The sequence below is a fragment of the Scophthalmus maximus genome, chromosome 12, assembly GCF_022379125.1.
Source record: "Scophthalmus maximus strain ysfricsl-2021 chromosome 12, ASM2237912v1, whole genome shotgun sequence".
In the NCBI taxonomy this organism is placed as follows: domain Eukaryota; kingdom Metazoa; phylum Chordata; class Actinopteri; order Pleuronectiformes; family Scophthalmidae; genus Scophthalmus; species Scophthalmus maximus.
In genome coordinates, this window is record NC_061526.1 from 5250895 (window position 1) to 5372790 (window position 121896).

At 47.3% G+C, this 121896-nt stretch overlaps 1 protein-coding gene across 4 annotated transcripts; it reads right to left on the reverse strand.

The window, feature by feature from the left end:
• Nucleotides 1–18637: 18637 nt before the first annotated feature.
• pcdh7b (protocadherin 7b) lies at nt 18638–120418 on the reverse strand. Of its 4 annotated transcripts, XM_047336480.1 has the most exons (4): nt 116265–120417; nt 72652–72871; nt 23125–23143; nt 21678–21816 (listed from the first exon to the last, which is right to left on the reverse strand). In XM_047336480.1, exons 1-3 carry the CDS (start codon nt 119337–119339, stop codon nt 23127–23129), a joined length of 3312 nt encoding a protein of 1103 aa, XP_047192436.1. In that variant the 5' UTR covers nt 119340–120417; the 3' UTR covers nt 21678–21816; nt 23125–23126. The 4 variants fall into 4 exon arrangements, with proteins under 4 accessions (XP_035474378.2, XP_047192435.1, XP_047192437.1 ...); XM_035618485.2 differs by lacking the exon at nt 23125–23143 and having other exon boundaries at nt 18638–21816; nt 72676–72871; nt 116265–120416; XM_047336479.1 differs by lacking the exon at nt 23125–23143 and having other exon boundaries at nt 18638–21816; nt 116265–120415.
• Between the last annotated feature and the right edge of the window lie 1478 nt (nt 120419–121896).

Consider the following 121896-nt stretch of genomic DNA (forward strand, 5'->3'; position numbering starts at 1 on the left):
TTTCAAAAACCACAAACGGCCAAATAGGAGATTTGCTGAAAAGAGGAGATGAGCTAACAGTCTAGTGTTTTGTTGGTTTTTTACTTAGACGAGGGACCATCTTCAGCATTGGACTGAGCAGACAAACAAAACTAATGGCACCAATATACTCTGATGGAACGGTTCATTGCTCAGTGGAATATCTTTGTAACTGCCGAAAATGACCTAATGTGGTAAACAGAGTGACTGGCGGATTTAACCAGTTTCTATCTAGTGTGTATGACACCGTTTGATGGCGCTTGTTAGAATAATGATCGCCCAGCCGGGCGTCCATTGCAGAACCTAATGTTTGACCGAAACACTATTAAACATGAATCCCGATCTTCCATAAGTATACTCACCCTCATCCTATGTTACTATGTTTTAAAAAGTTACCTGATTTCATACAAAACATTTTTTTTAATGTTTAAAATCTGTTTCGAGGTAAATTACAAATTTGTGATTGCATGTTGGGATCCGGAAAGCCTGAGCAAATCTAGTAAAATTAGCCACTAATTCATTGTTGGCAATTTGATTTCAGGGCTTCGTAATTCTTTTTTCCATTATATTGCAAGTAATCAGATTAAATAATTCATTGGCACATTTTGTAACCATATCACAAACACCAGCCCTTCTTGGTGGCTTTCCGAGTTTAGTGACTGTTCCCAAAGTTTCTTTGCCAGCTCAGCCAATGAAATTTGATGATGTCGGTGGACCGTATTTTCCTTGAACTTGACAACTCATAACTCCGAAACCTTATTAAGGTTGATTAGCAGTTTGTTGAGCTCGTGCTTCTGTGTGCATTTCTGTCACGCATAAATCTTGACAAATGGCCCCTTGGCTCGCCACAATATGCATGATGTTGTACACACACATTTCACAGCTCTGAGGCCACACAGTTTGCTGATTAGTTGGCTGGGTCTTGCTTTGGTAAACTTGAATGTTGGCTGATTAGATCCTAAAACAATACAAAAGTACAAAAGAAAGGCACAACTCAATGAAAAGAAAATATGGCCATGACTGATTAGCAATAAAAGCAAGTGAGATTACATTATTTCTACCAGCTGTTTGACAAAATCCACAGCCATCCATATACGCCATATTGCCGCTCTGTTTGCAGAATCCAATCACAAAAACCAATTGGTTATAAATACATAATTTCCCCCACTCCCACAGCAGTACAGCAGCAAACAGTGCACAAGTCAAGGCATGCGGCTGACATTTTCAGTTTAATACCACCCCGGAACTTAAATTTTCAATGTAAGGAGAATTCTATGCAGACCGGTTTTGAAATTAAAATTAGATTTACTAGAATGAGTGTAACCATCGATGTAGTACTGCTGGAGCAATCCGCCAAAACTGAGGAAATAAAACATTTGCAGTTTGAATAATCCATTTGAAATTCATATACATTTTCTTTAGAAAGAGGTTATAGATCCAATCATCAGTAAAGCATGTCCCATCCAAGATAGAGCCCCCCAAAAAAAGTGGAACGGTCAAAGTTGTCATATTGACATTTACGCTGTATTGACTGATTCATAACATTCACTCATGCAACCGAAAAAAACACAAGACCACACACCGCTGCCTGCTCTGCAACTTCTCCTCGGAACGTACGTTTCAAATACTTAAATTCAGAATGCAGAACATCAGCTCAGCTTGCCCTCTATAAGTCAACATGCCACAGACTTCAGACTGATGTCGGCCTTGCTCACCATATGCTTCTCAAAGGTTTCCAGTCAGTCGTAGCTGACTTCGATAACCCCAATGCCAGCCACAGCTCCATCTTGAAATCTTCTCCTGCTAATTAAGAGGGGACGAAAGAGCTGGTACAGTAAAGCTTTGAGAGACAAGGAGCAAACATGAAGGTGCAGGTTAAGTGACCAGCCAGATGGTCTGAGTTTCCAACCAAAGTCACTTTACCTGGCTGCACTCTTTTCACCTTCCCCTGCCCATACTGTACTGCAGCTGCTGAATAGGCAAATGCACCAGCCGATGCTCAGCAAGTACTGAATTGAATGAGTTTTTTGGTTGAAAGGGTTGAGAAAAGGATGGTGTTGGAACCAAGTGGCAACCCACCGTGACGTCACCCGTTGGTTTGTGAGCGGCCGTTTTGAAGCCTGGAGTTTTGCATTTTGCCCGGCGCCAATTGGGGCTGGGTCTGACTTGAAACTAGCGATCGAGACCATAAACTCCACGGGAAAAGGTTTACTGACTTTAGAAATCAAGTGCGAGGTAGAGTCATTTTCTCAAGGACTTGAATAGAAACATTTTTGTAACCAGGGAGTCGCCCTCTGCTGATGATTCCAGAGAATTCAGGCTTCAGGCACTTCCGCATTGGCTTAATCTTCCGGACCCGATGAATGTGTCCATTTTTAAATACATAATATTCTGTATGTTAAAGCAAGATTAAACATGAGTAACGGAGCATTGCGTCTTTATTAGGGTTAGCGACATGTGCAGAGATGGACGATTTTTCTGCAGATAAAAAATTGGCTTTTGTGATTGATATACTATTGTATGTGACATTTCTAGATATTTCTTTCATAAATGTGTGAGCAGTATTTTACTCCTGTTAAGGTGTAGATCTAACTGCTGGAATATATGGAAGCCACTGGATCTATTTTTAACTAATGCATCTTTTTTTATGTAGTCTTAGAAAACTTGCTGAATTGAAATTACAACATATCTGTCAAACACATGTAGTGGAGCAAAATGTATAACATTGAGTGAAGTCAAAGGAAACTGGCCCTTTGGCCTATTAGAAATCTCTGGCCCTCACAACCTGTCTCATTATGCAGCGCCTCATATGACAGGACTATAAGTGAGTTTCTGCACAAAATGCCCCTTTTTACATGGTCCTAAGCCTTTTTCCAGCATGTCTGTTCAATTTGCTAACATTTATCTGATTCTTTTGCCGAGTTTCACACACAAACATTAAGTTAATGAACGAAGCCGGAACCCCCTGCAGCTTTAGCCGGCAGTGAAGCCACTGATTAAGAATCCTGTCTTCCAGGAATATTGTCTTGCCGATTTATCAGTGTTGTTTCTCTGCACTGGAGTGTTTTGATCGATGGCTGTGAACGCCTTCATGAGACAAAAAAATAATAATCAAATGCACTGTGATGAATTACCAAATCTAAACTCGATTGAGTTTCTGGAGGTTTCCTGGTTTGGGTTTTTTTTTCTTTTTTTTATCTGTTGAAAAATGTAATTGCTCTAAAACAGAGTTGTCTCGCCGCAGGGGAAAATAATACACACACCCTCGAGTTATAACGCAGACAAGGGCGGTCTAGCGGCAGCGTCTTTAAAGCAAATGGCCTCAGTGGAAACTCACTTGAACACGCTCACCCTCTCAAACAAGCGGCGTCCATTTTATTGGCAAATTTGCTTTAAAGATGAAACAATTCCACCGTGTTGTCTGTGCACTGCAAGCAACTTCGCTTTCTCTGCCTGAGTGACGCATTTGACAAATTCACGCGCGCACACAAACACTCGCGTTTGTACAGGCTGCAGCACAGATGGATATTGATGACAGTGCAATACCAATTTGGTGTAATTAATGCTCAGGTTATATTGGAAGGACATGGACAGCGATGTGGGCCATTTATCACCGGTGGGCTTGCTTATTCTCGTCCCATTGAGCCATTGGAGTAGACTGGCTGAGCAGAATCTTAATCAAGGGCTCAACCCCACACCCCACGCATGAAGACAGGGGGACAAGACGGGAAAGCTTAATAGATGGCCCGGCCCTCTCTCCTCCTCCCTCCTTTTAGTCCTCATCACTTCTGCACAGCGTGCAACAAGGGAGAGGCCGAGGAATACATGTTTGGCGGTGAGAAAAGCGCACGTACACACACCAACTGCAGGACGAGTGAGTGAGGCGGGTGGGGGTCTGTCACACACACGGCAGGACTCGGAGTAGATTACAGAACTCCTGAGGAAATATCTCTTGGCCCTCAAACTGACAGGGGAAGAGGATTGACCTCTGCCACGTCCCCGGAAATAAAGATTTACGCTCCCCGTACGACACACGACGTTGTGTGAGGAGACGGAAACGCAGAGCAGATCAAACCTGAACGGGAAAAGAAAAAAAGGATCACATTCTGCCAAATGGAAAACCGTCGGGGGGCTCGCGCTCTGCATTTACCCCAATCGGTGCGAATGTCGGAGTCCTTTTTTGGAAGATGTGCCGTTTAAAATGTGTTTTTCCGCTGGAGAAATCCACCACGCTGCTTCACGGCTTCCGCTGCCAACATCACCTGGCTGCTTCTCACAACATTTTGGAGAAATTCCCAGGGGGTTTTCAAGCTGATGCAGTTCCTTTTATAGAGGTTTAGGTGGAGGAGCACATGGCTTGTCATAGGCGTGCCTCATTCGAACCGAAACGCGTCAGAAAAGGAAAGGAGGGAGAGCGTGGTAGCACGGTGGAGCGAGGAGCAGGCTCACTGGGAATACTGACGAGCACCGGTCATCATCACATCATGTGTGTTCATGTGGCAGAGGTGAGGAGACGAGGGAGCGATAGGACAAAGGAGGCAAGGAATCAGGGAAAGGGGAGAGGGGACATGTGGAGGAGAGACACTGATGGGAATGGAAATGTTCATGAACGCAGAGAGCGAGCGTCTGGGAAACGGCGAGGGGACACGTACTGTGTTTGCACAAATGGCTTGTGGTGTGTTTCCAGAAAGTCCTCGCTCTGTCCATTAATGTGCGCAGGAGGATTTCAGCCCAATGCATTTGAAGCCAGGGAGAAAAATAAAAAAAAAAAAAACACAACATGCCCGCGCACTTCTCCGCAATCCACTTCCCCCCCTCTGCTCATTGCTTTTGTACGTCATCACGTCCCGTTGTGTTGTTTTATCATTAGTCCATACCTCAGGTGACTAACGCTTGGCGCCGAGTGAAAAATGCAAATATTTCAACTGCACTCCATTATGGGATGCATTGCAAACAAGCCGCCCCGCCCCCTCCCCGAACCACTTGTGTCAACACAGGGGAAGGGGGAGAGATATAATGTTATATGATAGACTGCTGACCTTTCTCCGTGATCAGAGGCGTCGGCGGGGTGACAAATAACCCGCTGAGTCCGGCCAGAGTGCTGACGGCGGGGAAAGCAGAAGCTCCACTTTTGCCTCAATCACTCATAAATACCGAGAGAAGTTCGGTGCGAGGGCACAACATGCTCACTGTAATGGGTACGCGTGTAAACAGAGGGCGGCGGAGCAGCAGCCCACTCAGACAGAATCAAGGGCTTCACCTGAGAGGCTCTTTCTGAGCATTTCATGCATTTTTAACAACAACAAAATTTTCAAGTATTGATCTCACCTGACTGTGCGAGAAACAGAATACGGCGGTGAGCTCTTTTTTTTTTTATGTTTTTCTCTCCTTTTTTTCCGAAATGGTCAAACAATTTCGTCAAGCAAAAGAACTTGCAAAAGAAAAACAAATAAATATATATATATATATATATATATATAAATAGCAGAGCAACAGGTTTTCACCTGACAGGAGACGTTTTGACACAAAATACTAAACTAAACCAAACACCGGGACATAATTTCAGTCAAAAGGATGATGGTGGAGGACATGAATATGTTCATGAATTCATTGATTACCCATTTTCCAAGACTTTACTATTGTACATATTATACTGTGCCCTAAACTGACACTTCTTCCATGAACATAAACAAAAATAAAACCGTCTTGTATTTCTCAACTTGCTAGTTGCCACCTCTGTTGAGGAAGTTGATTAAAACGTTTCACATTTCAAATGCTTGGTCACCTCAAATACTTGCCAGTTGGCTTCATGCATGGTGTCACAATGGCCACATTTTAATATGAATGGGATATACGGGAGTCGGCCTATTCCGGATATTTCATTTTCAGTAAACTACATACTGGTGCCCTGGGTTAATCCTCCAAATGCTTCTCCGCACGCATACAAACTGACGGTGTGTTAAAAGACGGCGTAAATCGAATCCGAGCTCAGCTTCTCTCACGCCGCAGCAGATGCAGAGAGGAGACATCTGCAGTGTGCACGATACACATCTAACTTCTCGCCCCCCCCCTCCTTCCCGTCGCGTCCGTCCCCTCAACCCTGCGGCGAAACACACTGTATCCCTCGTGATGTCTCGCAAGAAAAACTGTCACCAGCGCTGCCGTCCTGTGCCGTCATCTGGCTCCTCGGAGGGGAGTGGTGGCTCTGTGTGCCCGCGTGGTGTTTACATGTGTGTTTGTGGGTGGGCTGCCACCCCTGTCTCTGTTTTAACTGATTGGCATGACAGCAGCGGGGGCAGACACTGATCCCATGTGCCAGGTTGACGGCATCGCGCATGCTGCAATCACTTCTACTGCTGCAGTAAGTCAGGTAACCCAATAAATGACACACGTGCTGAGGGGCTGCCAGTTGAGTGCAAGGGCCCTTACAGCAAGGAGGCAGTTGTCTGTCAGGCCCGAGGGTCACAAGTTCAACATCAACTGAAGGTAACATTTTTGTCTGAAGCAAAGTTGGGCTCTTTTTAGCAGGAAAACTACATCCCACGGATGTAATAATTATTATTCTTATCTAAATTAAAAAGATTAAAGACCAACAATTCAATTTGGCTAACCCTGATCTTGACTGAAAGCGGCTATAATCAATATTTTTGTAATTACAATAGATCAAATGACAATGTGAGGGGGGGGGGGGAATGGTGGTGATGAAACCACCGGAGCATTATCACCCAAATATGCAACTCCACTCTGCGTCACAGAGCTTTGCAGCTTCCACATGTCAGCTCGGGCAAGCAGAAAGAAGTTTGCAACTAAAGCCTGTGATCTCAGCGGATCACTTACCTGAAAAAGGGCAAGGAAGTTAGCACTGGAGTTGGTAGAGACCAAAATAAGAGCTAAAAGAGAAGGAACACTGGGGCTTCATTCAGCAGTTGGCCTGACACAACTCAAAATGACTATCAACAAGCGACTGTCGGCTAACAAGTTCACCATTGACGTAAAAGTTAATGATATGACGAAGTTGTGTTGTTTCCACCGCCCCCTACTGGCCAGAGACATCAAAAATTGCAGGTTCAAGTTTCTCAAACAAAACAATACAAGATTAAACTCGTTATAATAATGTGGCCATTGGAGGGAAAACAGATGAAGATGCGTATGGACTCAACATTTTGTGACATTTTCTGCAGATACATGGAAAACGTATCCTCATTATGCAAATCTATAATGCCAACAAGGCAGCATGACATTTCTTTGTATTTGCTGTTGCAGATTAGCAATAAATATAATCTCATGGCAGGCGTTTCTCTTTCTGCCTGAACCACCTTAGTCTCAACACATTTTAATAGCACTATATATATATATATATTTATGCACAAGTTGTTTTTATTGATCCTTATGGAAAAATTATGATTATGTAAAATAGCTTCTACTGTTGCATCCCATCACAATTAATGTGAGGCATTTTATCAACCTAAACCAAAATTGTCCATGAAAGTATCACGGTTGTATCCGGCGATCGGGTTGAGCAACACGCTGCCGCCATCATTTTGTCTCCCTACATTAGGGAAACGGTGTGCACACTAAAATCATTTTTTTTTTCTCAGCTAATTCCCGTGCTGCCGCTGCACTTTTAACAGCCACAGTTTTTTTTGTTTTGTTCTTAAATCAGTGCAGTCTCACTCTCCCCAATCTCGCATACAACCCATCCATCTTCCCAGAACGCCCCGTAAGACAATTGTTATTCATAGAGGAAAGCTTCACTGAGTTATACAGTTTATTCTCTTTTTTCCCCCCAGCACTGTGAAGCCTCTAATTCAGTCAGCACCACGCCGCCGCTCAGACTCCGGCACAGTCGCATACTCTCGGTGCTCGTGCAGCACGGGAGGTTAAAGGTCTCGCTCAAGGGCACACAGCAGTTGTCAGTGGCGTGGCAGATCCCCCTGCTTTATGAACAGGCCTGTGAAATATACGTTTAAACCCGGCGGCATAAATCCTGAACATTCCAGTGGTGACACAGGTGGTTTTATCACACATTTTATCACACGTGTCCCCCCCAACAGCACCGAGATAGAAACATTAAATCAAAACAGAAGCTGAAGAGGAAGCATGTGATTAATAAAAGGGGGCAGGAGCCCGGCTGCTGACATTAGGGTGACATTGTGCACATAAACATCTGTTGTGTTTGGTCAAGACAGCCTGCTCCCTGGGGTTCCCGCTGCTTAGCATCATCAAATCCATGTGGATTTGTTCTGTGTGTGTCCATATGTGAACTGTATGTGTGTTGCGTGGAGGGAATTTGTATGCATGGCGTGGGCACTTTTGCTTCTGTGCAATATGACCTAATTAACTGTTGCTCCTGCACAACAACACACGCGCGCACACACATTTTTTTCCTTGAGGGACGAAAGCGGCCAGCAGAGGTTTTAAGCGAAGGGTCCAGACACACGGACTCTCGTGGGAAACACAATGTGGCTCCCAATCGCCCTCGACTGCCTCCGCTCGGGGTGCAGCAGGAGAGGGAGGGGCGGGGGCAATGTAGGGACCACACGCCTCACACTCGGTCTGTGTGTTTCTGAGAGGATAGAGAAAGGATGCAAACGCTAGATCTGATGTGAAGTTGTTTGTTTTTTTCAGGGCTTTTTTTTTTTTTCAAACAGACCTCCCACACCCTACTTCAAATCTCTCTCTGGCCGTCACAGTGAATTTGAGTTCAAACTAAGACAAATCTGCACATGCAGCGTCATGGAAACGACACGCAGAATAACAACGCATGGAAGTCCCGCAACCCCAATGCATCAATCAAAAGCAAGCAGGCGAGCTGTGATAATGCCGCACTAGCGTCCTTTGATGTAGCACGCCGATATCCTCCTCATGCGTTTCGCACAGAGCTGCTAACCCAAATACTTCAACAAACAAGCCACGCTCCTCATAGCGCAATCATATTTATGCAGATGAGTAAATAAAAAATGCAAATGCGTACATGCTCGACTGATTGCGTTTTGTGTCGGTTTTTTTCCCCCCAACTTCGCGGCGTCTCACCACAATCAGATATGTGGGATAATTATGTCAAAAAACATGCGTGCGAAATGTAAATACAAGGAACCCCATCCACCGTGGAACATCAAAGACAAAGTGCCATCCTTGTCGGAATAGTGCATGCATAAACAGATATTTTATATACATCACAGGAGTGTTTTGTTTGCCGCAGACTGTATGGCGGAGATTCACCAAGCAAAATGAGCAGCAGGCGAGAGACCCGCCCTCCCCGGAGGGTCAGCCTCCACATCTCACTTTGGTCTCCCGACCCTCACTTCGATGAATCGCATTAGCCCGCGCGGAGAGCGAGATCCATTGATCTCGGCAGAGGCCGCGATTAATTAATTAGTGTGGGGGACGAGCGGGAGACGGAGAGCTTGACGCAAAAGTCATCCGCAAAACAAAGGCCCGTCCCGAAGTCGCTCCCGTCCCCGCGGAGCCTTCAGGTTGAGGCTTTGCTCAGTGCCGTATGTAAATACACCTCTGATGAATTATTCATCCGCCGAGTGTCTTGGACAGTGTTACTTTGGTATGCAAATGAGATATGTAAATAGACGGCAGCGCGATGGACCGCTGGTCGTTTTCTTTTGTACGAGATCACTGAGGGATCAATAGCTGAATGGTTCGGAGTGAATGAAATTGTTTCTGTATGTACACATGTCCGTGTCAAATACCATACATGCGAGCATTAGTGAATGGAATTCAGGGACACGATGAGAATGATGTGTTGACCAAAAGACGTTATTAAGAATAATTTGGCTGCCAGCCATTATTGAATACTTTCAATTCAAATCAATGTTTGGTGGGGGGGTTTTATGATTTTTTTTAAAGCTTCCTTTCTTCTAAATAAATTGGGTTTTTTTTTTCTGTTCCATTCCTTTATAAATAAAGAGGACGGACAAAGTTTCAAGTTTGCTTTTAAGCCCCTGACAACCACCCACACATGTTATTTCACTTGTTGCCTTGTTAGACTTCTTCCGAGCACAATGTGGGCGTTTTAAAACTGGATTTGATTGACATCTCCCCGTCTGGATGGTATACATACAGCCTATATATATATGTTTATACACTGACATGGTCACATCACATTTTTTAGTCAATTAAACATGTCGAAAAAGGACGTGAACACGGTAATAGATGAACATTGATCAGAGCGAAAATAGGCTGTGGCAGAAATGCTAAAGTAAGAAAAACGAATCCTCAAGGAAGTAAAAGTTAACTTTTTTTGTTTCCTATTGCTATACACAAGCTTCTTCAGCAGATTGTTGTTTTTTTTCCGTCCACTTGCTACTTGTACTTTCCAAAGCTCCAGAACACTCACTGAATTCTGCTGAGAGAGAGATCTCCTGATGTATTGTTCGACATTTGACACAAAGCTAACCAGTGATTAAAAGAGGCCGCACGCTGTGTTTTACACCAATTTTCACAACTATTCTTCACCCGCTTACTGACATCCTTCGGTCTCACAGAAAACGGGGGGGAGTGCAGCGGCGTGGCAGAGCCGGCCGGACACAGTGGGATGGAAACGACCCGGTGTCTATCGGAGTGTCACGACGGGAACAGCGGCCGGGCCGCACTCCGGGCCCCCAGCCACGGGGTGAGTCAGGCATTTTCGCTGCACACACTTCACACACACACCTACACCGCGCGGCCAATGCGATCAGCGCCGAGTCCAGACCTGCACGCGCGATTCTGCCGTTGAAGTGCGAAGCAGACGGCGAAGCCACCGACTGGCCAAAGCGGTTGTTTCTTGTTCGTTCCTCGCGCTCGAGGGCTCCCGGGGCGCGCGGGGAGAGTGCACTCACGTGTGCGCTCTGCCCTTTGCACACAGCCGCCCCGTATGTTCTGCATTTGTCCACCTGGGGGAATAATGAGATCGCCAAGATCACTCTCTCAGAAGAAGAAATCCGTCGGATTGTGTTACGGCTGGTGCCCTGTGCACATTAACCGCAGCAGGTGAGGAGCAAACTCAACTCTCCAAATCGACGCGCTTCTCTCGTTTTCATTCTCCGTTCCCGCCTCTCTCGCCCTCTCCCATCACCTCTCTGTTCTTTTGCAAAAAATCAAGAGCACGTGTAGAGAATCCGCGAGAACCCCACAGACATTCAGTATGGGAGTGAAAGGGCGAAAAAAGATCAAATGCAGTCGGATTCAGCTGAAGCATCTCCACTGAGCTGCCGTGCTGCACATGCGGTTGTAATGTGTGAACCCGAAACTTGTTGAAGATGAGATCAGACTCCGGCTGCCCAAGTGTAAGCAGCAATTTGCGACAACATCCGCCGGGCTAGTTTTGCATGACAACACCCCGCCATTCATGTGTCGGACATGATCCCCCACTCATTAGTGAGAATCCTCGTGCGGTTGCCATGTAAGGGCCATGAGTGCACGATCAATCTGAATGTATGAGCATTGTTGGTGCTGTCATGTCATGTTGTACCAAAGACGGGAAGATATTCATATGATGCAGATAGATAATAATGACACGCAAAATAACCATGATGTTCAGAGCAATATTTGCAAACCATCTGTTGCTCTTGCAAAACTGATTAGAGTGTCATAATTGAGTCATAATTTCTATGTAAATATAAGGCCTCAATCCAAGCATTTATTAACACATTCACTATTTGTGCTGCATCAAACTTAAGCTCCTCCGCCGCCTCCCAAACAGTTAGTGCACAGTTCTGACAGACCCATTCTGATTCAAAGATGACTCGTCTTGTTGCCATGTAACTACACCAGTTCCTGAGGTACACCTACGCACATGAAACTAATCCGGTCTCATAGAGCCGTTTTGCAGTTCCTCAGTTTCATCAAATTATCGGCGGCTGTGGCTCAGGCGTTTGAGCGGGCCGTCCGCTTTCCGAGAGAGGATGGTTCGATGCCCATGCCCTCCCGTCCGCGTGAACATTCGTGTTGGAAGGGCGCTGGGCGAGAAGTGTGACTACCATGTTGCGTTCACCGGGTGCGAGTGAGTTGTCACTGGACGCGGATATTCGCCCGTTCTCTCTCAGTCGGTGACGTTGAGAGAACTCACAAGTGCATGGCGAATGTAACTTCTTTGCGTCATTGGCGTCTACTCGCGGCTTTGCATGGACTGTGAATGTCATCGCACAGCGAAAATTTGCTTTGTGTTTGGTGTGAATGCACCACGACTGTAAAGCTCTTTGGGTGGTCGATAAGACTAGAAAAGCAGTATATAAATATTGTCCATTTACCAGTAATATTAAATATTTACATTATATCACTAATGGAGGAAGGAGTTACTGCCGAGTTGATCAATCACATGAGTGATCAACACAGAAACAGAGCAAATTAATTAATGATAGTAGGATTCTATATTTGATTTCATTTATTATCATAAATAGATGTTGACAATGGTCGATTAGGTATATTTTTGAACATTGTTCTGTGTGGAAGGAAATGCATTCAGCGTGATCTTTTTGGTCTTGGGGAAAATGCAGGACACGATTTAGTGGGCAACACAAGATGTCTCGAAGGAAACTCCACAGGGTACCTTAAATGTTTGATTCCTGCACAATGGCATTTCATATGCTGAAGGTTAATCAGGGTATAAATCCCTCTGAACGTTTTTATATTGCGTAACACGGCACACATTTGAAAAATAAAAAATAAAAACAGTTTTGCATCTGTGCAACGACCGTCTGTAATTACACACAAGATGGCAATTCAAAGAACCCTCAGCCGGAGCGTTGTATTTCAAAAGCGTAAAAAGGTGAAATCAACAAAATAAGGCTTCCAGGATGCCCTTTACAGAAATGGTCCAGTTAACAAGAGGGTCATTAAATTATATTTTCATTTTTCTGGGGGGGGGGGGGCAATATTTTGTTTTTTTGAAAAAAGCGCTTACTCACATTGGCACCTGCGTAATTGTTCATTTGTTGTTGTTGTTTTTATTTTTTCGCAGTCAATCATTTAATTAAGAAAGTCAGTATTGAAACACTCTGTTCGAGTCTCACCCTTGATATTGAGTGCTCTTCTTGATTAAGTTACCATTAATTTAATTTGAAATACTCCTTTGCAAACATAAAGAGCCGTTCAGAAGTGTGTAGAAGTCTCTATCCAATAGTTTGCTCTTTTTTTTTTTAATTCTCTCTCTCTAGCATACTCGATAGTCTTTTTTGAGCACATCCAAGGTTTTGATTAGGGCCCTTCCACTTATGTTACGCCACAGGTCAAAGGTGAAGGAATAAGGAAGCAAACTTTTTTGACATTAAAGTTTGCTTCCCTGAGACTCGGTTTGCAAGGACGTGCAAATTTCCACAAGTAAGCAAATTTCGAAGTGGGAGTTTGGCGGCCGCAAATAAATGCATTTGTCAAGGCCTATTTTTCCCGAACATGAAGTCTGGATGTGAGGCGTCAGGGAGGCGTCGGGTGTCGGATAGTCAATCAAGTAGTTTTTCTAAATCCCTTTCGCCCACAGTCTACTGCCATCTATTTGTCATTTCTCCGCCTCCTCCAGCTCTGTCTCCCCTTCTTTTCTTCTCGCCCGCTCACTTTCTCTTAAGTAAGTAGTTGTCATTAATCACGGCCGCGGCTCCGACTACTAAGACTTGTATGGATTTTTTTTTCTTTCAAATTGCTTCTGCCACATAAATCTAGCGCATAGAAATTTGTGTGCATTCAACGCACAACTGATGTGTGACGAATGGGCGCGCGGCCGCTTTCGCCTGCTCCACTGCAGTTTCTCGGGAGCCCCCCGCGGCGAGTACAGCGTCCATGCCTCGTCTTACGGCGGCGGTGGTGGTGGTGGTGGTGGTGGGGGGGGGGGGTCACGTGAGCCGCTCTGTAGCTGTGAGGGCGCGTCGCTGTGGGAGATCTATCGTGTGACAGCCGGGGTCACGGTCAGTCGTGTGGGTAATAAGGAGTGACCTGTACACACTGGAGAAGATGTCACTCATGCCTCCTCTCTGTGCCGGTCCACTTCCTGCCAAAAAATCGTATTCCACGGTTTATTTATGTTGCAGACGTAAGAGTCCCGTGGCTCAAAAGTAAAAAAAAAAAAAAGTATTGATTAGGATAACTTGTTAAGGCTAGAAAATATACGTCCACTGTCTTCTACACAACATCAACGCATTGCAAACCTAGAAAAGAAAATCATTAAATGAATGGATTTCCAACAGAAAACACTGGCTTCCGCAGTGCAAGGGAGATCACGAGGGGGAAGCAGCGGCTACATTCCCTACATGTGTCCCCGTCTCTGCTTCCAGAGCAATAGCATTAACCGTAATGACATCACCCCTCGGCGCGTGATCGCCGGCAAAATAAGCGCTGATAGAATTTATGCCATCACAATTAAATCAAAGTTATTGCAGGAGTTTCCTTATGACTTGTTTGTTTGTTTTTTCCTCTTCTTCCATCCACAACACATAAAAAAGTTAGCCCCCCCCCACCAATCCCTCGGCGCGTCCGTAAAATAAATATGAAGTAGAAATCAATTTAACAAAGCCCTAACTGCCGTTCGTCAGTCGCCAATTCCCGCGGTTGCGCTGGAAAAATAAAATTTAAAGACAATGAAAAGGTCATAAATTGTGGATATCCAATGGCGTCCTCGAAGTTTTATGGTCGAATTCCTCCGGCTGATTTGATTTTGAGTCGTTATTTCGCACCGGTGAGCACAAACGGGAATGGAATGTATATTAAAATGGTATATTTTATGGTCGGTGTTGGAGAAGTGATCAATGATTTCATTAATTAGCTTTATATATGGAATGGTACCTTTTTGATTTCTTTTTCTCCACCTCCCTGTCCGTGTACTGAGGCTGTCCCCCTCCTCATCCTGCTACGCCTGCACTTTTATCCGCCCGTCTGTCCCACGCTATCTTCCCTCGTGGGCTGGTGGAGCACGACGCCGCCGCGGAGTGGACCTCTGATTCAGGTGCATGCCGGATTATTATCGCGGCTTCACCCGACGCCTCCGTTTGGCCTCCTGCTCTCGCCGAGGGACCTGTGTGGGAGGTCAGCTGGCGCGGCCAGACCTTTGTTGCGTCGGGGGCCTGCTTGCAACTTTGCATGGAGGCCCGTGACAACGGGCCAATGTCGGATACGACCGCTGCCGATTGTTGCCAACGGGTGTTTGCTGCCGCCAATGGAAAGTATCAAGGTGCCGGTGAACCTGTCGCACGGCACTTTGTTGTTATGCAGTCAGAAAAACGCTCACGCCCACACTGTGAGAAAAAACCTGACCCGATATGACCTCGTTCACAGTTGCTGGGAAGAGATGTGAAAAAAGTGCCAGAATTGTTACAGGTACCGTTTAAAAATTAATCGATTATGCAAAACTGTATTATCGCCGGTTGCTCCTGCCGTCCTGTGACATCAAAGCAGACGGAAATTTTGCACAACTTCCTCTTTTTTTAATTTGATCATAGTCGTCAATCACTCATTAATTCATGAAAGAAATCCTCACAGCAATTCATTGGTATGTATTGCCTGAACATCACGTTAATTACATTCAAATCCATCCTAATTTGACTTAATTTCCCCTCCCCCCCCTCTCTCGACAGAAAAATTAATACAACCCGCCGATTATTCCACGGCAGGCGATTCAAAATGCTTCAGAGAGGACAAGAAAAACGAGCGAGGCCATTTGCATATCAACGTGATTCAAACCTTTTATTTCTTCAAAGTGGCATCTTTTGAAGATAAACATGCGGGGGGGGGGGAATAACACCCATAATTGTCACACTTTTTGAATTTCCAATTGGAACTGTACAAAAACAAAACGTCTCAGCCTTGTGGAAGAACAATGCTTTTCAGGTAATAATTTGCGGGCTGATGTATCAACGCTGTCTTGTGTTCCTGGCAACTTTCTCCAACTTATTGAGCGCCGCAGGTGTCTTTTCTTTTTTGCAGTGGATTGTAGTTACCTAACAGGACGTCATTAGCGGCTTGAGAGTGTAGCAGGGGGACGCGGCTTGCTGGTAGCCGGGGAGTGGAGTAGACTGGATCTCTAATCGCAGAGAGTGTGATCGCCTCTTACATCAGCGCAAACTAACAAGCAAGATGCAAGATGAGCCATGCTCAAATACATGAGAATATATCCGTGCACACATGTCAACAAGTGTGCACGGACACAAACAGTGTACATGCATGTACGGCTGACATTGGAACAGTACACTTTTTTTCAAAGTGCCCTGAGTTTATATCATTCTTTAACTAAAATATTCGCTAATTATTGTAAACATTAATATACAATATAAATAATATTGATTTTTATCATCGGCTGAAAGGACCACGTGTAATGTGCAATACTCATTTTCAATCCGTGCAATGTGCATTCGGGTTCGCACTGTATCTATTCTGTTTATATTGTAAATAGTATTGCTTTTTTTTATTTCCTTGTGTTAGGTTATTGCTATCCCCTTTCCCTGTAACATGACAAATGTACCCATAGGGGGACTAATATAGGGATTATCTTTTCTGCATTTGAAAGTCCTGCTCCCGATGATGAATCCATAAAAGGTTATCACCGAATTCTGCAGGCTACTCCCTCTCTATTAAAAAGCTCTATAGAGCTTTTTAAAGTTTCTTTTAACTTGATTCCTCCGATCGACCGTTTCCAGCCTGAGCGCACAGCTAGAACTCTCCGAACCCTACCTGTAAATTTTGGACTTGCATTCATCAGGTGGACACAATCAGAACTCCAAATCAATGCTGATGCCGCTCTGTGTTTGGTAACTGTTTGCGAAAATGTAAACCAAAACTTCCTCTTTAGGAAATGATTTGCCAGATTATTTTTCGATTTTAGCTTGTTTTCTCTGCCTCAAAAAAGATGATATAGATCTGTGTTCTAGCATATATAGTAGTTGGTAAACTTGATGATGAATGTTTCAGGTTAAACTAAAATTGAAATATGACACTGTTTGGTAAACACATTCAGATAAATGCGGTTTGATTGGAATACCGTGTTTACAGATGCACAACATTGTTATTTGCGTTCTAATTTCCAGAACCATCCAGTAAATAATGGAGTTCAGAGCGATTGCAGAAAATTACTCACAGTGACTTTGAACGAATATAATTATTACATTTCTGCTTTTATACAAGCATTATTTCATTTTGTGTCACTTTTTGAAGGACCTTGAATGAAACTGATAAAAAAAAAAAAAACTACTGTTAGAACAAAGACGACTGGCGGGACATGATTTGTTTTAACATGTTATATTTTAATTTCTGCAGAGACAAAAATGACAAGCAATTTATTTACACAAACCTGTACAAAAGCAAATTAAATTATGTAAAATATCTCATAAATAGAAGTGGACTTGCGTTCAATACACTTTGCCATGTTCAGCTAAGCTGCGTGCATAGTGACTCATATTAAACAATGATAAATTTGTTCCTCAATTTCTATATCAACATCCAAGTCGCAGGACAAATAGTAATGGTTAATATTACAAATCTCATTACACACTGTGAATGCTATATGAATAGAGGTGAGCACAGGCTGAACACACACCCCGGGCAGCAACAGGATACAGACAAATTGAAAGGCAGGTGTTGTTTACTTCATGTATTGTCAAATGTGAGGGGGGGGGGGATCCAACATAATGCCATCTGCTATCATCCAGATTTCTGTGGCATTTACCTCAGTTTGATTCAGAAAAGGGGAAATTTGCTGAGTCTGCCCAGTGCTCAGCAACGAACTGGCGTGCACTGCATTCAGCGTCGGTGCCAAAATGTGTGCGAGTGCATTTCCTCTCACTGCCTCGCTTTTTTTCGGCTGAGGTTCACACTACAGAGTCCTTGTGTTCACCTCATCAGATCTCGAAAAATTCAGGGCGTCACCTTGCAGTATCATAGCAAACATCATACCCCGCTTATTTGTAGGACAGGGTTTCATCATCTACTGATATGCATATACTGTAAATCTCCCTGTGTGTGTGTGTGTGTGTGTGTGTGTTGTTGTGTTGCTTGGCACATCCTGAGGTGTGTGCTCTGTCAGCTACTCTCCCTTGCAGCTTTTTTTTTTTTTTCTACCCCCACTCTTCCACTCTTCCTAGTAAACTGTCACATTAGCATTTTTTATCTCTAGGCCCCCTCAACTCTGAGCAGTCAAATGTCTCCAAGCATTTTTTTTATCCTCCTCCCACCCCCATCTTTCTGTGCTTACTATATTCAGTCCTAGAGCTTGTTTCATGCACAAAGTAGGTTACTTGACCTCTGATGTCATACATGTACATGAGTGGAACACGACAAACAAAAAAAAGAATCCATTATATCATTATTATTACTACCAACAAGCAACTTTTGAATGTACCTGTACTCATTCAGTAATGCACTAAGCAAGGAATGGATATTTCAACAAGATAATTGAACCCAGCGAACATCAGCCACTTGAATAATTGGACCTATAGGCTCACTGACATTTGACTGGTCGTCCTCCGAGGAGCATCTGACATCGCGGGATTATGCAAAAATGTATTTCTGTCCGTTCTTCAATTCCACCCCGTCTGCTTTTGTAAGCATGGCATTGTTTATGCACCATTCCAAACCAACATTTAATCATACCGATTGGTATAAAAAGGCACAATTGCATATTTGCATTCACTCTAGTATTTTTTTTTGTTTTTGTTGTTGTTGTTGTTTTTTTGTCTTTTTTCAGAAGCACTCTAAATATACAAAGTGGCACCAGCTAAAGAAAAGAAAAGTAAAACACGGAGTACATTGTCGTGATCATTTCCATGGTTTCTGACATTGTGCAACAAATCAACGAATGGGATCAAAAAGAATAATACACGGCAAAAATTTGAAAATTCATGGTATTAAGTTGATATAAATGAGACCTATGAAAGATTTGGGTTTGTATGGTGATATGAGAGACAAGTATAAAAAAATTGTATAAAATCAATGGTACTGTATGTGGAGTCTTAACTGTACTAAGTTGGCTAACCGATGGCTAATGTTTCTTTAAGTATAACAAAAGCAAGCAACAAGGTGGATTTCCATGTTCACAGCGATAACATTTTTTTTGTACATTTTGTTTTACAGGTTTTTTTTCCTCCTTCCTTCTCAGTAAGTGAAGTAAGTTCCCATTAAACGTGCAGTAAAAAGTAAATATTCATGTATACAGTTGATAAGTATAGGAGCACTTTCCTTCGAACAACGAGTAGTACTTACAGACTATAGACTGCCGGAGCGCTGAAAAAGCAGCTCCGTTTAAACCAAAGGGGTTTTGCTAACATACAAAAGGTTCCATTGCATCTGATATTCTTTTGCTTTATTACAGTCATGAGAGTTTTGCGCCTCTGCAGCTGCGAGAAAAAAGGAAAAATCACTGTAGACAAGGAGGCACGACATCTCAACACTGTAATGTATGTGTGTAATTGGTCACTTAGCTCTGAGGATGTGGTGGATGATTTGCTGAGACATCACATTCTTATCGCTCGAGCTCTTTCCTCCATGAAATTTAAAAAAAAAAAAATCCCCGGTAAAGTGTACTTAGAGCAAAGTTCTCCCAGAAAGCTATTTTTTAATGTGTACATGGAGGGGGGGGGGAGGGGTGCTTCATCCTGCTCGCGAAGCTTTGGTTTTCACTTTGACACCATTTTTTTTTTCTCAGTCTGTAATCCAAAAGAACGGCATTCGGGCGTTGCTTTTTGATTGTTTGCCATTGAGCTGATTCTTACATTCGTGCTCAAAGATGCCACCACCGTGTAGTATGGAAAGCAACATCTACCAGTGCGAGAAAAAAGAAGGACTCTAGAAGGACGGCCAAGTGTGGGTGGATTTCATTTTCGAAAAGCTTTACGAAAACGTGAAAAAGAAGTTGATGCTGGTTGGTCACATGTACAGTATGATATTTATTGCTCAATCTATCACAAAAAAAAGAAGAGGAATGACAGTACACGGCTGACATTGCAGCTGTTGTCAGACCAGCTTGGCCATGTTTCCGCCCTCCTAGGTTAGTGGCGTACATCTACAGTATACACTAGATATGGCCTATACACACATACTATACAGTAAACTGCATATTTGGCCCATACACACATACATTACCGATTGCACCTCCATCATTTCTATCTGTGCTTACCCAGGATTATCAGTCGACACAGCAGTGCCACTGGCCTCAGTTAAATGAATCCGCTTTTCCGCTGCTGTATATGTGTGTTCGAGGGGGGGGGGGGGGGGGGACAGCAAAACACAGCAGGTATCGATATACAGTAGCATCCCACTGAGGTGATCCGAATATGCACAACCGCATGCTTGTTTTCCCAGCCAGTGCGATGACGCCACACGGCTCTAAGGGCTTGCATCTCTTCAGGAGGGTTTTGGTCTCGATGTCGCCCGATTTCGAAAAGACAAAGAACGAGAGACTGAGGGAAGGTAGCGGGACAAAAGGGGGATGAGAGCAGTTTGCGTCGTCGCTGTGGTCCGATGTTTATGTACAATGAGTGACTTTTTCACCTGTGACGTTTCACGCTGGCACGTTAGGGATCAGCCCTCACGTGTCCATCGTAGTGTACCGGTGGGGTTTGAACCAAGGGGTCGGTGCAGCAAATTTCCCAATGTCCCCCATTTCCGTCCATTTCGAGGACTGAAACCAATGTCATTTTTCTGGACTGAGTATTTAAAGCTGAGTCTTTGCTGTCCTTTTAGGATTTGAATGCGGCCGAGTCTTGTTCTGCTGTTGAGCAACATTTATCACAAACAGTCAAAATGACTGATGACCGAGACCATCGTGTCCAATGTGTTGTTGCAGCCGCAGAATATCGTGGCCGCGGCATTTGCCCCGTTAGGTAATAAAAAAAAAAGAAAAAGGCATAGCCAGACACATTTTTTAAGTCAAAATAGTCCACATGTACAACTTTGTTTCTAGAAAAATCATAAACAATCAAAGAAAAGAAATTGTCTCTATTGGAGTATTGTCATCTTAAGGGAACAGGGCCTTCATGGGGGACGGGGGAGTAATGCATGCATGGACTGAATATGTCAAATGAGTTGGTTATTGTACAGATTGACTGTCAGGCAGCAGATCATGTCCCAAGAGCCCGACTCACCAGTAGAAAACAGCCTCATCCATAGTTCAATCAGTGCCCAAAACAGTTCTTCCTCCTCCTCCTCCTCCTCCTCCCTTCTTCAGAACTGTTTGTCTGTCCACTCTGATTTTCATTAAGAAGCTGTTGTAAAAGTCTTTGGAGAAAGGTTAGTCCTACCTCCTAGCAAGGGAGGCTAAAAGCTTCAAGAGCTGTAATGGTGATGGGTAAGCAGCTACGCTCAGTGTTGTTTTTTAAATGCCATACATGGTGGCACAGCGGGCGCGTCTAACCCTCCCAGCTCACAGGTACACCTCCCGCCGCGTCAGAGTGCCACAGGACGTGGGCTTGTACTCCCCAGTAGGGGCCAGGGGGATCTCCTCAGTGGGGTGGCCCAGCACCTCCTCCCCACCTCCTGGCGAGCCGTAGGAGGGCGAGCCGAAGGCCTCGTAGGAGGAGGAGGAGGAGGCCATCTTCTTGTTGAGCAGGTTGCGATTGCGGTCGCCCATCATGTGAGTGGAGGTGGGGTCTCCGTTGGCCATGGCGGCCATGGCGAGGGTCTCTTGGCTGCCGGGCTGCTCGGAGCTGCTGCTGCTGCTGCTGCCGCTCATAAAAGTGGAAAGCTTTGGTTGTTGGGGGGTGGTGGTGGACTTGGATGGCCGTCGCTCGGGCGACGTGCGCACAGGCATCCAGCAGGAGTCCGAGTGGCCGTACTCGTCGCATTCCCGAGTGCACTTGCCAGTCATGGCTACGTCAGGCAAGGGCCGGGAGTCTGGAAGAAGCAAAGAAGAGAAAAACAAGAGTCAATGATATTGTTTGTCTCATTTAAGTGGGATATTTAATGAAAAATTAACTCATTTGTCTAAGAAAAAAACAATCCTCACACTAAGTGTGTTGTGATATGTGTTATGTTTCCTTCATTAGATGCGTGAATTTGCATTTTCTCCCTAGTGAATTCATCACCGCATCTGAATGTTAATGGGGAAGGTAAAAAAAAAGAAATGATCACAATGGTACCTAGGCACCTATTGTAGGTTGAGAATTTTATCTCCAGTGAACGGAGTTAACCTTCTGCGGATGAAATTTGTTTTCATGCAGGACCCAAACCACATGACAGCAACGTTAACAGAAGAAAAGAAAAAAACAATGAACAGAAGACTCCACTGGCTACGGCGACAGCCTCAAAAACAACAACAACAACAACAGTGGCGTGAATCAAGAGTTGAAATAATGTCATGCTTCAAAACGTGTTTGTGCTGCGTGGGCGGGGAAGGGGAGGGGCGGCGATGGAGCGAGTAGGGAGGAGGTCAGCTTGTGTGTTTTTTTCAGTTTGCCCTCATCTTAAATTTAAGTCGCACAATTAAGGCTGGAATGTGTGTGTGTGTGTGTGTGTGTGTGCGCGTGTGTGTGTGTGTGTGTGCGTGCGCGGGCAAGTATGTTTTTGAGACAGTTGCAGCAAAAACACCCTATTTTCTTATCTTGCTGACTGACAGACGGCAATCATATTCAGATCTAAGTAGCTTAATAGCTTTGTGTGGCTCAAGCATCCTGATATCCTCTTAAATCCACTAATAGGGGTCTTAACCAATTACCTCGCTGGGCGCTGGCCTTAGATTAACTACGTCTCCTGTACTATTGTGGAAAGCAAATTAAAAGCTTACAGTGCTACAGCGGGACAACCGGTTTGACAGATACCCCTCACTGCCAATGACTGCTGTCGTTGACGGTGCAATATGTGAACCATATATTTTGCCAAATCCAGCAAACCGAAGCTGAAGATTTGGCTCAATATGAGACAAAAGGCGGTGAAGCGGGAAGGAGAGGAGGAGTCTACTCCACAGCCTTGACCGAATGCTTAGACGTTACACAGTGCCAGAGTTGAAAAAAAAAAAAATAATAATAAAGTGCCAATGTTATAGAGATGCTATGTTAGATGTAATTTATTCATGACCTGATGCAAAATATGGCAAAACCAAAATGAAGCAGAAGCGAGGGTGAGTGCAAACCAAGCCAAGCATGCCTTTGCCCAGAGTAAAAAAAATAAAAAAACGGAACACCAAGAGTTTGGACCATGGCTTACTTTTAATGCTCTTTTTCTCCTGTAAAAGAAAAAAAAGTAGAACAGGAATCACTCTTTTTTTGTTTTGCACTTATGCAATAGTATATGCATATATTTATACCGTATGAGAGACGTTCAGCAGCAGTAAAACTACAGCTATAAGTTACAAGAGCACCAGAAAGTGTAATGCAGAGCGGACACACGACTGAGGACACAATGCGGCCGAGACGGTGACAGCGAAAGGAAGAGGACATGGGGGGAAAGCAAAAAGCCCGAATGGTTTGTGTTTTTAATCAACGAACGAATCACTCGTTTCACCACGAATGGCTCTCAGCGATACATTCGATCTCTCTTCCAAGAGTGCCATTCCCACGCTGCGAGACGTCCCACTTTCTGCTAAATACCTCGTGGAATCCATTTCCTTTGCGTGTGTCACAAATAACCTTTGTAAAGCATCCACTAATGATTGTCACTCGGTGTAGAGCAAGTGCCTCAGGGGAGTAACTTCCACTCAATGGAAAAATCAAATAACTTTTTGTCATTAGTGAGCCCAAACAGCTGAATGGTTCTGTTTGATGAAATGTAAATAGGCAAATAAATGAGGAAGACAGGCGGGAAAACAAAACAAGAATCGAGAGATGCGGCGGCCATCACGAGCGGCTGACATGCCAGCGGATGTGGTGGAAATGATAGCTGTGGCTGTGGATCACATGGCATGGCCAGAAAAAAGAGTGCATCTTCCCTCCTATTCCCCGCCGTTGCGGCAATCACAAACACAGCCGTCAAAAGAGACGAGCGGATACCAGGTACCGATCGCCTCGGGCTCGTTTACACCCGCGATTGAGCCGTCAGACTGGGCCCCGTCTCGAGGCCGCGGCACCCTGCTCCTGAACGCTCGTCCAATTGCCTCCACGCCGCAGTCGCAGCCAGGCGAAGGGTTTCTCTTCAAAGAAACCCGCAGGGGAGGACCCCTTTGCTTCCTCCGGCTCTCACGGGGGAGCGGCCAAACCTTCAGAATCACATCTCCGCTGTGTTGTGCGCGCCTAAAGGAGGCTGATTATTTCCGAGCCACGGTCCACTGACTCGGCAGGCTCACTCAAAATGAAGACATTTCCCGCTGAGCTAATGAACTGAGTTGCTTTATCAAAGCAGGGGAGAAAAAAAAAAGAAAAGAAAATGCTGTATATTTTTTTTTTCTCCCTCTGAAAGTGTCACCTCCCCCTGAGGTTGGGACATCATTATGAGGACGTAACCACTTAAGACGTGACGTCCTTTAGCTCTGGACGAGGACGGCGGACATTAGGTAATGCTAAATTAATTTGAATCTCCCCTCAAAATCGACAGATCGACTTCTCATCCCATGACCTTAAAAAGCCCCAACTGCCCTTATTTGAGTGTTCTGAGAATTAGAGCGGACACATTGACAATATAGCTGAAAGTAATCAACTGTAATTCTTCCAAAAACATTTTCTATGGCCAAGACACGCACTGTCGCATCCATATGTACCCATAAGCCCCTTTCGCGACTCAAGTCTTCAAAGCGAAGCCCTCGGAGCGCACACAGCACAGTGAGCAGGCTTTTGTTACTTATTCACAAACATCCCGCAAGCCCAAACTATTAACCACATCATAACACAATACAAGTGGGTCACTCTGCTGTGTTCAAAAGCCTCGCTGCGACACTGAGAGTTGAACAAGGAGGCCTCTCCGTCCCCTGGGGGGAGGAGGGGGGGGGGGATGCCGGCTTTGTTATTTGGGGAGCCAGAAAGCAGTGGCACAGTCTGGGTGCCACTCGCAGGTGCCTGCTATCTTAACTCGGTCGCCGGAAGAGAAGCCCTTTCGACAATGCGGGGGTGCAGTCTGCTCACGATGGCGCGCAGCGCGAGCCTACTGGCCCTTTTTACGCCCTGTCCAAATGGCGATGGGATGGCGAGCGATCGGCAGATGAGTTGCCGTGGCAACGCGACGGGGCAGAGCGCGAGAGCGGCAGCTTCTGCCGAGACGTAATTTCCACGTGGACAAAAGTCGGTGCACAGCCGAAGCGGCGATTACGCCACTGTGCGGCAGCGCTCTGGGATATTTGTGCCCCATACTTCCCCCAAGGGAGCCTCCGCAGTGAAGACTCTTCTTCATTTGTGCAAGGAAACAGGCTGAAAGTGGGACAGAAGTTGCACCACTTGAGCTGCGGCTTTTCTTAGCTGGCTTTAGTCCGCCACCCTATCAGCTGACTGGCTTACACTGTGGGATTTTTTTTTTTCAGAGAGCCTCCACTGCCGGGGTACAGTATAGCGATTCGACGCGGCGTCTTTATCCCTCGCTAAGATGTTTGCAGTGGTAGCGGGCGGGGGGGGGGAATGGCGGGTTAGACTGTCAACGCTTCTGGGCATATGCACACTAATGTCTGTTTCGTGGCCGTTTCTGGGCAATTACAGTTTGGTGTGTATGTCTGTGTCGGCGCTTTGCACACTGTCCCGGTGGCATGTCAGCAAGTCCACTTGCCAGGCTGCGTTCATCTACGTGACCGGCTCGTTCGCTTCCGATCCGTGTCGTTCCTCCGCACCATCCCTCTCTTTCTTCTCTCTATATTGCACTACGAACCGGTGGTACACAGACTGAAGCTCCGTGACCTTTTGCCCTCTCTTCGCCGGCCAGCAGATTTACAAACCAAACAGCTGAGGCGTTGGGAGGAAGGGAGGGAGGCGGGAGCGGGGAGAAATAAAGACAAAGAGGGAACTCGAAGGAGAGGATGAAGACAGGGATGATGGAGAGAGGGAGTGATGGATAGAAAATAAAGGAGATAGGGAGAGGAGGGAGAGTGTGTGTGTGTGTGTGTGTGTGTGTGTGTGTGTGTGTGTGTGTGTGTGTGTGTGTGTGTGTGTGTGTGTGTGTGTGTGTGTGTGTGTGTGTGTGTGTGTGTGTGTGTGTGTGTGTGTGTGTGTGTGTGTGTGTGTGTGTGTGTGGAGCAGGGTCAGGGCCTGGGAGAAGGGAAACAGCAGATTGAGTGGAGAAGACAGCATGGCTGCCTCTGGGCCGTCACAGGCCAAACACACTGCCAAAGAGAGCAGTGGAGAGGAGAGTAGGGAAGACAGGAGGAGAGGAGAAAGGATTGAGGACATTCACAAAGACAGGAGAGGGAAGAGTACAGGAGGAGAAAGAGTGATGATACAAGGGACTTTGATGACAAAAGATGCTCTGTGCTGTAAATAACTCCCGGTAACATGCGCTCCCAGGTCAGTCTGGGTCCTCTCCCACATGCATCCCACATTAACCTATCAATCCACAGACCTCGATTTAGCCTGTTTAAGGTTTCAAATTGCTTAATAAAGTCCTGTGTCCTGCAAAAAATGCCAGACGCCACTCAGCTCTCCACTAACTCAATCTAATCAACTTCGATCACATTCCCTGCGTAAAAAAAAACAAAAAACAAAAAAAGAACAGTTCAACCTCCAAATGTCATTTACACCCACCCACATGGTTTCAATCTGAAACCAGGGTGGAACATCCTATTCTTGATCAAGATCGTTTTAAGGCTTGGGGAAGGAGAAAAAGACTGAACTGCACGAGCGGCCGACTCTGTGGCTGTGGGAGAACAGCGAGTCCAGCTTTGAAATGAGCCTGTGATTGCTTCACCCCCCCCCCCCCATCAAAGACATCCCTGTACGGACGGATCTCTTTTGCCTGGAGGAGAAATCCGCGGCATGACGACAAAGTCATATACCAGCTGTTGGAAATACTCTGGCCTTCACGGGACAATAGGAGGTTGAGGGGACGGACATGAGGTGACGCGGAGAGACGGCAACAAGAGGAGAATGAGATGGAGATGAAACTTAAACCAAGAACCGAGGGGAGCGAGTTTTCTCTCCGCAGTCGTGTTTCTTGTTTCTCCCATTTAATTAGGTGAAACTTGCCGACAAATGAAGTTGTGCGAGCGATTCTGCCCGTGTTTGTCTGTCTCGCTTTTTCTCAGGGCGCCCGTGGCATCGCCTCGCAGCCGAGATGTCCTCCGCATCAAACACACAGAGGCAGACAGACACTCTGAATACACACACACACACACACACACACACACACACACGACCAAAGGTGGCTGTGGGGAATGAAAGGAACGAAATGGAGAGAAAGAGGGAGAAGAAGAAAGAGCGAGAAGGGCCTAGGAGAAGAACAAAAGTAGGATTAGGGGGGGTGGTGTTCCTGAGAGAAGGGTGCGGCGAGAGAGAAAAAAGGAATATGTGCTAAATTATTGAGGCTGCGGCGGCGAGTTCCTACGGAACAATGTCCACAGGAAAAAAAGCGATATTTGTCTTTCTCTTGCTGAGAGGTTTGCCAGACAATTAAGGAGGGAGGGAAGTGAGATATGCAGTGGCGCAGGGCAAAGTCAGAACAAAAAAGGGGAAGTCCTGGGGAGCACTGACCTTTCTGAAAACCGAAGTCATGGCGCGCACCGCCAGCACTGGCATTAATTGATGGCGTTAACGTCGGCAGTGGAGATTTTCGCACTAAGTTAAATCCCAAACCTCAAACGTGTGTGACCCCTATTAGTCCACCTGTTAGCAGGGGGGCCAGCTTGATTGAAGGAGAGAAAAATAAATCCGTGCCTCTAAATTACTGTTGTACACACGAGGAATGACTATTCATCCCTAATGCTTTAACAGGAAATCAAACCCTGTTCTATTCCTGAGCCCAATTGACCCGCATTCGCCCCCTTTTAAAGTTCTCCCATAACCGACATCTTTCCACGGCGTCGCAGAAGGGGGGCTGTGGAAAGTGGCGGCAGAGGATCTACCCTCTGCCTCCTGGGCTTCTTCAAGTGTTTACTGCCTGGCAAAGGGGCGAGTAAGAGAATAATCGGGGGCCGCCGCCGCCGCCGCCGCCGGGCCCCCGAGAGGGTGCGGGACGGTCCCAAAGAAAAGAGGAGAGGCGGAGTGAGAGAGAGGGGGAAAAGATACGGGGCCTCTGATCGAGTTCTGTAATGAGCCGCCACCCCCCGTTTTCCCAACCTTTGTGTGGAACAAAAAGACCCGGCATTAAATAAAAAAATACACAAGCGCTCATAGGAGAATTTTTTTTTTAAGGTAGGTGATGACATCACCTCTATCTTTTTTTGGGGGGGGGGCTCGTGCTTCTGCCCAAATGCCAACTGGCTCAAAAATAACACTTGCAAGCAGGCATTGTGGGTATGATACGGCTGCACTTCTCTTTCAGCAGGGTCAATACTCTTCCTGGAATAATGAATGTACTGCGGCCTGCTCCCGAGGTAATTAATTGAAGAGAGATTAACTGGCATAATTTCATTCCGCTGACGATCTCTCAGCCAATTATCAAATGCGGCTTGCCCTCTCCCTCCCCTCTGCACATTGTCCTCTCTCTCTGCGGGTCTCTACCTCCCTCGGCCCATTGGAAAAAGTCAGCACTCGACGCCAAAGACCCCATAAATAAAGTGCCCCCCCGCCTGTCGCGCTCCCTCACATTCGCGGACGCAGCTTGGCGTACAGCAGGTGGCTGTCTGTGGCGTTTACTGGAGGCATATTTTCCCTCCATATCTCAGGTACATAAATGCAGACCGTGTCCTTAGAGCAGCGCTGACCCCCGACCTCATCTATAAGTGGAACAACAGCCGGCTGATGTGAAGGGGAGAGAAGCGGAGTGACTCATCCACTCTGCTAACAAGAATAATGGCACTGACATCCTGCCGCACGCACAAGTCGACTGAAACAAAACTCACATAAAAAATAACTCCGAGCCATGTCCCGAAATCCACAAAATCTTGAAACAAAGGGATTTTCTCATCAGGCTTTTGTATTATCCCTGAAGCACAACACTTTTAATCACCTTTACAAGCAACTCACATCTTTGTATATGTAATACAGTCATGCTTGAAAAACAATAACCAATATGAAATAAAGACACACACACACACACACACACTCATAGACACACTGAGCTTATGGAGAATACTCCGTAAGGATTAGCTTTAGCTGCTCTGCTATGGTGCACACATGCAGCGCTGCTCGCAGCCGATAAAACAGTACGGCAGTTTCCGCTCGTTTTCACACCACACAGACACCGCCACTTTCGCCACGACTTACAATAACCATGCAGCTTGTGTGAAGCATGTGTGTGTGTGGATGCTCGGCATGCCCCGCCACAGACAAGAAGACGAGCACACAAGTATTATTTGATAGGACAAACACAGAATACGGATGAAGGGCTGGTGGGTGTGCAGAAAATGGTAGGGCTTACTGAGCTACTGTGAGTGTGTGAGTGAGGGGTTATAACTGTTATTTATTTTTTTAAAATGCGTTTTATTTATTGTTTTATTATTCCTCTAAATGCCTTCTCTCTCACCGTACATGCACACTGTCCCTCAGCCTCTCTCTCTCTCTCTCTCTCTCTCTCTCTCTCTCTCCAGTCTCTAGAAAAAGAAGTGTCATTGCTTCCCCTCTGTTACTCTTATCGCACACTGCCAGGCACACTGGCACAATAGCCTGTTTTACACCATTAAATGGTTATTTGTCAGAATACAATTTCAATTAAATCCTCCCTAAAATAGAATAAAAAGTGAAAATAAAATTTTTACGAAAAAAACCCTTTGTGATTTCTGCTTTTTTACCAACGGTAGTAATAAGAGAAAACATCGAAATCCTGGGTTTGTTCCGGCGCACTGAGAAAAGAGGTAAATATTATTTGAGGGCTACAGTTTAGATCATAGGGTAATTTAAAGAAATATATGATGGCAGCTTTGGTGGAATTTTGCATCTGATGTGGTTTAAAATGAATGGTGTGTGCACCGCGCATACTTCATGTTCAGCATGTGTTCAGCCCTGAGCAGCACATTAACTACGAAGCTGTACTAAAAAGCATTATTCTACTTAGCAGAGGGACTCGTAGCACCGGAAGCAAATTTGCATCAGAATTTCATTGTGTCCTGCTTTGCCAGTGAGATTTACTGTAGAATGACCTACTTCCTACAAACTGTGCTCATGCATTACACCCAACAAACTCCTTATTTCATAGTTGAGATAAAAGAAAATGCGACAAAGTAAAAACAATCCAACAACCCTCCCAGAATAAAATGTCCCCTCTCAGCACCTAACGTCTAAAGCAAATGTTCCACTTGTGATAAGTAGGTAGCAGGGGCATGCTAGCTAGTTAGCACGTGAGTCATCCAAATAACACCTACCATCTACCATGCTTGTCACCCTGAGTGTAGCAATTAGCTCTCAGCTGCTAGCACATCCTACGCCGGGGTGAGCTGGGCATGGTGAGTCACGACCTTAATGGAAAGCTGGTGGTGGAAATGTGGTGGGGGTAATTATGCTGACCTCGAGGGACAGGCTTTCAGTTTCACAGCGCGCAGGCTCATAAACAGGCACACGGAGCTCCACTGCAGGGCAGACATAGGCAAATTATCTGGGCCTTATGCTTTCCAGAGAGATTGGTTTTCTATTTTTCAGCCGGTTCAGAGAACTTGATGGACATTTGCGTTCTATCGCAAAAACTCTGAGGGGCAACTGAATCGATCACATGCGGTTGACTTTGGTGATAAAGTGCCAAATTCTACCTTTTCATCAAGCTTCATTTTGAGGGAGTTGTCAACATTTTGCACGTGAAATCAATTTTCATTCACGGCATAGGGTTAAAAAAAGAGTCGTTGCACTTTGGGTTCAAGATGGGACACCTGTTGCTGTGGCCTTGCATCCATTATAAAAACCCAACGACATAAAGCTGCCATTTCTATATTACTGATCTATAAAGTGTGGCATATGCCAACACTTGTCAACACAGTTTTACAGTGCACTGGCAAGGGAAACCACACGCGCGAGCAGACGAGCAGGTTTAGAGAATCTTCCCTTCAGGACATAGAGAACTCCTACTGGGAAGGTTAAAAACCAACTGCATCGCATGGCTCTGCACAGTCGAGTCCCTGATCAAAGTGCTAAAAGGATGTGCCAGTCAGCAAATAGGTTATCCAGCACCTCTTTAATGTATCTTTGAGTCTATCCAGGGTGCCTCCGCTATGTAAAGGCTCCCAGGGCGCTTGCGATTTCTAGAATGGAAACAAAGATTTTTGGGACAGCCTGACAGCCCCGTCCTACACAACGAGTCTTGATGAGCTCAATCTGCAAGTGACTTATATGTGCAAAACATGTCCACAGATATCACAAATAATGACAGAATGTCACCATACGTTTGGCTTCTTTCCACAAGGAAGAGGCTCAGGAGCTCGGTAAGAATCGCGATTTCTTTGATTTATCGAGTGCCATAAACTCTGTCCAGCCACTCCGGCTCAGGCAGAAGCTCAGAGTGATACAGCCCAATAACGCCGAGGTGTCCTGGATTACAGACTAACTTGCAGATAGGCCGCAGTTTGTTCCCTCCTGGAGCAGTATATTGGATTGGCTGCTGCAGAGAGGCATTGTGCTGTCACCTTCCTTATTCGCTCTCCAATCTTCGACTTGGTGCTCAACTGGGGGTCACGCAACCTCAAGATTTTTCTCTATTGATTCGTCCATTATGGGATACATCCGTGTGAGTGAGAGGGCTAGGTGTAAAGGAGTCCGGTAGGGACATCTGCTGCATGGTGCAACCGAACATTAGTAAGATAAGTAGGTTTATTAAGAGGATTTCTGAAGAATCAAAGCTAGAGACTCCAGTCGTCCTTGAGTGGCACGTAGTTTTCCTTCATTCACATTTTTGATTTGAATGTGTCATACATAAATAAAGTTATATATTTTTCTGTTACCCGTGTGTGTTTGTAATGCATGCATGTGTCAACACAAGCATGTTCAAGATGAGAGTGCACTACCCACGGCCTCTACTTATTCCTGAGAGGTTTCGTGGAGAGGCAAAAGGTCCTTCTGAAAATTCCCACTATCCTCCCCTCCTCGCCACCAGCAAAGGGGTTGTCAGCAACAGTGGCACGCCACATCTTAAACATTCATCAGTGCATGATTCTGTTTCCAGCAACAAACGCCACGGGGAGACAACAAAGGCTCTTTTCAGTCATCACTCAAGTCGCTTCCTATCATTGAAGCACCGACTCTAGATTGGAATGCAAGTGGACACTTGAAAGCAAGTTCCCCATTAACATGCACATGGATCACACGGGTGAACAAGAAAGGGAGATGATTGGAAGTGAAATCAGCTCTGGATTTGAGTCACTAACCACTAACCTCTTTCAACCCACAAACACACGCCCTTTTAACAGGCCAGTTAAGCAGTATAGAACTACAGCGCTGTGGCTGCAGCCATATATAGTGTATTATTTAAAGCACCGGGGGCCCAATTTGTCACTCTGACGGCCTCATCACAGGCTAACATCCTTTATGAAATGCGCTTTTCACGCTGCCTGTCGGGGGGATCAAAGCAGCGGCAGCCTTGCTGGTTTCTCCCTCTTCCATTTCCCTGCACCTAGTCCCACTGACAAAATGAGTCAATTTAAAGCACATGGATCCCCTATCAAAATAAAGAGAGGCAGAAAGTGGGAGATTCATAATGTAGGTGGGGTTTAGAGAGGTGGGCACTAAATTTATAATGTCCAATGTTTCAACATTAGCTGTTAGCTTATGAGGCTGGCGTATCTTCTGTGGCTTGTATTAGCAACTTGCTAAGTTTGTGGAAACTTCCCACAAAGCACCCACTGACACTAGCAGTTAAAGCTAAAATATGTCTCTGTATCATCGCAATGAGGCGCAAATCGAAGGTTTGACAGATGATAGCAAGCAAGATGTTGCCAGTTCAAATTTCCAATGTTTCATCAACCACAGATATTAGCCGTTAGCTTATGTGGCTAGCACAGCTTGTGCGGCTTACAATACCAAATTGGAGGTAATTTGCAATTTGGGGTAGATGATCAAGACTGAAGTCCCTTTTCAAACTTTCATAGGCCAAATTCCAGCATATAAACAGAGCAGATTACTCCTTCCTCTTCCATATGCTTCAATTGGTCAGCAGCAGAAAGTTTAACACCAGCAATACTTAAGAGCCCCTGCTGATATTTTCACAACTGATTGCCTTGTAAACAGACACTTGCGGATTGTTAATTAATACTTGAGGAGTCAAAAAGCCTTATGTTTGCCTCAGCATGCTGTACCTTGTTTCATATGATACTCAAATGAATTTGGCATTAGGGTTAAACTGAGGATGAACCATGACTTTGCTGTGCTTCCCCCCCCCCCCCCCCCCCCCCCCCCCATTGCCTTGGAAGCAAAGAAAACATGCATCATTATTCAGGCTGCAGGACAGTAATATCTTACCTCCTCTACCCCTCCAAACTAACAACCCACCCCCTTTTTAGCAAAGCTCTCGACCAATCGATTGTCCCTCCTTCCTCCGTCTGCGCCCCTCCCCTACGCATCCTTGATTGTAATGCTTCTCAGTTGTGGGAAATATTTATTCACATTGATCGACGGCAGGGCTGATGGGTCTTTCATGAGCGTCAGAACTCTAACTGTTTTTGTCCCACGATGTCTCCAAATATCAATCACCAGAGTGAGAAGAGCAGGCCCCGGACTGCAGATTAGGGCAATAAAGCCCCAAAGGCCAGACTAATTTTTCCTACAATAGAGAGCAGAAAAATATACACCAGACACCGATAGTCTGACCCGTGATGGAGTGTTTGTGAATTCTGTGATGCTTCGTTTGAGGTGTCATGCTCAGAGACGGTGTTTTAAGAGACAAATAGATCCTTTCTACGGATGATTGAAATACCTGAAGCAGATCCAGACAAGTTTGGTCTGGAGGTGCAAAGACATTTTGAGTTTTGTGCACGACATGCCGAGGGCTACAGGGAGCGATCCGATGATAATTCCTGCATGTGCGTGGTCCCTATTAAAAATGCAGTGCCAAGAGGATATTTTCCGCGAAAACATTTTCATGGCATCGAGCAGCCACGACAGCCCAGACTTATGCACACGCTGACACGTAACGGTGATGAAGTTCTTGAAGCCCATGTACTGTAGCTCTCCTTCCTCTATGAATGGATGCATAATGACTTATGTATGAGGGACGGAGACAGGGTGTTGTGCCACGGTTCATAGAGAGTGGCATTCCTCAAGGGCCTTTGCTAGTGAATGCGTGCTATCCCCCAGATGTACACCTTCAGCACTGAGTCACATCACTGTTTACTATCCCTGCTGTGTGTCTACGCGCAAAAAGGCTGAATTATTATTTACCCAATATTGACAGGAAAAGATCTCACGGTTGTCTCGGTATCAAGTGACAGCTTGTCAATCCTACACAGGGAACAATCTGTCCGCTCTAGCCTTTTTAAAAATGAGTGACACATATGTACATTTAAACAGTCAGCAGCCCACACATACTGTACAGTCCGTCGATGTAATATACAGTACAGTCGGCAACCAAACAAGTAAACACATTATGTCTAATCCTCATGAATATCACGACCCGCGCTGACTCAACTGCTCTTTTCCTATTTTCATATTCATATTCTGCTGTCACATCCAAGCTAAAAGCACATCATTCCAGCGAAATAAAACTCTGCGTATCTCCGTTCCACCAATTGCTGCGTGCAAGGTCATATGTAAATAGGCTTCCCTTGCAGCGAGGGAGACGGAGGCATCGCCATCCGCGTTAGCGTCATAAAAAATGGCAAAAGCCGTGCTTGATAAATAACCCCGGGTGCACAGCCGCACACATTGCCTTGGCCTGAGCAAATAGCATATGAGAAAATGGGAAGCTGTGGAATTTCCAAGCTCCTTACATGGGCAATGAAGATGTGCGCACAAATATAAGCTCATTATCACCCTTACAGTACAGTGCCAACTCCTATGTTGTCTTGTCATGTTGACCAGCAACAGGCCAGCAACTCACTTTGGGCCCCATTCAAATTCTTATAGTGTTAAAGAAAGAGTCTGTAGTAAAAAGATACTTCGTATGCACAGAGCTCGAGCAAAAAAAAAAAAAGCTAAAAATCCTTTTGATGGCTCCTAACTTAATCCTAGCACAGCTGACAGAGAATTTGCTTTCTACCCAGTTCGCTGGCTGAAAGATTACTATTGTCTCTGTCCTTTGATGAAAAGAAATCCCCAAGAATAGGACGGGGCAGATGAGGCTACACTATTGCATATGAGCGAGGCAGTGAGTGACTCATATGAGGTTCTGGGGCTATGGAAAGACATGCTCCGTTAGTACCTGATGACTGTCTTTTGGGGGGGAAAGCAATAATATGTATTTATTTCCTTTGTTTCCTCTTGAGAGAGGGGCGGGGGGAGGGGGGGCTGCTATAGTGGAGTGTGCCACCAAATTAGGAGAGAAAGAGAAGTTTAATCAGTTAGTGGTAAATGCAAGTGTGTATGAGAGAGGGAGCGAGTGGAAAACAGAGAGGGAGCGAGAGACTGGTAATATGCTTGGGAATTTAATAAGGCTCAGCGCTCCTCAATAATATCACCCGCTTCACAGAGTCCTCTGGGAAACATGAAATGTGCCGATAAAGGATGATGCCTCCCTCTGACAAACGGGGTGTGCTAAAAGCACTGTAGGAAGAAAAAAGGAAAAAAACCCAGCCATGCAGTGTGCCCCAGGCTACACTTTAAAGAATTATTCACTTTCTTCTCCTTATGCTGCGATTCTCCAAACCTCCCCTCTTTAAGGTCACACACGCTGCATACTTATGCAGACTCCAGCTGAATAGTGTCGGCTTTGTACACAGAATTGTAGCTGGACATGGGGCGAGGATTCAAGGGACTTCCTGTTTTTCGTGCGTGTGTGTGTGTGTGTGTGTGTGTTTGTCTGTAACTTTTCTTGCCTTTGTGAACGCGTCTGACATTCTTCATATGTGACCAGCAAACTCCAGAAAAAATGTCTGGACATTTTCATGCTCAAACAAGAAATTGCCTTTCCCAACTGTTACTGTGTATTGTCGCATTAATACCTTCAAATGGAATTAAAGCTGGCGGACGTGATTCTAATCCACACTTTTTGGGATAATCAGTGAATATCTCCTCACAGTCTTCAAGCTGCGTTTGGAAGAAATACGTTGTCCCCTGGTTGTGACACAGTACAACGGAAAGAATAAATGAAGAGGGGAGATCGGGGGGAAAGGGGGCAGTGGGAGTGAGAGACTGAAAATCTCGTACATGCTTAAAGAAGCACATTTAAGGATTACCAGGGGGAAGGGGAAGGAGCAGTCTACCCTTCCTGCATCATCAAACAGGGTTGAGTTTTGAACAGGAGCGCTTGCAGACGGGAGAACAGTGGCGATGTTAAGGCAAGAGCACGTAAGGTTCCCTCCACCGACGCCGGCTCATATATATACACCATAGAGCAATCGCTAAGAAACATCCAAAGAGGAGAAGGCCCAAAGAACAAAACAATTTCTATGATCAAGGCACTTGATCTTAGAGACTTCACGATCTGACTGCGAAAGAAGTTAAGCCCTGGACTTGCCTACTGGGACCAGCCCACGCCTGAATGATAGGCACACAGAGAGGGCCGGTAAAAAGACTGACGAGCCTGTAAAAACTTTATGGATATTGTTGCAGTGGCCCACCGGGATTTGTCCCATTTGCCCAGATTGCCCGTCCGACTACGGGGAAACTCTCAGAGAGTTGAAAGGCTCGAAGAGTCTACAGGTGGGCGTTTCTAATATGTTTTACAGAGCCAATAGGTCGGTATGTTTTTGTCCTGTTTGCAAATGCCTGTGGCTTAATTAGCAAGACAGTGTGTATATTTTGTTAAATCGCTTGCCATTGACATTGGTCTTACTTTCCTGTTTGGCAAAATGTGCTGTTTGGGTTTAGTGTTGGCTGCAGTGGCAGAAAAGTTGTGACTTTCTAACAGTCGCATCCTCTTTGCATGTCAGCTTTGCAGTTGCGACAATAGCAGCAGTGTGCTGTCTCATGATTTGCTTTACATCCTGGTATTTGTTCGTATACTGTCGCAATGAAGACCGAAAAACAAAGGTTTGATATCACGATGGATTGATGCTCAAGTGCTCACGCATAGCAGCATTTAGTCACAACAAAATCTAAAAGTTTTGAACAAATATGGGTTGTCCGCTCTTGGGGCCTCGTCTTGAGCTTCAGTTTCCATTGTTTCAGTCATAAATGACTTATTTCATACACACATACACACAGTTTATGTCAAGGAGGGACCATAGTCTAGACATAGAGAGAAGAGCCATTTTCCAGTCATTCTCTTAACACCATCTCAAACCCCCAAGCCCCTGACCAGTCGTCCACACACTTTTGTCTACATCCTGGATTTAGCTATCTTGCAATATAAAGAGATACGAGCACATTTGATTCAATATTTGGGCATTTGTGTTTCCCCGAGTTGCACTTAAGTGCAACCCCGCTCACGTACTGTACGTCAAACCCAATGTGTTCGTGTTGACACCAACACGACCGAGGAACGCAGCCCGTGACCTGTCGTGTCCTGTCAGACCAAACAGAGGGAGACAGCCTCTCGCTCTGCTGAGTCCTATGACATTTACATACCACACTGCCTGGTAGTGCAGGAATCACCCTCAGGCTGTACCAGGCCTTGAATTTTAGGACAGGCACTTTTTTTTCTCTTTCTTTTCCGGCTGCCACTTGCTGTTGTCACAAGCTCACCGGGACCTGCTCTCGCTTGACTAAAAAAAGAACCTGAAACATGTACCTTGCTCCACTGGACGCCAAAACGGGCGAGACACAAAGCGAGAAAGCGGAGAGAAAAAAACCTGCCCCACCCACCACCTCCGTCTTTCCTCCTTGAACAGACATTGACGTTCTTTCTTTCACAGCATCTCTCTCTGTCGAGGCTCACCTGCTTTTTTTGTTTTCACTAATCCGTTCTCTTATTCTCTTCCGTCCCTTTTTCTCTCCTCATTACTTTTGAATAGTTTGTCCCTGTTTCCCCTGTAGGCACACTCCCCCTACTGCCATTGCCCTTACCTCCACCACCACCTCCTCTCTCCCATTATCTGCCTAAGTCTCCGTTGATCGGCCAACGACTCCCTATCGGCAAATTCATGAGATTGATCATTTTTACACGGGTGGGTGGATTTGCTAAAGGGCCCCCCCCCCCCCTTCTCTCTCTCTCTCTCTCTCTCTCTCTCTCTCTCTCTCCTCTCTTCTCCGATACACTGCTCCCACACAGCGAGCTACGTGGCACCCACAGCCCTGCCCGTAGGACTCCGAGGCCCTATCACTTAACATGCACTGGGCTCGACTCCCAGGAGGAGAGAGAGAGAAAGGCTATGGGAGAGGAGGAGAAGAAAGCAGAGTAACATCTGAGTGGAATACTAATAGAGATCAGCACTCGAGAGAAGAAAAAAAACAGAGGAGCAGGGGGAAAAGACGGTGGCAGCATTCTGGTACCACAAAATTACCACTTAATTTGATTCAATTCTGTAGCGTCTCCGTTTCCCATTCTTCCCGTGTTTGCGTGCAGGAATGGGTGCGTCAATTTGTGTTTGAATATGTGTACGACCGTGTGTAAAGTGGGCCCACAGGCACGAGAAAGATACAGAGTTATAGAAGTCTCCACTCAAGATATTCATATGCCTTAGGGGGCTTCGGGCCCTCCATTCTTTCTCCCTTTTCCCTTTAAAGTCTGGGCGCATGTGAATGTGTGCTCACGCCTGTGTGTGTGTGTGTGTGTGTGTGTGTGTGTGTGTGTGTGTGTGTGTGTGTGTGTGTGTGTGTGTGTGTGTGTGTGTGTGTGTGTGTGTGTGTGTGTGTGTGTGTGTGTGTGTGTGTGTTTGTGTGTGTGTGTGTGTGGTTGTGGAGCGAGAGAGAGAGTGGTTGCATTAGCATGATTAAAAGGACAGTAACAAATGACTGCTGTCTCAGAGAAGCCATGTGACTATCACCACAGGATATAGGCCAAGTATATCAAGACACACACACACACACACACACACACACACTCTCTCCCTCTCTCACCCTGATGACTTGACGTTACTTCTTCAAGAGAGATGGAGTTTGGGGGAAATGAGCATTGAGGAACGACACACCCTCGCACAAACTGTTCAACATCTTACACATGGCAACCAAGATTTTTTTCTCATATGCATATTGTTGTGTATAGTATTTTAAGAGGTTTGTGTGTGTGTGTGTGTGTGTGTGTGTGTGTGTGTGTGTGTGTGTGTGTGTGTGTGTGTGTGTGTGTGTGTGTGTGTGTGTGTGTGTTCAGATGCATCAAATATTAATGGGCACATGGCCACTGGTTGAAGCCTCATTATCACAATTTCTTCTGGGGGAAGAATACAGAATAGAGAGTTGCTTCCGTTGCTACAACTGCTGAGTTGCAGGCAAAGGCGGCCTCTAAAAATAGCCTCAAGGTTTTGTTTGCGGTAAAACACGTTACTATCTGCTCATACTGGATGGAGGAAGTGTATTTTTACACTGGTTCGGCTTATTATTATTATAATGATTCAGCCACGGTATTGACTATTTCTCTTCAATACAGCTTTTAATCATTTAGCCCAAAATGACTTGCCTGGTGCTGGAGAGTTCATACGCTCTGCTTTCAGGAATAACCATCCTGAATGGATAAAGTCATTAACTCCTGCCTGTCACTTGGCTAATGCTCACACATGGCTCCGCAATAAACCGTTGCTTGGCCAAGTGCGCTCTTTTCCAATTCCACTCAGAAAAGGGGAAGGAGCTATAACCGTGTTCATGTTAGCATAGTGGAAAGAGCATGTTTCTATCTTTGCCCATGGCAGCCTTCAGACGGCATTCATTAATATTACAGGCGGAGGAAGAGGGAGTGAGTGAGAGAAAAAGATTCTGTGGTACATTAGCGGCGAGATTTATTGACGTCTTTGCGCCACGAATGTGGCAGGTGCTCTTAGGCTACTTTGTGAACAGCGCATCTCCCCTCAACTCCTGCCTCTGGAGATAAGTTTGGAGATGGAACAAGCGCACGGACGCACGCACACAAACACACTGCGTGCTGTCAAGGCTGCTGAGACAGTGCGGCAACTTTATGAATGTTCTCTGTCTTGTCAGGACACAGTGTGCAGCCTCTCGCTGACAGCAGGCACACAATGATGGAGGGTGCGTGCACGGCGTTGCCAACGGCTGAAAATCACCTGCTAGACCTGTGGCCAGACCTTGAAAACAGAATTCCGGACACTTTTGCAGCCCCGAAGTCATATTTTAAATTCATTCTGCAAATGCTCGACACCGAACAGCTGCTGGGATACTGAGATTTAAACACAGGGCCACGCAGTTCCAACTAAGAACACAGAGCAATGAACGGCCACCTGAGCTACTAGCGCAACACAACCGTAAAAGTGCCATTAACATAAGAGAAACTCGGAGCTCATTTCACCAGTTGCAAATCACAAAATTCCTGCATGACATTTCGGCAAATCAAATTAGAATCAGTACTATTTTCCAAAATACTTCACCAAAAAGCCTCTGTTGTGCTGCCGGTCTCTCCTAATCCCACTATTCTTCTCTCTTCTGACACTGACAGTGCTTGTAACAAGTCTACAGGCCCGTAAACTCAGTGTGCGCTTCATCTTTCAAACCCAACAAGACAAAACAATGGTGTTGTTAAGCGAGCCGCATGCTTTATGACACACTTGCCATTTTATATTGTTCTCCATATGAACAGTCCTGCTCAAATTAGAAGAGCAGACATGAAAATATGAGATTGTTACCAGCTGATGAATGTAATGTACTGTATACAGTACATGTTCTATAATAGTCTCGGGTTTCTTACACTGGAGCACCGCAATATTCATTTCTTGGCCCTTCTCCGAGCCACAATCAAACCTTTTCACCCCGACTCATATGTCTCTGCCCGGCCTGCGGCAAACAGCGGGCCCCATCACTCACTTGATGTGAACTGATGTATGGAACGACGCATCGGTTCAATACCATTTAATTGTATTAGGCCTAAAGTATGAGATTAGTCTTAGACTCTGTCCAGAAGAAGCAGGGATGCTATGTGAGTGCCGGCGGTAGCGTATTAAATTGATGTGAATCCGACACAGGCGGGGGGGGGGGGAGCCAACTCTGGTCTCAGAAGATAATGACTGCCTGGTCTGTTTCTGCGGGTCAGTCTGACCATTCCAGGGCTAGGAAGGTGTAGTCATTGATGTGTCCAAACTATTTACCCCCACCCACCCGTCACTAAATGTCCCATACAACTTGATTTCCATCCCCATACCTTGCTTAAAGCTGACCAAGCTCTGAGACAACTTGTCTGGTGTGACGGTTGTGAAATAAATTAGAAAAGGGAAGGGGAGAATAAATCACATTTTCATTGGATTTAGTAGTGAGGGATCCTCTGCAAGAATCAAAGGGATGAGCTTAGGCTATGAAAAACCATCTATTCTTGGATTGTGTTTGTCCCAAATTTTTTTGGAGTTGCTCTGTTGCTGCACAGCATAAACAAATATGCCATAGTGTTCTTGAGAAGAAAAGAAAGTGCTATATGAAAGGAAAAGGACAAGCATCTTCCCAGTGAGATCCACAGAGCCAAAGATCCGTGCTGCAGTACATTCATTGCTAGCTCCTTTATCTGTTCTCTTTATTTCTCCTCAGTGCATTATATAGAGCACATTGTGTCGTTCTTTAAATTGCCTCAAACAAAGCTTTTCTCACTTTGTGTGTTTTGCGTGAATGGGAGTGCAATGACATATGAACATGCCAACCGGTCTTCAGCGCCATGCGCAGATTATGTAACTCGAACGCAGAAGCATAAATCTCCACCACCAATCGATTGGCGCTGTGGGTTTCATAGCAAGACAGGGAAACCCACCAAAATATTTAATGCATAACAAACATATCAGCCGCTAACAGCTGAGTATGGATTAGACCATCTTCCTGAAAGTGAGCGCACATTTATTGACACAGACAAGCTCGGGAGCATATTACCGAGATGCACATTGCTCAGTGCCAGCATATGAATATAAAATTAGAATATATGGAAGAGGCAAATCACTGTGTCACTGACATTTGTTGCAGAAAAGAGAAAGTAGACAATATCGTCGCAATGGAAGGCTTCTCCGGTAAAGATAGACAGATTTAGAGGTTATTCTTGTGGTTAATGGTGGAAAGTAACGTTGCTGTACAGCCAAAATTCATGTTTTTATGTTAAAATAACTGTCTAAAATTCTTAAGGTATAGGGATTAAAAGGCTTTAATGTGTTAAATCTTTTGCCATCTCTGCAGAGATATCTCCCCCACCAGAAGCTGAAATAATGACATATCTCTTCACATTTTGCTTTTTTTTTCTCCTCTCCTTCATACTTTTTTTGTCCCCCTAGCTGTTTGAGAGCCTTTTGATAGAATAGCACCTATCACAGGTAAACAGGAAAAACAAATGGGCTCTGAGCCCATGGATGTAGATGGGTTTTGTTTTTTATTGATTTCCATTGGCCGAGGAGCTCGTGACAGGGAGTCTCCTATCATCAGGGCGAAGGTTATCGATTAGAAGAGGAGGGGCAGCAGGGAGTGTGCAAGGGGTCGAGCGTGCAAGTGAAAGGAGTTGGAATGTGGCCCCGTCGGAAAGTGCAAAGCACAGCCGTGATCCCTGTGATCCCCGAGTTAACATGTGAAATGCAAGTCAGTTTCTCCTTGGATGAAAAAAACTAAAAGGGGTGGGGGGGCTTTTGCAAAGTCACAATTTTGCTTGTACTGTATAGGGGAACGGTCTCGCATCCATGAGCACTTAAAGGATTCATGCATCCTGCAGACGTCAATCTACCCCATTGACTGCTCCGTCAGGCAGATGGTAACGGTTTCTGCTCTGGTGCCAGTCGCCATTCATGAATAAAATACCGCATTAGATGCAGTTACTTGCTCGCTCATGAACAGTGCTTGCAACAGCCTTAGTTTTATATAACTTTCCCAAATAAATCCCTATAGCTGCGCCCCTCTAAAAAACCACAACTGTGTTGCAGAAGTCTGTACTTAGAGGACACTCAGTACACTCAGAGGTAGGCGAGGCCGATGACATTTTGAACCCCCGCAAGGACTGAATCATTACAAGCACCTCCACACTGAAGTGTGGTGGGATCAGCAATATTTCACACAGACAGAAGGACCTGACAGCAGGCATCCACACACAAGCCTGACTCTCTTCTCCCTTTTATTCATCTATAGCGAATGACTTGCCACCCCCCGCCACACACACACACACACACACACACACACACACCCTTCCATATATTTGGGAGTTGCCAGATTGGATCAAAAGCGCAGTGAAATCAAAAGGTTCTCTATCGCAAACTTCCTACACTTGAAGAAGTGTGCATACACACACACAAAGCACGCAAGTGTGTGATTAGAAACTCCAGATTGTCCCGACATTCTTCTTCATGTTCCTAATCAGTGGCAGAATGTAAATGTGTCTTTGGCTCCAGCTGGAGTGACAGGACCAGTATCAGTATGTGTCTGCTTAACACCAGAGAGCTTAGGATGCCCGCTGAGTGCCCCTCTAACTTCCTCCCTCTCTGTTCCTCTTTCCCCTGACTTGGTTGCTGATGTATGGGTAGAAGACACAGCATTAGGACTCTGGTTCAGCTGATTGAACCCATTTGCTGTAGACTCCTGCTTTCATCCGAGCACCCATTTGATAACACCTTATCGCCCAACGGTTCGCTTGTACCTCTTCTTACATCTCACAAAGCAGATGAGCTCATTTGATCTGAACACTCTGCTCTTAATGCATTTCATTCCGTGTGGTATTTATTTTTATTTGGGCCAAAGCCTTTCTTCTCCTTCAGGAATCATGAATAGTACATCGATCTTTGCTGTGAGCGTTTTAACGAGAAACACAAGGAGGCCCCTGAAGTTTAAGTTTGACCGCGGGGCAAGTCCCCCACCGGCCTGCAACCCACGTACCACAGACTCTCACCACTTTTGTGAACCACAGAAATTAAATGAGTTGGAAATAACAGCTCTGTCTTTGGCAGTGTCTCTGAACATTGTAATTCTCCCGACTATCAAGACGTATTAGCTTTGGAAGCTACTGACATGGAATGATGTTTGCTGACACAGACCACACTAAATCACTTCGGGACAGTCTTCTTTTTATCTCCCATGCCAAGAGGCGGACACCTCTGCTTGGGTGGCCTATATCACCCTTTGGGGTCAACGTTTGCATCCTGTCGTTCCATTGCTGTCTTCTCAATTGCAGATTATGTCCATTAGCTTCAATACCATATAAAGCTGAAATGTATCGACTATTGCACAGATTATTTTTAAGATTTGTTTCCCTGTGAGCCGTTTATGGTATAATAACTGGCGAGAACTGGCAAGGTTCCTATGGAATGAAAAAGCAAATTAAAATTTTCTTTAATTTCTGTTGGGGTTCAAGGGTCATTTTAAAAATTTGCCAACACTCTTAAACATCCTGATTCTTCAGAGCTCCTAGAAATTTGGCCTTTAAATCATCAGACCCTCTCCCCAAAATGATTCCAACATCAGCAACCATGAGCGGGGACTAATACCATTTGCTGGGATCAATTAGGCTGATTGGCTTAGGCTCTGCCTTGGCCAGCTCAGGGGGTTGGCAGTTGCAGACAAGTTGTCCAATTAAGTGAGCACAAGCATTTGCCAATAATGGCTGAATAATGGGCCTTAAGGGGAGCGTGATTCATCTCCAATGTTAGGCACCAGGGAAGCACCCATTGAGTGTGTAAAACCATAGATTTCTCTTTTCAGATCACAATCAATATCACCCCCATGGATTTGACAAAGGCCTTGATGACGGATTAGACTATAAAGATGTTGGTATCCTGGGTTGAAGCCAATAGTTATTTTCAGAATCACTCCGCACATGTACAGTCTACAAATGTCAACATCTGCTCTTCGGAAAACATGGATACAATTAGACTCCGGTTAGTATTTGTAAATCATATTTTTCTTGTTTTCCTTTGAGTAGCAGATGCTTAGAGTTCATTGCATTTTGGTATTCCTATGTTTGGCAGTCGAGTGCTACATTTGACTACATACATACCTGTAAATGTAATGCTGTGTTATCAATTTGTATAAGGCGAGAGCTGCTCCCTGCTACTGTAACGGGAAAGAGGATTGTTCCCATTTTATCATGCTGGATAGGCAAATTGTACCAAAGTCTGCCCAGTGACCCAAAACTGCCTCGACATTATACACGTATGTGCACTTCAAACTTGCTCAAAGGGAAAATTACTTTCAGAAGCAGTCGCTGTTTTAACACATTTTCTATTGCCCCCTCGTTCTCCCACTTCAACGTCTCAGTCCAGAACAATAGTCAATAAGTAGCTGAAAGGCTTTAATCTCTTCTGACATCACATCCAGTGCACATCTCCCTCCCCTCTCTTTCACTCTCTCACTCTCTTTTGTTCAAGTGTCGAATACTGGCAGGTTTCTTAATGTCACATGTGCTGCTGTAATTTAATGCTTCGGGTGTGGCGTCTGATGGTGGCGTGATTAATCTCTCCTCGTCGAATGCTTGTTAGTGTCCCCACCGAATCATGGGCTTTGGGAGTTGGCACGGCGTGGACAAAAAAAAGAATCATCTGCATTTGAAATGGGAGAAAACGGCAGAGATGAGGCGGAGAGTGACTGCCATCTTTGACACATTTTCTTATCCCTCTAGTTTCCGTGACTTGTGTCATACATTCACAATGTCACCCATGCCTTCATTTGAAATGGTCCCTTCAAACACCTGCCTCTCTCTGCTCGTAGACCATGTGAATTGCAGCCCGGTCCGGCCGCACTTGGTTACCGTCTGACTCTGCTTTCTTTTCCAAATCTCTCCCTGCTCGGAGTCCCTCTGTGTGAATTGGCTAAAGGATGCAGCATTCAACGGACATGCATGTTCCTTCTTTATTTATGTTGGAGTTTGCAACAACATCAGCAGTGGAAAGCACACTGGGACGTGTGCGAGCATGCCCATGTTCCCCCATGTGCACATGCATTCCCTTGGTGATACCAATGCTGTCAATCACGATGGCCTGGGAAATGTGAGCTCTCAGTACAGCAACAGGCAGGAAATAATACAAATCCTCTGTGCTGCTCTTATCTCCACTATTTACCTTTTCCCTCCCTCCATCGCTCTTCGTCCTCTCCACCTTTGCCTCTACCAGACGCTCTGTCCTGTCTTCCTTGTTCATTCCCCTTTGGAACATACCATAATCCCTCTTTCACAAGAGGGTACTTGTTTCTTTATGTACCTACTATATTGGTTGCCAGAAGATAATTGTTTAGAAGACACATTGTCGTTTTAGTAAAGATTTAAACCTGGGACACCGGAGCGAGGGAGGCAAGCCAGTGACATATGCAGACCCAATCTCATTAGATATATTTGAACGTCAGGGCTGCATGAGATTTTGCTGACCATAATGCCATGCAGTTTCCAGCTGGGCATTATGGGAGAAAAAGCAATTTGCTGCGGCAAGGCTCAATGGCCTCATGAATCAAGCCAATATGGACAAGGCGAGAGCAGTTAAGAGACCAGTACACGCTGCCTGGAGATTTCACTTAATGTTGTTCTGTTACATAAAAAAAAAAAAGCATCACACATCATAGTATCTCAACCAACAGGTGAATGTCCTCTTGTGTTGTCTCCTTTTCATCGACAAACAAGTTCTACTCAACAGGTTTCGGTGGTTTGCTACGAAAGCTTTTAAAACAGAACGATCATCAGGTAAACGTTAACCGTTTCCGAGAAAATGTGACGCAGCAAGAGGACGCACTGTTGCTCTCAAGCAACAACCTGTTGGCATTGGGCTGTCAACAAGGGCTGAGTTAAAACACCTGTCATAGCCCACTGCCAATCCCTTCCTGGTAGGTAGCTGCGCTGCTCAAGCTGCTAATGATAATGATGGCAATCAAAACATTGGCACTAATGCTGTTAATAGCGATGATAGCGGTAATGAGGACACTACCTGGGAGGCTGTTTGCTTAAGCTGTTTTCCTGGCTCCCCCTCTGGGACCGGAGAAAGAGGACCTGGTATCCAGTTGCAGCCATCCCCCAGTGGTCTCCTGGATGTCCTGAAAGGCCCTCATCTACGCCGGCTAACTGCTAATGCACGCCGCTAATTACAAGCAGGGGAAATGAGGTAGCACCAGCAGGGCCACATGGGGCTGGGATATGCACCCTGACTACATCCCCTGCCCGGGGCAGCCCCTCGCCCTCTTCCTCCCGGGAGGTTTACAGCAACTTTCTAGACAGCTATTTTTTTCAGACGACCCAGCTGTTGTGAGGTTGTGATTTGAAAACACACAGGGGTGAGCAAGTGGGAAGGAAATAGGCATGTTGTTGTCCTCTCTAGTGCTCAGCCTCGCTGTGTAGCAATTAAAACCTGAAATATTAGTCTGCAAGATGGCTGCATAAATCATCAATGTGCCAGTGGAGAGGCAAAAGCCAGGAAAGAGACAGAAAAGAGCTCTCAGGCTTTACTATGTTGATAAAAGCTATTTATACCCTGTATTTTCTGTCTCCTAACAAAAGTGTGAGGGAGGAAAGGGGGTGGGAGATTACATTGTAGTGGGACCACCTTTGTAAGGCTAAATCCCATTCCTAATCTGCCAGTATTGATTGGCCATCACATGCATCCATTTACAAAGCAGAGGATTGTGTGGGAATCAGGGATTGGGGGGGAGAGAGAGAGAGAGAGAGAGTGGAGGGGGGGTACAAGGCAACACAAGGCACTCCCAAATGGCTAACACTGGATCAAACCAAAGCCAGCTTCACTGAGCCTGTGAAGAAAGAAAATAGAAAACTGAGGATAACGCCGCTCTCCCTCTCTCATCTACTGTTTCCACTCGCCACAAGCATAAGGGAGAGCACAATCACCAGAGCAAGACAGACCTAAAAAAAGAGGGAAAAGGGTAGAAATGAGCCCTCCCACCTCCATTTTGGCTTGCATATCTGGCAGTTGCCCTTTAAGAGTGAGTGTCTGCAGGGTCCAATTGGAGACGGGAGAGCTCAAAATCCCCTGTTTGGTCATTAAAAGCAGTTTCTAGAATGGCATCCATCTGCTGCTCCCTCATTACTGCTGTGAGTGATGGTGGTAATGTTCCTAAATACGGTACTGGCAAATTGTCATTTTGACCCTTGACTCAGGTAGTGGACACAAGCCGGCTAATGATGCCAGCGTGTGGACAGAAGTGAGCTGTGGGTCTGCGACTTGGACTCGATGCAGGTGGTGCACGCGGTCGCATCATTAAGCTTAAAACGACTCGTCCTCTCGGTGACGCGCTCTCTAGCTGTTGTGTTTGCGCTCCGGGTCGATTGTGCCGACACCTGAATTAACACGAAGGGGTTGCTACCGTTGAGTCGGGGATCGCTCATCACAGTTGCACGTCAATCAATGGTGTCTGGTTTTCGCCTTCCCCCTGCGGACCTGATTCTTTTCTTCGCTGCCTTTTGACAGATGGAAAACTCCAATGTGTGAAATGAGTAATAAAAGCGTTGCTAAAGAGCTAAGCTGTGACTCAGCAAACGGCACATTCACTGCACAAAAGCCTTTTTTCCACGGCAGCCATTTTGATTTCACATCCCCGATGTGAAGTTGGGGCTGGCGTATTTGCTCCCAAGACAGATTCAAAATCTCTCCACTGCTCAGAATTAGTTTTTTTTTCCCCAGCTCTCCTCTAAACCAGCCGCTTCCTGCATCCGCTCTCCACCCATAGCTGCAACTCTCCCATTAATTACCTGCTTACAGAGGCTCTACATTAGGCCTGTCAGGACACCAACAGAAATGGAGCACGGCAGAGAGTCACCCATGTTCTTTGGGCTTGTGTAGAATAACTTACCACACCAGACACACACACACACACACACACACACACACGTTCCTCGTTGTTTGCTTACACAAACAAACGGTGCTGACAACAAACAACTTCATATGCATGCAGCTATGAATCTGAATATGCAAATAGATACAGTAGATGCTAAAACAACACAAACAGTGTGTGTGTGTGTGTGTGTGTGTGTGTGTGTGTGTGTGTGTGTGTGTGTGTGTGTGTGTGTGTGTGTGTGTGTGTGTGTGTGTGTGTGTGTGTGTGTGTGTGTGTGTGTGTGTGTGTGTGTGTGTGTGTGTGGTAAGTTATTCTACACAAGCCCAAAGAACATGGGTGACGCACGCAGATATTACTCATCACTCCACGGTGTGAGTTACCCTATGGTTGAGTGTTTACCTGGAGGAGAGAAGAGATATACAATACACTAAGGACTAATGAGCTCATCCTCTGCAGCCCAATCCCCCAAGCATATCGCACACAAACACATTCACACAAACACCGTGTTCACGCTAACACTCAAGCCCCCCGTCCCTCTCGCTTCCCTTCCTCCGACGTCCCTTTCGTCACTTTTTTTGCAATTCCTCCTTGTGCATCTCACTCCTCTCCTTCCCGTTTCTCTCTTTATTTAGTTCTCTCTCTCTCTCCTCCCGAGGCATATCCCGGGAAGCGTGAGTGGCCCAGCGGCTGTTTGTGTGGAATGCATTGGAGAGGGCGCACGGGTTCCTTGGGGCAACGAGAAGGGGGGAGATAGACGGAGGCGCACGAGGTGAAAAGAAGGAAGGAAAGATCGATCGTGACGCCGAAGAATACGGGCACGCTCGGAGAGAGGCAGGCGCGTGTGTCAGAGGACGAAGCGGTGTGTGTTTACGCCGTGAGGTGGTGACTCTTTAACTGAAGTTTAGGTGACAGCAGGGCCACCAGGACCCTTGATCCATGGTTGTTGCCGTGTTTTACCCTGGAGCTAAAGTTTCTAAACCCCACGGTCAAGGTGACCTACAGTACACCTCTATAGGGAAACACACTTACTAAATGTAATGGCAGATAGAATGGGGTATGTAATTCCGATGCTATATGCTGCAATGTGGTTTAAATCCTCTATCGTGATGAATATATTTTTATAATGCAATATTGATAGAAATTGTTGTATGGAATATTTCACATATTGTAAAAATATATGTATATCACTGTATATATCAGCCTGGAGCGCAACCCTCATGCAGCAAATGTTTTGAGGTCATTTAGAAGGTCGCTACGTATGTTTAAGACTGGATTTCCTGTTGTAGCCATGAAAATGCCTCCACGTGCGAGAATAAGAAACTAGTGAACAAATACTTTTTAGCAAGAAACAAGCAACACACATACACACACACGCACACACGGCTCTGAGTCTGACAGGCAAGCATCAACCACCAGACTTCGTTTAAAAGCGTTTATACACGGTGAAAGTAGCACACGACCGCCAGTGGAGTGATTGACAAACACCACAACTCTGTTGGACACTGTGATTTGTCATGTTGCTAAGGAAACACACACACACACACACAAACACACGTTCCACATGACGGCTACACAATAAAAGGGACACTCTAATCCCATAAAAGGTGTCTTTGTGCTATATGAGGCTGCTGCACTGCGGTCTACTTCACTTTGCTGGTAATTATCACTCTCTGCCGGGGAGACCGAGACAGTGATGCTTCATTACAAAGTGCGGGAAAGGGCTAAGGACACCGAGGAGAGCAGAGCAGACCAGGACCAAAGTAGGCAATGAGGGGGAATCATTACTTGTAACGGAGGGAAGGAATTTTGAGGAAGAGAAGGCGCACTCGATGACTATTTGTATGAGGAAGGGACCCTTCAGGAACTAATCCAGTGCCGTCCCACGGGGCTACAGTCTCTCAGCGAGGACCAATTGGCGACCGCGAAATGAACCAGACCCGACTCAGAGAAGAATGTAGAAGACTCTCCAATTCAATTTCATTACTCCGCCATTAATTACTTGCCCAATTTTGGGGCTATAGCATGCCTTGATTAAAACGGACACTATTTAATAACCCCGGCCTCCTTCAAAAAGGGAACACACCTTGAAGATGGAATAATTAAAGCAGCGGTGAGATAAGATTCATATCGTCCCCCTCTAACTCACTCCCTGCAAATTGGATGTGCTCTAATGGGAGAGCAGACTGAGCTGGGGGGAGAGCAAGAGTATGCGGGTGAGGAACAAAAAGAGAAGGATATCGTGAATATGCGTGCGGTGGGAGGATTTGATGGCCAAGGACCAGGGTGAGGAGACATATGGTAGGAAGATATCATTTCAAGAATCTACATCCAAGTCCAGTTGCTCCTGATTCAACACCCTTGTGGATTTGTTGAAACGGAGATCGTGTACTGTTTTGGCCAGTTTGAGGCACAATAGCTGCAGTTTTTAACACCGTCGCAACTTGGAAAAAGTCCGTCCCGTGCTGTGAAGGGTAAACAGGCCGGAGTATGTGGGTGGGTTAGCAGGGTTGACTTTGCATGTGTCCAGCGGTGGCCCCAGGGAAAGGCTATTTAGAGACAGGGACGGACAGCACTCTCCCTCTTTACTCCCACCCAAGAAAGACAAGAGGAGAGAGAAGTGGGGCAGGACGTTTCCAGTGTCCTCCACGCAACCCCCCCCCCCCCCCCACACACACACACAAAACTCATGAGGAATGTGCACGAGCAGCATCTGCAGGTCTCGTTTGCTTTTTTTTAAGGGCCGCCCTGCGTTTGGGTGGGGAACTCACCGGACGTGTTCCTACCTCTGCTTGATCGTACCCGGCGGACCGGAGGTTATGATCCAAAGCTATAACAAATGTGGGAGTGTCGCACTTCCTGACGGTGCTTTTTTCCAACGGGTTATTGCATCCCTACTTTATCAGGCCAGCTCAAACCCGTCTACTGTTTGAGATTTTATTCTTTCCCCCCCCCCCGCTGACATTAAAAGCATGTCTGTGCGGGGTCAAACTTGTTTTGCGTGTGTGCAGGAGAGGAGGGAGAGGTTGCATTGTGCACGCGCGTGTGCCACTGTAACCGCCACTAACCTGCGCGCCCTCACGGCCTCACCTAGTGAGAGTGCCATGGCTCGTTAAGCTGGCAAGGATGATGGGGCCTGACATGCATTTACCATACCCACGCAAACACACACACACACATAAATGGCCCACTTTGGCCAACAGCGGTCCCTCCAGCCCTTTTACGAATCTCACTCTTTGACTCTCTTCCTTCCATTACACCACACTCCGCCAAACCCCCCCTTGCGTCTCTTTTTCATCCCTTGGTGCCTCCATCCTGGTCTGAAACGATTAGTGTCATACCTGGCTATGAGGTCAAAAACATGGGGGAGGTGTACTACAATTGTTTTTATAATATATATATATATATGAGTCTGCATTTCCACCAGAGGAACTTTCAACAGGAACCTTTGCAAGAAACAAAGGGACCCAGGTCTATATTCATTTGAAATATTTCTTAAAAGTAGCACTTTACAAAAGCAGAGAAATCTTTTGGGGTGCCGAAGATGCCTGATTTCTCTACCATAGCTCGTAAATTCTGTTTTCTTACTTTGTAAATCAAGAATTGGGGGTGTGTTGAATATGCCGTGTTACTCATATCTTTTCTGATCAGCAGCAACACAATTTCAATCTCCTCCATGTTTACTCTTGTTGTAGTGTTGCTGGATTTATATAGTGTCATAGTTGTTGTACGGTCTTCTGTGTTACGACCTCCTGGTGGACTGGAGTGTTGTTCCCGTCGATACATGAGCAGGTTAAATTAATCTTCCCTGGTCTTAAGATCGTGGTAAAAATACACTGGTGAGAAACTGTTGAACAAATTCCTGGGACTGAAAGTTCCAGGTACCTTTGGAGGATGTGATAGCTTTGTAGGAATACCATGTCAGTTGCCCAAAAATATTCAGTGATAAACAGGAGTCCCTGTTAACTGAACATACAACCCTTTCTTACATCTTCTAACACTTCATCGCCTCACTCGACAATCCGTGGGCTCATCTTTGCGGATCTGTGCGTGTGTGTGTGTGTGTGTGTGTGTGTCGAGGGCTCGAACTCAGCACTTCAGTCTGTGCAAAATATATAATATATAATTTTAACACTCGCAGGGACCTTGCAAATTTGCATCTAGCTGCTCTAACTTCACAGTCGAGAGCAAGCTCGCTCGTCTATCCGAACGCCAAACCTTCAACTTGAGAATTTAGACTCAAGGGTCCCCTGGAAGCGGCGAGGATTCCGCCTTTGAAAGCACGGTCCCTGTCAATATTTTAAATTAAGTACATGTTCTTTGATGTGTAACATTTTGATTTACAGGCAAATGATAGAATCAGAAACCCAATAATCCACTGTCAGATCCATGGTCTGCATGAGCACAGCTCTCACTATTTAACCTAATGTCCATCTGTGTGTGTGTGTGTGTGTGTGTGCGTGTGTGCGTGTGTCTTTGTGCAGTGGGTCCAAAAAAACACCCCCACAGCTTGGAGAAAGAGTTATTTAAATTTCATATGCGGTATTTAGCCTGATTAGACATTTTTAAAAGGGCTCTCAGAGTTCTTTCAGCGAGTGATCCAAATGAATGAAGCCGGGAGAGAGGCTAATGCAGAAAGATGGCTGGAGAGAGCGAGGGGAAATCACAGCAGGCTACCCTGGGCTGGAGCAGATCAGCGCTGTCTAGGTCAGCACATCTGAAGTTAAAGTCAGTCTTAAATGGGTCTTCAAACGCCCTCAAATAAAGCCGACAGACAGCGCTGACCTTTGCAAACTACTGTCTGCGATGAGGAGGGGGGGGGGGGGGATGGAGCGCAAAACTGCCATGGCTCGAACTCCCTCTAATTTACTAACTTTTCAGCTCCTCTCCCGAGTTGAGCAAAACTCCGGGGAGGTTTAATGAAAAGAGGAGTAGGTTCTGTTTTGGCTTGTTCTTGTTCCCCCCCCCCCCCCCCCATCACACTTCCAATGTTTGCAATGTGTTTCGAATCTAGGTTGCTGCAAGTGAGGGAGTGGGAGAGCGGGGCGTTATGTGGAGCTCACTTTTTTCTTTTTTTTTTCCCATGCTCTGCACAATTAAATTTAATGACACGAGCGCTTGTCTAAATAGTTTGAAGTGATTTAGATTTGCGTTGGCGAAATAAAGCGGGAGAGGGCCATGGTTGAAGGGCCCGAGATGCCGTATTTCTCCTCGTGTTACATCATTTAATGACCCCGAGCATTCATTCATTACAAAGAGTCTCTAAATCATCTGGGATTTGGAGCAGGAGGAGAGAGAGCTGAGGAAGGGAAGGACTGGAAATGATAGCGCCAACGAGAGTTATGTTTCTGCAGTTTTTTCATCTGTGCTCGACTGCAAGAGTCCATCATTTGTGCCTTTAATTGGGAAGCGGAGAATATATTTTTGTCCTCATTGACCAATGCTGAGGCTTCAAATTTGCCAGAAACCTCCTCTCACATGTCAAAATAACTTCTGCTCATTTGGATGAGACGTTAGCCATTGCGTTGCCATGACTTCGGCTCATCTGCCTGATTTAACGAGGGTGTCGTGGGATGTTTTCTTTGAGAGACTGAGGCTCGGCTGGTCCCCGTAAAATATCGCCCGTGCGGGTGGCGCATGAGTTATTTGTTTATGCGTGACATGCCTTGGCTGAGGGAATGCGTGTCAAGTGAGCAGGTGGGGCGGTCATCAATGGAGACAATTAAACACCTCGGAGGCACTCAGCCAAATCTTCCCTCTGTCCCTCGTTTCCTCCGCACCCTTCCTCAGTCTCCCCCGCTCTTCCCCTCCCCGTCTGTGACAGATGATCATTCGGGCGGGGGGAGCACGGGGTCACGGCCGGACAGGGAAGGGCATCATCATCAGCGGTGATAACCATCGCTGGACACAGACGGTCGACAACAAGTTGGCAGCTGAAAACAACAACAGACGTGAAAAGAACTTTTCAAAGGCACACACAGGCCTCAGGTTTTCAGTCGCAATCGCGCACACACACACACACACACACACACACACACTGCGACGCTGCGTTGGGCGCGTGCACTTTAGCGCTGAATCGGCCGCTTGGATGAAGGGGTGGCACGGGTACACTTTGTGATCTGGCCGCGGGGACACTGCCTACTCATCCTAACTCGACTCCCTCGTGTACACCGAGACCCAGAGACACACAATGCGCAGCAAGACACGCAGAGTATCACCGCTCAGCCCCTGTCGAGGTCAAAAGGCTTCTCGGTTTTCTGGTGCGTCGTCTCAAATGCGCGCTAATTACGAGGAGTTGACGGGTATTATTGTAGCCTCTCTAATTGCCGGAATATTCTAGAAGGACAAAAAAAAAATACTTCTGTCACTTGCACAACCTCAAAGGAGGGATTATAGTCCCAAACTAGAATGGGGGGGGGGGGGGGGGGGGATCGACTGTCAGCCCAGCTAATTATCCCTGTTGAAAAGAGCGAGTTTCATTTCCCGGACTTACGTCGAGGGGAATCATTTGTGGCGACCTCATCGCCTGACTTTATGAAAAGACACATTACATTGATAATACTACAACACCCCCACACTCTTCTGCAAACCCCCACCCCCAGCCCCATTCTTTCCAACTGTCTTCGGCGTGACTCTCATTTTGACGGCTAATTCCACTGTTTTCATTTCAGAGGCATGGGCTTAATTCTAATGCATAATAGCGTATTACAAGGGGGTATCCGCGGCAGCAGACCACACACACATCACACTGACGCGCGGGATAAACCGCGTCAGCTCCCGCAACCCCACGGGTAACAGCCACAGTCGAATGTGAGCCGCTTCACAGAAATCGGCACGTCTTTGACGCGCTGACGCCCTTTCTGTTTCACCGCTCTCTAAGAGGTGCGGCGCACCGCGACCCGAGTTTCAGAGGGAATGCAATGCACCAAGGTCAACGCCGGGGCACTCACATGGTCGATGCTAACGTGATTAGTGACGCGCCAGCGGCCACACTGGCGCTCCGTGGAAGGTGCTCCCTTTCCCATCACTGAGGCACACGTGAACCCGGGAGCAGGCGTGTGCAGGTTAACGTGGTGCTGTCCACGGACCGTAATCCATTTAAGACTGTAAACATGGAGGAGGGGGAAGACATTTACTGTCATACAGCACTTGCCACAGTCGGTATATCACCCCCCCCCCCCCCCCCCCCCTGTCAGCAAAGCACACGCGGCCGGCCTCCATGAAATCACCGCAGCTACAGTAGAGGTATTAGTCACATCACCCCCCGGGCTTCTACATTCTAATCAACCACAATTACAGGACTCTCACTCGCTAATAAACAAGCTCATGATTTTCTCTTTCACTCAGCCACATTTTGTGAAGGTGCACGTGAATTTAAACGTGCCTCACCTGGATTTAATGTCCCTGCATACCAGAAGTTATGTTTCCAGCAGCGACTGATTACAGCAAATGGGGTCCTCTGAGCTGCGAGAATTCTTCTGGCCACAGAGTAGAAGAAGAAAATGAGTGGAAAGCGTATGAGGTCCCGATTATGAGAGTAGCGTGTGGGTTAAATTGGAGTTTTTCGCTTCGTAAATTGAGTTTGGAAACTCCAGTTTTCAACCCAGAAGAAAAAATTGTCTATTAATACCACAACGATAATAATGTGCCACAGTGATGTAGTGTCTGGTATTTCTACATTATGTCCACAGTTCTGACAGTTCAGTGTTAATCCGCCGGTAAATAAGGGCACGGCTCGGCGGAGTGGCAGCCGAGGTTGGCGACCCGTTTGAAAAGAGGGCTGACATTGACCCACTCAGGTTCCTAAGCCTTTGGACTCACAGCGGTTATTCAGTGGCTTTGTGTCCTGCTGCTCGTGTCATGGCATGAGGGTGACAGGTAAGCCAATGCGACGTACAGTACGTGGGTGGCAAAGGGTTTAGATGTGACACAGAGAGAAATGGAGTGGGACAAAGTTTCCGCGGCGCGCGCACACACTCCCCTTCCCCGCGATGCAAACACCTCTGGTCACGCGGCGGCGCTCTCAGACCTGAACTCCTGCGATCAGAGAAGGGCTTCATTTCCATCGGCGGCGGCGGCTCGCGCGACGGCCTTTGCCACCCACTTACGCCACCCCTCCCTCTCACAGCGAAACACGGTCAGCAAACATTTTGACCGGAGAAAGTCTCCTCTTTTCTCCGCCAGAAGAAAAATACATCATTAATGACTGGTTTGTCTATTCAGCCAGACGGAGACACCTTGAGGTCCAGCCAATGCACGGCGCGGATATCTGCCCCCCAACTGCCACGGTTGTCGAAGAAACGTCCAGGTCGATATCTTTTCTCTAGTACGAGCTGCTGGAGCAACTGTCTATATCTCCACAAGGATAAGAAGAATAAGCAGTGAATGATCAAGGATGAAGGGAGACGTGAGGGTTCTACAAAATGAGAATTTACAAGTCTGGAAGTGAGAGGAGGGAAATTCCAAAAAATTATTGGCAGCTTGTTCTTCTGCTGGATTTGTCTTTGAACGCGACGCCGGGGCGGAATGCCATAACTTGATAAACAGAATAATAGATAGCAGGACTAGATCACATCCAACCTGTAAAACACACCACTGTGTTGTATGTTGAATGCATATTGGTATCCGTTGCTTTATATGATCGATCCTGCAAATAGGACTTGCACACGTTGCTGAGCATCTCGACGGCAACATAGCACTGCTACAACACGACGAGTTATCGGTCTATTATTAGCCAGCCCTCCCCTCCCGCTCCTGCCGACGCGGCGCTGTCATCATAGACGACTGGCTTCTAATTGGAGAGGGAGGAGGCCGTATCGTCGCTGCACACGCCGCGTACGGCCATCGAGCCTCGAGAATCCAATTTTCAATTAAGTAAGCCCCAAAATGCCAGCAATAACATTTCTCAGGGAGGTGGCAAGCTGATTACTCTGTGAATCACACTGAGGCCTTTTGCATGAACAGATGATTACAACGAGACATATTGGGGGGAGGGGGGCGGGGGGGGGGGGGGGGGGACAAAGGAGGACCCTCTCTTCTCTGTCTCTCTGCGTCTCAAACAGTTGGCACCTAGTTTTTGGTTTTTTTTTCAATTTCTGTCCGCGTCGGTGTGAAAAAAACACGAGGGAAAAAAACAGTATGCAGGCGGAGACACACACCGAGAGACACTCGCACGTATAGCCTCACACCCACAGTGGGAGAAAAGAGAAAGGGAGCCAGCTGTGAAAACATTGCTCCTCGCTATCAGAAGAGTCTGGAGAGGAAATATGGTGCAATTTTTTCTACAGCTCTCCGCCTGTCAGGGTGAGTAAAGAGAGAGCTGGACCTCTACAGTCTGCACACACACACACACACACATAAAAACACACGCACTACAGAGTCAACCCGTGGTGTCACTGGGAGGGTGTGATCATTCGCTTTTTGCCTAATTCCGAGCAACTCGTTGTGGATTGTTCTCGCCCCCCTGCTGCCGTTTTTTTTCCGGGGGGGGACACATTAGCCCGTGGCCTCGTTTCCACTACGACATAGGCAAATTTCAGGCTCGAAAAAAGGGGGGAACTTTGTATTTCTTGGCCTGTTTTTGGCGCCAGACATTCCACAACTCCACACATTCACGTCGGTGTGTCGGATCCGACTTGAACACCCGCATTCGGATCCTGCTCTCGACACCGGTTTTCTCAGACACAATATATATACCAAGTACCACAATTTAGCCATAAAATACCACCAGATTATTCTTTTCATATGTAGCTTCTGCAGAGAATGTGTCATTTGAATTGTGTGTGTGTGTGTGTGTGTGTGTGTGTGTGTGTGTGATGTGTGTGCGCGCGCGCATGAGAATGTATCAGACATCATGTATTTCATTAGGAGAAGTGCTTTCTGGATCTTAACTGTGCATTCTTTCTCTTTTTTTTTTTTTTCCTCATTATTTTTCGCCCCATTCACATCATCAGCACTTCAGATTAAAATGACACAATCTCCTGCCTGAGCAAAAGGATACACACACACACACACACACACACACACACACACAGACAATTAATCACAAGAAAAGGAAAAAAGTCTGCCTTGGTTGCATAAAACCTTGAACAGAATACAATTGTGTCTGCACACTCCCACATTGGCTCTCGCCTCTCACTCCGTCCTCTCCTCCACCGTCACCTTTGCCAGAGGATAAACTCTCTGGCTCGCGGCCTTTCAGTCAAAGCCCAGAACCGCGGAAGAAGCAGCTCACTGTCTTTATTCTGTTTCTGTCCCTCGGCAAAAAAATCTGTTTATCCACAGATACACTTTATACACTTTCACCTCTGTGCAGCCGACGATTACATTTGCCCCCCCCCCTCCCCTTCCGCTCTTCCTCAGACCCTTTATAAACAAATTGCTTTGTCCTCGTGCAGAGTTCAGCCAAAGAACACGGGTGTTGACAGCTCTGGTCTTTTTCAAGAAGAGACGAGGATTACTGCGTCTATGCACTGAGGTGGATTAAGACTTTTGACGCTAATGAAAGGTCCTGACAGGAGTGGGGGGGGGGGGGGATCGGTCAGCGGGTCTTAAGCCCAGATAATGCGCATAAGACCAAAAATGAAATCACCAAGTGCAGGGGTAGCAATAATCATAATAACGCTGAGGAGGGAGGGAGAAAAAGCGTAAACAATCAAGAAAAAAATGCCTGGAAAGAGCAATTTTTCACCCTGAAACCATCTGTTCCTCATAATCTGAGGTTATCTTTTGATTAAGATTAAACCTGTCTTAAACCCCGCAAGCTTTTGAATTAATGCAGCCTCGCCTTTTTTCTTTTTTTCAAATAAAGATGAATGATTTGAATGGTGATTTGGGGTGTGTGTGTGTGTGTGTGTGTGTGTGTGTGTGTGTGTGTGTGTGTGTGTGTGTGTGTGTGTGTGTGTAAATGCACGTGTGTGTCTTTGTCTGCAATCACTCAGGGATTAAGACGATTTATGCCGCCGGGGCGTAAATTGACATTCACTACGTGTTAAGTGATTGAACCATCGTTCATCTCTCCCTCCTTCCCTCTTTCATCCTTCCTTTCTTTGTCTCTGTCAGTAAAAATCTAACTTGTAAACTTGATTCCTTGATTCCAGTTTTATAGTTAACTCCAGATTTATGTACGTATATATATATATATATATATACACACAACGTCTCTGTAGTGTTGGTACCCACGACCCGAGTTTCCCTTCCTCTGCTTAAAGGCCAGCGTCAGTGAAGTTTAAGTAACACGCAGCCATGTAAGAGCAAATGCCATTCAAGAGTGTGGCCGTCTTGACAGCGTCCCAACGAGTAGTTTAGAGAACAAGTTCATCACAGCCACTCTCACTGGATAATGACTGTAACATGCTTCCCAGCGCGAGTGCGTGAACCCAATCTGTCACTTCCCGGAGATGTTCAAATCCGTGCCGTACATTGTGTGTGGGCTAAACCGGCGCCACTGCGCATCCTACAGCCCGCCGAAACAATACCCCGTAGCCTGGCGAGGCCCTCGCAGATCATTTTTTTCTCCCTCGCCGTCTTTCTGATGCAACGTCCAAGTATGCAGCGCGAACGATTCCTTCCCGCTCCTCGATTTGACAAACCGCGCTCGCTCGCAGCGAGTTGTATGCGACACATTGTCTGCTGAGGCAAATCTCATGGCTTTCACTCTAAGAGATGGAGAGATTTCATTTTGGTATTCGTTTTGTTTAAATCTGGTCCAGCACATATGTATTTACGTGAGTGCTTTATGAGTGTGTACGTGTGTGTGTGTGTGTGTGTGTGTTGCGTTTGTGGGCATCGTGAGTGGATTTGCTGGCACGTCATCTGGATTAGGATGCTCCGTTTTGGTGGCGGGGGCGCATGCAGGGGGGGGGGGCGTCTTTTGTCATTATTTCAGTCTCTTCCTGCTCCCATTTCTCTCAGTCTCTCCCTCCCACTATTTCTTCAGGCCTGATCCACGTGTTGAACGTCACAAAAAAAAACGGAAGAAGAAGGGAGATTTCACGACTTGTGAAATTTTTCTTTTGAATATCTCCCTGTTGACCGGTTGCTCATCAGTCGGTTTTTCTCGCATTCAAATCCAGTCCTTTTGCGCCCCGAGGGGCCACTTCCCTGACCAGTTCCACAACCTCTTCCGAAGTGATTGCCTGACAGTGAGCCGCAGACAAGATGAATGCTACTGTTTTAGCCTTCAAGGTAGCCATTAGTCTGCGGGCGGGACTGCAAACGGCAGAGCAGGAAGCAGACAAAGAGTCACACACTTTGCACACAATTGCACACAGAAGCAGGTGTGCCCCCGATGCATTTGCCCAAAGGGTTAATCTCTTTGTAAACCCCACCCCCAGGGGAAAGAAAAACAACTCACCTGTCTCTTCCTTCATCCTAATCCCCGCCGCATTTACCTCCATTGTTTGGTTCCCCGCGTCAAGTTACTTTGCTCCAATTATTTCCGCTGATGTGTTTTGGCTCTTGGGTGCGCCTCTGTTGTGGTTGGGAACGGAAGCTTTCGACTGCCACTTTGGCGTCCCCCCCCCCCCCATCCCTCACAGGAAGTTGCGCGAGGGTCCGCGGTCAAAGGAGCCGTGCAAAGCTGAGCCGCAGCTTTGTGAGGTGATTGCAGCGTTTCATGGGTCTTGAAAAAGGCAGCTGCCACAGTGAACGGCGCACAAAGGATAGCTTGTTATTTTTTGAGGCCTTAAGGTGAGAAGGAAAAGAAAAAAAAAAACCCAAAAACAATCCACACCTGGAGGCAGGGATGTGGTCTGTGTGTGTCCTGCGCGTTCGGATGAGCGCTCCCTCGCCTTGGCGGGCCAGGTGCACGGAAATTACAAGCAACGCAGGGGAGGGAGTCGGCGCGCCATGATGGAAGGGAAACCCGGGTGAAATTTGTCAAGTCAAGGGCTCAGGTTGACGTGGCACTTCAATTACTGGGTGCCAATGCATATTCATCCCGGCGTGAGCGGGGAAATGGCGCGCGGCGGCTCACCCAAATAATTCCCGAGCTGTCAGCCTCGGCGAGAAAAAAGGCCCGCATCGCGTGCCCCGCTCGGGCGCCGCGCTGACGACACTTCACTTCGGATTCCTCCCGTTTGAGGATCGGACAAAGGGCGACAGAGAGGCGGAAGGAAAGAGAGTGCGCTAATGCATTTGTGAGGACGGAGGGTATTTTCTTGTGCGGAAAAACATCTAAATACATCGCGCTTTTTTCTCCCTCCTCTGCTCATGCAGGTGGTACATATATGAGAATAAACCGCGCTCAGTGGGAGCTGAGAGAGGCAGCACAATAGCGAAGGCGCTGCAGCCCTTAAATGGGTCAACAATGCATAAGAAAGCAGCTTCGCACTCACAAGAGCGAAGCAGGGAGAGTGCAAATATGAACAGCATGCACACACGTACATATATACAGAGAATATCCTCCCCTTAACGCACACAAACACACGCATAATACACCAACTTCACGGGCGTGGGAACGGTTCAGCGTGCTCGTCTTGAGTAGGGTCCGCTCTCGGCCTTCATAAAACATGCATGGTGCTAACGCTGACCATTATGTGAATGTCTTGCCTCGCAGTCGCCAGGGAAACCGGTCGGATGAACGAAATGGACGCAAAAAAAAAAAAAATAAATAACAGAAGTCTCTCAGACAAAAAAAGCATTAAGTCACTCACAGCGCTCGGCGACTGCTCAGGAAAAATCTTCCTTCCGTTCCTTTATACTTTTGCTTCTGAGGGAGTCACAGAAAGATTGTTCAGGGGAAGGAAAATAATGAGCATCCTTTTTTCGCCCCTGAAAATAGAAAAAAAAAATGTATATCGCACATCTGCTTTCTGGAAGCTGTTTTTTTTTTTCTTTTTCTTTTCATTAATGCCTGTATTACCCTGAGTAATTGTGTCCATGAGCAGGGTCCTTTCAAAAAAAAAACCAAGCCGAAAAGGAAATAAGAAGAGGGGAAATAATGAAATTCCTCAGCTCGGGGAACTGAGGAGGATATTGTCCCTCCAGGTGAATGGAGTGTGCACATGTTTGCGAGCAGGCATACAGCTGCGCGAGGGGGCTTTGGTGTGTGCCGAAGACTCCTCTGCGTGCCCTTTTGTTCGGAGAGATGTGTGTTATGAAAGCCTCCAGCGTTCGGCGGTGTCAAAGGTCACATTATGTGCCACTTCTCCGACACAGCTCTGGCCACAGGCAGGCCAGAGACACCCCCCCCCCCCCCCCCCACCCCCCTTCCTCCTCCTTTCCATAAAGCGTTTTAGCTTTTCATTCCAATCTTTATCCCCCCCCTCCCCTGCTTCCTCGCTGCCCACCCTTCCTCCATATGAGACACATTAACTGTGTCCTCAAAGAAAAAAGGCGAGTGAGGGAGAGAGCGGGAGGATAATCCCCCTCCCTCCATTGTTACATGCTTTCATCTATTTTTATATGGCGAGGAGCGAGGGGGTGAGAGGGGAGGGGAGCGGGGGACGTAAAAATAAGTTCTGGTGGGCTGCAGTAGTCTTGTTGCAGCGCTGACAGCGTGACGCTTCTCCGTTTGGGTTCATACGGCCGGGAAGGCAAACTGGGATATACTGTACATTCATGCACCGGCTTCTGTCAATCGCGAATTTCTGAAAACACTTCTATTTAAATTGCCCTATTCATCATTTATAAGTAGTTCATCGACTCTTGGTGGTTTAGAATGAACTGTAATTTAGATTTAAGCATTTTTTTTAAATGTCGATTTGTGCATTTGTAAAACGACCACATCTCCTCCAATGAAGCATCTGCAGCTGCGGCGTAAACAGTTAATAAATGATACAAGCCTGAAGACAGATGCATTTATATGTAACGCTAATCATCCACACTACAAATCCCTTTTCATGCAGGTTCGGAAAAAGACTTTTTCACACATGAAGACCGGTTCTTTTTTGGCCCCTCTGAAATTTGTACCCACAGGTCCGCGCTATATTTCTACCAGAGCCTTCGCCCACACCTCACCGCCTTCATCAGCAGTTTGACCGGTCGTCATGGAGATCGGTGTAGGTGTATTAAGAGCGACAGCGATTTGTCGATTAGACTGATTGGTCGTTAAGGCAGAAAATGAATCTGTTGACAATGTAAATCGACGACAAACAAATGTGAGAGCTGCCTGCAGACAAACTAAGATATAAGATATACGTCCTTATAACAGCTTGGAGCTACATTACAGTGTGTGTTACCGTATAAAATGTATGGTAACCTCTCAATTAGCATTAATATAAACAAAGTGTGTCCACTGACACTTGCCGCTCGCCCTTTGGAGGCTACTTAATACTATTCTCACTATCATTATTGCTAATAAAGCACATAGGTTTGACATGAGGACAGCGACTTTGACCCAGTTGGATCACACAGCCGCGCACTGCAGCAACGTCTCAGGGTATATAAGCTTAAGCTCCCGTGCCCCCCACCCGTAGCCCACGCAGCAGACTGATTATCATTAGCTTTTCTACATAACGCCTGCAGCAGCCAGGCAATTGTTTGCCTGTGTTTTGACAGTTTTACAGCATTTAGCAGTGTCTCTGAGTCATCAAACCGCCCCGATTAAAGACGAACATGATGTCAAATTCCTAAATAATGCGACCTAATTGGTATCAATTAGTGGCAGCAGACGCCGCTGCTGGCAGAATCCCTTCCCAGAAGAAATGCCAGCACACAGCCATGCCTGCTGGAGATGTGGCACAGCAAGCTGTTTCCGTAAATAGGCACATGTGGGTGAAAAGGGTGAAAGGAAGGAGATCTAGGAAAAAATGAAAAAATCACCAAAGTTTGTTGATTTTCATGAGCACAGCGTGACATATTGGAGAATGTCAAAGGTCAAGATGCCACAAATAGGTAATTTGTAAGATAAACAGAGAGAGAGAGGGGGGGCAGACAAACACGGCCAGGTAAATGTGCACAATTTGCAATTCCGACCTAAAAAGGTCAAAAAGAGTTTCACTGCTAATAATGAAACTCACACAAACACGCGCACACACACACACGCACACCAACTTTGGCAAACCTCCACTGAAATGAAGTCACACCATTTACCGTATGTGTATTGGCTTCAAGCAGGTTACATCTGGTTGCAGTTGATTCCGTTGGGTTTCGGCGAAACGCGTCCGTCATCCGCGGTTTCTCCGAAACGTCTCTAATAAATGTGATGTGTGTATAATCAGCGCAGCATTCCTTGTGCGCAAAAGGAAACTGCCGGCAAGTTATTTGGCTTTGATTTTTCCCCCCGATGTGTGGAAAGAATGTGTTGGGCAGAGTTTTGATGCGTGGATTGGTGTATGTGCTCTAACTGTGAGATAGGAGGGTAGTGATAGCCGGCGCTCGCCCATAAAGCATAGTGTGTTTGGCGAGCGCATGAATGAATGCATGAGCGGCCGCGGCTTGGTGGTGTCGGCCTACAGAATGTGTGAACACCTGAATGTGTATTTCTGGATTCTGTGTCTTTGTGTTTCCTCAACAAATTCCCTGAAGTGAGAAAAGAGGGGAAAAAAAGTGAAAGAAAAGAACGCCTTCATTCTTTTGGCTCTCTCAGTGTTCCTCTCCGATACGCTCCTGGTGTGAAGTTGGCATGCTGCAACATATGCATATACTTAAACACGCACGCACACACGCACACACACACACAAACACACACACACACACACTTGTCCCTTATAGCGGTCTTCTTCGGGTGTTCTGCCCACTTTCAGGGATCAGAAAATGCATATATAAATGAATTAATCAATCAATAAATAAATACACTCTTGCAGTCAGCAAGTACGATTATTGGCATGCCTCGCAGTTCGCCCCTCCCAAGCTCCAGAGCTCACACTGGGAAAAGACACGGCGCCCACTGTGTCCCAGTGCTGTACACCTGATGTTCCGGCACGCACCAGCGGATGTAATTCCTCGCTCCGCACAACCTGTCCGCCGCGTCCTCGTCTGGATCATGCGCAGCATTCTAACGGCGGAGAGAGTTCCAAGGAGAGGGAAGACCGGGAGTCGTCGCGTCGGCGGGAGGGAAGGTGGGAGAGCGGCGGGAGGCGGGAAAACAAGCAGAAGACAAGAGTGCCGGGGAGGAAAGGAGGGAGCGGAGGGCGGGAGGCTTTGGCTCGGCGCCTTGGAGGAGTTTAATTGTCTTCGTCGAAGACCGCCCTACCAGTTCCCCCCCGATATACGCCACACCTGACGCAGATACCCCAGCCAGGGAGTGATTATATCACGAGAGAGGTGAGGGAGGAAGAAACAAATATGAAAGGATAGGTGCATTCCAAATTAACAGCTGTCGGAGAAAAGGGATTTTATTCCCGAACACAACAAATGCCCGTGCCATTTGGAGACGAGCCAAATTGCTAGTCACCGCTCCGTTGCACCTAAAAAGGCACAAAATGCACATGGCAGAGCGTATGACTGTGGGCCCTCATTGGAAATACACTCATGTCTCTGCAGTGCCATGAAAAAATCTCTCTCTCTCTCGTATAAGTACAGGCTTGTGCATTAACTGCTGTGCATCGGAATGGCGGAAGATCAATATAGAAACAAATCAGGCAACCATCTCTGAAGTCATGACCAGCACATGTTGCCATTTTAACCTTAAAAGACACATTATAGTCTTATGTCGACCCCGTCGGCCCCTGAAATTTTTTTCCCCTCACGCTTTATTTGAAACCCTTCAAATAAAGTTATGCTTACCTGGGGCCCTCGACAAAAAAGGATTATTCTTTGTGAGATCTTTTTTGGGGCCCAAAAGGGTCAAATGTATAATTCATGAAAAAAGGTATGAAACAAAACAATTGTCTGTTTCAGAAAATACTATCCTGTACTGTAGCTCGTACTGTAACCCCACTCAGATTTATCTGGTGGCCCCTTGTGGAGGTTCCCCCCGTGTTCAAGAAATAACCCACAGAGCAACCTGTTCACAGTTGTTATGGACTATTTCTTTGTTGGAAGATAAGTAATTCTGGCCAAAACTGTCCACAGTATTTAATAGACTGTATTTAAAACCCACACAAATAGAACCAGAACGCTCGCCCCATATTTTCGTGCACCATTCCTTTCAACGGGAGACGCAAATCTGCAATCACCGCATATCCTCGCGGCCTATCATCTGCCGAGAGCCCGTTCAATTGTCTCAGTGCGGAGGGTTGCAGGAGTTACGGCCGCGCTGAGCGAGCCTCGCGGTTCACGCGTGCCCCGTGTGGGCTGACAGACAGGGAGGGAGACAGGACTGTGGATGTGACACTGGGGTACGATTTAAACACCTGCCTGCTCCGGCTGAGCAGTGATCCATCATCTCTCTGTCAACCGCCACTCCCTCCTGGCAACTTCTCCTCGCATGCAGCCACCATCCTTCACGTGTACCCCTTCTGTTTCTTATTCCATGTCCGTGTTTTTTTAATTATTTTCTCTCTCTATCTCCTGGTCTCTTTCCAACCTCCCGTCCTTCGCGTCCTCTTTCCGGGCTCCCATTTCCCTGTGTGCTGCTCATTTACTCGCCACGCTTCCCTCTCTTCACCTTCCCCCTCGGTGCTCTCTCTCACATCCTCTCACCAGGTCCTCTTGTTCTTTTTCTATCTCCCTTGCTGTCGCCTTGCCTGAGGACATCGGGGGCGAGGGACAGATGGAAACGAATGAGACACGGCAGAGGGCTGCGGGCCCACACGGAACACGGAACCTGAAAAATGTTTTCCTTTTTTTGATTTTCTGATTATTCCTGCTCTCGTTTTTTCCCTTTTCAAATGAAGATTCTAGCGTTTTTTAACTCGTGCTCACAGGTTGGACTGTGACCTTGGGGAAGGCGAAGGGCAGGAGAAGCCTGTGTAACGTGCTGATTGATAGATTGCGAGTGCCGTCCGCTGGGCGCTTTTTTCGCCGAACCGCTCTCCGCCGGGTAGCGACAGGCAAACCACACGTACACACAAACGCACACAAACGCGCACTCCCATCCCTCCACCGAGTTGAGGGAAATCAGACCTAAGACGAGCGCTGCTGCTGCTGCTCCGCTCTTGAAATATGAATGGTTTTAATTAAACAAACTCGCTTTGCCATCTGGCCCTACAATTGGGCTTGCCTAATGAACAGAGTTGCACACAAACACGCAAAAACACACTCTCACACACACACACACACACACACACATTATTAACCAGGCTAAGCAGCATTCCAGCGGGTGAAGCTCGGAAACGGAGAGAAACAACAACAGTGAAGTGATCTAGTGAGGTGCTTCACAAAGCTGGAAAATGATGCAGTGCCTCATTTTGCTGAATGAAGAACGTGTGTTTGTGTGTGTGTGCTAAAGATGGCGGCACTAACTTAGGTTTTACGTGACATCGCATGTGTCCACTGTTTCCTTCGTACTTTGGGCTTGTGTGTGTGTGTGTTAGCAAAGGCTCTGACGGTGTCTTGCAGACTGTTGACTGCTGCGATGTGCCGCTCGGCCGTCCATCAATAAGTGATTTAGTTTGTAATCCAGTTGTTGTACCCAAAGAAATCTCAGCAGGAGGTACGGGAGCGAGATTGAGTCTGGAGTGTGTCTGCGTGTGTGTTTGTCTGTGGGAGGGGGGGGGGGGGGGGGGGGGGGGGGGTTTGGTAGGATGGCAGTCTGGCTGCCAAAGCGCAGAAACGTGGGAGGCATGCTGACGTTAGCAGCCAGTAGGACGTGCTATTCCTCTCATGGCGGCTACAATAAATTTGCACGATTCAACCTATCCCGGCAGCCAGCGTAAACGAAAACCGGGCAGCCGCCTCGGCGAGGTGCACTCAGTGATGTAGCGGTGAACAAAAAGTTGAGGAGACAAATGTGTATCTGACTCCTGCAATATGGAAAAAAAAAAAAAAAAAGTTGTTGCCTTAAACTAATTTCCAAAAGGCCTCAACTATACTCAGATTTTCTGCGTCCTAGCACAGGGGTAAACGGCACGTATAAACTCGGGAGAATACAAGAAGCTGAGGCTTTAATAAACGGTTATGGATTTACATTAGCATTTTTTATTCATTCTATAGATCAAACCGCGACCTACAGCAACATAGCTGCACCGATGCACTGAACGATGATATTACATCCTCAGTGCCGCGAGCTGTTCTGATCCGTGCGGAGGTTTCACATGAAAACACTTTGCACACCTCACACGTAACGGAAAGGGCAACGTGGAAGCATGATACTCTAAACGCGCACTCGGACTAACGTGGTGCAAAATTGCTGAACTGGGCCCTCACCCCACCACCCCCCCACCCCTGGCGATGTGGACATCAATAATGGAGCAAAAGTCTTTGACCCACCGATAACTACCCCGCCATACAACTGGAAGGGCTCTCTGCCATCCATAACGGCCTAATCGGGTGTTTGACTCCAAATGCTCAGTGTTTATGAATATCTGATGAGCGCTGGCGTAGGCTTATGAATAAGTGAGGGGCCCAGCTGTGCATCAAAAACAAGAAGACTTCATGAAACGTATCCAGAGCCTTATCTGAACGGTACGTGGAGCAACGTGCTGTCCAACAATTATGGTTAAATCGTATTTATCACTCATCCTGAACGATAAAGTGCTTTCTCAAGCTGTTCAACCGAGCAAAGTCAACAATGTTTGTAAAGATGCGCCAGAATTGTCACAAGCCTGTGACGTGCAGCTCTTGACCGTCTTCGACCAGGTTCAGGAAGCTGAAACTACAGATGAGTCTTGCGTGGTAGTTTGTGCACAATGGGTCAAGAATGTGTTGATATTCCCGTGGTGACACCAACACTCCCTGTTTTGAGTAAGGCTCTGGAAGAATCTGTCTTGAGAAGTTGTTTTTTCCTTTTTCTTTTTGACACTCCCCATGGAAAGAAGTCAACCAATAGAAAATGATAAAGTTTGAAACCTAACCTTGAAGACGGAGATGAGGAAAAGAAACACACGGTCCCTCGCCACATCTGTGCAGGGGTGGAAGGGAAGGAAGGATGAGGAGCGGGAGGCAGGGAGTGAAAAACACAGTCTGTTGTCTGTGTTGTTTCCACGTGCCTTTTTCTGGGTCGATGCACATGTGTGCGTGAGGGTTTTGGTGTACTTGCGGGTGCATTCATGTGTGTGAGACAGACGAGCGGCTGCAGTGGAGGACGATTGTTCCGGCACATTGTGCGAGCATCGATTGACAACAAGCAGGAAAAAGCAGGGATTCCAAAAAAAAAGGGGAGGTTAGCCTTTGTTGGCGTTTCGCTCTGACACAAAGCAGTGGCAATCAGACATGATGAATCAGTGCCATGGCAAAATGGGAAACAAAAGTCAAATCCTCCCATTCAGAGTATTCAAACTGACAATCATGCCTCGAGCAGCAAGGTTAAGATTTCCATCGACTGGAACTGACCCTGTCGTCTTCACACACACACACACACACACAAACACGCCCACTCCGCCCGCTTCCACATCCCTCGCTTCCGTCTGGCCCTCCACAACACAGGAGTGGCCCAAGAACAGGCTCTCGCCACGAATCATTGTCACATTACGCACGTAAATGTCTGCAATTACCTGTCGCTAATGATGCCCGAGCCAGCGCTGAGCACCACAGCACGCCATCTGCTAACTTTTGCGCTCATAACTCCGCGAGTTCCTAACAAGCAGAGCCAGGGCTTCATATACTGTGGAGTAAAGGCAGTGCCAGCGGCGTCTGTACTGTATGTGCTCCGGCTACAACACAACGGGGAGCGCTAATGACTGTAGTTAGCGTCCCTCAAGAGGCCGGAGCAGTTTGCCAATATTTGCCCTAACCTTAGATGATTGCATTTACTTTACACTTTGGTATTTAGATGATTGCCCTTATTCAGGGTGACCAAGCAACCAGCGGCTCGGCGTTCTCCTCAAGGAGACTTTGAAAGAAAACACGCAGCTTCTTTTCTTCCGGGGTTGAATCACAGGCGCTACACCAATTACAGTCTCTCAGACCACAAGGCCACCCTGCCGCCCACCTCAATCCACTTTATAGCCCCTCGTGGCCTCAGAGAACAAACTCTGCATTGTATAAAATTGTGCTGCAAAAAAAGAAAGAGTCGAGTTAATAACAATATGCTGAAACCCCCCCCCAACACATACACACACCAGTTCAGCTGATCTCACTAAAGATAGCGGGCAGCAGCGGAGCAAGTTGTTTCTCTCGGATGGAGACCGATTCATGAATTGACCTTGACTCTGCCCCTCCAACAAACCTCCTCCGAAGCTCCGCTGCGCTGAAATCTGGAACCGTGGAAACAGGGAGAATTAACAACACACGCACGCCGAGCTGAAACCCAAACTGACTGGGGTTTATATTAGCATAAATTTGGCGGTCGTGTTCTGTTCCCAAAAAAAAATTCAAATTTGACACAAATTTAAAGATACATGAGTCTTCTTGGGTATTCAACATTCCTTTTTTTACGTATCTTTTTTTTTTTTATGACATGTTTCAGCATGTGTGCTGCTTTTGCTCCCCAGGTGGATTTTGTGATCACACTTTTCATCTCGCTGGCTTGTGTGCCATTGGCTGTCCCTCGTCCAATTACTTTAAACAGAGACCAAACTGAACTTAGCCTTTTAACTGGGTCTAATTTGATACCTTTTAAAGGTAGCCCTGTCCGGTCACACCAAAGTCTTTCAAATCCCTTTTAATCGCCCAAAATCCGAGAAAGGTCACCGTGGACACCTGTGTAACTGCCGATTTAATGTGCACATGCGCCCGGTTTGTCCGGGTCATCACATTTATCACAACTAGACATTTAAGCCGCCCTGATATTTCCCCTCTTTACCATTCATATTTCCGGGCTTCACCTTCAGATTACATGGCCTCAACTAATCTTAAATTAGGGGAAGACATCGTCCACCAAACCACTCCCATCTAAAATGAGAGGATGTGAATCTTTAAGCCATTTAAATGGCCTTATCCTAAACTGCAATGGGGAAAGCCTCTGCACTTAGGCTTAGCACTCTCAAGACAGCTACTCCTTGTTAAGCATCGCCTCAGACTCCGAGACTATGAATGGGACCATTACCCCCATCTCTCACTGCACACACCCAGAGACACACACACACACACACATAGAGATGCATATATTTTGGCCGCAGTAGGAAACTAGCTCAGACTAGCTGTGAGGAGGCTCTGCAATGGAAGATGAAGTATCGCACCGAGGGACTGCTTTTACAATAGGCACTTTTTCCATTGCTCCCACTCGCTCCCTCTAGGCCGCAGCCTTTCTACATTACGGCCTACAGAACATCAGTTCTACACCCCGATTGGTGCAAAATGAGCACCTTCGCAAGGGCCTCAGCCAAACCTACATTCAAACTAAGCTCAAGTGCCTTTCCATGTAGATTCTAAACTGTAAAAGCCTAGCATTAACCCCCACATTGTTACACACCTTGTACTTTCTCTCTTACTCAAATTTGGCTGGGCGCCAAATGAAACGAAGTTTGCAATAAGTCCAACATGGCTGCAGACTAAAGATAGAGAGAAAAAGGTGCTGATCTTCAGAATGTTACAAGTTGGCCCTTTGAATCAAATATGCCTGCTGCCATAGGTTTCCTAATAAGTCCCAGACCTCGACTTCACAGGATGTAGACTGGTGGAAGGGTTTGAGCTTTAATAAAAGTTGCGACAGCTACTGTGTCACAACCGCCACACCACGTCATACCTGTTAGCCTACGCTACAGAATTAACTAACCAATGGCGAAGATCAGCAAGCAGGAATAGAAGTCTACTTGGTAAGAGGAACGCTAACAAGAGAGGAGAGCTAACCTCGTGTTTCTGCGTGTTTGTTAGACTGTCTACCAATCGGACGTCCTACTGTGCGTGAATGCCCTGGGCAGTATGTGCGTGTGTGTTTCCTGTATCTTTAAGGTTCGCTACATCTCCTTTCAGTGTTTGCCCCTACCATTTTCCATGTGCTCTGCCTCACCGACACTGCCATCCGGCGTTGTCCTCTCGTAGCTGTCCTCGGGCAGGGGAAGGGCGCCCAGCCGGGGGCCCGATGAGCTCTTGCTGCTGGGCGTCTCCGACTCGTCCAGGCCGCTGTCGTAGCAGCTCTGCAGCGATCCCTGCTGGTGAGGGTCCTGGGGCTGGCTCACCACCGAGAAGGTCACTCGGCGAAACGGCTACAAGAGAAACCAAACGGCCGGGGGTCACTATAAAAGGGACTGTTTTAACTTTTTTATTTATTGTTAGACGTGAGCTAGGGAGTTGGGTCCTCGGGATTTCAGAGAGGGGATTCGGGTCGGGGTGGTAGAAATATAGGTTAGAAAAAAAGGGGGGTTAGGGTAAAGAGGCGTAGATATTTGCTTGCTAGATTTCACTTAGGGTACACTTACATCTCCGATCTTCTTCTCTGTCACAATAGCCAACACAGACCTTTTATCATCACTTGTTTATTTGCCGACTAAATAAAGAAGCATTCAGCTATGCCAGAGTTCTGATTTAGCTAAAGCGCAAAGGCAAAGACGAGCACAAACTACCCTGCCTGAGCATGTCGACAAACACACGCACACACACACACACACTAAAGGTTTTTGCTTCACACTGTCAATATGTGTAGCCTCACACATTATTGAACAGTGTCTTGCGTTAAGCAGTAACGGAGCATGTCATTAAAGACGAGGCCTCCTTCTCCCCGTCGCAGTCCGTTTCCTCTCCTCTCTCCACATCTCTCAATCGCCGTCTGAGCCTCGTACGAAGGTAATAGCAGGGGGGGGGGGGGGGGGGGGCGAAAGAGGGAGAATGAGCATGAGGCGCGGAATGAAAGACCAGGCTTGGTCATTACCAGAATAAATGGCATAACAAATGGCTAATGCCATTCATTAATTAGATACAAACACAGTCAGAGTTCGCCTCTGTCGCTGTGCACCTCCTCTCCCTGCCCCTTGCTGGACCTCATCACCTCCTCACACTCTTCTTTGTCCGCTCCCTCCCTCTGTCCTTGTTTCCTCGTTCCATCATGAGAATATTAAACTGGGCAGGGGGCCATTACTCAAACCATTTTCGCTATCTCCCTATCCGTCCATTTGTTCCCCCTAGTTGTGTCACCTGATGGAGGTACAGTAAAAAGTCAGCTATCGGCATCTGCGATTGGTGACTGCGTCCTCAATTTCTACATTTATCCATATCCCCTGTCATTTGCTGAGACGCAGACGTCACTTCTATCAAAAAGAAGTGACACATGAAGCGTAAACACACCCGTACATGCCACACAGACGTAGTAAAACATGCTCTGCAAGTGTCGACAGGTGACTGAGGTTCTTATTTTGTTATCCCAAGGCACTTCTGTGTCTCTGCCAGACCCACGCTGTGGAAGATTCTCTTTTCGATAATGAAATTGCCCGAAAGCAAATGGGGAAAAAAAAAATAGGCTGCCTTTCACTGTGTGCGTGCGTGTGCGTGTGCGCGTGCACGCTTGCGTGCGTGCGTGCCTTTAAATTTGCATATATTTATATAATTCTTCTAGCTTCCCTCTCTCTGGCTGGCTGGCTAACACAGCAATCTTGGCAATAAATCATGTTTCCATGTAATTACAGTCAACACTCAACAAATGAATTGGTATAAATATTCATGCTAATTTCACTCGGATAGCCAAACATTTGTTGCATAATTAAAATCGGGACCCAGAAGGAGAACTGCCCTCTATAAGTGCAATAACACTTGAGGAGATGTTAAGATATTAAACCACAGTTTTTTTCCTTAATGTTTTTCAGTTTGTTTTGTTCCACTTGTTCGGCGTGAGGTGCCTGTTAACAAGTCCCACAGCTTGTGTGTGGTCGAAAAAAAAATAAGAAGTACTCTTGTCTGGATCAGATTTAGCGGCGCGCCGTACTCCTTGGGAAACATGGTGTTCTAATGATACAGATTAAACCACTGTTGCCTAATGAATTGCTGGCGAGGCCGCGGCAAAAGAAAAAGAAACACCGGAGCAAGTGTGCACACAGGGAAAATTGAGTTAGGCAGAGGGAAAAGAAGCTGACGGGAAGAGAGAGAAAAAAAGTTCAATGAACAAATAGATTTTATTCACCTGAATTTCCCCTTATTTTCACTGGAGGGAGAGCGAGATAGAAAATAGAAAGGAAAAAAAAAAAGCTAATTTGTTTGCAGACCAGAAATGGAGTTCATGCAGAGATCGCCAGAGGCTTTGGATTAGAATCTCCAGCAACCACCGCCTGCACAGCGACCTTCGCTCCCTTCATTCTGTGCCTTTAAATAAATGAATAAAATAAAAAATAAAAGTGATTCTCTTCTAGTCACACCCCCCTCATGTTTATAAGCGGGTACGTCTAGGTGTGTGTGTGCCGGAGCCGGGGAAGAGAGAGAAGGAAATTGTCTAACATGCCATGTAAAATGACATATGGCTTTGTGGTTGTCACAAGCGATCTTCTTTTTTTTCCGTCCCCGTCTCTCTCTCAAGTATCCACAGGGAGAACAATTTGGGGGCTTGTCACATGGCCAAACCACAGGGAGAAATTAACAAAATTATCTGCCATGCACACGCACCATCAGGGCTGACGACTGGGGTTTTGCCGCCCCAAAGATATTTTAATGCATGAGCGATGGCAAGGGAGATTATACATTATGAGGAATAAAAACCGTCTGTGGGTGTGACAGTCCTACTGTTCCCCCTCGCTGTCTGTCCATGCTGTCGTATGGCACACAACTGACCCCTCACCCCACCCCCCCCACCCTCTCTCTCTCACCAGAAACTGGTCATTTTCAGACCCGGTGAGTTTGCTAGGCCTGACTGAGTACAAGCCCTTTGATGCCGGCCCCCTCTACCTTCCACCCTGACCTCCTGACCTCACGGCTGCCAATCAATTTGGCAGTGACCGAGCCAGAAACGCAAGCGTCCGCACATACACGAAAGCAAGGAGGTGTCATGACCCCAGTCCCATTTCATTTTGAAGGAGAGCCACATGATGGCTATACGATTATTTTCAATTCAGTTTAGTGACAGTCTATAATGTGATGGATAGTTTTTTTTACAGCCTTGGATTTGGAGAATGAAAAGACAAAGACCTTATTAAATGTGTTCCACTATTACGGTTGCAAACATGCAGGAGTACAATGGCTGAACCCCATGCTGTTCCCCGTCAGAGAGTGTTAGTTATTTTAATGTATGGATTTCATTACAGGTTAACACTATTTTACTTTATCTCTACCAGATGCTGGAACTGTTGGGTCCTGACCGCGCGAGGGCCTCTTTGGGGCGTGCCTGTGATCGCAAGCCAGCTGTGACAGTCACGGGTGAGTGAGCCGATCCGTCACCCCCCGAAAAAATGAACAACGCAAACAGGCCACAGGTTTATTGGGACCTCTGGCCGAAGCTCGGCCCGGGCCTTATGTCCCGGATGCTAAAGGGAAAACATATGGGCTGCCTGACTCGAGACGAGCTGGAGCCAATAAAAACAGCGCAGTGCCACTCATGTCAATAATGTGTGACCTCTTGCATTTGATTTTCATTTCCTGCTTTCTCAAACCAAACGTCGAGCTGCTGTCAGAAACACTCTGTTTCAACCTAGTAAATCATGAATGGGTAACACATTGTTCAGTAGAGCGCTTCGCTTTTGCATGAAACCTCGGAGTTGCTCTGATTAATGACGCCAGCTCAGAACACGGTCAAGACACATTACTTAAGCCCACAGAGTAACTTTAGTACCACTAATTAATGCTCACGTAGCACAGTACATGTACAGAACAGTGGCGACTGTGTTTATGGGCAAGAAGTTTGAACCCGTCCTCCTTGAATGCCTGGGTTCGTAATCAAGCCCACCTTCACCAGACCTCTTGAAGGAGCGCAGGATAATGGAAGGGTGGAGGTGGGTCTGGTTGTGTGTAATTTCAGCTCTAAGTACCTTCGGCGGATGGCAGTGACCCACCGCCGTGGACCACAGGAAATAATTGTGGCTGGGCCGGACTTGGGGGAAAGGGGAGCAAACATAAACTGCGGGGCCAGTGTCTTATTGCAGTCAACCGAGAAAGACGGAGGGATCCAGAGAAGGAAGTATGAGTAAGCGAGATGCAAAGGAAGATAAATAGGCCAATCGAACAGGGGGGGGGGGAGGCAGAGAGGGTAAGAGGAGGGAGTGACACAGGAGTGCAGCCACGAATGCGAAAAGTGCCCGTCAGTAATTAAGAAGGCTGGTTTCATCTTTTAATGGGCAACCAGACAGCGGCCTGTGATACGCCACCTGAGACGCGCGGAAAGCGCCAAATAGCAGCGGTACACCAAACAACATCCTCGCTGGGGTGAAATCGTGGCTGCTTGCGTTGCAAAGCTCAAATGCATTACTGTAATTCCAGTCCTGTGACTTAAAGAGATCATGAGACACGCTGATGTGGAAGCGATAAATGAGACAAATGCCCTCGAGGTGAATGTCTGTCTGGAAATCAATTGGAAACTGATCCAGGTGGATTCAGGTTCTATTTGGGTGCTGCTCAGTTGCACTTAATTGCCATGTTGCAGGCTCACAGAAGAACGGGATTGTGATGCTGTCTGGCCCCGGTAGTCAAAAACAAGGGGGTCGTCTGAATGCGGACTGTCTCTCAGGTGTATCAGGCGCCTCCATGAGCGAACAGGCGAATCTCAAATAGGGTTTTGGATAGGGCTGAGTAAGTTGTGGGAATGCTGGCAGTTGAGTAGTTGGCTGCAGCTTTGTTAGTGCAAGGTCTCAGGTATCATGCTCTGGCCTGGATGATGGGTTCGGCCCTGTCAAGCTCCAGCGCTCTTCTTCACTTCTTCACATCCCACCCACCCCTTTGTCTTCTTCAAACTTCACTCCTCCGCACCACATTCCTCCCAGGTCACTCTTTCCCAGAAAACATTAAAAAAAAAATGGGGGGGAGACTGAGGTAACGGTTCCAAGGTCTCCCCAGGAGAAAAGAAAGAAAAACAAAACTGATATAATAGAAGCTCTTGTGCGTTTAATTGTCGGATTTCTTTAATACAATGTCCACAGTCAACAAAGATGCAGAGTGTGTGCTTTTCTTTTCTTATTCATGTTCTAGTCTGCTCAGTTTGAAAGAAAAGTTGTTGTGTTTTCGCACATCCTTTCAGAAGGCGAGGCTTGCAAGGCTATTCGGCTGCCAGATATTCACCTGAACTGTGCACACAATAATAATTGCTCTGAAGGAAAACAAGAGACAGAGGTAGATGGATTCCATTGATATGTTTCGAAAGAAACTGTCTGTCATTTGAATGAGCTGTGAGGCCCTACAGTCTGCACGGGCACATGGGCTTGTTAATAACGTTTTTTTATATAACACCTTTTAAAAGTTGTTTTATTGCAGAAGGTGCAGACATTATGGGCAACACTGCACACCGTCTCGTTAAGAGCTGATGATGCTATTAGCACTCTTTTTTTTTTCAATCTTTGAAATCGTGAGTAATTTTTTTTTCGCCCCTCCATTTAACCATGTGGCCGTTTTATGATCTGACAGCGCACCAATCATTTGAATGTCCTTCGGCGCTTGTCCACTGGCGTTCTTTTGAGTCTCTATTGACCCCTTATTGCTCTCTTTGGCAGAAGAAATAGCTGTATAAATATATGTGCCCCCGAGTAAGACCGGGGACCATTTGACAAATCCAAAAAGACAGCAGGAAACCCAAAACATGAACTCCCTGATGCTGCTGACTATTGTGTGGTTGAGGCTGTGCCATTAAAAGCTGTTGCACGGGAGGTCCTCCGAAGGAACTCTGTGGGGATAAAGTCTCAGTCTCAGCGCTTGTGCCATGGGAACCGCGTTGGAATGAGAAAAAGGAAGTGGGAATCGGAGTGGGGAAAATAAAAGGCGCAAAAGTTGGAGAGAGTATCAGAGAAGAGAGGAAAGAAATTAAAAGGAAGGGAAATAGATGATAAGGGAATCTAAAGCGTGGGTGATCTTCCCATCCCAAGCTCCATTTTCCTCCTTCATCGACATCCCACTTTAGTCTTTTTCTTTTCCCAGTGTGTTCGGAATGCCTTTGGAAGAGTGCCACAGTTAGCACTTTCCTATTAGCATGCACCCCGTGTGCACAGCCAGAGAGACAGACGTGCAGGAAGAAGAAGAAGAAAAAACTGAGAGAGAGAAAAAAAAAAGATCACACATGGTTACTTTCTTAAAGTCTGGGCTAAACTTTTAATTGCTCTTCAAGTGGCGGATTAGGCCACTGGTGAAACAGAGATACTATTCTTGGGGGAAGCGTTTGAACATCTTCAGAAGCTTAGCCCAACCCCTGACCTGCTCTGAATAGCAAAGGAGAAGTGGCGTGTTTTTATTATTTTCATTTTTTTAGGGATGGGGGCTGAGATGTGTTGAGGTGGGGGGTCGTTGGTCGATGAGTGGCAGTGGATTAGCTTCAAGCTGTCAAATAACAGCCTTTGTGCCTTTCTGCTGGGCTGCAGGAACCCCATCATACCAAGCCTAGTGTCATGTAACAGATAGCATGAGGCTAAAAGGGATAAAGGAACGCTTCATAATTCATAGAGGGACGCTTGTTTTAACTTTTTTACCACTTCATGCTGTGGTAAGTTTTTTGCGGGCCATTTCCACAGCAGACATCTGCGGAAGTCAATCGTGAGTCACGTTACGCCGTCTTCATTATGAATGGATGTGGCCTTCTCCTGTGTCGCCATGTTGGAGCGGCTGCTGCCGACACAAGCGCTGGCAGACACCGGGGAATGAGCGTCAACCCCAACCCTGACCCAGGTGTTCCTTACATAGAGTCTGCTTGAAAATCTCGAGATCGCATTTCCTCCTCTCTCTCCCCCCCCCCCCCCCCCAGCTTCACCCCTTGTTAGGACACTGACAGCTGAATGGCGTACCATTCACGGAGCGCGCGCACGTGGGCACATGTATCAAGTGAAATCGCTCCATGTGCACTCGAGCGTTGAAGTGCCTCTTGTCTATCTGCGAGTGTGTGTGTGTGTGTGTGTGTGTGTTTGTGTGTGTGTCATGTCTCTGGCATTGTCATGTCATTTCGCATGTCACAACGGCATCAGCTCCAGGTTCCCGGTGCTGGCGTTTTGAGGTGGGATGTGATGTGTGGGCGGGGGGGGTATCCATCACATCACTGGCAGCACTGTTGTTTGACCAGCGACCTACTACTGTCAGTTTGTGACGAGCCTGGGGCCGGCACTAACGTTAGCTTGTTGTGACACAGGTTTGGTTGTCAGCAGGAAAGCATGACATGGCGTCAACGGCGCCCAGAGTTGGCGCGAAGCGGCCAAATGCCAGAGCGGAGCGTTCGCCGTTGCGGATATGAGAAATGGCAGCTCACTTATTTTGCCACCTGTCCCACAATAGCCAGGGCGGGTAATATGTAGAAAGCCCTCAAATGCTATATCTAAGGGAATGAATGTCACTGCGGAGACAAGGGGGCGATGCGATCTACGGGGATAGACAGATTTGGCGACGGGGCAGTAGAAGGATAAAGAAAGACAATGGGTGAGATAAGGGAGGGAGGAAGAGAAAGAGAGTGTACAGGCTTTAATAAGGCTGATGAATGATTCCTTATTTACCGTCCTGAGTCACTGATGACAGATAACTTGCATTTAGGGGATCAGGGCGGCCATCCAAACAGGCGAAAGAGAGGGGAGAGAGATAGATGGAGGGAGGTTAGAGAGCATATCCAGCTCATCCGCTAATGAGGCGTTCTATTTGAGTATGATCATGCGGGCATGTATCATTCATGTGGGATAAGTAGTGTGTGTCTCCTTGTGCAGTGTGTGTGCGTGTGTGTCCTCGTGTCGTCTTTAGAAACCCCCACACTTCCCTCATTTCATCAGGATAGCACCACCAGGTGGCGCGTCTTTGCCTTGATGTAGTGAAAGGCAAATGTATCTCCTGATCACATCACTTACACACTGACACACACTGACACGCACACACACACTTCCTTACAGGTCCCATCCACCACCTGTTCCCGACAACAGAAGCACGGGACAATTATGATCCAGACAATTATGAAAACAATTATTACAAATGAGTAATTAAACCCTAACGTCAGGATAAATAAACTGAGTGAGGAGGCAGAGGAGGAAGGAGGACGGCAAAGGCCCGAGGCGAGCGAGGGAACAAATGAACGAAGAGCTTTGAGAAAGGAAATGAAGCTGAACGTGCGCTCGCCAAACATGCTACACGTTGCCGGTGCAACGTTAGAACATGTACGTGCACATTGTAGCAGATCTCGTAACTTTGGCACCGAAGATACTTCTCCTCCCCGTCCTGCCTGCCCTATCCCTCCATCCTCGTTCATCAACTCAACTCTCAACCCCTTATCTCCCAACTTCCCCTCTTCCCTCTCTCCCCTATCTTCATCTCTGTCACTCTCGCCCCCGCTCCCTCCCCACCCCGCCTATCTTTGTCGAGATCCCGCAAGGTCAAACCTCCCCGACGTTTGATGGATGAAAATGGAATTAAGATGAAAGCACACTTTCAGATAATGAAGATATGCGGCGGGAGATTAGGAAGCTGGGGGAGGCTGCCGAGGTGCCGACCAAATTAATATTGAAATTTATGTGTGTTTGGCTCAAGCCCAGACAATCCCCATGTGTTGCTTTCACCAGGGGGCCAAAGTGGAAAACATAACAAAAATTTTAATGGCGTTTGAGGGAGGGCGAAGCGGAGCCATCAGTATTCATTTTGTGTGACAATGCAAAATGAAGTGGCTGAAGTGCACGACACAGTAGCCGAGGCAGTTTCCTGTCAGCTGTGTTAACTTAAGCATCTGGGCACATTCACGTGCCTATTCGGATATTTGCATATGATCTGCTCCACAAAAAGTGACACATGCACGCTCATGCGTCGCACAATCCAATCTCAGCCCCCAATCTCAATGTTCGTGTGTTTGAGGAGCGTGTTACTGAAAGATGGGCGAAAGGGATAAGGCCCCCGTGCCTCAGAAGGCTTCAAAGACCGACAGTCTATCAAGGCCCCATATCACAGTCTGATGGCAGCGATACGCACACTAATCCGCATGTAAAATAGTCCTCTCCTCCAAGGCACTTCTTGGAGTGCACTTAGCAAACCGTCTCCCTCCTCCTCCTCCTCCTCCTCCTCCTCCTCATCCTCGCCTCCTCTTTGACACTATCCCCAGTGAAGGGGGGGAAGAAAAAGAAGCTGAAAAGATCCCCAATGTGCTCTTAAGGTCTCGTTTCCAGCTCCAGCTCTATTAGATCTCATTACTCAGTTGTTGACTGGGCAGCCATTTTGGGCAGCTAATGGGGAAATTTGATAATGGCGTCAGGTTGTTTTGGTCCCCGCTGTCACGGCACTTCAGCGCTCCGCTTGCAGTGGCACTTTGCTGAGGGGGCACGGGAATGTCACACAATTAACAGTGCGGCTTGTTTGTTCCCTCCGGTGTTTCTGGCCAATAAGTCAAAATGAAGCAGACAATAATAAGAATTATGGAGGCGGAGCACAAAAGAAATTTGTGCATAGTTCAATTTTGCACTGGCCTTGTCCTCTGTGTTCTCCCTTTATTGAAAAATACGGAGGGCAAAAATGTGGTCAGGTTACATAGGAAATCACCAACAATGAAGATCTTTGTTAAGACATTAAGTCAACAGGCAGAAAATTCTTCCTCTTTTTTGTGTGTTTTTAACTCAGCCAAAGGTCAAACAGGAATAATTACTGGACACCTGCGCCTGCTCGGTACCAGTGTACAAATGCCCCTGCGACACCAATCCCCACCTACGTATGTGTGTGTGAGTGTGTGTGTGTGTACGAGAGAGAGAGAGCATTTCACCTATCACCTTACCGGCAGCTGGTATCGCAGGAATAAAAGAATTGGTGAGATGGCCAGCGGAGGCAGAGGATGAAGGGGGACAGTGGGTGGGAGAGTGGCAGTGGTGTGCGCTGGGGTAGCAGATGGAACGGATCCTGTGTCACGTTGAAATACGCCCCCCCCCCCCCCCCCCCCCCCCCAACCCACCGCCCACCCCTCCTCGTCACACGTCGCAGGTGAAAGCTCCTAACTGTATGCATGCCCCCCCCCCCCCCCCGCCCACACTCCTCCTTTGAGGGGTAACAGCGAGAGAAGGGCTGCTATTGAAGTAACCCAAGCTACCGGAGAAAGATAACAGCAGTGTGGACTTACCACACAATCACACACACAGTCGCTGCATTGTAGGGGCCCGTTCTGCGCGGGGGGGGGCCGGGGGGGGCGGCAATGACACCGAGATGGTTATTGATTTAAAGTGACATCGGCTTGGCAGGTAAGTAGTGACGAGCGACGGCGCATCACGTGCAGCATCACCAAGGATCCGTGACGCCCGATCAATGTTGAGGCATGAAGTCGGGGTTGGCGATACGTGTGTTTTGAGATTTGCTATGAATAGGCTTCCTCGCGTCCTTGTGAATTTCTCAGGGAGGACATGAGAGGGATGTGGCTCTCTGACTCCCTCCTTTATCCCCCCCCGACCCCCCGTCTTTCCCTCTCTCTGTCTCTCCTCCCCCTGTCACCTAGCCACAGCAGAACTGCTTGGGGAAAAAAAAAACCAACAACCCGACATCAAAACTCAAAGCCTTAATTGAGGTTGTCACATAAAAAGACGAAACGTCCATTTCATTTGAGCTCGTATTACATCGCCACTTCCTCTCGCTTTGATCGAAGAACACTGGCCGGGATTTGCCTCGGACTGGGCCGTTCCTAAAGCCAACTCGGCTATACCTGCTTTCTGCTGAACAGGTTTTCCTCTCCCTATACAGTGCCTCACAAAGCGAAAGCCAACTGCTAGCAGCTCAGCGCAGCGGCCCGCCACATTAATGACGGCCCCCGTCAGGCTGGCTAATTTAACCCCTGGGTGGAAATTGAGAGGTAGGGGTCGTTGGACAGGCGGTTGCAATTAATCTAAAACTGAAGCAGCTTAAGCTTAAAACAATAATCAGCTCTTGAAAAGTGGAGATACATTTTTTTTAAAAAACAGCTGCCTGACCCACATTTCTATGCTAACAAGGAAATTGGGTGTGTTTTATTTATCTGCACTGCGGACCACATTATTATGAATTTGGGGCATTGGGAGAGTAGTCATTTAGAAGGCTACAGTGTCTGTTATTCCCCACGTATTTATTTTGCCTCACCCTCCCTCCCATCGCTCTGGTGCCCTTCTTCGGCCCGCATGAAAAGCAGGTCAGGCACAAGTGACGACGCAAACAGACTGTGTGTAATACGCCATGTACTGAGCGGCAGGCCACCGTCTTCGGGATGCAACGCGACAACGCGGCGACGAGGCAAAATATGCAAAAGTCTGTCTTCGAGACATCATTTCAGGTGCTGGAAAAATCTGCGCACGCCGCCTTTGTAATAATTCTTACTGCTGACACGCACTCCCAGGGGAGTGGGTTTATTCGAAGAGCAGCGGGTGGGAGTTTGGCTGTCCCTTTTAATTTTTTTTTTCTTCCCAAGATGCATCTGGTGAGTCTTCGGGGCACATCAGTGGTATTATAATCGCGCTGTGACATCCGACTTCAGTCCTCACAGCTGCATAAAAAAACACGCATGTACAGCAAATGTCCTCAGATGTCTCGCTGAAATGCAACGGTCCTATGCCCACTGATGCTGGTGTTGAGTTTTGTGGCAGTTGTCGAGGGGTTATTATGTGCATGTGCGTGCGTGTGTGTGTATGGAGGGGGGTGCCAGGTATCAGCCCATCCAGATGTGATCATCGCCACTCAAGAGTTTGTTTGTTTTTTCAGCACCAACAACTCTCCATTTCTCGCCCATCCGTCAGGAATATTGGACACCGAGTCGTCCATCACACTCAATCCACTCCCTAATTCTCGTGATGTCTCCCGCTCGGCTTATCGCAATACTTTCGGAGTTGAGGCGTAACACTAACAAGGTGGAGGAAGACGAATGGCTTGTTGGGTCGTAAATCCACGGATAAGGCGAGCAGAATGTTTCACATTATGTTTCTTTAATGCCACGTTAGACCTTGGAGGAACTTTCTGGTGTCTCCAACACTCACATGCCTACGCGCGCACGCACGCGCACGCATGAATAAAGGTCCCTGTCAACCTTCCCTCTCTCCACTAATGAGTTCCATTTCATTCCCACATTCCTGTACACGACCCCTTCAACCTCAGTCGCGTTGAGTTGCAGTGCCACCATCTCTCTGCGTCCTTCTCTCTCCTCCTTGCTCTCTCTCTCTCTCTCCCTCCATACACTGCAGCTGATCTCCGTCAAGCCCTACGATCTAGTTAATATTTCATCAAGTGTGGGAATTTCACATCTGTAGGTCACATTCTGGGCCCCGGCAATTAGAAACTCAAAGAGCGACCGAGCTCGCTTCTTTAATTCTCCTTCTTCTCCCTCTCCTCGCCCTTCTGCGCACCACTTTTTTTCAAAGGGAATTAACAAGTTGAAATTAATTTGAGCCCTCGCCGAGGTCCTCGTATATAGCGCAAATCGCCAAGAGTGTCCGAGAGCAGGCGGAGGAGCTGGGGATTGGGAGGGAGAGGTGGAGGAGGAGGGATGGGGTGCTGGTTGATGAGAGGGAAAGACAGAGTCAGAGAGGCAGGGATTGCGAGGAGAGACCTCCCGTTTCCACATGAATAAAATAACATTCCGGGTTTTTAAGTGTTGCGCAGCTAAATGAGAAGCGACCGCAGTCATTTGCTCGGTACAGATTCCCTTTGGTCGTGGACAAATCCCTCGTTTAGGGAACGAAAGGACATGATATCGCCATGGTTACTGGAGACACAATGAGCCGGAAACCATGGACAGTTCTCGTGTCATTTACTCATCAACCACCTGAGTGATTTGGAGAGTTAAATATTGAATTGCGCAGACACAAATGTGTGCTTGTTCGCTTTAATAATGAATTTCTCTCTGGGCCTTTTCCGTTTTTCTCTCTTCCTCGCGTGTAATCACTTTTGCTCACATAAGGACATCTGTTTGTGTTGTGTGGGTCTTAAATGCATCTGGATTCTGTGGGTTTACCCCAGATACCGTGTCTGAACTGGATTAACAATGCCGCACTCATTGCAAGGTCTTTGATTAACCCTGCCTGTGCCTGTCGCATTAGGAGATGCCTGGTCCTGTTCACATCGACGATAGCACCAGAACAAGATGGTGTCCGTCGTGAGCGCGTGTGTGTGTGTGTGGGGGGGGATCCCTCACCCTTCACCCTTCACCCTTCACCCTTCTGCGTTGTTGTGTAATTCAAATGGAGGAGGCGATAAGAGATGCTATCAATGGGCCATTTGTTGTTGTTTCCACTAGGAAGTCAGCTCAGAGGCTGCGGAATGGATTTAAAAAGCTCACTGAGCTCTTATCTGCTTAAGATGCTGAGTAGAGTTTAAATAAACACAGAGACGGGCTCATCGTGCTTTCATAGACCACAAAACAGTGTGATTTTTTTTTTTTTCCATGTTCCCATTTAATGTCGGGCGCTGACGTGGGTCCGGAGTATAGTGTCTCGTGCTTATGAGCAATTATGACCATTCAGAGCCTGACCTGCAGTGCACTCTGATACATGACCTTGTGACCTTTCCGTCTGCTGGCCTGCTTAGAGCTGATGTGTATTGATTGCTTGTTGGTGGAAGGTAGTATTTGGAGAGCCTGAGAAAGAGATATGGATGGAATTCATGTTAAAAAACAAAAAGAGAGACTCACTCTGGCAACTACCTGTCCCTGCTGGGCTAATTTAAGCGGGCAAACAAGAGAGGCGGCCCAGCAATCTGGCAAAATAGAAAACCAATGCTCCCCGCTGCAGCCAGCTAACCAAGGCCATCCCACAGACACATGGCGAAAATCCACAGAATCTTTCTCCGAGGTACAGTCTCGACCGAACCTCGTTGCGGTTGTGCGGCGCGGAGCCGACGACCAGACGCAACTTTGATACGGAGCGCGTCTGATCTGGTGCACGCGAGGCGAGACACACCCATCCCACACACAGCCCAGATCTGTCCATCAGCGCTGTGTTTACCCGACCTGCGAAAAACGGCCCCAATCAACGCAGACGCCGCGGCTTGTCAGTCACACATTAGCAGCCAAGTCACCACAAGGCAGAGGAGGAGATGGGGCTGAATGCTTATTAGCGACTGTGAAATCTTAGCCCCAACGCTCCTCTTGCATTCGCAGGCACCATTGCTTCTTTTGCTTCTTTTGCAGCAGCAGCAGCAGCAGCAGCATTCCTCTCTTGCAGGAGTGACAGCAGCAAAGGTCTCGACAGAGAAACATTATGTCCTAAACCTGAGGATCGGTCGCACATTGATATATGTCACACTACAGTTGTGGAAAAAGAGGTAGACGTTCTCAGAGATCATGGGCTTTCTCAAATAGAAAATTCACAAATAGAATGACAGACTGGGCATTTTTGGAAGAGTTAACCTCTCAGAAAGGGTTTAGGCCGAGGCAATGCTGTTTTCCTTTTTTTCAATTTATTTGCCCCCACGAAGGCCTGTCGGGCCATTTCCATCTCTCGGCTCTTTCTATCAGTTTTGGACCGCTCGGAAATGAGCCACTTCGCTCACAAGCGATGAATTCAGATCCAAAGAAAGAGCCCACGTGCACAAACCTTCATACATTTATGAAAACTTGCGTCCACGCATATCTGGCACAAAAACACACACTCCCACACGCTGAAAAACACAGAGGCCAGCTCTCTTTGGCGCGGCGTCGAAATGGATGTGACATTAAAACGGGCAGACCCCTTTCCGACTGCGGTCAGTTCGCGATCGCGCTCCCTCTGTTCCTCCCGCCCGCCGCACCAATGTTAAAACGACGTTGTCTAAACACATTTGTCAGACAGATGCGGCTGCTTTACACTTGCTGGGGGAAGATGCAATATGCAGCAGCTGTCAGTCAGAGCTTGACCGAATCTCGAGACGCGCTACGGTCACCGCTACAGGCAATTAGGGAAGAAAAGCACAAATTAGAAAAGCACCTATAAACCATAAAAAGGACCAAGGCGTGGCGGTATGTTGAATCTCGAATGTACACAGGCAGATCAGGTTCTTCCAGCCAACTGGGCAGCGTGATCGGGATGGCAGGCTCAGAGCAAAACGAAACAGATCTTCATAGTTGCTTACGCGCCTCGGATTAGATTCCACAAGAAGCAGAGAGGCGCGTACCCCGCGCTAGCATGATTCACCGCTTCACCCTGCCGCTCGGCGCGTATCAACGCGAGGATTGACCGTCAATCGCACACCGTCCCCGTTCAATCTGCTCACTGTTTGATCTCGGCGAGGCAGAGCCAAAGAACAAACAACTCCATCACACAAGGATTTTGCATACAAGAGAAAGGCAAAGAGATACAAAGCAAACAAATAAATGTGCCAGACTGTATGAAGAATTCTGGGCTGCGTAATTAGGCAACATTCATAATACATGACCGGAGGGAGAGCGGGAGGAAGCGAGGGGGAGAGGAAGAGAGAGAAGAAAGGTAGAGGAGAGCATTTTTAGCGTGGGGGCGGGAGTGGTACCGCTTGATCCACTGTCATCGATCAGATGTGTGTGTGCGAGGGTGTTTTTCTTTTCCTGGTTCTTTCCATCATGTGGCCGTTCATGTGACCCTGCACCTGAGTGACTAAGCCTGTGTTTGTTGCTTTCCCATTGTGTGTGTGTGTGTGTGTGTGTGTGTGCCTGTGTGTGTGCCTGTGTGTGTGCGTCTGTGTGTGTGATGGAGGCAGAGGGCCTGTGGCAGGTAGAAAATGGCCCGGCCTTTTCATTTGACACCACTGCGCCTTCAAACAAACTACCCAGGGCCCCCGTGCACACCCATAATCCATTCAAGGTAGCAAGCAATTTTCATTATTGACTGGTGAGAAACAGGCAGAGCGAGAGAGAGACGAGAGAGAGAGAGAGAGGAGAGTGAGAGAGGAGAGTGAGCCAGATGGAAAACAAAAAAGAGAATAGCAAAGCTGAGCAAGTAGAGGTTCAAAGTAGTAAAGAAGGCAGAAGTGGAAGAGATAGTTGGGCATTGGCGAGAAAAGGAGGTCTGAGTAAAGGAGGAAAAAATGGATTACAAATAAAGCTGGGGCTCAAGAGAAGGCGGAGATGGGAGGAGAGATCCAAAGAGATGTATGTGATTGAGAGCGATGCATCTGGAGGGAGGGAGGGGGCGATGGAGAGGAGAGGGGATAGGGACGCAATCATAGAAGGTGCTAATGTATGGGAACACATATAGGAAGTAAATGTTTACCAATGCCGGAGGTGTCATATATGCAAGCGACAACCTGACACGTTATATATATATATATATATATATATATATACACACACGTTTATGAACACACGTGAAGGGATAGTTGCACACGCACTCTTTTTACAGCTGAGGTTAATATAAAAGAGGAGCATCACAATTGACGGTATGCTAATCCGGGCCTCGTGAAGAGGCCCAGGGCCTGTGTGCGGACATGGTCATGACCATGAGCTGATGGATGGCAGAGGCAAATTGTCTACACACTCATAAATACGCACTCCCCTCTCTCTCTCAATCTATTCCCCCTAAATCATAAAAAAAAAAAAAAAAAAGCCCTAATACAGATTTAAAGTCAGTTGAGCCTCTGCCACCACTTGTCATTTCTCTGCGGTTTTACAGTATCGTGGTCTAAAGATCTGTCAGCAATATTGACGGGGCATTTTATTTTATTTTTTCTGGGAGGGGGACGGGCTCATTGAAATGCGGCCCGGCGAGCCACCGAAGACGAAGCCGGAGAGAGACACGGGCAGATGGATAGAGAAGGGCGGCGTGATGGGGAGCGTTGAGAGCCGCGAGAAATCCCTCTGCGCGTTATATTTAAAATCACACAGATTTGTAATCTTTAACCCCCCCCCCACACACATACACACACGCACACACACACACACACACCGCCAAACTGCCAATAGAACCTTTTTAAAGCACTCTCCAGAAAAACATTTTGAAATATGCTTCATGTTGAGCACTTGAGCTGCGCATCAGTCACTGCAGGGCCTGGGTGGTCTAAACAGCAGTCGACGGGGAGCGTCCTCTGCTTTGATGTGTAGAGGGAACTCGTAACCCCCCAATTTTTTTTTAAAAAAGGACAAGGGAGGGTTGGAATTGGGAGAAATGATTGCTATTCGATGCCTGTCTTGTTCCAAGTGACGGAATTCCCCTCGCCGTTTCTCCATCTCACTCGGTCTCTCTAACAACCCGCTCCAGCAGACAGGAAATTAGTCTGTCTTCTTTTCCTTTCATTCTTTTCGTTCTTGTCCAACTCTGTGCATTTTTTGCGTGACCACCGAGAGGTACGACCCGAGAGCGTGTGGACGAATCCGACTGAGCGACCAGCCAGGTCCCAGCCGCACTGTCGTCCGCCGCACATTGCTGCGGCATCCGTCGAACCTCGGCGAAATAAATGGTGCCCGCACCGATCGCGGCCAAATTTCTCTCCCTTGTTCTGCATTCATGCCCACACTTCCTGCTTCCAATCCCTTATGCTAAGATCCCCACTCCTTCCTGCTTTATCTTCTCCTCTCCCTCCTTTCTATACAGTCATCTCTCTCTCTCTCTCTCTCTCTCTCTCTTTCACTCCCTGGCACGCACACACACACACACACACACACACACGCATTATACTTAAAGTGAGTGTGTCTAAAAATTATGAGTCTTTTCCCTTTTCCTTTTTTTTCTTTTCTCTTTACTGCAAGGGCCAGGGCCAGAAGTTGCCTCTGTCAGCACAATAAGGCCCCATAATGGATGGTAATCATTCAGCGAGCGTGGCGGCCATGGCTAGCATGAAAAAAAAAGAAAGGAATGTATTGAGTGAGAGAGAGAGAGAGAGAGAGAAGCCTGGTTCCTACGCCTGCTAATCTCAGCTAATGGCCTCTGCAGAGCCGGGAGAGAGGCATACACACTAATAATGCAGCGGAGGAAGAAACTGAGGGATTGGGCGAATAGGGGTGGGGGTCAACTGAGTGTTCTAAAGTGTGTGCGTGTGTGCGTGCGTGTGTGTGTAAATGGGGGGGTGGGGGGTGCGAGGGAATGTAAAAAGAGAGCGAAAGAGTGAGAGAGGTGGGGAAGGAGGATAAAGGAGGAGGGAAAAGGAAAGCAAAGTCAGCTTAAGCGCTGGGTTTAATAGCATCATTATTATGGGGAGGCACCCACTGTGGGATTAAGAGTCAAACACACACACACGCTCACACACACACGAGTCAATTTAAAGACTTGTTTACCCAATGTGACGCATTCCATTCATTTGTCAGTTACGGCTACTCAGTGTTCAGGTGTTTTCTAACATTTCTTCATGAGAAAAAAAGGAAGAGATGAAAAAGCTAAACATTTTGATGAAAAAAAAGCTTGTCTCTTTAAATAAATGGAAAAAAAATATGATTAAATCTGTCCACCATATAAGGCATGGTATCAAAGTTATAACCTTAGCAAAAACCTCAGCTTTGCTCATAGATTGTAAAGACAGGATTATTTATTCAAACATTTTTAGGATCCACAGTTGATTGGCTGTAGGTCCATGAATGCTTTCTACCACCAAAAAATACGTCCAACATTTTTTTTTTGGTAAAAATAATAAGAATTCTAAAGCCAAAACCCTGTGGCAAGAAAAGGAGAATAAAAATAAAAATGCTCAAAGACAAGATAATAAAAAAATATTCAAATGTCACACTGTAAACAATCATCGTTTGACAATGCAGTACATTGGCTACTGTTGCGATGAGCTAGTGTTGTAATGCTTTGAGGGATTGGACGTTTGTCTAAAGGGATTAGCTCAGGGGATGAGCAGAATGTTTCCCTTATCTCTTTAACCGAACTGAGCAGACAAGACAGCAGAGTAGTACTTGTTTGTGCCTGGCTCATTTTACGTTTCTCCAAATGTATATTTATCCTTTCATCCTGTTTTCATCATCCGCAAGGTTATGCAAGCATGAGCGGTGACAGGGCTACGAGGTCGAACGCATGACAGGCGGATACCAAATCGCCGCTGTGCGGAGCTCGCGCGCGCACAAGGGGCCGGGGATTGGGGGAAGAGACCATCGCAACGCCAACAGGCACAGATGGCCGTGGCCAGAGCCGGGGATCAAATCCGCTGGACGGCACCCAATGGGTGAGCCGCGAGCCTTCCCGTGGTCACAGACCACACTAATTGGGGAGAAAGAAGCCTGAGAGAAACAGCGAGATCAAAGTGTGGCGAGTTCACTCCCGACCGGCGACAAATGACGGCAAATGACTTGAGTTTGTTTGGCTGTCAAAGTGAAATCAGGGGGGAGCGCTGGGCTGTCGTGGTGATGGGAAATTTTATCCATATCAACTTGGTCAGTCGTCTTAAATAACTGTCGCAGAGGGATTCGCAATATATCATGCTTTTTCAATTTGCTTTTCTCGGACGGCCTGAGATCCAAAAAATGAATATATCTGCCATTGGGTCTTCTGGCAAAAATAGGTCACATTTTAGCATCCAGCACGGGGACAAAACAGACACCGTCTGCAGTGTGCGAATCAAACGCCACAAGGAGGACGAGGAGGAGGAGATAAAGGACTTGTGTGTGGCGGTGACTTAAAAAAAAAAAAAGGAAATGAAAGTAGGTGAAAAGGGATAAAAAGATTTAGCAAAAAAGAGAGATCTAAAAAGAGATGAGGAGAAAGAAGTGGGGATCTGGAAGGAGAGGAGAATAAAGGAGCTTAGAGAGATTATACTGGGATGTGAGCGGTCACACACATCACTTTCCTCTTCTTCTTCTTTTGCCACGCTGTGGGTGCCAGTCATGGTTGGTCCACCGTTGGCTCAGCTGTACCTGTCGCTTTAAAAAGTTAGGAAAACTAGTTGACGTTATGCCTGCTGGAAACCGGCGTTGTCGCCCAGTACGTTGGCATGCGTCCAGAGTTTTTGCGGAGGGCCGTCAGGGGAACCGCTCGTAAACATAACTTATGGAACATTTTAGCATATATGCCCAAAAGGCATTTCCCTAAATGCGTTAGACTTCCTTCCCCATTCCGTCTAACCTCATCTGTGCTGTCTCTTTACCCCCTCTGCGTCTTTCTTCATCCCCCTTCCTCATCACGTCATTCCCCACGTTCTCAGGTCTTTCTCTCCATCTCCGGCTGCCTCTCTTTCTCCTCCCCTTCCCGCCCCAGTTTTGCCGCCCTGTGAAGACCGATGTGTGCCCGTTTAAGAGACGCGGAAAGAGAACATTCATCAACAAAGAGGCTGCCGCGTCACTTCGCTTGAAGTGTGTGCGTGTGCGTGTGCGTGTCCGACTGAGCGTGTTTAGCAGCTAATACTATCAGAGGCGTTTGACATCCGTGTCTGGGGCCGTGTGCGCAAGTGTGTCTGGATATAAACACACCTCCTTGAACCTGCTTCCACCCGCCGTGACTGACTGGAGGCGATGTGTTGAGCGCTTCGTTTCTTTCTTCGCGTTGACATTCAAACGGTGTTGTAGGTTTTTGTTGTGCGCGAAGTGCCAGAGGTGGAATCCATCTGGCATTATGAAGAGGTGTGTTGACAAAAGGGTGCATTTTTTCAGATACACATGAACGCTCGCACATGCTCTGGACTGTACTTGCGTGCGCGTCGGACTAATAGCCACAAAGGAGCCATGAATCACGTTCACACCCTCGGCGAAGGACCGTTCATCCATCAACCGCGGTATGTTTGTGTGTGCACCCGTTTGTGCACAGGTTGCTGCACTCCTAATTTGACCAGAGAATGAGCGAATGTTATCATTTTCCTGCCCTTGACCCGTTCCCGCACCAGCAGACAGAAACATCAGATTGAGGGGAGGGGAGCGGAGAGAAGAGGAAATAAACGGGTGAAAGAAAGAAGGTACAAGGGGAGAGAGAAAGACCTTGCTTCAGGCAACAGAAGTACAAGGCAACTACAAGGGGAGGAATATTATAAATAGTTGAAACTGTTTAACTGTCTTCTGAGGCTTTTTCTATCCACAATGGAAAACCTCAATTTCAATAACACAGCATGGGGCAAATAACCGATATTCTGCGAACCCAGGATGTCACCGTACTCATCACAAAGTCTCATCAAAAAACTGTTTTCCTCAGCAGATGGTTTAGCGTCAGTCTTCCTCAAGCAGACTTTGACCTTTGGGTTGTAAATTGCAGATGGTTATCAGGAGACGAGCAGAAAATAGAATGACAACAGAGGGGGATTTGATCCTCTCAACTAAAACTTTGGGTCTGTCAGAGAAGTTTTAAACCCTGAAAAAGTTTGGTAAAATGTGTCCATGTCAAGGGTTTTTATCTCTATTCCTGTCAGTTTTTGACATTATCGCGCAATCCAATAGGATTCTGGCTGACGCACACAGACGCGCGCACGCCCGCGAGCACGCACTTCACACGGCGTTTGATCTGGCTCGCGCGGAGGTGACATCCTGCTGCCAGTAACGAGGCATGCTCTCGAGGAAGGAGAACCCGAGGTCGAAGAGGCGACTACAATTCGGCGGGCTTTCATTTAGCGCTCGGCACGACCACCCCACCTGTCTTTGGGCCGAGATTAAAGATCTTCAAAAACAGACAGGGAGGACGTAAAAAAGGGGCGTGAAATAGGAAGACGGAGGGGGGAGAAAGGTTCAGTGACGAAGAGGACCAAACAATAAAGTGGAACCCCTCAGCTGTCAAAACTCAATGTCATTGTTCCTCAAAAGGGAATTGGTAATTGGATGGGAGAGTAGGGGAGGGGGGGAATGGAGAGAATACGGGACCGGGGCGAAGGTTCTTCAACTGGGTAACACCGTTGAGGTATGCTACACGCATCGTCTGTAGCCCCGGGGCAGAGAGAGGACAGGTCGACCGCAGAGGTGCCGCGCCTCGACAACATAGTTTTGAAAGGGGCATTGATGTCAAAAGGGGTATAGAACCCGGCACTTCCTATTGTTGTTGGTGTGTATGAAAGACAAAACGGCAGCACCCCCACAGGGGCGAAAGGAGAAGATGTTGGCATGAGTCATAAAGAGTCACCACTCGCTGCTCAATGGTTAACCTGGTGTCTTACGAACAGAGGCAGAAAAATAAAGCAGCACAACTCTGTGGTCAAAAGCAAAATGTGCCGATGAGAAAGAGGCGCTTGCTCATAGCAAACAGAATGGCGCTCTTTTGTATTCGAATGAGCACCTGTCTAGGGGAAAATGCATCTATACCTCAGTAGGAGGCTCTTGTGCAAGAAAAAGGGCCTATCAAAGACACTGACCACACCAGAACTAAATGCTTCAGTGCCCCTCGGAGTAATAATGATAGGTTGATGGCCTCTATTTATCCATGTTCATTCAGCCTGCTCTTTAATTCCCATGTTGTGCGTGGTGTTGCAGAGGAGGAATGCATTGAGTTGCGAGTTCAAGGGAGGTCAAGGCGAGCGGATGAAAGGGCAGCCCGAGAGCAAGCATCGCTTCAAAGGGGGCAGTTGCTCGGAGGCGAGTCGGACAATAGCCCAGCCAAGGGGACACTTAACAAGGCTCGCTCGCAGAACCCTCCATTGGCGTGCTGCCGACGACTGGAGGTTTAACTCAAAGCTCAATTGCATTCCGCCAGGTTAGAAAACAGGCGACGCATTTTGACTGATAACAACGCAATTTAGCACATCATCTGACCCAAATCCAGTCATGTGGCGACGCGTGCAAAAGCCGTCTCAAGGACACATTTCTACACAACGACGCCACTCCAAACAAAGCTCCATCCGTGACGGGGAACCCTGATTAACAATTAAAACCTCTGTGTCAAAGAACGGCGTGGACATACAAAAACCCGTTGTCATCTTGCCAAGGCCTCAGCGCTCACTCCGCCAAATCAAAGCATCTTGCGATTGAAAAAAACACTTCATGATTAATTTATTGGCATGAAAAGCAGGCAGGTTGAAAGTCTCGGGGTCTTTCCCCTCAGAGCGCCAGATTGTTTGGGTTAAGCCAGTCGCTCGTCTGACCTCCCACGCAATGCTTCACTGGTAGATTTACTTTTTGGGGCCGTTTGGATACATTACTAAATCCTACTAGGTTTATCCAGATGGTCAGCATCCAGTGTGTCTCAGTTGAAAAATGCAGTAGCAGGCGAAAGAGAGGAGACTCCCAGATATTTTTTACAGCACGCCGCCTTGAATATTTCAAGGTTGTGAGTATAATACTTGCATGCGCTGGGACAGAGAAATTCACTTCAAAGGAAGGGTGTGTTTAACCTAGAAAAAACAGCAATCCAGTAAAATGGACACTCTCAGAGAGTGTGTATTGGATTCTGTGTGCCAGGCCTTGGGTTTGACTACGAACCCAAATTTAACGCCTCCCCACTGAAGGACCAGGACAGATGGGCACATGACGGCAGGACTGTCAAGAAACTGCAAACGGGTCGACGTTGCTCTGTATGTAGGGTACGGCAGCACCTTGGCTCATGTGCATGTGCACATGGGTGTGTGTGTGTGTGTGCGTGTGTGTGTCAATATAAAGACACCGGCACATAAGCTCCGCTGCCGCTTTTCAGCAAAGATGTAAAAATGTTGCGGTCTGTGTGTGTTCCCTTTCTCTGCGGCCCCGCATCCACTGCCTCATCTTTTGTGCCTTTGACACGCTTGTACGTTCTGGGTTCTTTTCTCCACGGTGCTATGTCATGATCAATTTCCCGCTCGGTACATGACGGCCCCCAGCGCCTCAGAGGATTTGAGGGACTTTGTGTGCAATCCCAGTCAGCTCCGCTTTCTCTCCCACATACAAAACGGGCATTTGTATTCTCATCCCGCTTTTGGCCACTGAGCGAAGATTGCGTACCAGCTTCTGCCTCTCCGGTTCCAGGTCATTGTTTGGAAGGAGAATCGCACCGAATCTCGCCGAGCAGACGCCGACTGGCAACTACCATTTCCGGGCAAGTCTTGCTCATGTGTGCTTTTCTTTTCTTCCTTTGGTTGTAAGGTCCGGGTCAGTCTAGTAATCTTATAGAGCTCTCCGTGTGTGTTTATACATCTGTTTGGGTGTACAGACGGGGGACAGAGCGAAGGCACTGAAGCATTATGAAAAAATTGGGATCAATCAGTGCTCATTTGTTCGGGGACCCTGAGAAACTCAGCTTAGTGCTTCACACTGTGACAGTGAGGGGGGAACCATTGACAAGTGTTGCTCTATACAGCAAACGGTGTTTGTGCACCAGCCTGCCTTTTTAACGTGCTCCTCTCCGCACCGAGCCCAACCACAGCTCGGCATACATCAAAGGATAAGCCAACAATCTCTCCCATGTTCCATTTTCCTGGGTTTTTTCAAGCTCGAGCAGCAGCCGAACGCGGTCTCAAACTTTCAGCGACAGACATCACAAACCCAGAAATGTGCTACTTTCCAATGATTTTTTGCCTGTTCCACATTCAGAAACGGAGCAAAATGCAAAGTATCAGGGGCCGATAATCCACCGGAAGCAAGAACACGCCGTCGAGGACATTTGCAATTCAACAACTGTCATCAGCGCTAATGCATGCTACGCCAATCCGGCCAAAATATTATATTATCATTCTGCTTTCGTATGCCGGCCGGTGCCGCTGCCACTGGCAAGGCTATGGTTTTGTGTGTGTGTGTGTGTGTGTGTGTGTGTGTGTGTGTGTGTGTGTGTGTAGGGGGGCTGCATTATTAAGCTGAATCTATTCACGCAACCTGCGTCGCCCATTCGTTTTCTCTCCTTCTACCCGTCGCCTCTCCTCCCCCGCTCACGCCGTCTCCGTCATTCTTTCCCTCCGCTCTTCACCCTTTTGTTTCTTTCCCTCTCTCTCTCTCTGTGTGTGATCCGGCAGCCACCTGGCCCGTGCCCCGTGGTGGGGCTTTAACAGCAGACCTTTCTTTACTCCGCTTTCTAATTGAATAATGCAGTGCACTAAAAAAGCCCCTCATTAAAGGGTTCTTCTGCGGATTGAAATGCTGAGGCGAACACATTTTCTGCATGCAAAGGTAACTTAATGTATTCAGTTACCTCCAGTAATGAGGCCAAAATGAGAGCCGACCGACGGACTCCAACTTATTTATTTGCTCAGGCTGGTGGCACGCTCTCGACCCTAATGGGACATGAGTTGGTCTGAGGACGCGTAACCAGCATCTCGCTGGATGATGGTTGGCTGTATGTGTTTTCGTGGAGGGACTTGTAAACCCCATGGTGGAATTTCAGATTAACCAGCCTTCGCCCCAGTACGGATATGAGATGTGTTCGGCTAATGTCGACATGCTGAATTTTTTTTCTCATTATCCCGGGCGAACGAAAAACGCTGCCACCAACAACACCCGGGCAGCCGTGTCTCATGCGAGGCGTGGCGAGAAAAGCAACGGCAAAAAAAAAAAAAAATGAACAGAAAGAGAAAGAGAGAGAAGTTCATGTTTAATTTGTGAAAACAACACCCCGACTAATGAATTTCCCGAAGTTTGTTGCCTCGCTTGCAGCTCCTTGTTTGGCTTTGTTTTAATAGAGCACGCTGATTTGGAGAAACGAGGGGCAGCAGGAGCAGGAGTGGAGACTTAAAAAAAAAAAAAAAAGGAAGATGTTTGGGCAGAAAAACACCTTATTTGGACTTTTCGGAGGGGATCCCAGGCACGCCGAGCCGAAAAAGAAATGTCGGAGCTGAGTGTAAGACAAGAAACAGCTTACGCGAGGAGTGCGTTGCCAGAGGCATTTTAATGATCCAGGAGTTTTGAGAAAAGTGAGCAACTGACAGCGCTCCCCCGAGCCCCAGACATGACCTGAATTATTACTGCACACGGAGGCCAACATCTCCTTGTAGCATTGCATGAATCCAGGGGGGGGGGGGGGAGAGAGGCAGGTAGCCGAGTGTCACGGTGGCCCTGGAGAGATGCGAGGTCGCGAGGCGAAACGCAGGCGGCGTGTCGTCCGCGGTTGCAGGAGTTCAGCACGGGTTCAAGTGAGCCGTCCCAGTCCCCCTGGAGTCGGTGGGAACAACCGCGGTTCCTGTCGGTGGCAAATGCGAGGATGCCATTATTCTGAATGTTGTAATGTGAATATTAAAAAAAAAAGAAAAAGAACGTCATCGAAATCTCCCAACTGGTTACGGGTTACACGTCTGTAAATCAGACACGAAGCAGTTTTAAAATTGGAAATCTGACTTTCATACACTTTTGCTCAAAGTATGCGGCACCGACATGCATCGGTGCCTCCTCATCTCTCGTCTCCGGCTGTATCTTCTCCTCTCTTTCTTTTTTTTTCCAAAGCAACCTTTACAAAGGCTAAGGACACGCCTGGAATTCAAAAAGAAAACATATATATATGGGAGAGAAAAAATCACAGTGATATGAGCATCCTGCCTCTTCCCCCACTCCTCAGCTCTCTACTCCTCGCTGATTCCAGTTGCTCGAAAGATACTGTACTTGTGAAGTGGAATAACTTTGCTGAGTGCTGTGACCTTGTTGCGTTCATGAAAGGAGCACTTCTGTCGAATCCGCTCGCAGCAGCCACAAGATGCAAGACGAGACCGAAGAGATGCGCGCACACACTCACACACTCACACACTCACACACACACACTCACACACTCACACACACACACTCACACACTCACACACACACACGCGTGCTGTAGTTTGCAGGGGGAGGTTGAGCGAGGTGAGGTGGCGTTTGAACAGCGAACCGCTCGCGTACCTTTTCTGTTCTGACAGAAACGGAAGCCTCTGTTGAATTCCATTTTGACAGCACATCATTAGCACAAGACTGCAGCGGAACACAAACAGGGGAGCCGGTCGCGCTTTCCCACTCGCCAAACGGCTCGTCGTGGTCCGGGGCGCCGCGCGGCCTCGTCCGCATGAGGGGGCTGTCCTCGTTCGTTTCCGGTCATATCTGGCAGCTCGTCATTTCCCCAAAAAATCGCGCGCCATTACAGGTTCAAGTGGGGTCCGCAGCATCCCCGCAAACTCCCAGGGCGGCTCTCAACTTTGACATCGTTCAAAACGTCAAAAGGCTTATCGCATATTACTCAGATATAAACCGTTTAAAAAGAAAAAAGAACCCTTACCACTCACACCTACAGAGACAGAGAGAGGAGTCCCCGGAGGATGGGAGGAATGTGTTTGTTCCGACTCCTGCACAATAAATGCAATTACACTGGGTATTCAATGTTGTTGTTTTTTCATGTTTCTGTTTTTTTTTTTTTTTCCTTTTGTACTTTTTTTTTTTTTTTCCAGGGGAGCCTTGTCAGTCTGTAATTAGTGATCACTGAGAGGGTTCAAAAAAACAAAAACAAGAAAGACTTGTTTTTGCCTCACTCCATCTTCCCTTTCCACCCCCCGAGGGGAAGATGCCTCACACGCAATTGGATTGCAGAGCCGAGTGCCAAACCCAGACCCACTTGACTTCCAGACGGTGTCAGCTCTCGGAGACTCGCGCTCCGAATTCCCGCCCCACCTGTGAGATTTTTGCTTTTAATGAAAGGCCAAATCCCGCGGGTGTTGTTGATGTCTGCCTCCTGTGTTCCATCCTGAACTGGGGGGAAGAGCGGGGCGACCTCCGGGGGCCTTTGCCTCTGATATCTGCAGATATTGATATTTTTTTCAAAATTATAAATGGAAAATAATGTGGGAAAAATTGCACTTTTTGTGGTAAACAACCACAACTCTGTCTTTTAATCTCTTTTAAAATTCCCCATTGCTCATGATGTGTATAATAGCTAGTGCCCTCTATTGCCTTGTATCTCTGCTGTCCTTTGCTGCGTCTCCCCAACTCTTCGTCTTGCACATGACTACTGTAAATCAGACATCTGGCCCTCCTGGAGACGTCTCTGGCTCTGGTTATTGTTTATTAAATCCAGATCCTCTCACTAACGCAAAGAAAACCGCATTACAGAAATGTTGTTTTTGGACCGGCGGTACAGCGAAAGGTCAGGAATGTTTCACTGCAAACAGCACGAGGCACCGGCCGTGAAGTCATCCGTGAAAAGAAAAAGGGAAGGCAAAGGGTGCAAAAAAGTTCGCGCTTCGGGAATTTTCTGTGCAGGTGCTGTCGACGCATCTGGCGCAAATGAGGGGATGTTTGAAAAAGTAATAAAGGCCGGGGGCCGCCGAGTGAGGAGAAGGTGGGGTCACGTCAGACTCGGACGAGACTGAACGGCGCGAGGAGAAATGTTTTTTCTGTTAAAATGCGTCGCGGCGGCAGGTTTCTCCGTCATGACCGACAGACAGGGTGGGAGGGAGCGGGAGGAGGGGGGGGGGGGGGGGGGGGGGGGCTTTGGGCGCCGCCGTAGAGCCAGGTGGTCTCTATAAACACCCATCAGAGATTGGAATTGGCGCTTGTTTGCATGGCGTTCAAGGAGGACGGCCTGGTGTTTATCCACCATTGATCCCCCCCATGTGCATTACACCTCAGTGACGGACTGTTGTCTGTAACCACCATTACAGGAAATCTATACCTAATACCCATCTTATTATGGAGGCTCATTTTGAAATTCCAATAACAGGAGAGCAGCAGCAGCGTGGTCAGTTATCGCTCTTCCATCGGTGAGCGTACGGCGTAGGGGCTTCTCTGTGTGACTCTGCTGTTTATATCAATATTCGTCCTTATCTTTTGGGGGGGGGGGGAATAACATCTTACTGAAGAATCTCGCGAATGATATTTCAGTGTTGTAATATGCAAGCAAACATATATGCACCGCTTGTAGTTCTGAACATTTCAGCCTCATCGATATGCTAGTGGAAGAAGAAAAAACAAAAACATCACATCTCCTCGTAGCTGCAGGGGGTCCCGGGGTGGGACTGCAGTGATGCAGAGAACATCGGGGGGGGGGGGAGAGACACACACAACATCACACAAGGAGCAGCTTTTAAATTGAAATGCACATTGTAGATGTATAGATAGCCAGAGTTATGGAGTCACAGCGAGCCCGGCAGCCCGTTCTGGGTTGTGATGAAACAATGACCCAGGAGCTGCCGAATTTAGAGACGAGCTGGGTCTCCCAGGAAGCCTCTCCATTTGGGCTGCGGTGGCAAGTGTGACCCTCATCTCTCCGCTCCTCACCTCTTACTAATTGAATCAGGATAATTCTCTGTGTGTGTGTGTGTTTGAGAGAGCGAAATAGAGAGAGAGAGAGAGAGAGAGAGGCAAAGATTTTCTATTGAGTGTGTGTATGTGTGTGTGCGCGCCTGTTAAACCAGGTTTAAAATCGTTAAAATGAGACTTTCTGTGACCCCGCCTTCACATAACCATCCATAACAGGACCGGGAATATCGTGTGCACACACAACCCATGGGGACTTATGGCCCACGGGTTGCCCCCCTACCCCCACCCCAACCCAACCCAAATATATAACAACACCAAAAACCAAACAAAAAAACGTCATGAGAATGTCTTTCAGAGAATATCAATTAAAACCCCTCGCGGACATTCCCTGGGAAATTCTGCATTACAAATGTGTCTACTTCGCCCCCTCCAAGCCACTTCTGCTACTCGGCTCTTCGCTGTATTCTGATGCATGGATTTAATTAAGAAACAGCGGAATAAACATTAAAAATGTATGATTGGAAATTGCCGCGAGTTATGAATTCCTTTTATTTTCCCTTCTTCTCTTTTCGCCGCCCTTCCGTTGAGTACACAAAAACAATGTTTAAGCACTGCGCGGAGCCTTCCCGGTTCATTAGTTAAAGTTTTTTTTCCTTTTGTGTGTGTGTGTGTGTGTGTGTGTGTGTGTGTGTGTGTGTGTGTGTGTGTGTGTGTGTGAAAGACCGATACGTTGGCAGACTTGGCCTCATCAAGGCCAGACATGGACACAAAGAGCGGGATGCTCAGGGGGGGGAGAGACTCTTGTTAGGTCCCCTGTTTAATTTCTAATTCTTGCTCGCCAGCGACGACTGCGCCCGCTCTCGTCGGCGTGCAGGGTTTTAAACAGGGCTTCGAGGAGCCTGCGCCTAATAACTAGTCAGAAGTCGGCTTCAGGAATGTTGAGGTGAACAGGGGTTTAATTAGGAAGCGCGGAGCAATCCGGGACAGATGTTGTGCATTGTTTTTCGCACACATACATGGCAGGGCTGTGTGCGTGCGTTGATAGGGGTGAAAGCAGAATGGGCCGAGAAAAAGCGGCGAGAATGAAACGCTTGCTCTGTAGGCAACAATTCTATTAGCATTTTCTCTCTTCTGTTGTTCCCACGTTGAGGAGATTATAGCTAATGTCCACAGCCCTGCAGGGTGGGTCACTGACGGTTTTCCCTCAGGGGACGGGAAGTGTCCTGAGAATGTCTCGCCGACCTCCCCCCAACTAAGTGGCAGCTACACTACTTAAAACCTGCTGATGGGATAGTGGGGCTCCTCCTCAGGCTCAAGCCGCCACTAAACCACAGGAAACCCTCGTCAGACGGGCAGCGGCTGAAGCGAGGATCAACAGCTAAACAACGTGGCAGCCAGTGCACCATTTTGGGAAAGTAACAAAAGCAAACACACCTAAGGCGGGTTTTATGGCTTCTAAGCCTTAAATAACCACGTCCGCTAAGCTGGAGGAACTGAGGGGTGGGGGGGGAGTCTTGGAGTGTGAGAATTTGAGAGAGAGAGAGAGAGTGAGAGAGAGTTAAACACAGAGGAGCGATGGAGGAGGATATGTGAGAGAATGGAGTGTAAAGACGGAGATGATGAGAGCTTCTGAGGGGCAGATGATGAGGATGACAGCAAGCGGTGGGAGGGGAGAGAGCCGGAGAGAGGGAGGGAGGGGGATGGGGCGGGGGGGAATCGGGCTTTCTTGACAGAAGCAACATGGCAGGATCACACGGCTATTTTTCATTCACCCTCCTCTGCATTCGCACATGATTCCAAAGGTACCCAAGCCCCAAGGAAGCCTTCCAGCAAGCACTGTTTGCCAATTTTTCAAACCTGTCACTCCCTCTCGGTTTGTCGGCTCGTGCTGCACAAAGCGGGCCTCCGCCTCCCGGTGCCGTCGCCGCCGTTGTTGTCACTGTTGCCCATGCGAGGTAAACACGTGAGGCGGTGTTTACCCCCCCACAATGCATCACTTGTCGTGAGGCGACAGACATTACTGTGGGCGGGACAGTGAGTGGTTTCTCTTCTTCTTCTTCTTGCGCTCGCGCTCTCGAGCGAGGGAGACATATTCGAGGAACATGTCTCCCACATGAAGAGACACACATGCCCAGACACTCCCCCCCCCCCACACACACACACACACACACACACACGCTCAGAGGTGCACACCATTCACTGCCCAGTGTTCATTACAAGCTTTGACACAAAGTCCACCGAGACGCTGAGGCTAGTAATCAAACAGGAGCTGCTGCACGTTTCCAAAGGCAAGTCTGTCCGTGCTGCGCACACAGATGTCTGGTGGATATTATAAAGATTTTAAGATCTTTTGGCTTCTACTGAGGCATAATGAAATTGATATACAGTGTTTCCCCTAGGTTCACTGGTTTTGGGGGGGGCACGTTAAGTATATCCACAATCTTTTATACAGGAATTAGGAATAAGGTGTATAAAGAAAATGACTTCTGCTCTGCATTATATGTAAAATACAACAGCAAAAATGTTTTAAAATTATTAAAATTAATTTGACTTTTCAGGGGGGGGGGGCGGGGGCTCCCGTTGGAAGGGCCCCCCTCAATTCAACGATAAGGAAACACTGATATCTGCAAAGTAAATATTCCCCGTTTGATGAGCGAATTCCATAATTTGAATTATTCGTTAACAAAATAAAAGAAAAGGAAAAAGTCCCTGAGCATGACAAAAATCCAACGTGTTCCTACTGGATAAGGGGTGTGTGACATAATCGCCTGTGAAAGTAGTCGAAACTGTAAGGGGTCAAAGAAAGGTGCGTGTTTATTGTAAAGGTGTGGGTGTACATACTGTATGTGGAGAAAAACAAGTCGCAAAAGCGCCGCGGGCCGTCTCGTTTCAACGGAATTTTCCGACGAGAGCCCACAATCAGGCACGTTCGTGTTGCCACATAAGCAAAGTCCCACTTCATCAGGGCCGCACGCATGCCAAGAGACATTACAGCGACAAGACGCACTCCAGTGAGATCTGCACTCACATGCAGCACACTGTCACACCGGCGCACACATTCCTCCCGAGCTCATTCCTGTCATTGTTCTTTCTGTTGTGTATTCTTTTTTTTTTTTTTACGCCGACGATTTGCCTGCATTCCTCTACATACGACGGAGCGCTTTAAGTTTCACTGCGGCACATTCTGCACACACTTGGTCGTTGACTTAATTCCCTTATGCAAAGGGAATTTACTGTATTTATTCAACATTCCTCCGTTTCGATCCTTGACACCGGCTCCTTTAATCTGTCTGAGTGAATTCATTGCTATTCAGCTGTCAGCTCCGCAGACACGGGATGAAATACTTGTTTCATCGGCCTTTAAGATTCGCGGCTATTTGATTCTCTGAAATGTTTGAAAAACATTAGATCCCTATGTGGCGCATCACATCTGCAACAGACTTGACCTCGCAGGGGGGCCGCGTCTTCTCTTGAAAGGGATTTGTGATTCACATCTCTGAAATGATTTTGTTTATCCGCGTCATGCTCCTTCTGTATCATAAGACACGGCACACATATTTTGGATCGGAAGTCTCCTTCAGTGCCTCTATCGCAATGTCACGCACATTTCCCAGGCAGGAATAGAAGTAGGAAATGGTTAACCAGCGACCAGGCCCGGCTAGGGACAGTGCCGGAATGCTGGCCTGGAGCAAAAGGGCAAAGCATTGAGCAGCCACTGATGTTCTCTCGCTGTCTAATTTGATCTCATGAATCCACAACTCAAAGTGGGGAGGGCGGTAAATCCCGGATCCCCGAGGAGCTGTGACACAGGGAAGAGATGAGCCCATTGTAGTCAAGCAACTGCTTCCAATTTAGTGTTCAGGGACCTTCAACTTTGAAATGCTCCCCGCTTGCCCAGGTGGCTTTATCAAAAGACTTTAGTGGAACATGACGTTCCCACGCCTCAACCGACTCTGGGCAAAAGCTGCTAGAACACCATGACTTTTTGGGGGGGGAGAGGATGCGACCCAGAGCTCCGCTTTTGGCAGTGATGTGTCGTGAATAACTGGGTACAAGCGAGATGAGACGGCAGTGAAAACCTTTTTGAAAAAAACCCTCCAGGCATACGGCCATGGGAGAAGTCGCAGTGGGTGGCGGCGAGTGCTGCGGAGGTATATTGCCATAGTAACGATGGTTAGCCCACCAAAGATTCCTGAGCAAACGCGAGGCATCCGGTTTGAACGGCGACCGAGGACCCTCGCCAGCGTGCCTCCTTGTTCAAACCAAACCACGCTGGCACAGATAACGCTGACATTTCAAACCCAAATTACAAGGTCCTCGATTGTCATGTCACGTCCCCCCAATTCACCGAGAGGAGAGGCTGTCTCGGCGAAGAAAAGCGCATTCAAATAGGATTCTAAAAGAGCCGGCACACCCCCCCGACGTAAATCTTTCAAAAGTGCAGTGAGGCAAGAGCGGTTTGCATGTCAAGCACATTTGCGCAAGACATCAAATGATCGCCCGCGATTGGCTCCACGGGGGGGGGGGGGCAATCTGCGCTGCTCAAACATTTGCTGCAGCGCCCGCCGAATCCTGATGGCGATCAAACATAAAGTAACCGTCTCCTCTCCGAGTCCAGCTGGGGATCGCCACGACGCACTCGTAAATGTCACCCGTGAAGCCACTTAGCTGCCTGTCGGAGCTCCCCTCACGTCACCGGTTCATGAGAGCTATCCTCCCTGTGCCGTAGACTTTCCTTTGTGCACTCACGTTCCCAGCAGTTGAGGGGGGGGGGGTTTTCTTCCTCTCTTCCACTACACTTTGTTATTAATATGTCATCATGGGGCAGATTAAATGTGATGGATCTGACGTTAAGTGAAGCCTATGGCTGAGTTTGAGGTAAAGTCGAGGTAGAAATATAGAAAAGCTTGGCCATCGCGTTGTTTACCATTATTCTAATAATTTTACCGCCCCCGGACTTGTCAACTTGATTGATATCCTCGCCTTTCCCCCAATCCCAGACCTCATCAACCTAGAACCAAACAGCAGCAAATGTAACAACATTCCCTCCCTCCCCTCCATATACCACGCTGCCCCCTCCTCACTCCTCTGTGGGCTAGCCTCCCCCTCAAGGCGGTTCTCAACCACCGAATTTACAATTGGCTATTGTGTCCCATGTGTTGCATTGGACCAGCTCAGGGTAAATGAACCGTGTCAAAGACCAGTCTTTCAGTCTTGATTACAGCCCGTCTCCCGCCCCTGTTTCTCTCCTGCCGTAATTGCGGCGAGCTGAGCAGGAGCCACAGATCATTCAAGCACCTGAGCTGCACCCACTCATTCACAGGCCAAAATGGCCGACGCGTTCTTTGCCACTGGCCAGGTTGATTGACTATTTGTAGCTGTTACTCTGAACATTGTTGCCGGGAAAAGGGGGGAGAGAGGGGGGTGAAATGGGGAGGAAGGACTCCGTCCCCTGAGATACTGTGAGAAAAAGAGTAAAAGGAGAAACCAAGCCTAGATAATAAACAGGCTATAGGGTAAGGCGCCGCAGATCAATACCTGAAACCATATTAAATGTCTGGAGTTTCTCAATCCGCGGCAGAAATTTGTCTGACTCAAGCCAGCATTCCTGCCATCTCCTCTTAATATTGAAGTTTCCAACATGGCGGGCCTATGGGAATTTACAGTATTTTATATTACATAACCTACAGTACAGTACAGTATTTTTGGCAGTGCATCGCAGGATATACCTCCACTAAAGGACAGACTTTCATCTTATTTCCAAACAACTATTCAGCCTTAGAGTGGTGTTTCATATTTGACGAAGTAAAATCTGCCACTGGTGGATTTGGACACTTGAGGGAGGTGGAGCCCGTGTCAAAAAATCTAGTTTGAAGACCTGAATCATTTAAGTTTATGTGGAGCTCATTCGCTGTAAAGTTGTGTTTTTATCAAATCCCTTCGAGCAATGAACACACAGAAAGGCTCCGGTAAGGTTTCATCTCATGAGAACTGCAATTAGCACTAATCGTCCGCCTCAAGGTGATAGCAAACCACACCAGGACTGCGACCACATTCACAGGTGTACCAAAAGAGCGAGCATGGGAAAGTACACCGCCACGAAAGAGGGCGAACCGAAAAAAAACATTTGCAATTTTAAAAAAAGGAAGGAAAAAAGGGCCAGCCAGACTTCATATTTCAGTTGATTTGATAGCAGATACCTTGCGAGGCCGCTCGTAACTCCAGCTGCCCCGTGACCTTCATTCTTCAGCAGGCAGGCAGACTCTTCCAGCCTCTGACAAGATTCATCGGGTCTGGCTAATAGCCTGCTCGCTGCCAGGTAGAGCTCCATCGATACACGGGGCTCCTCCTGCCCCTGCCAGTGCTCTCCTGATGAATACTTCTGATTATTTTTTTTGCACACATTTGCGAGGTTTAATACATGTTAGCATGTCAACGCTGAATGGGGTTTGAGTGCAAAATCTTCGCCAAGGCAGTGACCAATAAATACCAAACACGGTCGGAGCAAAGGAGCTCACGGTGCCTTGCTCGAGGGCACTTGCAATTAGGGGGAGGGAAGAGAAGGCATCGCACCGCAGACTACTCGAGCTTGACGTGGGCTCTTTTTTTTTTTTTTTTACAGGTGAAGACAGGGTATTGCGCTCGCCTTCAGGCTCCATCTGCCTCCGTACGCATGTGTGCAGCGAGCGTATGTAATAACCAGACGCACATACAAATATAATGAACTGCATTCCTTGGGTAAACACAGCAGCACACGTGCACACACACACACACAGGATATTGAAACCCTCTCAGGCATGTCGCAGCGCGGGCGCCTGCCGTGCAGGATGATGGAGAGGCTGAACTGCGGAGGCCCCGTTTGCTCTCCTCTGCAGCCCTCACAGGATGTACACAAACACACACAGGCGCGCACACACGCTGTACACCCGCGTTCTCCATCACACCCTTACACGTGCACACACGCGCATCAGCGCGGCGAGCGTACCCGCTGAGCACAAACTTCCACAAAGGTCCCCCCAGGCTGTGATGGATGGTCGGCGAGTTGCTCTACCTCCTGTTTCATACACACATAATCTCATTTGGGGGCCACATGGTGGGAGCCGCACCAAAACAGGGCTAATAGAAGCAGTCGGGCTGTCCTATTCCTCCCCTTCCCAGTCGAGTCATATCCATTATACTCTGCTGCTTATATGTACGACTGCTCCCTGTTAATAAAAAGCTCTATCCTTTGGATTAGAACTAAAACACACAAAGCTTTCAGCTGCATTATTCATCCTGGACAATTCTTAATGTGTCTAGTGCAGCCATGAGATCTCAGTGCATCTTAATATTTCAGCACTTTCTTAATACAAAAGAGGAAGGTCAAAGTCAAATGGGGGGGGGGGGGGGGGCGGGTTGTGTGTGCAAAGAGAGGCAGAACAGGTGCGCGTCTGTCAGAGCCTTTAAAAAAAAAAAAAAACAACAACCAGAAATCAATGTGAACGTGAACCAAGGGTGAAGGTTGCACCTATTAACTACGCCCCAATTACACCGTTGAACTTGTTAACTTCTCCCCTGTCATCGTCACCGTGTGGACACACGCTCTTTGTTTTACCAGGTGCAGCATCTTTCTTCGGCTCCTGTCCACCGCAGTCTCTCTATACAGTCTGTGAGCTACACAAAGGCCCAGCATTGCCATGCTGACTCGCTGCTGGCCGCCTTGCAGGCGCACAGAGAGTCTCCTCTCGCCCGTGATGAGGTTTCACGAACGCACATTTACCGTCCGAAGCATCTCGCACGGAGGCTCGCACACCGACGGGAGCACCGCCGTCTGGCGTGTACGCGCGGCAGTTAACCTGACTGTTCATTCGTTAGCCCTCCTGTACATGCGCATTCAGCCTCGCTGCAGTATAGGGATGTCATGAACTTAAAGAACTATTTGAAATAAACTGTTTGGGTTTTGTTTGGCAGTTTGGGACATTATGTTTTTTTGCCTTCCTTGTGTCTCTGTTTTTTGGAGAAAAAAAAATCCTCTGTTGTTCCTTGTGTTTGTTTTGTCTTGAATTTATTATTTCCCGTTTTACTCTGAAGTCCATTTCCTCCTGTGTAGGCACTTCCCGTTCCCCTGTGCGTCCGGTGTCTTTACTCCTGCCCATGCGTCTCACCCGTGTCCAATCTTCCTCTGGTGTATTGACTCTTTGTGCTCCCAGTCCTCTGCGTCCGTCCGCCTGTGTTCATGGCTCCTGTTTGCGACCTGTCCCTGTCCCGTTCCAGTCCACGTCGTGCCAAAGTGATTTTTTTGTTATCTTCACCTCCTGAGACTGTAAGTCTGTTTTTTGGTGACTGTGTTGGTTTCACTTTAATTCAACTATTATTTGTATCGCACTCTGCCTTTGGGTCGTGCTCCTTGACCCTTGACACGGGGAGGGTTGTGGCCGGAGCTGTTTGTTTTGGTCTGACATGCTGGTGCTAGTGTGACGCCCGGCGACAGTGGATATCATGTGTATATAACCATTAACAAACAAAGCTAATTTTGCAATGAGGAGCTTTGCAGGCGGCTGCCAGAGCAAAAAGGCGGCACTCGAGGGTAAATTATGTACCAATGTGTCTGGCCCCTCATGACTCTTATTCTCATCTTCACGAAGGCCGCGCGTGACAACATGGCGGATGCTGGATGTGGTTTAAATCGTCAACTCCCCCCCCACACACACCTTAACGGGGGGCCACGGACCCTGCTGGCAGTTCCCTTGACATCCTGCACCCGTTTGAGCAACGCTGACAGCGAGTGATTCATCTGATTCATCACAATGTCTCCTAACCAGTGAGGGAGAGAGGAGGTAGGCACGCACAGGACGCACACATAAACACTAAACAGGAACTTTGTACCTGAGTATCCGGCAAAAAAGGCAGAAATGCACAGACCCTCGCTGCCACCTGTTTGAATCAACATCAAGAGAACAAATGGCTTGTGACCTTTTCTGCAAAACACCGACAACAGAAATTACATTATGATGGGCCCGACTGACATTTTTGCAATCTTGATGAGGTACACCGTCACAGTAAACAAAACTGTATTGCCTATTAGCCTCTCAAACAAACCCTTACGTCTGATCTGTGTTGTGATCCAGCTCGTCGACGGGGAACTATTCCCCAGGGTTGTACTGCAGTACAGCAAAGTGATGTTCTCATTTAGCCGGCTCTAGTTTCTGGTGTCTATACAAGAGGACAGCCATAGAGAAAACAACAAAGGCTGGGCGCAGCATATCATAAACCTTGGATGCCTTGTAAAAGTCAATTTAAGGTACAAACTCCGACTAACAATCAGCATGAAAAACAAGTCTGCGATATGGTGAGTGTGCAGCGGATTGATAGTGCCACAGGAAAGGCGAAATCTCCAAATATGAATCGGCGTCATCCTGGTGAGCCCTATCTAATGCGATCGCCGCCGGTATGAAATGAAATTCCATTTTCGATGACATCAAATTGAAAGAAGCGGCGAGAAGAAGGTGGCATCCTCGACACCGCCACTTACAATCAGCGGCGTGGAGAGCAATCAAGGTGGCGTGCGGCTTAAATTTCTTGTCTGTTTCTTCCCTCGCCCTCCTCTCTCTGTCATTCGCCATCTTATCATGACAAATGTCGCAGATGAGTCCGGGGCTTCCTCAGCTTATTCAATCATGAGTATTTATTCTCCTGTGAAGACGACTGAGCCCACTGTCACATTTATTGTATGCAGCGGAGAGATAAGAGGAGGGAAAAGAAGACAAACAAGTAGAAATGAAGCAATACTTCCCACGGTTTCCCCTATAGGTAACAGCATCTATATTAACATATTATGCAAAGTAATAAAGCAGAAACCGTGGAATCCAGCCATAGAGCAATATCTCTGACTTTCTCACTCAATCTCCTTCATTTCTGCCAGCGTATCAGGTAAGTCTAATCCTTCAGATTAGTAATTGCTTTAGCGCAAATGCATTCAAATCACCAAACCAAATTATTCCCGAAAATGCTGCCCGCTGCAGAAAATGCTGTTAGTATTGCCTTGCACTCTTAGTCCTTTCATTTTCCTCCCAGAACATAAACAACAGAAAGCCTGAGCCGCCATATTGAATTAAGCCGAAATGGATCCAAAACAATTTTGATAAAATTAGCCACAGTCGGCGGTACGCAGCGCCGCACAAAAGACAAGTGCTAATGACAACGTGGCAATAAACAAACCAGCTCATTGCACATCATCTCATTTCTTACCAAACAAAAGATTTGCAGATTGTGGGGTATTTTCTTTTTGCGGCCCATCCTGAATTTCAGCAAAGTTGCTGTGTTTTGTTCATTGTGATGTGATCACCGGCTAATGACGTGCATTACTGACGCTCCCACAAAATCCTTCTAATCTAATGAGAACTGTAGCAAAGTTGTAATAGAACAACAGATAAAGCCTGCTCACCTTTATCAGCAACGATGGGAGGGGGAGGTGGGGGGTGTGACCAAACACGTTAAAGCTCATGTGGCACCTCTTATCAAGTAATTATCTTATTGAGCTGCCTGCCACAGCAAATTTCACAGATAAAATCACACAGGCGGCATCATGGGACTCTGGTGACTGCAACATGCAGGTTGTGAGGAATGCCGACGAAAAAACGAACACAACAGTGTGGACAGTGGTGGCGCGGCTGCGTGAATCCCAACACACGGGCATTTGTGTAATTGTGAACACGTGTCTGGTCACGAAGGTTTTACAAGTTTAAACCAGGTCAGTTGTGGCTTTGCATAGGTGTTTAGGCAGCTACATGTTGTAGCTTGACACAAATTAGGCTTGAGGCAAAGTACTACATTTCCATATTGGTTTCCTGTTCCGCCTGCAGCCTGAGGAGCAATCAAATCTCGTGTTTTGGCTACAAACACCATCCGGGCGACTTCCATTTGCATGGCGACATTGCTCGTCCCCTGCGAGTGTGCCCTATGCAAATCAGGTGCCTCCGCGGCCGCACTCAGCCTGGGCAGGAGGGGTTGTAGCAACGAGGCGGCACAGGAGGAACAGCTGGCCTGAGCACGGGAGGCGAACACTGGGGGCTAAGTTAAGGGCGATGTCCAGTTATGCTTGCTGCATCAACCCCGAGGCAAGATAACCAGGTACAAGTTTTCGGAGCGGGTGCCTCGCCTGCCCTGAGGGGCTGCACTTCCTCGCGGCTCACTACTGATTAAAAGTGATCCACCCGGGCACGAGCGGCGCTTTGAAGTGCCGTGATGAAACCAAAGCTGCTGGCTTGTGATAATTCGACGGCTAAAGTGAACCCATTCCTCGCTGCATTATGGTTGGACAGCATTTATTTTTCTGGCAGCGGGGTGTAACAGAAGCCACTGCCAAAGGTAATAAAGTTAAGTGTTCTGTTAGGTGCGCACGCGGCTCATCAGCCTTCAGATGCAAGGATTAGACACAGGTATGTAAAAAGACAAAAGTCCGAGGAAGAGATGAAATGTCTGCTGCCCCTCCTCAGCAGCTGCTGGGTGACACGCCGGCTTCTCCCTAAATGATAAATGAATCATTAAGATGTATTGCCTGACATACGGTGGGCTAAGTAGTTGTGATGTTGTGAGTGGTGAATGATGGTGCGAGAGACAATGACAGTGTTATAATATTCTCACGTTGAAAAGTCTGACTGCTGTCAGGAGTTAGTAGCACCAAGGTCCCTCTGAAACAGTTATCCCGATCGCACTGTGAGGGAGGTTTAACCCGAACCCCCAATATCCAATCCCTGGATTGCCACCAGTGTAATCTGGGGCATCTTACTCGAGAAGTCCTTCACCACCTTCTTTGTCTTGCTGGCTCCTATCTTAAACTTTGCTTAATCACTGTTTAAATGTCTGACAGGCAAAAGAAACAAAAAAAACCCCGCCTCAACAATAAACCCCCTCCATTTCCTGGTTACCTGCCCGAGCAGGTTGCCTGGGCAGTTATTGGAAGATTAGGTGGGTGAGGAGGGGGAAAAGACGGAACCCGATACCTCGTGGAATTACAGTGAGCCCTGTTCTCTCTCCCCTCCCTCCCCTCCCTCCCCTTCTTCTTTCTCTCTCGCCGCCCAAAACCCAGAGTCCCTTGTCAAACAGTAGGGGCCATTCTCCATACCACTAACAGGGCCGTCTTTCTTGTGCCTGTCTCTATCTCTTCCCACAGATGGACAAAAAGAGAGGGAGTGGTAAAAGAGGCGAAGGGATTGAGGGTCAGGGGGAAAAAACCCACACAATGAAAAAAAACATACCTAATGACTACGTGTCACAGATCTCAAAATGCTCAACGGCATGTGTGGCGAACCTGAATCTCAAGGAGGTCAAATGGTTTCACCTGGTAGCGATAGAAGTATAAAATATGATGAAAATATAATGGTATTTCTTTAACGTCATTATTTTCCACCGCAAATTTTGAACAAAGTCTTCCCCTTAACTGAGGCTCACGAGTGTCCTTGAGTGTTTTATTGCATCTTTCGCTGTAGTGGCACTTACCTGGCGACAGAATGGTTTTTAGACGCGGCGGCGCTAAAATCAAGAGCGTGACCGCTCCACTACTTAATCCACTACGGAGGTTGCCGTTTAGTGCCATAATTGGAGCACATGAACACACACCTTCTCTTCAATTAGCTCTCTTGAGCAGCCATTAAATCACCTTCTATTCACCCCGGCTGAATCAACAGTGGGTATTTACCGAGCCCATGGGATATGAAAGGCAATTTGAATATCTGCTAGTTATTGTTTATTAAAGACCTAACAGGCCGCAACACACAGTAACCATGGATATTTTTCCCAGTCGGCCACTAAACACTTTCCTGACTATTTTATTACGAGTTAAGTATTCAACCTGAGTGCCCCAAATCACAAGAAAATACTCTTTATGGGGCGAGTTTTGTCCGGGACTCTGTCTTCTAACAAATGCACAGTCCATAAAAGTTACTGCAGCATTAATGCAGAGAGTAAATAAATAATTATATAAGTGGAGCATAGTGACACACAATACATGCTGCTGCCGCAGCAGCAAATAGAGTGCCCTTTTAATTATGCAGGAGACATCCGAAAGCAACAGCACTCCTCACACCCTGGGAAGCAGCTCGGTGAATACACCATATTAGAGGCTGTTAGAGAAAGAGCAAGGGGAAGAAGAAAGAGGGAAGTGAAATGATTTCAGAGGAGACATGGCAAGATGGGAGGGGAGCGGAATATGGAGAGGGGAGATTAAAAAAGAAACCACGGCGAGAAAGAAAGAAGCATGGCAGAGAGCAAGCTTTGTACGGGGGCAAGATGTGGCGGAGGCTGGGAACAACTGAGAGGAAAGGGAATACAAGAGACAGCGAGGAATTCAAGGATGTCCTACACAGGGCCAAAGGAGAGTCTGAGGGGGGGGGGCAAAGCAACAGTGGGCACAGAATATAAAAACATGAACACGGAGATATCGAGAGGAAAACAACAACAGGCGAAGAAAAAGAAAGAAACGGCCCAGAATGCTAACGGAGAAGCTGCTGACGCCGAGTAAATCGCGGATCAATAATTCATTAGACTGCCATAGAAAACACATAAAACAACAGTGTTCCGTTTCCTGCAAACGCAAATCGGCTGGCTTCATGGTTATGTATCAACTTTTTTCCACCGTTGTTGCACCTGACAAAAAAAAAAAAAAACAACGAACAGCCAACCAACTATTTATATGTATAAAGACTGAACTTATAAAAGCATGCGTTCACTGGAATTTGACACATCACGCCACCTACACCTTCGTCCAGCGCTATAAAAGGAGGGAAAAGGTTAGTGAGCGAGAAAAGCAGGAGGGGAGGGGGGTATTAACAAAAGAGAGGTAAGGCTAGAAGGAGGGTGGATGAAAGGAAAAGAGAGGAAAAGCAGGTAGGAGATGGCAGACATGTAAAGATAAGGGAGTAAAAGAGACCGAGGCATGATATGGGAGGTGATGTAAAAATGTCTAATTTCACTGCTCGGTCAATGAATTGATGCAGACCCTGAAGTGCAGAGGAATGTTAATATGGCTTCCTGGCCAGATGTTCCCACTCAAGCCAAGACTGTAAAAAACCGACTCACAAAACCTTACAAAGCCATGTTTTGTGCTGCATTCAGCCCTACGTCTACCTTTCTCTCGCTCTCTGCTTTTGTTTTTTCTTCTCTCGCGCTCTGTCGCTCTGCACCTTATTTAGAAGAAAAGGTAGCCTTGTCACAGACAGGGAGCAGGGCGGGTGCTTGACATGGCTAAGGTGGGGGGGGGAGGTAGCCAGCCCCTGCCACGCTCCCCTCTGGGATAAAACAGCTGCAAACCAAACCCGTATGTGAGCTGTCTACAGCACTCTGGCACATATTTGCCAAGGCAGACTCAACACATGCCGGGATGAAAGTCAAAAATGTTGGACGTGTTTGGTCGAGTGGTAACAATCCCCCTTCCTCGGCTAATCTAAACCGTACTCTTCCCTTTTCAATATTACATGTGAATGGCACTCCAAACCAAAACCGATCAATACCGCTAACTTGACACACATTAGCACCATAAAGGCAACAAGACTACTGACACTAGCCCTGTCAGAACGCATTATGGTAGAGAGAAGACTAAGAGGAAGAAACAGGAGACATTTAAGAGTAGTGGAGGGGGGGGGGGGGGGGGGAGGGGACATGGAGACAGTTCTTCTTACCTGTTTGTTGTACTTGTTGATAGTCTGACTGCTGTATTCAGAGCAGTGGTCAGATCCAAGGGAAATGTTATCTCCGGTGCCAACAAAGGTATTGGCAGGGGGCAGGTCCTGAACGGCCTGGTGCTTTTTTCCAGCTGTTGGCGACTGCGGGTGAAGCTGGACAGTGGGGAGGGGCGAACTGGACTTGTAGTGTCGGGCCAAATCCGGGCTCCCTGGCCCTCCGTTGACTGAACGGTAGCGGCCCATGCAAGGACTGTCGGACAGCTTCTCGTTGACGCCGTCATAGCGCTGCCCGTTGGGTTTGGAGGCCTCGACAGTGACAATACTGCTGTAGAGCGGCTGTTTAGATTTCTGTTTCTTCTTATCTTTCTTGGGCTTCTTGGATTTGTCATGCTGCTGTGGGGTAAAGAAGTCTTCGTGATCCTTCTTGCCGGCCTCGTAGCCATTCTTATTTTTGGGACGGCAGTAACGGGCCATGACTACAACAAGAATAATGAGGATGACTGTCATGATGCCTGAAACTACTCCGATTACGATGCTTAACCGCTGTTTGCTTAGATCATAGTTGGGGTCGCCGGCAATGTTGGTGTTGAGAGACGTGCTCAGGCTCTTAGCCACCTGGGCCTCCACCACTGTGGAATTGGAAAGAGTCTCATTAACAAACACATGAACCAGCGTGGTGGTGCTCTGTGAAGGCGGCCCTCTGTCGGTCACCTGGACCACGAGTCTGTGGAGGCCATAATGCTTCTGCTCCAGCTTCCCCACCAGTGAAATAACCCCAGAGCCGCCATCAATCTCAAACAGCCTGAAGGGGTTCCCCCCAATGATGCTGTAGTTCAGGTCTGCGTTGACGCCGGTGTCAGTGTCGGTGGCTATGACAGTTCTGACCACTGTTCTGATGTTACTGGAGGGAGGAAGAAGGGTGTAGGAGCTGTTAATTGGGAAAGTGACCATTGGTGCATTGTCGTTCTCATCCATGACAAAGAGTGAGACTGTGGCAGTGGCAGATCTGGGAGGGTCGCCACCATCCACAGCTTTGACACGGAAAGTGTATGTAGTTTTCTGCTCTCGGTCAAAGGACAGGGTGGAGAAAATAGTCCCAGTGTCATTCTCAATAGAAAAGATCTCCTCCTCTTCTTCAATGAAAAGACTCATCTCTGCATTTTGACCTTTATCTGCATCAATGACTGTAACCATACCAACAGGGCTGTTTGGCTCAAGGTTCTCTTTGACGTAGAAGGTGAACACGTCCTGCATGAACTTTGGGTCATTGTCATTCTTATCGGCCACAAGGACGACCACTGTTGCAGACCCCTGAAGAGTGTTTATGCCCTTATCTCTGGCTATCACTTTGAATTCGTAGCGCTCTGTTTGCTCTCTGTCCAGGATGGTGTTTACTCGGATGTCTCCACTGTCTGCATCGATGGAGAAAATCCCATTCACTGATGAGTCAAGGGAATAGGCTATTTCAGCATTCTTCCCACTATCTGCGTCAATGGCCACCACTGTTGTCACCCTCTCGCCAGGGGCATTGTTTTCCGGAAATGACACCTCGACTACATTCTGGCTAAAGATAGGAGGGTTGTCATTAGTGTCGCCAACTTTGACGATAACAGAGTTATTACTTGCCAGACTGGGGCTCCCGGAGTCCACAGCCACTATAACCACGTTGTATTCCTGTGTGGCCTCATAGTCCAGCGTTGCAGACGTGTGGAGGAAATATTTCTTTTTATTCTGCTCACCCTCCATTTCACTGGCTGGTTTCAGCTGAAAGGGCACATCCCCTACCACTGTGCAGGTCACTATGCCATTTTCCCCCTGGTCACGGTCTGACACCTGAACTAAGGCAATGGGTGTGTCCACCACCACATCCTCAGCCACATTGGCTATACCATCTTTTAGGAAAATGCGTCCAATCTTCCGTATCTCAATAGCGGGAACGTTGTCATTTTCATCCTTAATGTTCAACACCACAGTCGCCTTGTCCATTTTGGGTGGCTGGCCTCGGTCACGGGCCATTACCGTGAACCTCAGTTGGCTCACTTCTTCACGGTCAATGCGGTGCAAGACACTCAGCCACCCTGTGCTCTCATCCAACCGCAGCAGCCTCCTCACTGACTCTGTGGCTGCTCCAAACACATATTCTATTTGACCGTTAACCCCCACGTCTGCATCGGCCGCTTTGAGCTGGAGTATGGGGGCACCCGGGGAGCTGTTTTCTGGCAGGTCAGCTTCATACACACTCTTCTCAAACCGAGGGTTGTTGTCATTCACATCGGTGATCATCACCCTGAGAATGGCCTGGGAGGAGCGAGGGGGATCTCCTCCATCCCTAACACGCAGTGTGAGCTCATAGGAGTCTCTCTGTTCCCTATCAAGGGCCCCTTTAATAATGAGCTGGGGCTGCTTCTCTCCATCAGTAGTGTCGGCGACTTGCAGTTCAAAGACGCTGCTCCTGCTCGCGCCTTCGTCAAACCTCCTCTTCCCCGAGTATGAATCCGCTGAAGAGCTCAGGCGCCTTGAGCTCTCCCCATTGTCCTGGATCAGCTCGTATCTCTCTATTCCATTCCTGCCAAAATCTCTGTCTGTGGCGGTGGGCAGCAGATAAAGGGTTCCAATGGGTCTGTTTTCCTCCACAGACAGTGACAGGACAGAGGACGGGAAGGACGGGGTGTTATCATTTATGTCTAGTATGATGACTTTTCCCTCAAACAGGTCGACCCAGCTCTGGGCTGGTCCGATGACTGACACCTCGAAATCTATAAAACACTCATTTTCATCAAATATCATTTGGCACTGCTGTAATTTTTCACGGTCTATCCGCCTCTCGTTGGTGCTGAGCTCCCCTGTGATGTTATCTATTTTGAAAAAATCCGAGCCTGATTCGAGGGTGAATGTCACCTCGCCAGACACGGCGACAATGCCCAGGTCGGCGGCAACGTTTCCTACTCTGACATCGGCGGGTCCCTCCTCGGCCAAACGGTACCGGAGCACTTGCTTGGCAGCGGGCTGATTCACAAGCTGCAGGATGAGCAAGCAATAGTACAAATAGTCCACTGCACCAGTAGTCCTCATTGTTCCAGTTAGGATTGGGGGGGAAATATGTCGAAAAAAAATGTTTAAATCACTGATGGAAAGTCCGAATATGGGCAGGAAATGTCGCTTTCATTCAGAGCGAAGCCCTCTGTTTCGGGACGTGTAAGACTTCATCCTCCGAACGACTTCCTACGTCGCTCCTGCTGCAGTGCAAAGCAGCAAGTGCACGGGCTTCCCTCTCTCCTCTCCTCTTCCACCTCCAGCACTGGGTGCAAGTTGCTCTTTTACTTGTTTTTGGCAAAAGAAAAAAAAAGAACGGAAAGAAAACCACCAGAGAGGCTCCGTGCGCCCTGGACGGTGCCACGGACAGGCCGACGTGGATTTCGTGCGCGTAAAAGCCAAAATGTCACAGTCCGAGCATCACGCCACCAGAAAGTGTCATGGGTCCATATCGCGCCATTCTACTCACAGTTTGTGGCTATAATTTCCTTTCTGGGTGAGGCTGCAATATTCCCGTGTCCGACATGTGTCAGGGGATCATTTAAACGCCCGCGCAGTTTCCAAACTCATCACACGGCGAGTGTTGATCGCGCCGAGCCTGTCAACTCTCCGATCTCGAGGAGGCGAACCCACACGGGGCGAATTACCTGTCCGGTTGCCTTCCCCTGCTCCCCGTCTTCCCTCCGAGTCTCTCTTGCAACCAGCAGACAGTGTGGTTCTCTCTCCGTTTGCGAGCCAACTCCACAGTGCACAACCTTCTAAAAAGAAATCAGGGTATTATTAGAGGAAAAAAAATGAAGCGGGAAATAAAACTCTAAAAAAAAAAATGTATATCCGACGCAGGTTTTTTGGAAACGTTGGTTGAATTCCTCAGTGCGTCCAGCGTATTCAGCCTGTTCCGTCACCTGCAGACGCGCCGCATGTGTTGGCAGCCCCTATCTGCAGCACTGTGAGAGGGATCCACAAATGATATTGCAGTCTCTCTCTCCCTCTCCCTCTCCCCCTCTCTCTCTCTCTCCTTCTCTCCACCCCCTCCGGTTTCTTCTCACCCAGCAGCGCACTTAAACAGGGTCCGACTTTAGTCTCGACCGCCGCGTCCTGAGCCCAGCAGACGTTATTTGACCAAAATGGCACAGAGGAGGTAGATGCGTTAATGTTTTCACCGGTAGGGACGTGGCTCGGCACTTTGTGAGAGACAGTTCGTTTCGTGCCACACATCGATGCCTCATGAACCCATGGACGATTTGGCGAGATGCCCCATGAAAAAAAAATGCTATATGATGTATTTTACTTGATGGCAGGCATTGTAGTTGCCTGCTGACGTTATTCCATTTTGCAGGGGATGTGGTGCGAGGCTGTTGCATCTGCAGCAAGAGATTCCGTGTGTGTGTGTGTGTGTGTGTGTGTGTGACATATTCAGAGTGTAACTTTTACGCGTATTTTTCACTACGATATGAAACGCTTCCAAATGTGCAGAGGCGCACAACGCCGCCTCTGCATGCACGACAGACTGGACGGGACGGCGGCGGCTGTGTGCGCAGTGCTGTGGTCTCCCTGTGGTTCCTCATATGTATGAGTGTGGTCGCCGGTGGCTTCTGCTCTCCGGCGCAGCAGCGGGGCTCGGCGACTTCTCGCCTACAGAGCGTCGTTCCGTCCACTCAGCATTCAGGAATCTGAGACTGTGACTCTGAATTTTGTTTTATTATAAAGAGGAATGAAGGCAGAAATCTCTCCTGCACACGTCCCCCCCCCCACACACACACACCCCTTTTCACACGAACCGAGCAAGGGATGTCTTACGCGGCCACTGCGCAAACCCAACTCTGTGTACGATTAGTGTGCGCGCTGTGTGTCCAACCACAGTTGCCATCCAAGTGTGTGTGTGTGTGTGAGTGTGAGAGAGAGAGAGAGAGATGGGCACAGTGTTGAGCAAACATCTATGTGATGCTCTGTCCGGCATAATGCCTTAATTCTTCCAGGGGTGCACAAAGTGAGGAGGGCAAATGAGCACTTTTCGGATTCATCTCAGTACCTCACCAAAAACAATACGCGTGCAATGAGCATTTTTTCCTTCTGTGTGTGTGTGTGTGTGTGTGTGTGTGTGTGCGCGGGCACGTGCGTGTGCGTGCGTGAAATTATACAGTGAACGAGTGTAATGAGTGAGTGAAGGAGTGAGGGACGGAGTGGGATGGAGGGAGGGAGGGAGGAGACGAGGCAGCCAGTTTCTCAGACGACTGTCTGAATTCCAGCAGTGGCCTCATCCTTGCTTACTAGCGCCCTCTATCGTCACATTACAATCTCAGTCGGTTGTGGTGAAGAGTGCAGCAGAGATGAGGTGAACCTGCACATGTGCAGTTGGAGGTTTTATTGCGATGATAGTCTCTCTCAAACCCAATTTAACTGCAAAATATGAACGTGCGCAATAATGTCTGATTATGGCTAGGGTATATTCGTATGTACAAATGACTCAAAAGGTGTAAATTAATGTAATGAGGTCGTTTTTTTACCATCACAAAATAGAATATTTGCATGATTAGAAAGTTGAAAGGCTTGCCTCTGAAAATAAATAGTAGTAAATGTAAAATTGTCACATATA

Excerpts from the sequence above, each read along its gene's own strand:
- pcdh7b (XM_047336479.1), bottom strand. The coding sequence starts at position 119,339 with ATGAGGACTACTGGTGCAGTGGACTATTTGTACTATTGCTTGCTCATC. Across the intron at positions 72,872-116,264 it reads TCAACAAGTACAACAAACAG|CCGTTTCGCCGAGTGACCTT; the intron begins GTAAGAAGAACT and ends TTTCTCTTGTAG. Across the intron at positions 21,817-72,651 it reads GGCAGAGCACATGGAAAATG|ACTCCCGGCCCTTGCCTGAC; the intron begins GTAGGGGCAAAC and ends TGCTTCTTCCAG.